At 36.3% G+C, this 144,179-nt stretch overlaps 5 protein-coding genes, 3 long non-coding RNA genes and 1 pseudogene across 10 annotated transcripts; 5 read left to right on the forward strand and 4 right to left on the reverse strand.

Moving 5' to 3' along the window:
• Window positions 1–2,029: 2,029 nt before the first annotated feature.
• On the forward strand, window positions 2,030–33,785 carry LOC126701882 (uncharacterized). The gene is made up of 2 exons (XR_007647546.1): window positions 2,030–2,322; window positions 33,471–33,785. It is a non-coding gene; the product is annotated as an uncharacterized LOC126701882 (long non-coding RNA).
• Window positions 4,230–42,184, reverse strand: LOC126701880 (proline transporter 2-like). Of its 2 annotated transcripts, XM_050400306.1 has the most exons (9): window positions 41,814–42,184; window positions 41,159–41,383; window positions 40,951–41,045; window positions 40,683–40,869; window positions 40,432–40,556; window positions 40,127–40,342; window positions 39,375–39,605; window positions 39,245–39,277; window positions 4,230–4,423 (listed from the first exon to the last, which is right to left on the reverse strand). In XM_050400306.1, the coding sequence occupies exons 1-9, from the start codon at window positions 41,926–41,928 to the stop codon at window positions 4,307–4,309; spliced, it is 1,344 nt and encodes a 447-aa protein (XP_050256263.1). In that variant the 5' UTR covers window positions 41,929–42,184; the 3' UTR covers window positions 4,230–4,306. The 2 variants fall into 2 exon arrangements, with proteins under 2 accessions (XP_050256263.1, XP_050256262.1); XM_050400305.1 differs by lacking the exon at window positions 4,230–4,423 and having other exon boundaries at window positions 39,056–39,277; window positions 41,814–42,181.
• LOC126701883 (uncharacterized) lies at window positions 36,724–54,205 on the forward strand. 2 transcript variants are annotated; one of them, XR_007647548.1, is made up of 3 exons: window positions 36,724–36,994; window positions 52,849–53,379; window positions 53,495–54,205. It is a non-coding gene; the product is annotated as an uncharacterized LOC126701883 (long non-coding RNA). The 2 variants fall into 2 exon arrangements; XR_007647547.1 differs by lacking the exon at window positions 36,724–36,994 and having other exon boundaries at window positions 52,581–53,379.
• A 614-nt stretch (window positions 54,206–54,819) lies between these two features.
• Window positions 54,820–57,604, reverse strand: LOC126701881 (proline transporter 2-like). The gene is made up of 8 exons (XM_050400307.1): window positions 57,304–57,604; window positions 56,722–56,946; window positions 56,516–56,610; window positions 56,248–56,434; window positions 56,005–56,129; window positions 55,700–55,915; window positions 55,146–55,376; window positions 54,820–55,047 (listed from the first exon to the last, which is right to left on the reverse strand). The coding sequence occupies exons 1-8, from the start codon at window positions 57,416–57,418 to the stop codon at window positions 54,898–54,900; spliced, it is 1,344 nt and encodes a 447-aa protein (XP_050256264.1). The 5' UTR covers window positions 57,419–57,604; the 3' UTR covers window positions 54,820–54,897.
• A 50,239-nt stretch (window positions 57,605–107,843) lies between these two features.
• Window positions 107,844–112,447, forward strand: LOC126701862 (probable galactinol--sucrose galactosyltransferase 2). The gene is made up of 14 exons (XM_050400285.1): window positions 107,844–108,179; window positions 108,863–109,131; window positions 109,237–109,327; window positions 109,420–109,468; window positions 109,555–109,646; window positions 109,765–109,872; window positions 109,972–110,091; window positions 110,189–110,599; window positions 110,689–110,830; window positions 111,079–111,146; window positions 111,275–111,409; window positions 111,513–111,739; window positions 111,829–111,917; window positions 112,003–112,447. Exons 1-14 carry the CDS (start codon window positions 107,998–108,000, stop codon window positions 112,282–112,284), a joined length of 2,265 nt encoding a protein of 754 aa, XP_050256242.1. The 5' UTR covers window positions 107,844–107,997; the 3' UTR covers window positions 112,285–112,447.
• Window positions 112,448–113,615: 1,168 nt separating this feature from the next.
• LOC126701863 (uncharacterized) lies at window positions 113,616–118,130 on the reverse strand. The gene is made up of 3 exons (XR_007647542.1): window positions 117,048–118,130; window positions 116,761–116,955; window positions 113,616–115,352 (listed from the first exon to the last, which is right to left on the reverse strand). It is a non-coding gene; the product is annotated as an uncharacterized LOC126701863 (long non-coding RNA).
• Window positions 118,131–122,355: 4,225 nt separating this feature from the next.
• LOC126702174 (probable galactinol--sucrose galactosyltransferase 2) lies at window positions 122,356–126,999 on the forward strand (annotated as a pseudogene).
• Window positions 127,000–128,870: 1,871 nt separating this feature from the next.
• On the forward strand, window positions 128,871–132,844 carry LOC126703553 (28 kDa ribonucleoprotein, chloroplastic-like). The gene is made up of 4 exons (XM_050402513.1): window positions 128,871–129,503; window positions 129,617–129,718; window positions 132,082–132,363; window positions 132,582–132,844. The coding sequence occupies exons 1-4, from the start codon at window positions 128,976–128,978 to the stop codon at window positions 132,642–132,644; spliced, it is 975 nt and encodes a 324-aa protein (XP_050258470.1). The 5' UTR covers window positions 128,871–128,975; the 3' UTR covers window positions 132,645–132,844.
• Window positions 132,845–133,528: 684 nt separating this feature from the next.
• Window positions 133,529–137,492, reverse strand: LOC126703554 (protein-L-isoaspartate O-methyltransferase 1-like). The gene is made up of 4 exons (XM_050402515.1): window positions 137,185–137,492; window positions 135,224–135,494; window positions 134,484–134,648; window positions 133,529–133,988 (listed from the first exon to the last, which is right to left on the reverse strand). Exons 1-4 carry the CDS (start codon window positions 137,452–137,454, stop codon window positions 133,738–133,740), a joined length of 957 nt encoding a protein of 318 aa, XP_050258472.1. The 5' UTR covers window positions 137,455–137,492; the 3' UTR covers window positions 133,529–133,737.
• Between the last annotated feature and the right edge of the window lie 6,687 nt (window positions 137,493–144,179).

The following is a 144,179-nucleotide window of genomic DNA, read 5'->3' on the forward strand; positions in this document are numbered from 1 at the left end:
TCATCGTCGCCGCTGTTGCTAGTATGGGTTTGTGTGGTTGAGATCTCTGGGTTTGCTGGGTTGTGTGGTTGTGGGTTTGTCGAAGTTGTGGCGCTGGTTGTGCATTGTGGGTCACGATGGTTGTGTGGATTTTAATGGGTTTGCGGTGGGTTTTTGATTTCAACGGTGGCTGGTGTTTTTCTTTTTCTTTTCTTGGCTGATGCAGTTGTGGGTTTGAGCTTTGAAGCTCCGGTCATGGAGGTCATGGGTTTGATTCAGAGATGGAGAGATCAGGCAGGGGAGGAGAGAAGGGAAGAGAGGCTTAAGGCTTAATCTTTTCTGCTGAAAAAAAAAAAAAAAGGTGACGTGGCAGGTCAGGATTGGCTGGCGTAAAACACACCTTTTACGCCAACTCCTGACCCAATGTTTTCTCATTGATAAATGGTGGCTATCAATTATAATTTTATATATATAAAGAGAGAAACAAGAGAGATTCCAAACCTATCTTTAAGGGGTAAAAAAACCTAAGAAAGAAGAAAGGAGATGGAGATGGAGATGGGCTAGTCCCAATTATAAGAGACAGTCTGACGAGCCACATTCTGCGACAAAAAAGTTTACATTCTTGGGGACAAAAATAAAATTCCAACAAGACAGAGAGCCTAAAACCCTTTTCAAGTAAGAGAATAAAGGAGCTAAAAACCATGGGGGAGGAATGTAGCTGCAAATGAGCTTCAATAGCTCCTTTGGAATCTCCTTCAAAGTTAACAAATTGGAATTTGTGGTGGACAGCGAGTTTTATTACTTGAAAAGCTGCATAGGCTTCTCCTTGAATCGATTCTGTAGGGGGGTAGAGATTTGAGTGGACAAACACAACGCCATATTCAGCAGCAACATTAAATGAAGTGAAAGAAGCATGGGTTAGATGGCGACATCGAAATTTACCTTCACCAAACCTAATTGTGAAGGACACCAACATGTGTTTGAGGTTGAAACTTGAAACTAGTAAGAACCAGATTGAGTGGTCAAGATAGGCCTTTTTATTCTTTTCAGCATCATTTGTAGGATTTGGAATGTGCTTAGGAAAAATAGTTTGGTTAAAGAATCTCCAAATATTTTCAAACATGACTGTAGCAAAGAGAGTAAACTTGAGACCTTCAGTAGGAATCTTCAAAAATTGATGTGGAAAGATGACATATTTTACTAGATCACTTGGAGTCATTGGGAAAACTATCTCATTTTTCTATATTTTATGATAACCTCAAAATGAGATAAAGTCATTTTCAATAGTTGAGCCATCGTCATTAGTCATTGATTGCAGCAACCTGATTTGAGGATGAAAAGTCAAAAGCTGATGCAACATGAAAACTATTAGGCCAATCCCCATCATTAACGAAAGATTCCAAAATTACTTAAAACAACTCTATCTCATTTTGAGGTCATTGTCAAATATAGGAAAATGAAATAGTTTTTCTAAAAATATTTTTTGAAAAATATCTCATTTTTTAGAAAACATTAATATCAAAACAAATGGAGCAAATACTTTGTAACTCAATAGGTATCTTTTAGTGTTTCCAATAAAGACCTTGATTGCACTGCATCTAGTAAAAACATACACTTCCGTTTATCAAAATCATAACAAAGGTTCTTAAAATTCTTCTTTCTCTTGAGATTTTTTTTTTGTCAATTTTAATTGGTACAAATTAAATTTCTAACTTTTTACTTGAATTTTCTATTACTAGTCCTCGTGAATTGTTTGAACACAACCTTGTGCTAGAAAATTATGCAATCTTTTGTACTAAATCTATAAAACAAACATAATTTATGTTAAGGAAATCGTAGCCACATACTAATCCTCTACCAAAACATTCCTCTTTGAACTATTCTTTGATGAAAGGTGATTGATGTCTGATGATAGAAAATCACAAAGGGTTACCATCTTTGAGTCATTATTCTTAACCAGCATTACCAACAAATTCCGGCTACCATGGTTACATTAATTGCTCTCAGCTAAATTCTCCATTTGTGTCACTTTTTCTAAAACGTAAATATCACAAACTTAAGAGACCTGGTGAAATCCTATAAAAAGCAAACCCACCACACTGCTATTCAGAATCACTACAGTCCTGGCTCTTAATATTAATATAGTTCATAACCCCATTTGAGCTTTGACATGGCTTCAGAAAACTTTTCTTATTATAAACAGAAACAAGAAAGTTGGTTGACTGATGACGAATCAAAAGAAGAGGGATCACTCGGAAAGATAAGGAGATGGTCCATGATTACAAGGTCACTAGGCAGGAGAAGCCCAAAGGTTCGAATTCCAGGCTTGAGGAAAAAGAAGAGGTTTTTCAATAGAGTCAAAGTTTCATGGAGAAAGGCTTTGAAGAGGTTGAAGAATGGACAGGTTCACATGAATGATCTATTTGGTGGAAATTATCTGTTTATGCAGTTTCATTATAGGACTCCTTTTCAGATGTGGTGAGAGACCTTGTATGGGTCATGGCCTTCATGGCATGCCTTCTAGGCAAGGAAGAATTTCCTGAATATCTATCCATAAAATTTGGTTATGTATATTGTAATTACTCGTATAGTATTGTATGATGCTTAATACTTTTGTGTTAAGTAAGTAATATGGCTCTCTTGTCTTTGAATTAATATGATTATCTTCTTCCTCTTTCTTCTTCTTATTTATTTATTATTTTTTTTTTCAAGATAATTCAATTGTTATAACTAGTGGCAGAAAGAAATTTGAATCCCAATTCTTCTCATAAAAAAGATCAAACAACGCCATTAAATTGCAAGGAAATTGTAAGAAATATACTAGAATTATTTTATTATAAATAGATAAATTAATAAAATAAAAGAGGCTAGCTAGTAATGGTAGTGTAGTCAAGAAATATATTTAATAAAATATTTCACTATCATACATTCTAGAAAATTCTCCATGAATCACTTCAGACATAGTGATGTAGCGGAAGTCTGAAGAAAGCACACATGGTGCTCTCTTTGATGGAACAGAAACTAAAACTGTTAGTTTCTATAAGCAAATTTCGAGTCCACAAGGGGTTTCTTTGAATCCACAAGGAGATAACTAGAATCCACCAGAGAAAAAAATTGACAAAAGTTTGTATTTTATTGATAATAATCTGATTTGCCTATGACGGTTATAAAACATATAAATACTGAGAAAAACGTCTAAAAACCCTAATTTGCACTAATTACGTGATTATGTGACAAAATACTAAAATTTACCAAAAATGACAAAATTGAGTTAAATGCAGAATCATAAATTACTGATCTTAAGGGTCATCTCCAAACAGACGAAACCTTAGTTTGACTTTTAAACTAAAAGTTATTAAGGAAAAATAAATATTACTATAAATAGCAAAAACACTGTTTTTGGGGCCTTAATGAAGGAATTCGCCTAAATTTTGGTGACATTCATAACATGAGTCTGGATCAGAACGTCGTTTCCCTTCAACTTGCCAAATTTCATACAATTTCGACGCTGTCACCTCGATGGCCTCTATTGGCACCCTCCTTTGATCTTGCGTTGCGCCTTCCTGTGCCCCTGCTACTCCAACTACTCCAGAAAGACAAGTGTTGTCTGTTCTACATCACATAGTTGTTATGAAATCGACATATAACCAATAAAATACAAAACGACCTTTTTCTTTTCTTTGAAAGCTTCTTCTATATTCTATGAAAATGTATGCTATAAAGTTAAAACTTAGAGAAAACCTAATTAGATTTTAATTGAATTCTTAATTTTGCGCTACGTGTCTTATTTAATTTTTAATTTTGTGTCAAATGAATTATTGAGAGTAAAAATCAAAGAGTCCAAATTCAATTAGATTCTAAATTGGATTTCAATTGGGATCCAATTTTTCACCACATGTCCATTTAAGTTTTTAATTTTTATGGCAAGTGAATTGTTAGGTGCAAAAACCGAACCGTCTAAAACTAATTAAATTCTAAATCATATATATATATATATATATATAATGAGAAACTATTACATATTTTAGAATTGTATGTCTTAAAAAAAGTGTATACTAATACCATGTATAATTTGAACCTCTTCTAAAAAAAAGTATAATTTTTTTTTTTCAAAAACAAACTAACTACAAAAAAAAAAAAAAAAAAAAAAAAAAAATTTGAACCGTGTAATTGTAATTATTTTTAATAGTACCCGTGTATATGCACGAGACTATAAACTAGTACACAATGATTGTAAGTAACAGAAGTCCTCACATCAGTCAATTTTGTCATTTATCTAATTCTTGGTTATTAAATATATATTGTACTTGTAACGAATTACATATATTCATGTATTTGCAAAGAAACTATACTGCTGAACATCGTTAACAATCAACCGAACTGCAGAAATTGTGGTTACAACAGCAAGTAGAGAAAAAAGAATAATGTTGGACCAATGCCACACCTTCTTTTCTAGTCTGGCTGTCTTTCCTTTGACCTGTAACAGGGATAGAGTAAATATATTTTAGTTTTACTTATTGCTTCTTTTATATCTTTCATAAGTAAAATCAAAGCAGTCCAGAAAAGGTTAGTTACCTTGAGAAAAATCATACTTGGGATCCCAAAGGTTATAGGTATGAGCATAAATGATCCAAACATGTTCACAAAGTCCCCCATGAAAGAAAAAGCTGCTGTCACGAATGTGTTAAATGAGAAGAGGAGTGCTCGCAGATAGAATCTACGTTTGATGTTTTCTTTGGAATCCATGCTCTCATCAAGCTTGAGGAACTTAGTATCAAGGGTCTCATGAATTGGTGCAAGAAACATCTATGTTCATTATCAACACAACGAATCAGACTTCAGTTGAGAGGTCCACTGAGTCATTACAGCAATTTAATCGTAAGGACTGTTCATATAGTTTGCTATCTTTTAGCTTATTGTGGACTTTTGAATTTTTTGTACTGGAAAAAATTATAATTGTAACGTTTCAACACAGCATAAACTTCAAGTAGAAGCTTGGGAGTAATAATAATAGAAGTTTTGCAAAAGGCTTTATGGGAGTCCTTTGCCTTGAAGGTCAAGTTTTTTAGCAATTTTCCTATGACCTACGGCTTACTAGAAAATAACTTAGAGGTGGCCTTTGCGCTTACTTCTTAAGTCTAGCTTTCCAATTTCCTATTCTACTAAGGCGTATGGTTAAATCTGAGCTTAACCTTAAAATGAAAATCAAAATATATGATGAGGATAAAATTAGGCAGACAAAGGCGACGGTACAGGCTTGACAAAGGCGACGGTACAAACTTGACAAGGGTGATAAGATGTTTTTGCCGTCAGCATTACTTCAAGGCTGACGGGGACTTGAAGCAAGAGAACTCCACATAAAGCTGAACATCCTGAAGTTGACGGGATAAACATAGACTGACGGGATAACATAAACTGACGGCGTCAGTCTATGGAATGTTTGCTCTGCACGGTTACGTGTATAAGTATATAACTTGCTCCCCACGTTTCACGAAACCTAAGGACTCCTATATGGAAAGAATCCCGTAAAATACGCCCAAGAAGACTCCTATAAGGAAAAGACTTCTACTCCAAGGAAAAGAGGGGCAGCCCTCGCTACTATAAAAACCCAAGCACCCTCACAAACCGAGGTACGCATAATTTACCCTCTCTAGCACTCTAGAGCAGTGAGAATAATCCTAACTTGACCTTCGGAGGGTGTTTGGCCGGTACCACACCGGTACTCCCCGTTAGGTTATTCCTTTTCGTTGTGCAGGTGCCATTTGCGATCGTACAAGGAACGTGTGACTCACTGGTGGTATTATTTCCGGCATCATCAGTTGGCGCCGTCTGTGGGAATTGTTTTAGCACATTTTCGCTTCCTAGACAGAAGAGTTACATGGTACTCACTCGCTCAATGGCGACCACCAACGACGTTCAAGAAGAAGAAGCCCCTACAACCGCGCTTGAAAGACAGGTGAGGACACTCGCCGCCGCCGTGGAGCGCCTCACCAAACAAAACCACGACCTAGAAGAGCAACTGAGACAAAAAAATGCAGCTCCCAACAACCATGGAGCAGATCAAGAAGGAACCAGCGCCGACAGAAGAAGCCAGGAAGGACCCCAGGCCAGCAACGCCCCGAGCAAACCAGAGTGACAAAACACAAGCATCCCCTCCCTCGCAGAAACCACTTCGCCGCTTGTTATCGCAGAGATGCAAGCCATGAAGGAACAAATGGAGGTTATGATGAATGCTCTCAAGGGACGGGTATCAAGCGACCTTGACGGCCTTGTCAACCGAACTGACTCGCCGTTCACCGCCACCATCAACACATACCCTTTACCAAGTAAGTTCCGCATGCCACAGATAGACAGTTATGACGGAGTCAAGGACCCACTGGACCACCTGGAGACCTTCAAGACCCTAATGCACCTTCAAGGAGTTGCGGACGCCATCATGTGTAGGGCCTTCCCTACAATGCTGAAGGGCGCAGCAAGAATTTGGTTCAGCCGACTGACGCCAAACTCCATCAGCACCTTCAAAGAGCTCAGCGCTCAGTTTACCGCCCACTTCATTGGAGGCCATCGATACAAGAAGTCTACGGCTTGCTTGATGAGTATGAAGCAGCGAGAAGATGAAACTTTAAGAGCCTACATCTCCCGCTTCAACAAAGAGGCACTCTCGATCGACGAAGCCGACGATAAAATACTTGTTGCGGCGTTCACGAATGGCTTGAAGAAGGGTAAGTTTTTGTTTTCCCTATACAAAAACGACCCAAAAACCATGTCGGAAGTACTTTATCGCGCCACAAAGTATATGAACGCTGAAGATGCGCTGTTAGCTCGGGAAGAGAGGCCCAGGAAAAGAGAAAGGCAGGAAGACAATCGGCAGGACCAAGGCCGAAAGAAGGCAAGAACAGGAGACCGAAGGGACGAAAGGCGCCCTAAGCCCCTAGGGGGAAGGTTCACGAGCTTCACTCCGCTAACCGCCCCGATAGATCAAGTCCTTATGCAAATTAAGGACGAAGAGGCTCTGACGTTCCCGGGAAAACTGAAAAGCGACCCCAACAAACGTTCCCGGGATAAGTATTGCCGATTCCACCGCGACCACGGCCACGACACAGCTGATTGCTATGACCTCAAGCAGCAGATCGAAGCCCTCATCAAACAAGGAAAGCTGCAGAGATTCGTTAGCAAGGAGAAAACAGATCCCCCCGAACAAGACCAACGTCCCCGACGGGACAATGAGCGTCCGAGGCCCCCGATCGGAGATATAAGGATGATCGTAGGAGGAACGGCTGCCGCCGGGTCATTTAAGAAGGCCCGCAAGACCTACCTTCGGATGGTACAAAATGTTCAGCTGACGGGAGTCGTACCAAAGATAGCGCGGAGAGAGGGTCCCATAATCGGATTCTCAGAAGAAGACGCGCGACGCCTTCACCATCCACATGACGATGCACTCGTCGTCAGCTTGCGTGTAGGAGATTACAATATGCACCGGGTGCTGATCGACAATGGCAGTTCAGCAGATATCTTGTACTACACAGCATTCCAGCAGATGAGGATCGACAAGGAACGACTGATCCCAACAAATGCCCTACTCGTTGGCTTCGGCGGGAGCCGAGTATTCCCACTGGGCGTGGTCACATTATCCGTAATTGTAGGTGATTACCCTCAGCAGATAGCCAGGGACGTGACATTCTTGGTGGTTGACTGCTCGTCAGCTTACAACGCTATCCTCGGGAGACCCACGCTCAACTCATGGAAGGCGGTAACCTCCACTTACCACCTGATGATAAAGTTTCCAACTGACTACGGAGTAGGGGAGCTGCGCGGGAGTCAGATGGCCGCACGCGAATGTTACATAGCCATGATGGAAATGGAGGATCAGTTTCAGGCTTTAAGCATAGAAGAGCACCGGACGGTAACGGAGCCGGTTGAGAAATTAGAAGAGATACCCCTTGACAGTTCCGATCCAGGCCGGACAACCAGAATTGGAACGCTCACTAACCCCACGGTCCGTCAGGAGCTCATAACTTTCCTCAGATGCAATCAAGACGTATTCGCATGGGGCCATGAGGATATGCCGGGAATAGACCCTTCAGTCATGGTGCACAGGTTGAACGTGTCGCCCGCCTTTCCACATATCAGACAAAAGAAGAGGGTGTTTGCCCCTGAGCGAGACCGAGCCATAGCAGAGGAAGTCAGGAAGCTACAGGAAGCAAGCTTCATTAGGGAAGTATACTATCCCGACTGGTTAGCAAATGTAGTAATGGTCAAAAAAGCAAGCGGAAAATGGCGGATGTGTGTGGACTTCACCGACCTTAACAAGGCCTGCCCCAAGGATAGCTACCCCCTCCCTCGGGTTGATGTCCTAGTAGACTCTACAGCCCGACACCAGTTGCTGAGCTTCATGGACGCTTTCTCGGGGTACAACCAAATCCGAATGCACGAAGCGGACCAGGAGAAAACGTCGTTCGTAACCAGCCAAGGCCTCTTCTGTTACAAGGTCATGCCCTTCGGCCTAAAAAACACAGGCGCAACGTACCAAAGGCTCATGAACAAAATGTTCGCACAACAGATTGGGAGGAATGTCCAGGTCTACGTAGACGACATGCTAGTCAAAAGCTGAAGGGAGGAAGATCATCTAGGAGATCTCAAAGAAACGTTCGACACACTTCGCTCCTACAACATGAAGCTCAATCCGGGGAAATGCGCCTTTGGAGTGACGGCAGGAAAATTTTTGGGGTTCATGGTATCTCAAAGGGGAATCGAGGCGAACCCGGACAAGATCCGGGCCATTATGGATATGGCACCACCAAGAAATGTGAAGGAGGTGCAAAGCCTCAATGGAAAGATAGCGGCGCTGAACAGGTTCGTGTCAAGGGCGACGGACAAATGCTTGCCCTTCTTCCGAACATTAAAGAAATCCTTCGAGTGGACTGACGAATGCCAGCAAGCCTTCGAAGAATTAAAGGCTTACCTCTCCTCCCCACCATTGCTAAGCCCGTCGCAGCCGGGAGAAGAACTTTTCCTCTATCTAGCCGTCTCCCCCGCAGCCGTTAGCGCGGCCCTGGTCAGAGAAGAAGAGAAAGTGCAAAAACCCGTGTACTACGCAAGCCGAGCGCTTCACGGTGCCGAAGAAAGATACCCGCCCATGGAGAAACTTGCCTTCGCATTAGTTACGGCAGCCCGTAAACTTAAACCATACTTCCAAGCTCATACTGTAAACGTCCTGACTGACAAGCCCTTGCAACGGGCAATGAGCAGCTCCGAGGCTGCGGGATGATTGGCGCTATGAGCTATAGAGCTGAGCGAATTTGACATTCAGTATCGTCCGCGGACCGCCATCAAGGGACAAATCGTCGCCGACTTTATAGCTGAGTTCACTCATGACGAAGACAAGGGGGCAGCAGAGTCCCCTCAATGGAGCATATATACGGACGGATCGTCCAACAGGCAAGCCGCAGGGGCCGGCATTGTGCTACTATCGCCCGAAGGAGACACCATCGAATGTATGGTCCGTCTCGACTTCCCTGCCACCAACAATGAATCGGAGTATGAGGCTCTGATAGCGGGACTTGACCTTGCCAAAGCAGCAGGAGCCGCGAGGGTAGTCATCCACTGCGATTCACAGGTCATCACTAACCAAATAAACGGAGACTACGATTGCAAGGGCGAAAAGATGAAAAGGTACCTTGATGAAGTAAGGACGAGGGTGGGTGACCTAGAAGCCAAAGTCGTCCAGATTCCCAGAGAAGAAAACGAGAGGGCCGACCGTCTCGCGAAGGCCGCTTCAGCTGAACAAATGGTCATCCCTGGTAATGTACTCTCTTTCGTACAGCTTTCCCCGCTAATAGATCTCAGCAACATACAGGAAGTATGCTCCGATAGTAGCTGGACAGCGCCGTTAGTTTCGTACCTAAAAAACGGGGTCTTACCAGACGAGAAGGAAGCCGTAAGGAAACTTAAAGTCCAGGCGGCGAGGTTTGTCCTGATAAAAGACGTCCTGTATAAAAGAGGTTTCTCCCGACCATATCTGAGATGCTTGGGTACGGAAGAGGCAGACTACGTCATGAGAGAAGTACATGAAGGAATCTGCGGAAACCACTCAGGGTCTAGATCGTTGGTACACAAGCTTGTGCGAGCAGGATATTATTGGCCCACCATGCAGAAGGATGCCGAAGCCTATGTCAGGGCCTGCGACAAATGCCAAAGGTTCAGCAATATTATTAGACAACCAACCGAAGAGCTGACCCCGATGACAGCCCCATAGCCGTTCGCACAGTGGGGATTAGATATTATGGGACCATTCCCTACAGCCGTACGACAGCTAAAATTCCTGGTAGTAGGCATCGACTATTTCACAAAATGGGTGGAAACTGAAGCTTTGGCAACGATTACAGAAAAGAACGTGCGGAGCTTTGTCTGGAGATGTATCATATGCAGGTTTGGCATTCCTAGAGTCTTTGTCTCGGACAACGGGAGACAATTCGACAACGACCCCTTCCGGGATTTTTGCTCACAGTTAGGAATAAAGAACCACTACTCCTCCCCCGCCCACCCTCAAGCTAATGGACAGGTCGAAGTCACGAACCGATCCTTGCTCAAGATTATCAAGACTCGGCTCGAGGGGGCAAAGGGTATATGGCCCGAAGAATTGCCAAGTATACTATGGGCATACAGGACGACGGTAAGAACACCCACGGGAGAGACACCTTTTTGACTGACGTACGGAGGCGAAGCAGTTATCCCAGCCGAAATTGGACTCACAAGCTACAGGGTGCACAACCATGATGAGAACAAAAACGACAAGGCTATGCGACTACAGCTCGACCTAGTGGACGAGATCAGAGCAGCAGCAGAACAAAGGCTCGCCAGGTACCAGGACCGCATGGCCAAACACTACAACTCTCGAGTCCGACATAGAGACTTCCAAGTTGGAAACCTTGTTCTTAGAAAGGTCATAGGTGCCGCTAGGGACCCTACTCAAGGGAAACTCGGCCCCAATTGGGAAGGACCTTACCGAGTTACATCGTGGCAGAGAAAAGGTACTTACCACCTAGAGACATTGGAAGGACAGAAGCTACCACACCCATGGAATGCCGAACACCTACGGAAGTATTACCAATAGGAGCGACAACATGAAGACCGACCTATTTTTGTTATTCCAGCAAACTTTAGTTTTACTCCTCGGATTTATCATTTACTTCAGTTTTTTTTCTTTTCTTGCAACAAATACTTTTTAGCCCGAAGGGCAGGATTCGGTTTTAATTACTTTTATTTAAATGCATGCCAATAAGAGGAGTTTATTCAGAAATTGCTGGAGTATTTATTCTTTCTACGGTTCACTAATCTCATATTCTAGGACGACTAAGTCTACAACACAAGGTCCTAAAAGCTGACGGACCAAAAAGATGTCAAATGAAATCAAGGCCAAGGCCAAGAAGCTGACGGTCCGAAAAGGCTAAAAGCTAAAAGGCTGACGGTCCAATAAGATGGAACAACCATCATATGGACAAGGTCCTCAAAACTGACGGACCGAGAAAAAAGATGTCAAAAGACATCAACGCCTAAAAACTGACGGACCAAAAAGATGTCAAATGACATCAACGCCAAGGCCAAGAAGCTGACGGTCCTAAAAAGCCAAAAGCTAAAAGGCTGACGATCCAATAAGATGGAACAAACATCATATGGACAAGGTCCTCAAAACTGACGGACCGAGAAAAAAGATGTCAAAAGACATCGAACGCCTGAAAACTGACGGACCAAAAAGGTGTCAACACATCAAGGCCAAGGCCGAAAAAATGACGGTAAAAAAAGGCTAAAACTAAAAAAAAAAAAAAAAAAAAAAAAAAAAAAAAAAAAAAAAAAAAACTAACGGTCAGAAGAGGTTGACGACTTTAAAAAGGTGTGACAAACCAAGAGCTGTAAACCGACGGTCATAAAGCTGACGGGGTTTTCAACAGTTGAAAGAACTGACGTATTCCAAGCAGACGGGAATTTTTAAAGAGAAAAGCTACCAAAATGAAATACATGTGCAACTGTACATAAACGACAAAGGCACTTAAACATGGTTCGAAATGAAATACATGTGCAACTGTACATAAACGACAAAGGCACTTAAACATGGTTTAAAACTACAACTGTTTAAAAATTACAACTGTTTTCCAAAAAATTTAAAAAGCAACAGTTTTATACATGGCTACAATTAAGCAGCAGGAACGTCAGTAGGGTTGCCGTCAGCCGGATGATCTTCAACATCCACGATCACGGCTGGAGAATCAGAAGCTGTAGGGTTAGCGGCAGGCTGTGCCAGGACTACACTGCCGTCATGCTTCGGAGTAGGGCCAGGCTGAGGAGAGCCGTCGTCTCCATCATCCATTGTGATCCCAGACAAGTCCAGCTCCGGAAAGGCTGACGCGACCTGTTGAAGGCAATCATCGAACCCAGTGCCGTAATACTGACCACACGAGTCGATAAAAGACTGCGACGCTCTGAAGTCTCTAATCGCGTCAGTCCCTGCCGTCTGTAACTTCTCCTCCAGAGCCGTCACTTCTCCTTGGAGCTTGTCGTTCTGGCCACTGACCGCCGTCAGTTTTTCCTTAACCTCCTGCAGCTCCTGGTTAAGGAGACGGACGGCTTCCTTGTACTGAGCCTGCTGATTCAACAGGTTCCTGTTGTGGCTACGAACTCGGCTGACGACCCCCTCCTTCGCCACACAACGGTCACGAAGGGCCTTGACATGAACCAAGGCCTAAAAGAGCGTATCCGTCAGTTAAAAAGTACACCAAAACAAGATACGGCATGTTCAACCCAAAAATGTGAGAAACCTACCCTGGAGAGATCAAAGAGGGCCGACGCCCCTAAATCCTCCGTCCCCACTTGGTCACAGGGCTCCATGTCTGTCGGTTTTATCAGAGATTCAACCTCCTCGACGGCATATTCCTTGTGGGTTAGGAGACGGCATGGACCCTCGTTGACGGGACCAGTGGAAGTCATCACCCCCTTTCCCGCACCATGGCCAGACGTCGGAGGGGACTTTTCCTTCAATGGTTCGTCTGCAGGAGTGACGGCAGTCTTTTTTGATGGACGGCCATCACTCCCTCAGGTTTCCTCTTCGCCACTTTGGCGACGGCCTTGGGGGTTGACGAGGCTTCCCCCCCTGCTTCCTTGGCCTTCCTCTCTTCCTTTTGACGAGCTGCGGCGGCCCGTATCCTTTGCTTCGCGGATTCCATCTCTACAACACAAAGAAAGACTGTTAGGAAAAGTGACGGAAAAAATTAAACTGACGGAAAAAATTAAACTGACGGGAAAATAAAAGTCTACTCACGTCGGCGCGCAAACTCTTCCAACCTACGAGCTTCCGCTGACGGATCTGGACCCCCATAGTATAAGTGGAGGGTGTCAAGGGTGATCAAATCCCTGCACTTACGGTCTTCCAAAGGGATTTCGAGAATCCGTTGGATGAACTCCTCCTGCTCGTCAGTTATATGCGGACGGGTATAAGCTGAAAGAAATAAGAAGTGTTAGTACCGTCACCTCAAAAAAAAACGCACGAGCCTCATGGTTGACGGGATTAACCTGAATCCCTGACAAAGGCCCAGGTGTTGTAAAAGTAACCGCGGGGCATCGTCGCCCACTCTTCCTGACGGCAGACCCAGTCCGTCCCTTCAACGAAAAAATACCTACTCTTCCAGTTCCTATTTGAGTCAGGCATGTCTGACACTAGCCGTAGCCCTTTCTCCCGGGCATTAAAGTGATACGTCCCCTTAGACGAGGCGATGTGGTGAGGCCTATAACAATAAAAGAATTCTCCTAAAGTAAGCTGACGGTGTCCTCCACTAAGACTGCCCCATAGGATTTCAGCTCCTATAAAAGTCCTCCAGGCGTTTGGGGCAACCTTGGTGACGGATATTCCAAGGAAGTCAGCAAGTTAACGGTGTAGAGCCGTCAACGGTAACCTCAGGCCCGCAGCAAACATGGCATCATACATGCCGACGTCAGCTGTCCTCCCGGAGTAACACCTCTCACCCTCTCTAGGGAGACGGATGGGGATGTGGTCTGGGATTTGGTAACGAACCCGCAACTCCCTAAAAACTTTACCACTCATCCAGGCAAAAATTTGTTGACGGCCCAATCCTCAGGAAGAATGAAGGGACGGTTATCTCCGGGACCCTCCGAGGTTCCTTCACTGGATCTCTCATCCCCGTCACTATCCTCTCCGTCAACATCCATTCCATCCCCGTCGTTTTCATCCCCTCTTCCCTCATCCTCATCTCCCTCGGCAAAACTCTCATCGCCGTCAGGAGATTGGGCTGACGACTCTCTCTCTGACGGGAGGGAGAAGTCTGACTCGTTTCCAGAACCAAAGGTTTCGTCGTAGCCCGCTCCTTCGCAGACTGACGACTCGTCACAAGACGCGTCACTCGACATCTGACTACCTATAAGTGACGGGCTCAAACTAAGTACCTAGGCTGACGGCCTCACTAATGAGGCAAAAATAAAAAAGAAAAAGAAGGAAGGAGAGAGGAGATGAAAACTTACCGGTACGGAGGCCTTCTGGATGGCTCTAAAGGCAGCAACAGATAAGTCGACGGAAGTGAAGCTGACGAAAGGTAGGCGACGGACTTTCTCTCCAAGATCAGCAAGGTTGGAATAGTGAAAAATGACTGGAAAGTGCTTTTTATATATGGAAAAAACAGCGCGGAAAACGAAGCGACGTCTCGTCAGAAGCGAAGCCAATAGGAACGAGCCACCTGTCCAAGGTATTAAATGCACAGATCCACGCAAACAATATCCCTGCCTCTTTTAAAAACAAACTCCATAACCCGTCAGTACATAGTCTGACGGAGGTATGGAATAGGGGGCAAATGATGAGGATAAAATTAGGAAGACAAAGGCGACGGTACAGGCTTGACAAAGGCGACGGTACAAACTTGACAAGGGTGATGAGATGTTTTTGCCGTCAGCATTACTTCAAGGCTGACGGGGACTTGAAGCAAGAGAACTCCACATAAAGCTGAACATCCTGAAGTTGACGGGATAAACATAGACTGACGGGATAACATAAACTGACGGCGTCAGTCTATGGAATGTTTGCTCTGCACGGTTACGTGTATAAGTATATAACTTGCCCCCCACGTTTCACGAAACCTAAGGACTCCTATATGGAAAGAATCCCGTAAAATACGCCCAAGAAGACTCCTATAAGGAAAAGACTTCTACTCCAAGGAAAAGAGGGGCAGCCCTCGCTACTATAAAAACCCAAGCACCCTCACAAACCGAGGTACGCATAATTTACCCTCTCTAGCACTCTAGAGCAGTGAGAATAATCCTAACTTGACCTTCGGAGGGTGTTTGGCCGGTACCACACCGGTACTCCCCGCTAGGTTATTCCTTTTCATTGTGCAGGTGCCATTTGCGATCGTACGAGGAACGTGTGACTCACTGGTGGTATTATTTCCGGCATCATCAATATATATCGTACATATGCTGGGAGACTATATACTGTAGAAAGGCAGCAAAGTTGATGACAATCTTGACCCATTTGGGACCGCTTAGCTCTTCAGGAAGGTATGTGGATACCACTGAACCATAAGCCCAGTAACCTACGATGCTTACACCATAGTAAACTAAGAGCCCTGCAGTGTATTGAGTATATAAGGCTTTTCTCATGTTCTCGACTGCTGGCTTGCGCAAAGTTGACTGCATAGTGAATATAGAAAGATTAATGGTAAATTATAGATTTTGAGATGAACTTCCTATTCATAATCTGTCTATATTACTATTGTAACCTGTATTTCGAGTAGCAAGCCGGAGGTGTTACAAACAAAATTTACTTTTTAAATCCTTAATGGTATTTAAAATAAGGGTAAAACTGAGTTATAATTCTTCAGCCTATCAAACAATACAATTTTTTCTATGTTCACTAATGCAACCACATGGTTGAATTTAATTAAGGAATAGTTGAATTTAAGTAGGAAATCTAATATTGCATCTAAAGAAGTGCACTTGAGTTTTGCATTAATGCAGTTTTGGAGCCCCCCGTCCCATGCTTGAGAAATTTTGAAGGATACACAATGGAGTAAAATTTTTGTAGACAATCGCATTTGTAAAAGAAAGCAAGACTTTATTACGTAGAATTATTAATTAAACATGACATAAATTCCCATGAGCGACTCAGCAGAGTGCCACTTTCAATAACTTGTAGCATCTATGGAATGGGCCATTTGGGTTATATCAAATTATAATTGATAACCACCATTTATCAATTATAGACCCTACAAAACCAAAGCCCAGCTAATACACTTTGTGTGTGTGAGATCAAAGATAATATGCGTTAAAGTTGAGCCATCTTATATATATATATATATATATATATATATATTAAAGAGAAACGGAAGAGATTCCTAACTCATCTTCAAGGGTAGAAAAACCTAAGAAAGAAGAAAAGAGATGGAGATGGACCCATCCCAATTATAAGAGACAGCCTAATGAGCCACATTATGAGACAAAAAGTTTACATTCTTCAAGACAAAAATAAAATCCCACCAAGACAGGGAGCCTAAAACCCTCTTCAAGTTAGAGAATAAAGGAGCTAAAAACCATGGGGGAAGAATGTAGCTCCAAAAGAGATTCAACCGCTCGAGTAATACTTGGGTACTCCTGAAGCACAGAGAATGGTGCTCCTTCCTTTCACATTTATGGTGAAATCCATTATGAATCTGAGAAAAGAAAATATTATTTATTCATGCTTCGAAAGTATCTAAGAATGTTCCCTTTGAAATTTCCTTCAAAGATAACATATTTAAATTTGTGGTGGACAACGAGTTTTATTACTTGAATGGGCAAACGCAACATCCCCATATTCATTTTGGCACATAGTAGCATGGTTTTTAGACCCGAATTGTTTAATGAACCGTAAAAGAGAGAAGTTCAAAGTTTTTAAGGTCAGATTAAGGTCGAACCGAGGTCGAACTATAATGATGTCATAATTATTTTAATAATTTATTAATATGAAAATAATAAAATACATATACAAAATTTAAAAATTTAATTAATTAAATTTTAATTAAAATCATATTATATATAATAAAAGTTGGACTTAGACGCAGTGATTGTGCCACGTGGCTTCACCAAATTGCAAAAATTTTATTAAATATTTAGATTTTTAAATAACTAAAAAGGAATAGTATACTACTAGGAATCTAATTCATTCTTATCACTAAATAAAATTAGATTAACATTATTTTTTAATTTCTTAGGATATATTTCTTAAATTAAGGGATAATATTTAACATACAAAAATTTAATTTAGATAATATTTATCAGCTAATTAACATTATTTTTTTATTTTTTATGATATATTTCTTAAATTAGGAGATAATATTTAACATACAAAAATTTAATTTAGATAATATTTATTATCTAATTAACATTATTTTTTTATTTGTTATGATATATTTCTTAAATTAGGGGATAATATTTAACATACAAAAATTTAATTTAGATCATATTTATCATCTAAATTTTCAAAATTTTAATATTATTTGTAGGGACACGATTTTCGTTAACCCGATCCTGGACGATCAGGCCCTAGCCCAAGAAGTCCCACACAATGAAGTTTGTAGAGTATGGGCTGAAGAACTCAGTTTCAGTTGGCTCAAACGGTTCGTTGCATGTTCTTAGTGGATGTAGAAACGTAAATCAAGAAAATATATGTGAAAGTGGAAGTTCTATTCATGGATATGCTCTCATACAATGACTTCTTTCTTTTCTCTCTTCTCTCCTCCCCTTTTTTCCGTCCCCCTTTCTGGGGGACTCTTACATATGATATAGGCCCTCTTTTATCATCTGGGCCCTACACTTGTTAATCATCCAAACACCCACTTGAGCACCTGTCCAATCAGACGCCCTTACCAGTTCTTTATGAGTTGTAGTGACCAAGGTAACACTGTTCAGGGGTCTTCTCCTCATTAATGCGGCCAAAAGAGTAGTTGTGGTGCATTTAATGTGGTGGTGACAGCCTTTGCTGGGATATTTTGAGCCTTCTTTCTTTTTATGCGTTTGGGGTGAGGGCTATAGTAACTGGGATGCATCATTGATCTGGACTTTGGGATGTCCGAGGAGGAATTACTCCTCGGACGTGTTTTCTTCGCCCAGTTGGCTTGGGCAGGGATTATGGGCCGCGACGTCTCCTCGGACAAGATCGTCCTCGGACGGGCCCAAGGCCCAGCCAACTTGTTATTCTGGGCCGGTCCCCACAATAGCCCCTCAAAACTCCAGTTTTGATCTCCCTTCGAGGAGAAAAGCGGGGTTTTGACATTTATGAAGGATGGAACGGATGAAATCTTGGTTCGCGCGCGTGGGCGGTTACTTTTGACGTGCCACAATTTACGAGGCACGGCCATTTACTCCAGACAGCTTTATGTCCCCTTCATCCAACGGCGAGATGTGGATCTGACGTCCAGTATTGCTCCTTGAATTCGTGAGCGGGTGGGATTTTTTCTCTCTCCCTCCTGCTATATAAAGCGCCTGAGAGGCTCCTTTTTTCTTTTTTATCTGCACATCAGAACAGAGAGCTCCAGAGAACTCTAGAGCCCAAAAATCCTTGAGCATCTCCATAATCGTTTCTACGAAGCGTCCTTCCTAGAAGAGATTTTCGACCACCTCATCGGTCATTTGTGAAGATATCCGTAACTTCCGTTCGCTTCATCGCTTCGATTTTCTCCTCGGATTTTACTTTTCTCCTCGGTCTTTATTTTCATTTCTCCAGTTCAGCTTAAATGGGTAGATTCAAAAAACTAGTAGACACTCCGGCTGCTATGGAGGCTTTTAGGGCAAAATACCACATCCCGCCGGGGGTGGTTCTGCGGTACTGTCCCCTAGAAGGAGTACTGTTAGATAGAGGCGTGGGCGAAGTGGTCATTCCCATGATTGCCTTTATACAAGGGGGAATGACACTCCCCATGCATAGGATTACCCGGGACTACTTGTTCCACCATAGGTTGACGCCACACCAGTGCGCTCCAAACATGTTCAGGGTATTAGGCTGCATAGATGTCTTGAATGAGCGAATGGGTCTGGGTCTGACCTGGTATGACGTGGTACGCATGTACGAGTGTCACTACGTCGAGAATGGAGGGTATTACCTTAAATCTCGATCCGAGGTGGTTAGGCTAATCTCCTGTCTCCCTATATCCAATAAGACCATGAAGGATGACTTCCTCATTGCCTCAGGAGAATGGAGCGATGGTCTTCATTGTCCAACTCAGGCAGGAACCCCAGGTGCGGCGCCTTTAGGCCCAATCCTTTAGGGAAGGGGCTTAGCTCCTCGGACTTACTCTCTTTTCCATTTGTCATAAATCTATTAGTTTAATTCTGATTTTCTTCTCGGCTGTATTGCAGATAAAGCTTTGGTTGCTCCCAGGCTGAGCCACGTGAACGTTCCAGCCCTAAATTATCTTTTAAGGTCAGAAATCTACGTCCACAAGGACGGCCAGCTGCGTGCGTGTCATTTGGTTTTGGGCTATCAACCACTAACCCGTGCTTTCCAACCCGTTGGCCACGCCATTAGAGCTGGTAGCCCCTGGTTAGCTAGGATTGACGTGTCCTAGCCTAAGTTTTTGGCCCGAGTAGATCTTAAGCCAGTTGTGCTACCTGGAGTTCGGGATCCTCCGCCAGTCGTGCAACTGCCTCCAAAAGACCTTGAAGCTGCCGTGCCAGCTGAGGAAGAGGCCGAATCATCTCGTCTTTCCCTTGAAGAGGAAATAGACGAGTTTTATTTTGAGGAGGAGGTTAACAAAGCCCCCGTAGTTGAGCTCTCGGACCCTGAAGGAGAGCAGGATCGCAACTCCGTGGCTGGCGGTCCAATCATTATAACCTGCTCGGACGATTCTTCAGACGAGGAAGTAGGCGATATGGCTGGTAAGGGAAAATCTTAGCGAGAACTGATGTCCAGCTGAGGAAAGGGTCAGTCCTCAAAGGCACCTGTTAAGGCACAAAACCAGGACCCTCCTCCAATCGCCCCTCAGGTTCCTTCCGACCCTGGCCTCAAGGTTAACCCTGACCTAAAAAAGAAGAGGCCGGCTGATGCTCCTAAGGAGGGTGAAGTGGCCCCTCGACCGGCCAAGCAGCAGAAAGCCACTCGGGGACAGAGGAGTAAGAGGGCTAACTCCACGGAGAGCAGGGATGAGGAGAATCGGGCTAAGGTGCGCGTTAATCCCCGCGCATGGAGTCCGAAGATGGAGCTGGACGGGGTCGCTATCCCCTATACTGCCTCGGTTCGAGAGTACAACAGGGGCAGAGCGGGTTATATAGCTGAGGCCCTGGAGCAGCCAGTGCTCCTTCCTCAGGATATGGAGGCCTACAGGCGGTTCTCCCAGCTCGAGCTTTTTCTGTCCCTTAAAAGGGACCTTGCGATGGTAAGCCCTTCTTGCATCCTCTTATTAAGCCATCAACATTGTTGTATTCTATCCTAACTTTGGTTTTATTTTGTTGGCAGATCACCCAGCAGGTGTTTGTGGCTGAAGAGTTTTGCCGTAGCAATCGCAGCTTGGCTGAAGCTGAGGTTCAGTCTCGGACTGAGGTGGAGAGGACCGTGGGGTCCCTCAAGCAAGAAATCTTTAAACTGACGGAGAAGTTCAAAGAGTCGGAGAAACAGCGCAAGAGCGCGGAGGTTGGCCTGAAGAGTGCTGAAACCCAAGCAGAGGATCAGCGCCAGAAATTGTACATAACTGAAACCAGTCTTGCTACTGAAAAGCAGAATGTACTGGAACTTAAGGCTGCTCTGCAGAAAACTGAGGATGAGACGAGGTGGGTTAAAGAAGAGGCCCAGCTGATCCGAGAGGCTGCAGAGGCTGAAAAGAAAGCTTCTCACCAGCTCGGAATCCAAGAAACGGAGGCCAGGCTATCTGAGGAGATCCTCGAGGTGTGCAGGGACTACTGCAGCATCTCATGGGCTCACGCCCTTGATGCTGCAGGAATTCCTGTGGATTCGGCGCTGAAACTGCCCGAGAACGTCTTCTATCCTCAGGAGATCCGAGAGAATCCTGATGGCGCCCAAGCGGCTTCTGAGCAGGACTTGGCGGTGCCTGATGCCGCCCCTGTGCTTGATAAAGTGAAGGATCCTGCCATGGACTCTATCTCCGAGGCTCCTCCTCCTCAGCCAGAGCAGAAGAAGGATCCTCCTGCTAAGGCTTAGCTTTTAGGCTTTTAATTTTTGTACTTCCCCTTTTTTTTTGAATGAGAGTCATCCTGTTTTTGTGTTCTTTTGTAAGGACCTCTCTTTGTATCGACCTCGGAATATTAATATATAATGTTCTCTTTGTTTTCTATGGATGTATGCTAGCGCCATCCCTTTATTTAACGTTTGCAATGATATACATAAATATAAATGGTCGAGATAAAAAGGATGCCGTGCAGCGAATTTGAATAAGGGTTGCAATGATGCTAGACTGCGCACACACCTTGAAATGATTTCCCTTAAGTAATAATTTCCCCCAAGTCTGTAGTCCGAGGAGCCATGCAGGACTTAGGTTCTGTTTAAAACTTGGATAAATTGTCATAAGTAATAATTTCCCCTAAGTCTGTGGTCCGAGGAACCATGCAGGACTTAGGTTCTGTTTAAAACTTGGATAAATTGTCATAAGCAATAATTTCCCCTAAGTCTGTGGTCCGAGGAGCCATGCAGGACTTAGGTTCTGTTTAAAACTATGAATAGTTGCCATAAGTAATAATTTTCCCTAAGTTTGTGGTCCGAGGAGCCATGCAGGACTTAGCTTCTGTTTAAAACTATGAATAGTTGCCATAAGTAATAATTTCCCCTAAGTCTGTGGTCCGAGGAGCCATGCAGGACTTAGGTTCTGTTTAAAACTTGGATAAATTGTCATAAGTAATAATTTTCCCTAAGTCTGTGGTCCGGGGAGCCATGCAGGACTTAGGTTCTGTTTAAAACTATGAATAGTTGCCATAAGTAATAATTTCCCCTAAGTCTGTGGTCCGAGGAGCCATGCAGGACTTAGGTTCTGTTTAAAACTATGAATAGTTGCCATAAGTAATAATTTCCCCTAAGTCTGTGGTTCAAGGAGCCATGCAGGACTTAGGTTCTGTTTAAAACTTGGATAAATTGTCATAAGTAATAATTTTCCCTAAGTCTGTGGTCCGGGGAGCCATGCAGGACTTAGGTTCTGTTTAAAACTATGAATAGTTGCCATAAGTAATAATTTCCCCTATGTCTGTGGTCCGAGGAGCCATGCAGGACTTAGGTTCTGTTTAAAACTATGAATAGTTGCCATAAGTAATAATTTCCCTTAAGTCTGTGGTCCAAGGAGCCATGCAGGACTTAGGTTCTGTTTAAAACTTGGATAAATTGTCATAAGTAATAATTTCCCCTAAGTCTGTGGTCCGAGGAGCCATGCAAGACTTAAGTTTTGTTTAAAACTTGGATAAATTGTCATAAGTAATAATTTCCCCTAAGTCTGTGGTCCGAGGAGCCATGCAGGACTTAGGTTCTGTTTAAAACTATGAATGGTTGTAAATAGACCAGTGGGCTCAGGATAATCACGAAACAAAACATGGGCAAAGCCATTTTCATTAATAATAGTATCTTCTTAGGTTATTTACATTCCATGGTCGAGGTACAGTTTTTTCATCCAAATCTTCTAGATAATAAGCGCCTATCCCGGCCACGGATGTGATGCGATACGGTCCTTCCCAATTGGGCCCCAGCTTGCCCTAAGAGGGGTTTTTTGCGTTGCCGAGAATCTTTCTCATTACGAGATCACCCGGACCTAAAGGCCGCAGTTTAACATTGGCATCATATCCTTATCTTAGCTTCTGATGATAATAGGCCATATGGATCGTTGCTTTTTCCCTTCTTTCCTCGGCTAGGTCTAGACTTCTTTCCAATAACTCGTCGTTACTGTTTGGGGTAAATGAGTTAGACCTCAGTGTGGGAAAGTTGTTCTCGATTGGGAGTACGGCCTCAGCCCCATAAGTCATCGAAAAGGGGGTTTCACCGGTTGACCGTCGCGGCGTTGTCCGATAGGTCCATAAGACGTGTGGGAGCACTTCTACCCATCTCCCCTTTGCCTCATCCAGTCTTTTCTTCAGTCCGTTTACTATGACCTTGTTCACGGCCTCGACCTGCCCATTTCCTTGGGGGTAGGCGGGAGTGGAATATCGATTAATGATCCCAAACTCGTGGCAATACTCCCTAAAGCTCTTGCTGTCGAATTGGAGACCGTTGTCCGAAATGAGTGTGTGTGGAGTCCCGAAGCGGGTAATAATGTTCTTCCAGATGAATTTCTGGGCATCCACGTCCCTAATGTTGGCCAAAGGTTCAGCCTCCACCCATTTGGTGAAGTAATCGGTTCCGACTATTATGTATCGTTTGTTCCCCGCAGCTTTGGGGAAAGGACCAACAATATCAAGACCCCATTGTGCGAACGGCTTGGGCCAGAGAGGGGGTTGAGGATCCCTCCGGGTTGGTGGATATTTGGGGCGAATCTCTGGCACTGATCACACTTCTTAGCGTATTCTTGGGCCTCTCTTTGCATGTTCGGCTACCAGTATCCTTGGGTGAGCGCCCTATGTGCCAGCGACCTTCCTCCAGTGTGACTTCCACAAATTCCCTCGTGTAACTCTTCAAGTAGAGACTCAGATTCTTCTGGATGTATGCAGAGTAGGTATGGCCCAGAGTAGGAGCGCCAATATAGTTTGTGGTCCTCCGATAGCCAGAACCGAGGAGCATTCCTCCGTATCTTCTCGGCCTCCAATTTTCCCTTTGGTAGGATGTCGTTTTGGAGGAAGTTTTTTATGGGGTCCATCTAGCTGGGACTCTTTCTGATCTGATGGATCTGGGCCGGGTTTCTTCTAATGGGACTTGCTTGGACTAGATCTTCGATAAGGATCATTCGTGGTAGATTATGCGCCGAGGACATAGCGAGAGTGGCCAGCGAGTCCACATGGGTGTTTACACTCCTGGAAATGTGCGTCAGATTGAAGGACTCAAAACTCGTCTGTAGGCGTTTGACTTGTCCTAGATACTCTTGCATCCTAGCATCTCTAGCTTCCAGCTCACCCATCACTTGGCCGACGACCAATCTGGAGTCCGAGAATGCTTCTATTACCCTTCCGCCCAATCTTTGAACCATCGTCATCCCTTGAAGTAAGGCTTCGTACTCGGCTTCATTGTTCGTAGCCGAGAACCCGAGTCTCAGTGATTTTTCAATGGCAGCACCGTCTGGCGATATTAAAACTATCCCAACTCCAGATCCTCTCTGATTGGCCGCGCCATCCACGTAGACCTTCCAATGCAAGGTCCCCCCTGCTGAAATTGTACCAACCGATTTTCCATCCATGTCTTTCTTCTCAGTTATTGTTTCTATAGAGGGTTCAGCAAACTCCGCGTCCAAGTCTGTGAGGATCTGACCTTTCATGGAGGATCTGGGCATATATTTAATATCAAAGGCCCCCAAAAGCGCACTCCACATGGCGATCCTTCCTGTGTAGTCGGCGCTTCGAAGCACCACTCGAAGGGGAAGCTGAGTTAGAATGATGACCGTATGTGCCTGAAAGTAATGAAAGAGCTTCCGGGTGGCATGTACTATCGCCAGAATTGCCTTTTCCAAAGGTAGGTATCACACCTCGGTCTCATGTAATGATTTGCTCACATAGTAAACCGGTCGCTGCACCCCATTATCATCCCGTATCAGTACCAGGCTTACAGCATAGGGAGCTACAGTGACGTATGCAAACAGTACCTTGTCTGCCTCAGGGCTGGACATGATGGGTGGTCGTGATAGGTATTCCTTGAGTTGCTAGAAGGCCCGAACACAATCCTCCGACCATTCAAACCTTTTCCACTTATTTATCAAGAGGTAGAAAGGTCGACATCGATCTGCTGATCGTGGTATGAACCTGTTTAATGCTGCGATCATGCTTGTGAGCTTCTGCACTTCTTTCGGGTTCCGAGGAGCATGTAGGCTGTTAATTGCTTTGATTTGATCGGGACTTACTTCTATTCCCCTGTGGGTTACCATATACCCCAAGAATTTCCCAGACCCGACCTCGAATGAACATTTGGAAGCATTGAGCCGCAGCTTGTGCTCCCTTAAGACAGCAAAGATTATTTCAAGGTCTTTCACGTGCTCGGACACCACTTTACTCTTTACAACCATATCGTCTATGTAAACCTCAATGATTTTGCCCAACTGTGGCTCGAACATCTTGGTCATCATCCTTTGGTAGGTTGACCCTGCGTTCTTTAGTCCAAACGGCATCACCTTATAATGATAGTTTTCGATGGGCGTCATGAAAGCCGTCTTCTCCTGGTCTTCTAATGCAAAGGGTATCTGATGATAGCCCTAGAAGGCGTCCAGGAAACTCATTCGAGGGTGACCCACGGTTGCATCCACCAATCGGTCGATTCGAGGTAAGGGAAATGGGTCCTTTGGGCACGCATTGTTTAGGTCCGTGAAGTCCACGCAGACTCTCCACCTCCCCGTTTTCTTCCTTACCACCACCGTGTTTGCCAACCATTCGGGGTAAAAGACCTCTTTAATAGCCCCTGCTTTTTTCAGTTTTGCCACTTCGTCTCTTACGTCACTAGCATGTTCCTTTGAGGGGCGTCGGAGTGGCTGCTTTTTCGGAGTGGAAGAGGGGTTAACGTTCAGGTGGTGACAAATAAGGCTAGGATCAACTCCCGGGGTGTCGTAGGCGTCCCATGCAAACACATCGACATTTCCTCTGAGAAATCTGACCAGTTCCTCTTTTTCTTGAGAAGGCAACTCAGAGCCGACCTGGAAAAACTTCTCCGGATCGTTGTTGACAGTGAATTTATCTAAACTTTCACACCTTATCTCCTCGGCTAGCCCATCGCCTTGCCCTGCCGAAGCGGCTGGTTGCTATAAGCTCTCAAGGGCCGAGGACTCGGCACGGGATCGATGTAAGATGGCGGCCACCATACACTGCCTGGCCATGGCCTGATCTCCACGAATCTCTTCTACTTGTCCTCTGGATGGGTATTTTACTTTTTGGTGAAGTGTGGAGGATACGGCTTCTAGGGCGTGGATCCATGGCCTGGCAACTATCACGGTGTAGGGTGAGTAAGTGTCGTCCACGATAAAATTTACCTTCACCACCTCCAATCCAGTCTGTATGGGTAGTCTGATCTACCCCTTTGGCGTAACAGTCTTCCCTTCGAAGCTGATAAGGGGGGAGTCATAAGCTGTCAAATCCTCCGGCTTCAAGTTCAGCCCCTTGTATAGATCAGGGTACATTATCTCTACTACACTTCCTGGGTCTACTAACACCCTTTTCACATCGAAGCCTTCAATTCTTAACGTAATCACTAAGGCATCATCGTGAGGTTGAATAGTTTCTCTCTTATCCTCGTCCGAGAATCCCAATATCAAAGAGCTTTCCTTTTTTGACCTTTTGGGTTCCCTTTTCCTGTCCTCGGAGGGGAGTCGATCAATAACCAGTACCCTGGGGAGGGGTGGCCTAGTTCTTCCTGGTGCGGCGAGGATGACATGTATCGTTCCGGTGGGGGGTCTTAATGACACATCCTTTCGAGGCTCTTGCATTGCTTGACCGGGATGGCCGCTCGAGGGGTGCAGAAGATGATGTAACTTCCCTTCTCAGACCAACTGATTTAGGTGATTCCATAGATTCCTGCAATCCTCAGTGGTATGCCCGTGGTCCTGATGATAGTGGCAGTACAGGTTCTGGTTACGTTTGGAAGGGTCTCCAGCCATCTTTCCTGGCCATCTGAAATAGGGCTCGTTCCTTACTTTCTCCAGCACCTGTTGTATTGGCTCCCTGAACACGGCATTCACCGTTTGCGTGTTACTCTGTCCAGCTTGTCGCGAGAAATCTCTCATCGGCTGGTTATGGTTATATCGTTCCGACCTAAAATCATTTGCTTTGGGGGGAATGACCTTCTCTTTTCCCCTTCCTTGCAGCTGATCTTCCTCCACCCTTTTGTACTTGTCGATCCTATCCATCAACTGATGAACGTTGGCAACTGGTTTACCAGTGAGGGATTTCCTTAAGCCATGCTCGGTGGGGAGACCGCTTTTGAATGTGCTGATAGCAATGTCATCATGGTTGTCATCTAATTCGTTATACACCTCCCAATATCTATCTGAATATGCTTTCAGGGTCTCTCCCTCGTGCATGGATAAGGACAATAGCGAATTGAGGGGTCGAGGGACTCTGGTGTTTGTAATAAAGCGGGAGCAGAAAGTCTGAGTGAGCTGCTTGTACGAGCCTATGGAATTTGTCTTCAGGCTGTTGAACCATCTCATCGCCATTGGTCCTAAGCTGGATGGGAAGACTTTGCACATCAGGGCTTCATTTTGCGAGTAGATAGCCATTTTTTGGTTAAACTGACTCACGTGCTCTACCGGGCCTGCTTGGCCGTTATAGATGGCGAACGCTGGTTGGTTGAAGCGTCGAGGCAGCTTAGCCCCATCGATTCTATACGTGAAGGGTGACCTTGAAACCTGGTCTAGCGCCCCCTTCATAGCATCGTTTCCCGAACCCTTGCTGGATGGGCTCTCATATTTCCGTACAGGGCGTGGTTCCCTTTCGTAAGAAAAGGTTTCACTTAGGGGGGTCCTTGACCTCCGTCGGTAACTCGCGTCCTCCCCATTAGAGGACTCATCTGAGTTAGAGGGGGATCGTTTTCGTTGTACACGTCGTAACTTCCTTTTCAAGTCATCTATCTCTCGCTGCATGGCTTGATGACTATTTCACCTCTGGGATACGTGACTACCTATCCGAGTGTGACTCTGGCTTGTCTGGATAGTATGCACACTTCCCTCACGATTCCCCCTGCTGCCTAGGTTGGTAGGGTTATTTTGCCTCTAGGACTCAACAGGTTGTGTCTGTTGGGAGTTAGCCTGGTAAGGATTCTCCTGGTGTGGACCTGGTTCTACCATGCTCGACCGTTGTGTTAGCTGATACCCTAGTTCTTCCCACAGACGGTGCCAATTGTAGGGACACGATTTTCGTTAACCCGGTCCTGGACGATCATGCCCTGGCCCAAGAAGTCCCACACAATGAAGTTTGTAGAGTATGGGCTGAAGAACTCGGTTCCAGTTGGCTCAAACGGTTCGTTGCATGTTCTTAGTGGATGTAGAAACGTAAATCAAGAAAATGTATGTGAAAGTGGAAGTTCTATTCATGGATATGCTCTCATACAATGACTTCTTTCTTTTCTCTCTTCTCTCCTCCCCTTTTTTCCGTCCCCCTTTCTGGGGGACTCTTACATATGATATAGGCCCTCTTTTATCATCTGGGCCCTACACTTGTTGATCATCCAAACCCCCACTTGAGCACCTGTCCCATCAAACGCCCTTACCAGTTCTTTGTGAGTTGCAGTGACCAAGGTAACACTGTTCAGGGGTCTTCTCCTCATTAATGCGGCCAAGAGAGTAGTTGTGGTACATTTAATGTGGTGGTGACAGCCTTTGCTGGGATATTTTGAGCCTTCTTTCTTTTTATGCGTTTGGGGTGAGGGCTACAGTAACTGGGATGCATCATTGATCTGGACTTTGGGATGTTCGAGGAGGAATTACTCCTTGGACGTGTTTTCTTCGCCAAGTTGGCTTGGGCAGGGATTATGGGCCGCGACGTCTCCTCGGACAGGATCGTCCTCGGACGGGCCCAAGGCCCAGCGAACTTGTTATTCTGGGCTGGTCCCCACTTTATTAAATTAATATTATTTTATCAGAATATCAAGCTACAAAACTTGATTATTAAGGGATAAGCACAATCCAAATTTTTCAAGAGGTGATTAATATAAATCTATCCCAAGAAACAGTATATATCTCCAATAATTTAATAATCTCTATCTATTCTAAAAAACAGTATATATCTCTATTAATTTGATAATTTCTACGTTGATGACATTTAATATATAGATATATATATATATATATATATCAAAATTTCTTATAGCTGTCAACCATGTTCTCTTTCTCTCTTTTTTTTAAAAAAAATTATTTTTTATTTTTTATATTTTATATATTACGTTATGTTGAATCAACATTATGGGCCTTGGCTGAAAGGTTTTGCAAGAGGGATTGGGTACACTAATAGCACCTTGGTTGAACTGTGGGCACATAGAGATGGGTTGTTGCTAGCCAAGGAAATGAGAATTCAACATCTAATAATTGAACTTGATGCTTCGAGTGTTGTTATCCTAATGAACAATGAATTTGAAAACTTATTAATGGAACCTCTCCTAATTGATTGTAAGAACCTTTTGAAGGAGTTTCCAAACAAGCGCGTGATCCATACTTTTTGTGAAGCAAACCAATGCGCTAATGCATTGGCTAAACTAGGATTGTAGTCTTTGTATAGTTTTGTTGTTTTTTGTAACCCACCACCTATGGTGGAGGCTATTTTGGCTTTTGATAAGGCTAATATGCATTGTAACAGACTTGTGATTTCTTAGTTTTAATGTTATATCATGGTTTACCCAAAAAAAAAACTCTTTTTTTTTTTTTCATATGACCTTTTTTTAATTCCAATTTTTATGGGATAAAAACAAACACTTTGATTATATATCTTTAATTTCAATAAGATTTAAATGAATTATATTTCAAACAGAACTCTACCAATATATATATATATATAACCTTATATATCCTTTTTGGAGTGAAGTTTATTTCATTATGTGAATGCCTAAATCTCATGACAATGCAGGTATGCATTCTTTCTTCTTTTATTATTATTATTTTCATTTTGTTTATTTTCTTTAGTGTTATTATTGGTTTTTTGTCTTCATGTGATTTTAATTAATGAATACAAAACATTCGAAAACATTGTCAAGTTTCTAAAGGCTCCTTCTTTGTTTTTATTAAATTGATTAAGTTTTGTGTATTGGTTGCCTTTTGTTTAAACTAATTTTCTTAGCTTTGATATGATTTATATGCTTAGGGTTAGGGTCTTAGAATTAATGATTAAATATGGTTAGAATTAATAGATTAATTTTAACAATTTTCTTATTTGATTTTTATGTTACATCAAATTATTAAGATGTTCTACATGTGTATTATTGAATTATCAACTTTAATTTTAATTTATAATATTATCAAGATTATATTAATTTTAGATTTATCAATTGTTTAGTACTTTTTTTTTAAAAATAATTATCAATTTAAAATTCAATTTGGAATTATCAATTTAATTTAGTTTTAGGAAGAAATCTTACCCCTTATTTTAGTGAAATAATTATTTACCTGATAGAAGTGAGATAATTATTTACACTTGATAATTTTTTTATTTTATCTTTATTGAATCTATTAAAATATATAATTATTTATACATTTATTTTATAAGTTTTTTCATAAAACCGTGCAACGCATGGGCCTATAGCTAATAATATATAAAAAGAGGTTAAAATATATTTTAATGAAAGAAAAGATGATATTTTTTATAATTTATTACAAAAATGATAAAATATCTCTTATAATTTTTTTTTTTTTTTTGAGAAAGATCTCTTATATTATTTAAAATATCTCAATTTTCATTCATTTTCTGTACTGGCCCCACTCCCCAATACTTTTTCTTCTCATTCTTAACTCCTTCATGTGTTCCCTTGTCTTTCCTTATTCTCCCTAGTTTTTATTTTTTTATTTTTAATAAACTGTTCTCTCTAGTCTTATCAATTAACAAATCCCAATGTTCTCACATTCAAAACTTCATTTTCACCGTCAATTCAAAATGATATCTTTAGCTTTCTATCTTCTCTCTTCTAGCCTTCCTAATAGTCTGATACTTTGTGTTGTTTTTTCTTCTCTTTGTTCCTTTTGGTTAGCTCCAAGAATACCTACAACACATCTCTTCGAAAATGCATGATTCAACTTCTATTCTAGAAAATCTAATGCCAGCGTAAGTTTGCTCTCCATTTTCCATTACTATATTACTTCATTCTCTCTAATCTCTATTACTCTTGCCTTTTTTTCTCTCCCTCCCCTCTTTTGGTCTCTCATTAAATGGTGAAATCCAATGATGTAGTTGAAAAAAAAGATGAAAGCCGGAGATTTTTAGCAAAATTATATGAGGAAGAAAATCGGAAAACCCGTGCCCGGTTCCACAAACCGGACAGTTTGACCGGGGTTTGAACAGTTTGCTGCAAAACAGAGAGTTCCGATTTTTTATGTTTAAAAACCTGGATTGATGGCCGGTTTCCGGTTAATCCGGTCTAACCATACGATCCGATTCGGTTTCAAAACCATGTATAGTAGTAGTGAATAGGATGGGTTAGATGGCGACATCAAAATAATTAACCTTCACCCAACTTGATTGTGAAGGACATCGACATAAGTTTGAGGGTGAAACTTGAAACAAATAAGTAGGGCTGTCCATAGGTCGAACGGGTCGGGTTTTTGCCCAACCCGCAACCGACCCGTACAAGATTGGGTGGTCGTTTTTCAACCCGCAACCGACCCATAGCAGTAACGGGTTCGTCGGTTCGAATTGCCGGCAAGTGGTCGTCGGTTTCGGGTGAACCCGATTATCACTGGAATCCTTCGAAACGTGGCGAGATCTCACCAGATTGGGCAAGATCTTGCTAGATCCATCCAAGATCCAATGAGATCCAGTCAGATTCGGCGAAATTTCTGCCAAATCGTGATGAGAAATCACTGGTTCGGCCAAATCCGATGCTTATTGTGCCAGAAATCGACGGATTTAAGTGAAAAAGTTGCCGGAATTTGGAAAAAAGTGGCCGGAATTTGGAAAAAAATTGCCGAATTCTGGAAAAAGTGGTCAGAATATGGGAAAAATGGTCGGAATCTGGAAAAAATGGCCAGATTTTAATGGACGTCGGGCGGGTCGGGTTTCACGGGTTTTAGAGGAAGAGATCCGACACCCGACCTGCCGGCGTCAGGTTTTTGAAGTCGGGACCCGAGTCCGACCACCGGAGCCGTCGGATCGGGTGATTACGGGTCGGGTCCAGGCGGGTGGGGCGGGTTGGGCAGGTGGGCGGTTTATTTGGACAGCCCTACTAATAAGGTCAACCTTCACCCAACTTGATTGTGAAGGACATCGACATAAGTTTGAAGTTGAAACTTGAAACTAATAAGGTCAACCTTCACCCAACCTGATTGTGAAGGACACCGACATAAGTTTGAGGTTGAAACTTGAAACTAATAAGGTCCAGGTTGAAAAGTGGTCAAGATAGGCCTTTTTATTCTTTTCAGCATCTTTTGTAGGATTTGGGATGTGCTCAAGAAAAATGGTTTGGTTACAGAATCTCCAAATATTTTCAAACATGACAGTAGCAAAGAGAGTAAACTTGTGACCTTTAGTAGGAATCTTCAAAAATTGATGTGGAAAGATGACATATTTTACTAGATCACTTGGAGTCGTTGGAAAAAATATCTTATTTTATTATGTCTGGTGATAACCTCAAAATGAAATAGAGGTTGTTTTCAATAGTTGAGCCATCATTAGCCATTGATTGCAACGGCTTGATTTGAGAATGAAAAGGCTAATGCTGATGCAATATGAAAACTATTAGGCCAATCCCCCATCATTAGCCAAAAGTTCCAAAATTACTGAAAACAATTCTATCTCATTTTGAGGTCACTCTCAGACATAGGAAAATGTGATAATTTTTTTCAAAAATATTTTTTAAAAAATAACTCATCTTTTAGAAAATAATAATATTGAAACAATCAGAGCATATGTTCTGGTGTTTCTAATAAAGACCTTCATTGCCCTGCATCTAGTAAAAGCATGCACTGCCGTTTATCAAATTCATAACAAAGGTTCTTAAAATTCTTCTTTCTCTTGAAAATTTTGAAGTTGTCAATTTTAGTTGTTACAAAGTAAATTTTTAACTTTTATTTGAATTTTCTAATACTAGTCCTTGTGAATTGTTTGAACACAACCTTGTGCTAGAAAATTATGAAATAATTTGTACTAAATCTATAAAACAAAAATAATTTATGTGAAGGAAATCTTAGCCACGTACTAATCCTCTACCAAAACATTCCTCTTTGAACTGTTCTTTGATGAAAGGTGATTGGTGAAAGAAAATCACGAAGGGTTACCATCTTTGAGTCATTATTCCTAACCAGCATTACCAACAAATTCCGGCTACCATGGCTAGATTAATTGCTCTCAACTAAATTCTCCATTTGTGTCACTTTCTTTAAAACGTAACTATCACAAAAAACACAAACTTAAGAGACCACGTGAAATCCAATAAAAAGAAAACCCACCACACTTCTCTTCACATGCACTACAGTCAGTCCTAGATCTTATTATTAATATAGTTCATAACCCCATCTGAGCTTTGACATGGCTTCAGCAAACTTTTCCTATTATAAACTGAAACAAGAAAGTTGGTTGATTGATGAAGAATCAAAAGAAGAGAGATCACTCAGAAAGATAAGGAGATGGTCCGAGATTACAAGGTCACTAGGCAGGAGAAGACCGAAGGTTCGAATTCCGGGCTTGAGGAGGTTCTTGAGGAAAAAGAAGAGGTTTTTCAATAGAGTTAAAGTTTCATGGAGAAAGGCTTTGAAGAGGTTGAAGAATGGACAGGTTCACATGAATGATCTATTTGGTGGAAGTTATCTGGTTGTGCAGTTTAATTATGGGACTCCTTTTAGATGTGGTGAGAGACCTTATATGGGTTATGGCCTTCATGGCATGCCCTCTAGGCAAGGAAGAATTGCCTGAATATATCTATCCATTAAATTTGGTAATGTATATTGTAATTCCTCGTATAGCATTGTATGATGCTTTTATTACTTTTGTGTTAAGTAAGTACTATGGCTCTCTTGTCTTTGAATTTATGTGATTATCTTCTTCCTCTTCGTTTTTTTTTTTTTTTTCCTTGAATAATTCAATTGTTATAACTAGTGGGAGAAAGAAATTTGAATTCTGATTCTTCTCATAAAAAAGATCAAACAACGTCATTGAATTGCAAGGGGATGGTAAGAAATACTAGAATTTTTTGGATTATAATTTATAAATTAATTAATTAATTAATTAAATAAAAGAGGCTAGCTAGTAATGGTAGTGTTGACAAGAAATATATTTAATAAAATATTTCATTATCATACATTCTAGAAAATTCTCCATGAATCACTTCAGACTTAGTTGTTATGAAATCGACATATAACCAATACAATACAAAACGACCTTTTTCTTTTCTTTGAAAGCTTCTTCTATATTCTATGAAAATGTATGCTATAAAGTAAAGTATAGATGAAAATACAATAATTGTAAGGAACAGAAGTCTTACTTTGTTTGCAATAAATGGAACAGAAGTGGTGCTTTGTTTTTGTTTATGCAAGAAACAATGAGCAATGCTATTGATAATTTTTTTTTTTACAATAGTTGACAAGTTTTTACTTATTATTATCTAGAGTCACTGTTGATATCAATTTTTTACCTACTACTAATAAATAATAATCTGCTACATTAGTTTTTTTTTTTTAATTTTTTTTTATTTTATTTTATTTTTTTAAAGAAAGTGCTACATTAGTAGGAATAGGACGTGAAAATTTTTGTCAAATATTTTTTGTGCCTATAGACTTTCCCGTAAAATATCGTTCTTTTGTATCTATCTCAAGTTATTGCTACCAACTTTAATCCAACATTAATTTAGATTTTAAGTCTAGATTTTGAAATCCAATCTGGTCCAAATAGTCTTTAAGTTTGAAGATCTTCAATAAAGTACGAAAATTCTTAGGTAGCAGTAATTTAAAATTTACTCTCTTTTTTCCCCGTAAAGTTCCCATGTATTTGTAAAATTTATGAGGATGAGAATATGGATGTAGGGACACGATTATTTAACGGCCCAAGAATGACGTTGGGCTCGCACATGAAAGATCCCTCACAATATGAGTTGTAGAGAATGGGCTTAAAAGGCTTGCCTTTGATCACGGGGCGACGGTCCGATCCTGATTTTAGGGTGACTCATGTGAAAAAGGGGTTCAGCCTGAACATCCAAGCCCTTCAGCGTCGTAGCCTGAAGGGTTGGACTCCTCGGACTTAGTCCGAGGAGTATTAAGTTCTTCCCCTCCTTCTCCTCCCTTCTTCCCCTGGCTTTCGTTTCCTTTTATACTCGTATTCCTTCCTCTCTTTAGGGTCCACGTGTGAGCTTTTCCTTCGGGGCAGAAGACTTGTCCTATCCGCCCATACCTCAAGTGGTTGGGAGTAGACGTAAAGGTTGAATTGCTTGGTCAAGAATAGGGGCTTGTCAGGCACAGAGTTCTCTACTACAGTATGGGCAGTCTTTTCACTTATCCTATCCGTGCATTGAACTCCTCCTTGACAATAGGTCTCCTCAGATCAGGCCCTGGGCCTTGATATAGGACGGGCCTGGGCCATGAATTTTTGGCCCACAATGGAGGTCAATTTTTTATTTAATTTTTGGATTTTCAAGTTTTAGATTTTATTTCCTTATTTTTAATTTCTTTTTTTTTAGCCTAAATAATTTACTATGGTTTGGAATATTTTATTTGGGACATTGGAATTAATTTTTATAGAACTTATGCATTAGTTCTTATATGCTATAATGTGTTCTTGATGTGATATAGATTACGGTGATGTTACATTAAGGTGTTTGGCTCATTTTATTTTTTCTAACAATCATAATATAATATTACAAAATGTATCACATCGCCTTAATCTTATTACATTCCTAAACAATGTAATGTTGTATTCTTGTATTGAGATTACGTTAATGTAACGTTACAATAATATAACATTACAATGTAATGATGTGATGTAATATTGAGTGAACCAAACGCCCTCTAAAATGAAAATTGAAGTACATCATAATTTTTATATAAAAAAAAAAAAAAAAAATCATTCTTCATGATGGAGTCTTAAATCAAGGTAGTGTGTAATTTTTTTTTTAATTTTTAATTCAAGTTAGTATGTAATCAAACCAGGATTTATTGGTGTTTAATTTTAAAAATTGTCAAGGGTCTTTTAATTCAATGATATTGGCTAGTCTTTTTTATGGGGAGGACAAGTTGCAAATTCCTTCTTCCACATAACCATTTATCTAAAAAATTTTAAAATATTCCATAAAAAATTTAAAAATTAAGAAAGAGGAAAAAAATATATTAAAATATGAATTTAGTATCAAACATGCCCTAAATTCCTTACATATATATAATTATATTTTGTTTGTTTCGTTGGAAAATACTTTCAAAAGTTGATTTCTTTCCTTACTTGATTATGACCCTAAAAATATACTAGACAACTTAAAAAAAAAAAAAAAAAAAAAACTATTTGAGTGATTGAGAGCTTGTTTGAATTAAGCATCACTCATAACTCAAATTCAATTCCCATAACTCATTTCTTTATCTATATTTTTTCACTCGCTCTAGAAATAACTTGTTTAGTTTCATATTATGATGCATTTTTCTATAACTCAAATTTTTGCATAAAGTGGTGGGGCCTATTGAAAACCCATAACTCAAAACTCAAAAACATATAAATTGTGTTTTCAGTTTCCATGACTCAAACTCAAATTCTTGAATAACTTACGAAAACTCAACTAAAAAATCAGTTCAAACAAGTTGAATTTCGATGTTATTTTTGAGTTTTGGGTGATCCAAACACCCTCATACACTATTTGTTATAATTCCATATATTTCAAGCAAAACAAACGGTGCATTAAAGAAAAACCGGTAAAGAACAGTAAAATAACTGTTTTTTTTTTAATTAAATAAATTATTTAATATAACAGTAAAATAACGGTTAAACCAACTAACTTTCAAAAAAACCCAAGCATTGAGATGCAATAAAAAGATAGCTCTCAAAATCCATCCAAAATAACAAAGCAGTCATTGCTGCTTCTCTGCTAAAATCTTGTTCATCCATATCTCTCTCTCTCTCTTCAACCATGCCATCCGACCCTTTTCTAAGACTTTCGTTGCTTTGTGTTCAATCAATAAAAGTTCACGTTCGAACGTTTTGCCAACCCGTGTTTGCTTAACTCGCGTCACGTGCCACTCTAAATGATCTTTATCATGGAATTGAGGTCCACGGACCCTTTGTGAAAATGGGTGTGTTCCGGTTATGAAGGCTTTGATTGACATGTATGGTAAATGCGGTGCATTAAAGAGGACACATGGAGTGTTTGATGAAATGGGTGAAAGAGATTTGATTGATGAGATGCCAGTAGGGAATGTGGAAATTTTTGGTTTATGTAGAGATAAAGGTATACAGCGCGTGCTATTTTTTTAATAGGATGCTGGAGAAAAATGCTGTTTTTTGGACAACTGAGTTGGTAGTGTGAGCACTGTGTGGACAAAAGGGTTTGGCAACAAATGAAGGAGAGAAGTGTAATTAAGCTTCATGGGTGCAGTTGGGTTGAGATTAATCGCAAAGATCATGGAAATGAAATCAAGAACTGAAACCTTAAGGGACTTATAGCAAAACTTTTAGGGCTATAGGAAGTGTGCCACAAGTCATCATTGATGTGTGAGAAGAAAACTCTTGCTGTTTAAAATTCATGGAGGGGTTAGTTCTTTCTGATTGTATTTAATCTTCTTCTTTGCAAAACATTGGATTCTGTTCTCATTTGTGTGTTTTTTTTTTTTTTTAATTTATTTATTTATTTATCATTGGACGTCCTTGGCAGGTATTAATTTGGTTATCAATGATCAATTTTGTTAACTCAGGAACCGTGAAGATACCAAGGCAAACTAGTGCTAATATTTTTGTGAGCCTAAGGATTACATATTGCTCATATGGAGGTAATATTTAATGAGCCAGCTTCCTCATGTTGTACTATTTATTGGATGTAGTTATGTGGCTCAAGCACTGGGATTTCCTTATGTAGGATGTAGCTATGTGTACTGGGGATGTTTGTTATTGATTGTTTGCTTTAAAATCTCAGTTTAAGAGAGTTTGTATAGTGTTGGTACCTTGATTTCAGACAACTTGAAAGCCTTGGTCATAGTATCTAGAAGATGAAATGTATAAAAGGGTTCCTTTGTCTCATGTTTATAGGCTCTAAAGTCTAAGAGTCTTAAGTGAATATTCTGTTTTTGAAGCAATATTATAAGGGGCATATAAGGTCTTTCACTAAAAACTTTTTCCTTAATGGTCCGTTTGGATTGAGAGAGAGGGAGGGGGAGTAGAGTAGAGTAGAGTAGATTTAACACAAAATTAGCTTATTTTTAGCCAACACTACTCTACTCTCCTACACTCCCTGTCCTTCCCCCCTCCATCCAAACAGGTCATAAGTACTGGGACTTGGAAAGTTTGTCTTAGGAATTTATGTTATTCTACAAAAGAATAATGGTGCTTCTCTGGGATGTTCTAGAAAGATTTACCTAAATGGATTTGGTAGGGGTAGATGTAATTGAGAAGGAGAGAAATGAATGTTAGGATGGTCTTCAAAGAAAACTGCATTTTGCAGTTTTTGTATCTGATAACTGAAAAGGTCCATTACCCTCTGTTTATTCTGGCAAAACAGGTTCATTGTTTGATGGCAGAAGATGTCATACGGCCCTAACTTTTCAGCAATTTTTATGATGTTCATTTGTGTCACTAGTCACTACAATTGTTTAGATGCTTCTGACTTGCATTCTAAGATTTCTACTAAGATGATTTAGCTTGCCAACAACATTTTCTTCTCGGCTTTTAGTCTATTTGTTTATGTACTGTTTTTTAAAGCTTCACCTTTTCTAGATACAAGTATACTTTAACCAACTTTCAGCAAATAAGCCTCTAGCAAAAAGCTCATCCAAATGGCCACAAATGGATCCATTCTATAGGATTTTTAGTTATGAGATGTCTTTAACATTAGTTCAGCAAGTAAATGATGTTGTTATTATCTATAATTTCTATCACTATGTGTTTGTCTCTAATGATTAGTCATTACCATAACAAATCTACTACTAAGTCTCGTAGTGTTGTATACTTTATTTTAGTAGCAAATGAACTCATCAACATTGTTTTGGTTTTATTTCAAAGAGTTGTGTATAGAAGACCATCATCTAATGGAACACTGCCTTACAATATTTTCAATTCATCTGCCATCTTTAACAGAGTTGTTACTTGAACATTTTTTCTTTAAACAAGGGGCCTCACATCAGTCAATTTTGTCATGTATCTAATTCTTTGTTATTAAATATATATAGTACTTGTAACGAATTACATATATTCATGTATTTGCAAAGAAACTATACTGCTGAACATCGTTAACAATCAACCGAACTGCAGAAATTGTGGTTACTACAGCAAGTAGAGAAAAAAGAATAATGTTGGACCAATGCCACACCTTCTTTTCTAGTTTGGCTGTCTTTCCTTTGACCTGTCACAGGGATAGAGTAAATATATTTAGTTTTACTTATTGCTTCTTTAATATCTTTCATAAGTAAAATCAAAGCAGTCCAGAAAAGGTTAGTTACCTTGAGAAAAATCATACTTGGGAACACAAAGGTTATAGGAATGAGCGTAAATGATCCAAACAAGTTCACAAAGTCCCCCATGAAAGGAAAAGCTGCTGTCACGAATGTGTTAAAGGAGAAGAGGAGTGCTCGCACATAGAATCTACGTTTGATGTTTTCTTTCGAATCCATGCTCTCATCAAGCTTGAGGAACTTAGTATCAAGGGTCTCATGAATTGGTGCAAGAAACATCTATGTTCATTATCAACACAATGAATCAGAATTCAGTTGAGAGTTCCCCGTTAAGTCATTACAGCAACTTAATCATAAGGACTGTTCATATAGTTTGCTATCTTTTAGCTTTTTGTGGGCTTTGAATTTTGTGTACTGGAAAAAATTATAATTGTAACGTTTCAACACAGCATAAACTTTAAGTAGAAGCTTGGTAGTAATAATAATAGAAATTTTGCAAAAGGCTTTATGGGGGTCCTTTGCCTTGAAGGTCAAGTTCTTTAGTAATTTTCCCATAACCTAAGGCTTACTAGAAAATAACTTAGTGGTCCGTTTGGATTGAAGGAGAGGGAGGAGGAGTAGAGTAGAGTAGAGTAAATTTAGCACAAAATTAGTATATTTTTAGCCAACTCTACTTTACTCCTCTCCACTCCCCCTCCTTCTCACTTTCATCCAAACAGGCCCTAGAGGTGGCCTTTCCTGTCCTGAGTATGGTTAAATCTGAGCTTAACCTTAAAAAGAAATTAAACTATATATCTTACATGCTGGGAGACTATAGACTGTAGAAAGGTAGCAAAGTTGATGACAATCTTGACCCATTTGGGACCGCTTAGCTCTTCAGGAAGGTATGTGGATACCGCTGAACCATAAGCCCAGTAACCTACAATGCTTACACCATAGTAAACTAAGAGCCCTGCAGTGTATTGAGTATATAAGGCTTTTCTCATGTTCTCAACTGCTGGCTTGCGCAAAGTTGACTGCAGAGTGAATATAGAAAGATTAATTGCAAATTATAGATTTTGAGATGAACTTCCTCTTCATAATCTGTCTACATTACTATAGTAACCTGTATTTCGAGTAGCAAGCCAGAGGTGTTACAGACAATAATGGCTGAAATTGCACCAAAGCCATTGAACACCTTGTCTACTTTACTTCCATGAATCTTATAATCTTTGTTTTTGTTAGATCTCCCTGCCCAAAATTGCAACAAATTATTGTTTAAGCAAAGCATGTAGATGGTAACAAAGCTTCCACAATGCAAGATCATTGTTAAAAACATTTCATGGGCAAAATAGGCCAAAGGCAAAGTATATCTACCGTCCTTAACTAGTACCACCAGAAGGATGATAATGTAAGTGAAAGTGAGGATGGTAGAGATTCCTAGCCATCTTCTCATTGCAGACATAGTTGGAATGAGAAATGCGAATAAGAAGTAGGCTGCTCCAGTGATGATGATGTAATATTGGAGCCTCAAGGGTGAATCACTAAATTCTGAATTGATCTCCTGCTTCCAGTGAGACATTCAAGAATTGGTACTTCAGTACACAAAAACAAGCAACATACAATGTTTGAAATTATTAATTACCTTAAGCGCTTTACCACCAAGGAGAATGAAACCCATGTTTCCAAGAAGAATTGTCAAGTATTGGAACACCCAGGTGATATAATACATTTCTCTGCCTTGAAAACAAAGAAACAAGTAGTTTAATGCCTTGTATTTGACTCTTTTGACAACCAGGACATTAAAGACATATATCCTTGTAAATTTTTGTTGGTATGTGATAAAAACTTACCAAAAAGAAAGCCCATGAGATCTCTGTATCTAATGAACCTCTGGCCATTGATGAAGTGAAAAGCAGCCAAGAGCCAGTTAGCATAGGCAGTGTAGAGACCCACAACAACCAGACATACGATACCCCAAGTCCAACCCAGAGGCACCAACATAAGATTTGAAAAACTCAATATGTATCCGCAGTTGAAACTTGTCACCAGCAGCAACCCAACTTGTTGCCAGGAATCTATAAATTTATATCAATTAATGGTAGTGAAGAAATAAAACCTTGATGCATTTGGAACCTATTTAAATAGAGTAGGGCTTAATATAATCCTTTTTATATGACTAACATGAAGAATAAAACAAATTCAGTGGACTCATAAAGCCTCGAGATAAATATTGGTGTATAAAACTGTTAATCTCTGAATATAGAGAACATACCATTTTTATGCTTTTCACTATTCGTTATTTGACTTAGTTCTATGCTATAAAATCCACTTAAGGCCTTTTATCATACAGAAGAAACAAAACTTAGAACAGATTCAAATAGAAGTTGCGTAAAAACAGCTGAGAAGAAACCCAGATGTGGAGGAATTAGTATAATCTCAATATCTCATGTATAACTAAACATGAAGTGAAAATCCAGTTGAATTGAATATAAAGAGTAAACATACCATGGTCTATGGTATGAGCAGATGTAAGACCATTTTCATGTTTTACACTGCTCATTATTGGACCTTGTTCAGTACTGAAAGCTTCTATATTACTTGTTTCTTCCTTTGTTTCCATTGCTCCTATAATAGTTGCTAGCTACCTTGGATCCCAATTTATTTCTGAGACTTAGTACAGGCTTTCTTCTAAATGATAATCATGGTGAGAGTAGACTTTCTAATTCAGGAACTCATAAATGTGACATCAAGCTGCTGTCATTAGAGAAAGTACTTCAAATTATTGGACTCGGGGAGTCCAACTTGACCGATCGGTGAAAAGATATACTTTTTAATGATACAAAATTTTTACAGTACTTCTTAGAACCGTTGATAGACTTAGTTGTTATGGGTGTTTAAGAAAAGTAGTCTCAATCTTGAGTCTATATGAAAAATATGTTTTTCCCAATCACACTATGACAATTTAACAAATTGTGAAAAAGGTTTTGTCTTAACTGTTAAAGTATACCGTATAGGCGTATACACTAATCGCAAACTTACGTGGTGCGTGAGAATATAAATATTATATAATGGGGTATAATATATCATTCTTTTTTCTTTTTTTTTGTGTGTTTGATTAATATTTTTTTAAGGTGAACCATATTCTTCTAACTTTTATTGTAGTGTATTATATTTGCCTAATATACAACTAAACTTTATAAGTTTCAAATTATTATTTAAGGAATAAGAAAATTATCATAATAATCAAAACTCATCACAAAATTACAATGTTATCTTAATTAAAATTAAAATGAAACCAAAGGAATAAAAAATAGACTTTATAATTAGTGGGCATATTCAAATTCATAGCCATGTAGATTATGTTTTGATATAAATTCAAATTTCTATTTCCAAAAAAAAAAACTAATTATTAACTCAAACCAAAATTCAACCAAAGCTATAAAAGAGAAAGAGAATACTTTTTGATAGGAAATTTAAAAAAAAAAAAAACACACACACACACACACAATACCGAAACACATTAAAAAAAAAAAAGAATCATCAACCTTAATTAGAGTTATAAGAAAGAACAAAAATCCACCAAAAGAAAGGAGAGAGAGAGAGAGAGAGAGAGAGAGAGAGAGAGAGAGAGAGAGAGAGAGTACTCACAGTTTCTGTGAGACAAATATGGTCTGAATGAGAAAAACGATATCAAATTTATACAAAATAAAATGGAGAGAAGAAAAGTCAAAATATAAGGAAACAAAAAAAATGAAGTGTAACAGTAAAATAAAGAGTTGTGGGGAGATAAAGAGGCAAAAAGAAATATGAAATGTTGGAAAAAGTGTAAGCATAGGTGTGAACTAATAGGGAGAGAGAAATTTTTTTTTTTTTTTTTTTTTTTTTTTTTTTGAGAATAGGGAGAATAAAAGTTTAAAAAGAGAAAAGAAAAGATAAAAAATAAGTGGATAATGTGGCTACTAATGTAGCTCAACAGAAGTATAGCAACAATAAATGTTACGCTTCAACTTTTAGATATATATATATATATATATAGAGAGAGAGAGAGGTGTGAATGAACATGAAATATAAATAAAGAACTTGAAATTTTTTTTAAAATTTAATAAGAATTCGATAATTAATATACATAGTAAGACTAAATCAATTCTATATACTTAAACTTTGGCGTTAAGTGGTGTCTTGACACAGGAGTGCCTGAAACTTTAGCAACCCCAATCGAAAATCATATATCTAGTCATCTTGCATTTTTCAGGCTGATATCAGTTGGGTCCTCCATAGTGGGACCCATATAAAGAATTTTAGATTTTTTTTTTTACTTCAATAAGAATTTGAGAATTAATATACATAGTGGGACAAACAAAAAAAATCTATATACTTTATTGGCAAAAAAAAAAAAAAAAAATCTATATACTTAAACTTTGGCATTAAGTGGTGTCTTGATATACAAGTGTCACAAGCCCAATTGAAAATCATATATCTAGCCATCTTACATTCTTCATGCCGATATCAATTGGGTCCTCCATACTTTCCTGGTACCATGTCCTTGTATTTGATATTAAAGTAAAACTTAGAAACAGCTTAAGTGTTGTACCTTAGGTTTTTTAATTTAATAGACATAGATCAAATATGAGAAATATTTTTTAAAAAAGAATTAGAGAATTTTCTCAAAAAAAAAAAAAGAATTAGAGAATTAATATAGCACAAGTAATGTGTTGTATTAAAGTCTTAATTAAAAACTCCCAAGGTAATAACTCCCCCAGAATGCATTATGCACTGGGTGGGCTCCTGGGTTACATCTATTAAGCTTTTTTATATCCATTAATTTCTTTCACTTTGTTTACCTTTTCAAAACCTTTTTAAAAAACTAGCATTATTCATAATTTAATTTATTGGGTTTGACAAAGATTCCACGTGCTGTCCTAGTGTCCTCTTATCATTACATAATCAGGCGTCAAACTCGGCTTCCATGCGTGCCCACTTGCACCCGAGTTCATGCATTTTTTTTTCAATTTCATTTTAAATCTTATAATTTAGAAATAATCAAATTAAATCCTATAATTTCAAAAATATTAAATTAAACCTTAAATTTTTGAAAAGCAATAAAGTAAACTTTTAAAATTGGTACATCACCATTAAATAAAGATTTACCATTAAAAAAATTTAAGTGAATTTCAGTTAGTTCATTAATAAAAAAAATTTATGGTCAAATAAAATATATGAAAAAATAAATAAATAAAAAGAAAGAAAAGACGTAGATGTCGGACTAAAAGATGGCTGATGGTGAAAGCTATGAAAATCGAGGGGTGGCCTTTGCTTGGGATGTTGGAATAAGGGATGTGATAGTTGAAAGTGATTCCAAGATAGTGATTGACACTGTTCTAGATTTATATACTCCTCCTACGGTTGTCTTTAATGTTCTAGTTGGTCTAGCTCACAAGCTTATAGATTTTAGATCAGTTCAAATCTCCCACGTTGAATAACAAGACAATAAACCTGCACATTTATTGGCAAAATTTGCCAAAGAAATAGATAATATCGATAATTATGTGACATAGATAGAGGAAAATTCATCACTAATATATATATATATATATATATATCGAGAACCAAATTCATCACTAATTAAGTCAATTGTTGCTCATGATGTACTAAATTTATATTTTTCTTAATAAAGTTATAAGTTTCTTAAAAAAAAAAAATAATAATAAGGATGGCTGATGCAATTGGGGACAAATTTCCAACGTAACATTGGAAAGGAATGTATTGGCGGGCAGTAGAACAAGATGTGTACGCATTGTTCTTAGCCATTCATTTACAATTTTCAAAAGATATTCGAAATTTGTTTCTAATCAAAGGATTAAAGGAAAATACAACTTTTTTGTTGGGGTGGATTGAAAAGGTTGATTTTGGAAACAGAATGTTTTTATTGCCTCTTGTGCAGAAAGTATTACATCAATTTTGATTCTAAACTTTAATTTTTTTACTTTTCAAAAGTTTAGAATTTAATTTCGTACCTTTTGAAATTATAGGATTTAAAATGAAATTTAATATACATTTTTTTTTTGGGGGTCATAACATCATCGTAACATGGCAGCTCTTTTTTAATACATGATAATGTTCCATAACTATTTCAACAGCTATTGAGTCAGAACTTTTGTTTTTGTTTTCTAAGAATCATTGAGTTAGACTTTACCATCTAAAGTTGTTGAAGTAAATATATATACTATGACTTATTCTTTAATGTAAGTTAGTGGAAAGCAACGTAGTCCAAACTAAGACTAAGCCTTAAGAAGCTGGACTGTCTTCATTTTGTACACGTATTTTGATTTTCAAAATATTTCCTAAAATAATACAATTGACCACGTGGATATATGTATTAGACGATAATTAGTTATTGTGCACACGAAAGTGACAAAATTCTACAGAATGGTCAATTGTGTTATTTTACATACTACAAGGATTTGAAAAGTCAATTTTGTTGCACAAAATATGTCTGTTTGATAATGACCCATATCACAAGAGGCCTCTTTGCATTTAAACCTTATTTTAAATCAACACGGATAGAAATATATTACACTAATATCTTAAATATCATGCCTCACCAACCATTGTAAGATATTACTTTACTAACATTTTAAAAAAATTGGATTAAATATAATAAATCTGAACTAGTATAATATAACTGATTGAACATTAATATCTTTAACACGTATATATTATATGGACTCGGTTCAAGTTACACATGTTGTAACTCTAAATAATGTTATACAATTATATTTTAAAAGTTTCATTGTTGGATTTTATATTCTACATGTTCTTAACATGTATGTCAATTTTCTTGTTAATCATTTGTTATTTATTATTTGATCTATAAACTTATATTTTATACATTATTTTAAATTACAGAAACTTGATTTTAAACAATTAATTGATAACATGATTATTAATCTTTAATCACATTAAAATTTTACAAGCATAGAGATCGAATATAGGAAAATAATGTGATTTAATGGTGGATTTGTTAAAATTTACATCTAATTTAAAAAATAAATAAAATGATTTTATATTACTATTTAACTTCAACCAATCTCTCTCTCTATGTGTATATATATATATATATATGCCCCCACCATTGTAAAGTCTTATCGTTTTGAATGTTAATTGGGATATGCACGTAACTTTATTTATTTATTTTCTTTTTTGAGAAGGATATGCACGCAAGCTCATGTAAGTAAACGACACCATTTTGTGGGAGACCGATATATATCGGTGATGACAGAACGAGTCGGCCATTCAATTGATTCGATAGTACTGGACTCCAATTTCAACATCTAGTTGCAGCTAATTTTGATTTGGTAAGAAAAAAAATCCAAAACAATGAACAAGTTGGCAATAAAAAAATCTAGGAAGAATTTCAGTAAAAGCTTTGGCCTATCATGGGGTTTGGCAGTTTGTATAAATATCACTAACCTGTTATATACATAAAATATTGAATTATTCTATGATTTATTTTGTAATGCTTGCATCTATTGTGATGTGTTCTATATCATATTTTTATAAACTTAATTTTAACAAAGCATGATGATGTAGGAACTGTCAACAGTACCAATTAAAAAAGAATTGAAAAAACCCACCACATTTGTTAGTCAAACATGCACGAATTAGAAACAACTTTGTTACTTGGATTGAGGAGAGTCTATGTTTTATAGAATCAGCTCTTTGCTATGATATAACTTTTGTCTTTTGAAAGTTTCAGCTTCTTATAAAAAAAATAAAATAAAAAATGAAAAAAGGGGGGATTCCAAACTCAAATTCCTAGTTTTTTCTCAGACTTTCTCTCCCAGTCCTTATTTAGGTTTATGTATGTTCATAAGACATAAGTTTTTAAGGTAGAATGGCATTCTTCTTTAATTCTTAGGTTTATTTTTATTGGTTTATTGTCCTTAAAAAAATAAGATGGGCAAGAAGTGCAAGTAAAACCTTTTTTTTTTTTTTTAAGGTGAAGTTTTAAAGAATTGTTCATAAGCCAAATAGCTGAATAAACAGAGGTGGAATTGGTAGGGAGGACAAAACTTAGGTACTGTTCTTTAGATTCCTCTTTTAAGATTTAGTCATGTGGCTACTTAATTAAAAAATACACTTCCATTCCATGAGAAAAAATCCACATAGCATAATCTTAAAAAAAAACCTAATGAACAACACCTAAGTACTGTACTTAAATCTTGCTCGGTAGGGAATATGGCAAATGAGCACATAGTATACTATAGCATGCATATTTATTAATTAATACTAGTTTAGCTAAAATTGAATTTTTGAAAGCATTCAACTTTTTAGAGCACTTAGACCATTCCCATCAACATAGGTAATTGAATTTTTTAGTTAAAATATAGTTAGCTCAGCCCAAAATGTACTCCATTACACCAGCTAGCATATTTATTAATTACTTGTTTAGCTAAAATTGAATTTTTTAGAGTACTTAGAGCATTCCTCTCAACATGAATAATTGAATTTTTTAGCTAAAATCTAGTTAGCTCAGTCCAAAATGTACTTCATCACACCAGCTTGTGCTTGTCAAATTTCTTGAAAGATACAATATCTCATCAAATTTGATTTGGTACCATAGATCACCAAATATATATTAATGGTTATGGGTATGGAGGATATTTCACCCCAATTTATTTTGCTCGACTTGTATGTCTCATGTGGGTTTTTTCAACTTTTTCCTACCTCGAAAAGGGAATGGGATGGGAATTTAGGGAAAATTTTTGCCTATACATGTGGGCAAAATAGGGATGGGTTTTTCTTGCTCAACCACCCTAAGCCACTGCATCATCCAAAGCCTCTGCTCCCATCACCTAAAGCCCTCACAATCCCAATCACCCTAAAAAATAAAAACTACAACACGTAGTTCTTTTTTCTTTTGAATGTTCATGTTCACCCAAATATATGTACCCTTAAGAGATTGATATACATATAACTGAACTTTTATATGGTTTAAAAATACCCCTAAACTTTACGTTTAATAGGAAAAAAATTTGAGAACAATCTGATAAAAATATATCTCCAACTCTACTTAAAATACCTACAAAATAGGACACTCTCCTACTAATTAATGTCTTCAAAACAAACTTATCCAAAAATAAATATTTAAAAAGGAAAAAAGGAAAATTATGACACTAAACCATAAAAATAAAAAATAAAAAAAATAAAAAAGAAAAAAAGCTTCATCACACATGCAAAGTGCATGTGATGAGGTTAGTACTATTAATAACAGGATTTTTTGTTTGGTTTTTAATATTTTGCAAACTAAAATACCCTCACACAAATTCTTAAACACTCTAAAACACCCTTATCTTTTAGTTCAATAATTTTAAATTTAAAAACACAATTGGATTAAAAGAGTAATTTACTATTTTTAAAAGAGTTCCTAAGTTTTAGACTTTTAAACTTTTATCAAAATCCTAAAAATTAGAAAACTATCTTTATCTCACTTTTAAACATTATTTCACTAAACCTAAAATAAATAAATAAATAAAAAAGAGCCATATGGCACACGCAAAGTGCGTGTGATGAGTCTAGTACTATTAATAAAAGGATTCTCTGTTTTGTTTTCAACATTTTGCGTACTAAAATATTCTCACACAAATTCTTAAACTTTCTACAATGCCCATATCTTTTAGTTAGATAATTTTATTTTTAAAAAAGTTCCTAAACTTTAGGCTTTCATAATTTTCTCAACTCTCACATAGAGAAAAATCCTAAAAATTAGGACAATATCTTTATCTCACTGTTAAACGTTATTTCACTAAAAAAAAAAAAAAAAGCCTCATCGCACATGCAAAGCACACGTGATGAGGCTAGTGAGGAAATAAAGTTATTCGTGACAGCATAGTTCAATCCACTTGTCTATTGTAGACAATAATTTTTATTATTTCTATTTTATGGTAAGAAGGGAGGTGATGAAAAATGATCTCTAGATATGACAAATTGACCGAAAAATGATACACCTAGCCTCAATTAGTAGGAATGAAAGCTTAGATTTGTTTAGTTCGATGATTATAATATTTGAGGGGAAAAGGGATTGTGTAATAGCACTTGATGTTGGAGATAAATGAGAGATATTACTTGACTTTTCTTTGGAATTTACACAAAATGATATTTATCAAAAGAGGTGGAAGAGACGAGACGTGAATTAAGTCAATATCTTGAGACAAATCGTGTCATTTACAGTTTGTCCGATGTAGTTAGACAAATAATTTCTGTAGGTTGTTTCCGGGATACAACAACCTAACTACCTTGCTGATTATCCTTGCGAGCTTACACTGCTCGTAGGATCCTATAATAACTCTTATTTCTCCAAGTAGTGGTCACGACGATTCTTCCACCTTCCCTTTCAATTTCTCGTCCTTCTGGTTTCGTCCAAGGAAATTTCTCAACTTTCCTTGCCTTATGAGATTCTCAATCTGCTACTTTAGGTCAAAACACTCGTCCATATCATGCCCATGGTCTCTATGGAAGCGACAATACTTATTTCTATTACGCTTATTGGGGTCTCCCTTCATTTCCTCCGACCATTTCAAGGAAGGATCGTCCTTGATTTGCATAAGGACTTGCTCAAGCGGCATGTTCAGTGGCGTGTATTGTTGACTTCGTGCTGAAGGACCAGCCTTCTTGCCATCTCAGTCTTTTTCATCTTCCATCCGTCCCTTTTTTAGACGAGGGGCTTGCTCAGAGTGGCGCATGGGGTTTGCTTCCATTCTCTCAACTCTCTTCCTCTTCTTGGCTATGATCGCGTCTTCTAGATTCATAAAGTTCTGGGCTGAATGGACAAGTTCAGCCATGGACTGAGGCTTCTTCTTATAAAGCTTGTGGATGAACAAATCAGAATTAACCCCATTATGAAAGGCCACCAATAGTAGCTTATCATCCACCTCATCCACTGTCAGGGCTTCCCTGTTGAAACGAGTGATAAAGGACCGTAGGCTTTCATTCTCCCCTTGTTCTATGGTCAACAGGCTGGGCGAAGAACGCTTGTGTCTCTGTCTCCCAATGAAGCTATTAACAAACAACTTGCTCAACTATTCGAAAGAACTTACCGAATTCGGGGGTATTTTACTAAACCACACTCATGCCGGACCTTTGAGGGTGGTAGGGAAGGCTTTACACATAATTTCATCCGGGACCCCTTGAAGGTGCATCATAGTTTTAAAAGTAGCAATGTGATTAAATGGGTCACGCGTTCCATCATACGAATCCAAGGAAGGCATCTTGAATTTTGGAGGCAAGGGGTGACCATTGATGGAAGCCGTGAAGGGGGAGTTTGTTCGGTGAACTAGATCCTCTACTGGATTTGCTCTTCTCATGTTCTCCCTCATCTCATCCATAACCTTCCTCATCTAGTCAATCTCTTTCACCAAGTGTGGTACTTTTCTTGATGTAGTGCCCTTTGATTGGCTTTTAGGCTCAGCATTTCTTCCATCTCCCTAACTCTGGCCTTGTTCTTCTCCATATGCCTCATGCCGTTGCCTCCTGAGATTAATCTCCCTTGTCAGTTCTTGGTTCTGGCGAGTTAACTCTGCCATAGCGACTGCCATGGATTGCACATGTTGAATAAAGGATGGTTGCATGGCGAGCGCAGATTGACGATCGTGGTAGGGATTTCTTGACGCATCCCTACTCTCTTGATGGCCTAGACTAGTAGCCCTCAATCTTGTCCGAACCATTGCAGCCTTTTTGTCGGAGAAAGGAATTGTAGAACTCAGAAAATCTAACAAAACTATTTTCCACAGACGGTGCCAACTGATGAATACAAGGAAATCAGTAGGCTGAATGTCTCGAGCGTTGATGATCTCAATGTTACTTGTAATGTCCTAAAAAAGTAAACAAAAAATCAGAGGAGACCGAGGAAGACTGGTCAAGAATCCTCCAATGGTAAAGTCAATATTTTTTGGAATTCCAATTTGTCTGGAAATGTCTGAATACCTTACCCTTATATAGTGCTTGTCTGAGGCAGTTATTTCTCCTACCGTTGTGGAGTTCGGAGGATTCGGAGGTAACTTCCATAACCGCCATGGAAGTTACATTATTTGGGGTCTGTTTTCCACAACCGTTTATTGGGGGAACGGTTTGTAGCCTGACAGGAAAACAGAGGTTGCTTCAAGGAACATGTTCAGGACGTAAGGTGCTCGTCCAACCGACTTTACGGACGAACGGGCTTACCCTTGGATGAATATGCCCTATGCCATCCAACTTTTCCTTAGGACGAGCCATATGGACAAGTTTAGAAGTTGGTCTATTTTATAACACCATCATATATATATATAATAAAATAGGTGAAGTTGAGAGAAACTCAAATTAAAATTCCAAATTAGAGTTCCAATTTTGTGCCATGTGTCCTAAATTATTTATTCTTAAAGAGTTTTATTTCTTAATTTTAGAATCAAATATGGGACTATATCATAAATATTCATCCAAGTGAGTTATTAAGTACAAAAACCAAAGAGTTTAAAATATATGAATAGTAAAAAAAAAAGTGTTTCACAATAATAATAAAAATGGTAAATTTTATAGCTAATAATATCCTTACAAATTTTTTTAAAGAGTTAACAAAATATAAAAATGACTATCAATAGTATTTAAATTATATATATAAGAATTATATTATGCATCTTATTGTATATCTTTAAGCGTATCCATTCATATGCATAAGGTTATAAGCTAGTATATATAAATAACTTATAAACTCGAATTGTTTTTAGTTAAAAAAAAAAAAAAAAAAAAAAACCTCATAGATATAAAATCATTCAAAAATTATGTTTTTTTTTTTTTTGGTTTACTTATATTAGACTTCTCATTTTTTACACTAAATTAACTCATTTGGCACAAAAATTAAAAAACTTAGATTAGATGGGACACATGTAGCAAAATTAAACTCTAATTGAAATATAATTTTTACATTGAATTAACTCACTTGGCACAAAAATTAAAAAACTTAGATTAGATAGAACACGTGACACAAAATTAGACTTTAATTGAAATTTAATTTTAAATCTAAATGGATTTTCTCTTAATTTTACCTACTACTACTACTACTACTACTATTATTATTATTATTATTATTATTATTATTATATAGATAATAGATTTATAGATTTCATATATTTCAAGCAAAACAAATGGAGCAATAAAGAAAAACCGGTAAAGAACAGTAAAATAACTATTTTTTTTTTTAAATAAAAAATTTATTTAATATAACAGTAAAATAACGGTTAAACTAACTTTCAGAAAACCCAAGCATTGAGATGCAACAGAAGATAGCTCTCAAAAAAAATCCAAAATAACAAAGCAGTCATTGCTGCTTCTCTGCTAAAATCTTGCTCATCCAAATCACTCCCTCTTCAACCGTGCCATCCGAGCCTTTCTAAGACTTTCGTTGCTTTGTGTTCAATCAATAAAAGTTCACGTTCGAACGTTTTGCCAACCCGTGTTTGCTTAACTCGCGTCACGTGCCCCTCTAAATGATCTTTGTCATGGAATTGAGGTCCATGGACCCTTTGTGAAAATGGGTGTGTTCCGGTTATGAATGCTTTGATTGATGTGTATGGTAAATGTGGTGCATTAAAGACGACACATGGAGTGTTTGATGAAATGGGTGAAAGAGATTTGCTTGGCTCGCGGGGAGGATTTGGACCATATGGTGAATGCCTGCGATTTGATTGATGAGATTCCGGTGGGGAATGTGGAAAATGTTGGTTTATGTAGATATAAAGGTACACAGCGCGTGCTATTTTTTATAGGATGCTGGAGAAAAATGCTGTTTTTTTGACTACTGAGTTGGTGGTGTGAGCACTGTGAGGAGGACAAAAGGGTTTGGCAAGAAATGAAGGAGAGAAGTGTGATTAAGCTTCATGGGTGCAGTTTGGTTGAGATTAATTGCAAAGATCATGGAATTGAAATCAAGAACTGAACCTTGAGGGACTTATAGCAAAACTTTGAGGACTATAGTAAGTGTGCCACAAGTCATCATTGCTGTGTGAAAAGAAAACTCTTGCTGTTTAAAATTCATGGAGTGGTTAGTTCTTTCTGATTGTATTTAATCTTCTGCTTTGCAACACATTGGATTCTGTTCTCATTTGTGTTTTTTTTTTCTTTTTTTTTTTTTTTTAATCATTGTACGTCCTTGGCAGGTATTAATTTGATTATCAATGATCAATTTTGTTAACTCAGGAACCAGGAAAGATACCAAGGCACACTAATGCTAATATTGTTGTGAGCCTAAGGATTACATATTGCTCATATAGAGGTAATAATGACCCAGCTTCCTCATGTTGTACTATTTGTTGGATGTAGTTATCTGGCTCAAGCACTGGGATATCCTTATGTAGGATGTAGCTATGCTTACTGGGGATGTTTGTTAATGATTGTTTGCTTTAAAATATTGGTCAACAACCATCTCAGTTTAAGAGAGTTTGTATAGTGTTGGTACCTTGATTTCAGAGAACTTGAAAGCCCTGGTCATAGTTATCTAGAAGATGAAATTTATAAAAGGGTTCCTTTGTCTCATGTTTATAGGCTCTAAAGTCTAAGAGTCTAAGTGAACATTCTGTTTTAAGCAATATTAAAAGACACATATAAGGTCTTTCACTAGAAAATTTATCCTCAAGTGTTGGGACTCAGAAAGTTTGTCTTAGAGATTTATGTTATTTTACTAAAGAATAATGATGCCTCTCTGGGATGTTCTAGAAAGATTTAGCAACATGAATTTGGTAGGGGTAGATGTAATTGATTGAGAAGTAGAAAAATGAATGTTAGGATGGTCTTCAACGAAAACTGCATTTTGCACTTTTGTATCTGATAACTGAAAAGGTCCATTACCCACTGTTTATTCTGGCAAAACAGGTTCATTGTTTGCTGGCAGAAGATCTCAATATGGCCCTAACTTTCAGCATTTTTTATGATGATCATTTATGTCACTAGTCACTACAATTGTTTAGATGCTTCTGACTTGAATTCTAAGATTTCTACTAAGATGATTTAGCTTGCCAACAACATTTTTTTATCGGCTTTTAGTTTATTTGTTTGTGTACAGTTTTTTAAAGCTTCACCTTTTTAAGATACAACTACACTTTAACCAACTTTCAGCAAATAAGCCTCTAGGCAAAAAGCTCATAAAATTGCCACAAATGGATCCATTCTATAGGATTTTGGGATTATGAGATGTCTTTAACATTAGTTCAGCAAGTAAATGACATTGTTATTATCTATAATTTCTATCACTATGAGTTTGTGTCTAATGATAGGTCATTACCATAACAAATCTACTACTAAGTCTTGTAGTGTTGTATACTTTATTTTAGTAGCAAATGAACTCATCAACATTGTTTTGATTTTATTTCAAAGAGTTGTGCATAGAAGACCATCATCTAATGGAACACTGCCTTACAATATTTTCAATTCTCCTGCCTTCTTTAACAGAGTTGTTACTTGAACATTTTATCTTTAAACAAGGGACTTCACATCAGTCAATTTTGTCATTTATCTAACTCTTGGTTATTAAATATATATAGTACTTGTAACGAATTACATATATTCATGTATTTGCAAAGAAACTATACTGCTGAACATCGTTAACAATCAACCGAACTGCAGAAACTGTGGTTACAACAGCAAGTAGAGAAAAAAGAATAATGTTGGACCAATGCCACACCTTCTTTTCTAGTCTGGATGTCTTTCCTTTGACCTGTCACAGGGATAGCGTAAATATAATTTAGTTTTACTTATTGCTTCTTTTATATCTTTCATAAGTAAAATCAAAGCAGTCCAGGAAAGGCTAGTTACCTTGAGAAAAATCATACTTGGGAACACAAAGGTTATAGGTATGAGGGAAAATGATCCAAACAAGTTCACAAAGTCCCCCATGAAAGGAAAAGCTGCTGTCACGAATGTGTTAAATGAGAAGAGGACTGCTCGCATGTAGAATCTACGTTTGATGTTTTCTTTTGAATCCATACTTTCATCAAGCTTGAGGAACTTAGTATCAAGGGTCTCATGAATTGGTGCAAGAAACATCTATGTTCATTATCAACACAATGAATCGGACTTCAGTTGAAAGGTCCCCGTTAGGTCATTACAGCAATTTAATCATAAGGACTGTTCATATAGTTTGCTATCTTTTAGCTTTTTTTGGACTTTGAATTTTGTGTACTGGTAGTAATAATAATAGAAATTTTGCAAAAGGCTTTATGGGGTCCTTTGCCTTGAAGGTCAAGTTCTTTAGTAATTTTCCCATATCCTAAGGCTTACTAGAAAATAACTTAGAGGTGGCCTTTCCTGTCATGAGTATGGTTAAATCTGAGCTTAACCTTAAAAAGAAATTAGATTATACATCTTACATGCTGGGAGACTATAGACTGTAGAAAGGTAGCAAAGTTGATGACAATCTTGACCCATTTGGGACCGCTTAGTTCTTCAGGAAGGTATGTGGATACCGCTGAACCATAAGCCCAGTAACCTACGATGCTTACACCATAGTAAACTGAGAGCCCTGCAGTGTATTGAGTATATAAGGCTTTTCTCATGTTCTCAACTGCTGGCTTGCGCAAAGTTGACTGCAGAGTGAATATAGAAAGATTAATGGTGAATTATAGATTTTGAGATGAACTTCCTCTTCATAATCTGTCTACATTACTATACTAACCTGTATTTCGAGTAGCAGGCCGGAGGTGTTACAGACAATAATGGCTGAAATTGCACCAAAGCCATTGAACACCTTGTCTACTTTACTTCCATGAATCTTATAATCTCTGTTTTTGTTAGATTTCCCTGCCCAAAATTGCAACAAATTAATGTTTAAGCAAAGCATGTAGATGGTAACAAAGCTTCCACAATGCAAGATCATTGTTAAAAACATTTCTAGGACAAAATAGGCCAATATATCTACCGTCCTTAACTAGTACCACAAGAAGGATGAGAATGTAAGTGAAGGTGAGGATAGTAGAGATTCCTAGCCATCTTCTCATTGCGGACATAGTTGGAATGAGAAATGCGAATAAGAAGTAGGCTGCTCCAGTGATGATGATGTAGTATTGGAGCCTCAAGGGTGAATCACTAAATTCTGAATTGATCTCCTGCTTCCAGTGAAACATTCAAGAATTGGTACTTTAGTACACAAAAACAAGCAACATACTATGCTTGAAATTATTAATTACCTTAAGCGCTTTACCACCGAGGAGAATGAAACCCATGTTTGATAGAAGAATAGTCAAGTATTGGAACACCCAGGTGATATAATACATTTCTCTGCCTTGAAAACAAAGAAACAAAAGTTTAATGCCTTGTATTTGACTTTTTTGACAACCAGGACATTATAGACATATATCCTTGTAATTTTTTGTTAATTTGTGATAAAACTCACCAAAAAGAAAGCCCATAAGATCTCTGTATCTAATGAACCTCTGGCCATTGATGAAGTGAAAAGCAGCCAAGAGCCAGTTAGCATAGGCAGTGTAGAGACCCACAACAACCAGACATATGATACCCCAAGTCCAACCCAGAGGCACCAACATAAGATTTGAAAAACTCAATATGTATCCGCAGTTGAAGCTTGTCACCAGCAGCAACCCAACTTGTTGCCAGGAATCTGTAAATTCATATCAATTAATGGTAGTGAAGAAACAAAACCTTGATGCATTTGGAGCCTATTTAAATAGAGTAGGGCTTAATATAATCCTCTTTATATAAAACTGTAAATCTCTGAATATAGAGAACATACCATGTTTATGCTTTTCACTATTCGTTATTTGACTTAGTTCTATGCTATAAAATCCACTTAAGGCCTTTTATCATACAGAAGAAACAAAACTTAGAACAGATTCAAATAGAAGTTGTGTAAAAACAGCTGAGAAGAAACCCAGATGTGGAGGACTTAGTATAATCTCATGTATAACTAAACATGAAGTGAAAATCCGGTTGAGTTGAATATAAAGACTAAACATACCATGGTCTATGGTATGAGCAGATGTAAGACCATTTTCATGATTTACATTGCTCATTATCGGACCTTGTTCAGTAATGAAAGCTTCTATATAATTTGTTTCTTCCCTGGTTGCCATTGCTCCTATGGAGTTGCTAGCAACCTTGGATCCCAATTTATTTCTGAGACTTAGTACAGGCTTTCTTCTACAATGATAACATGGTGAGAGTAGACTTTCTAATCCAGGAACTCATAAATGTGACATCAAGCTGCCGTCATTAGAGCAAGTACTTCAAATTATTGGACTCGGGGAGTCCAATCTGAGCGATCAGTGAAAAGGATAGATGTATGAGTGAACATGAAATATAAATAAGAGAAATATTATGTTCATAATATTTTCACTACAAATTATAAAAGGTATGTTATTATTAGTTTTTATGGGTGGGTAGAAAAGCAATTTTAAGTTGTGAATTCAAAATTAAAACCAATAACTACTTGCCACATATGATTTGTTGTGAAAATATTGTGGATGTAGGAGTGTCTGAAAATTTGGCATTAAGTGGTGTCTTGACATGGGAGTGTTTGAAACTTCAACAAACCCAATCGAAAATCATATATCTAGTCATCCCGCATTCTTCTTGACGATGTCAATTGGGTCCTCCATAGTGGGACCCATAAAAATAAAGAATTTGTGATTTTTTTTTAATTTAATAAGAATTTAAAAATTTATATACATAGTGGGACTAAATAAAATCTATATACTTGAACTTTAGCATTAAGTAGTGTCTTGACACAACAGTGTCTGAAACTTTAGCAAGCCCAATCGAAAATCATATATCTAGTCATCCCGCATTCTTCATGATGATATCAATTTGGTCCTCCATAGTGGGGCCCATAAAAATAAAGAATTTGAGATTTTTTTTTTAATTTAATAAGAATTTGAAAATTTATATACATAATGGGACTATATCAAATCTATATACTTAAACTTTTGGCATTAAGTGGTGTCTTGACATAGGAGTGTCCAAAACTTCAGCAAGCTCAATCAAAAATCATATACCTAGTCATCCTGCATTCTTCAAGCCAATATCAGTTGGGTCCTCCATTGTGGGACCCATATAAATAAATAAAGAATTTTAGATTTCTTTTTGATTCAATAAGAATTTGAGAATTAATATACATAGTGGAACTAAAATCAAATCTATATACTTTATTAGCAAAAAAAAAAAAAAAAAATCTATATACTTAAACTTTTGCATTAAGTGGTGCCTTGACACAAGAATGTCTAAAACTTCAACAAGCCCAATCGAAAATCATATATCTAGCCATCTTGCATTCTTCATGCCGATATCATTTGGGTCCTCCATACTTTTCCGGTATCATGTCCTTATATTTGATATTAAAGTAAAACTTAAAAACAACTTAAGTATTATACCTTAAGTTTTTTAATTTAATAGACATGGATCAAATTTGAGAATTTAAAAAAAAAAAAATGAATTAGAGAATTTATATAACACAAGTAATGTGTTATATTAAAGTCTTAATTAAAAACTCCCAAGGTAATAACTCCCTAAGAATGCATTATGCATTGGGTGCGCTCCGGGGTCACATCTATTAATCTTCTTATATCCATTAATTTCTTTCTCCTTGACCTTTTAATAACTTTTTTTTTTTTAAATTAGCATTATTCATAATTTAATTTATTGGGTTTGACAAAGATTCCACGTGCTGTCCTTATCATTACATAATCAGGCGTCAATGAGTGTAAGCTCTTTCTTCTGTGCGCAAAAGTAGGCTTATATGCGTGCCCACCTGCCCCCAAGTTCCCGCATTTTTTTTTTCAATTTCATTTTAAATCTTATAATTTAGAAATAAAATAATCAAAATTAAATACTATAATTTCAAAAATATTAAATTAAACCTTAAATTTTTGAAAAGCAATAAAGTAAACTTCTAAAATTGGTACATCACCATTTAACAAAGATTTACCATAAAAAAAATATTTAAATAGATTTCAATTAGCTTATTAATAATAAAAAATCTATCGTCGAATAAAATATATGAAAAAGAAATAAAAAAAAAATAAAATGAAAGGAAAGACGTAGATGTTGGACTATAAGATGGCTGATGGTGAAAGCTATGAAAATTGGGGTGGCTTTTTAAACCTTAAATTTTTGAAAAGCAATAAAATAATTTTCTAAAATTGGTACATTACCATTAGACAAAGATTTACCATAAAAAAATCTTTAAATGGATTTCAGTTAGCTTATTAATAATTAAAAATCTATCGTCGAATAAAATATATGAAAAAGAAATTAAAAAAAAAATTAAATGAGAGAAAAGACGTAGATGTTGGACTAAAAGATGGCTGATGGTGAAAGCTATGAAAATCGGGGTAGCTTTTGCTTGGGATGTTAGTATAAGGGATGTGATAGTTGAAGGTGATTCTAAGATAGTGACTGACACTGTTCAAGGTTTATATACTTCTGCTATGGTTGTCTTCAATGTTCTGGTTGGTCTAGCTCACAAGCTTAAAGATTTTAGATCAATTCAAATTTTCCACGTGAAGTAACAAGACAATAAACTTGCACATTTATTGGCAAAATTTGTCAAAAAAATAGATAGTATTAATAATTATGTATTGCTGTCTGCTGATTGAGTTAGTTGTTGCTTATGATATATTGAATTTATCTTCTTCTTAATAAAGATAAAAGTTTCTTATAAAAAAAATTTTAAAATAGTAAGGATGGCTGATGCAATTGGAGACAAATTTCCAACGTAACATTGGAAAGGAATGTATTAGTGGGCAGTAGAACAAGATGTGTACGCATTGTTCTTAGTCATCCATTTACAATTTTCAAAAGCATATTCGAAATTTGTTTCTAATCAAAGGATTAAAGGAAAGTACAACTTTTTTGTTGGGGTGGATTGAAAAGGTTGATTCTGGAAACAGAATGTTTGTATTGCGTCTTGAGCATAAAGTATTACATCAATTTTCTTTTCAATTATGGTACCTTTAGAAATAATAGGATTTAAAATGAAAATTTTTTTTTTTTTTGGGTCATAACATCATCATAACATGGCATCTCTTTTTTAATACATGATCATGTTCCATCGCTATTTCAACGGCTATTGAGTCAGAACTTCTGTTTTTGTTTTTTAAGAATCATTGAGTTAGACTTTACCATCTAAATTTGTTGACATAATTATAAAAATACTATGACTTATTCTTTAATGTAAGTTAGTGGAAAGCAACATAGTCCAAACTAAGACCAAGCGTTAAGAAGCTGGACTGTCTTCATTTTGTACACGTAATTTGATTTTTAAGCACCGACTGTAGAGTCTCAAATGACCACTTAAAAATGAATATTTAAATTACCTAATTGGTGGCACATTGTTTCTCAAAAGAAAAAATTGGTGGCACATCAATTTGTAATCTCAATATAGTAAAAGTTGTAGTACTTATAGCACTACTAAAAAAAGATAAGGTGTAAACGTGTTGATTTATTGAATGCATTCTATTGGCTAATGGAGGGGGTCTTAATTATTATTTTTTTGTGAAACAACCTTAATAAAAAAATTAAGACATAAATTAATATTATATTAATTAATAAAGGAGGGGTTAGACGATTGCCTAAGTTGCCTATATGATAAAGATAGTCCTCTATGGTATGTGACATTATCAAACACATTTTATGTATTACAAAATTGTCTTTTTAAATCCTTGATAGTATTTAAAATAGAGTGTAGCTTCTGTCTAGTGTCCTGTGATACTAGACCCGTTGCGATTATGATACCTGTCCATTTTTGGACACGTGTCATGATCGCAGTGGGTCCAATGCACTGGAGGCACTGGACAGAAGCCACTGGACAGAAGCCACACCCTTTAAAATAAGGGTAAAACTAAGGTATAATTCTTTAGGTGAAATACCTTTTGATGTTTCTTGGAAAATCAGTAGGTTGGATGATGCGGATTAGGATGATGTGTCGGACCTGAAAAAGAATTGACAAAAGTCAGAGGAGACCGGGGTGACCGGCCACAAATCCTCCGATGATGAAGTTAGTTTCTTTCTTTAGGAAATCTGAAATTTCAAGATTCTAGGAATATTGTCTAGAATGAACTTACCCTTCTTCACAGGAGTAGAAGTGTTTATATAGGTCGATGTAAGCGATTATTTCTTATAACTTCCCCTATTATTAAGGAGTCTGTAGGATTTGGAGTCAACTCCTGTAACTGTCGTGGGAGTTATGTTTCTTTGACTATCGTTTCCATAACTGTCGTTGGAAATGGTTCATCACAAAGAAACCTAATTCCAAGTGTAGAGCTCGTCCGTCCAAACGTTTCTAAGGACGAACAAGCTTCTTAAGGGACCTCGTCCATCTAAAAGCTTCTAAGGACAGACGAGGTCAATAAGGACGCCTGGGACAATCACTACATGCGCTTTGTTCGCCCTAGTTGGTCTTTCATTGGACAAGCCATATGGACGAGCTCAGGAGTTGGTGTTTTTTGTAACACCATCAGTTGCCCCCTTGTCCACATGGATCGTTTAAAGGATGTGTAGTCACATGGATCGTCTAAAGGATTTGTGCACTTAATGTCTACAACTGTACGTGCCGTGTGTCATAATTTCACTGATGTCCAATCTCCTCAATTTATTTTTTTGCGGGGTAAGCCACGTGTCATATCTTGGTTGGTCGTACCGTTTCAAATACCCAGGTCAGATGTCTATAAATAGTGGAATTCCTCCCCTACCCTTCACATTTCTGAAATCTTTCTTCGTCTAGAAGTCTCTCTGCGTCCATAGTCCTCTCTCGTCTAGAGCTAGGTATTCTCTTCCTTCTCGTCTTTAGGTATTTGGTTTCCAAAAAATGTCTCAAATTGTTATTTCCTTGTCTAGTGATAGTACAGACAAAGCTATAAATGAGTATTATGATACAACCAGTAATGGTGGTTCAAGTAACAGTAATCATAGTAGTGGGGAGAGCTTTATGAACGAGGGGTATACCTCTGGTGTGCCTGGGCTTCCTTTAGAAGTTATCCAAGAACAACTTAGGAAAGCCTCTGGTTCCCAAGCTGGCACTTTGTCCAATGTCCCTTCGTTTAGTCCTTTGGACGAAGAGGAGAACGTTTATAGTTGTGCTGTAAGTGTTCATTCCAAAACGAGTGAGCAAAGGCTTAACAATCTTAGGGCATGGTACCAGATTCCGGATGAGCTTAACCCTAGGTTGCCCGTCCGTGGAGAGTGGTGCTGCAATCCTCGTTTTGGGGTAGGCGTCTATGAGGTTTATTTCTTGGGGGGGTTTTAGGTTACCATTGAACGCATTTGCTAGAGAGTTACTAGTTAGGTTAGGTTTAGGTATATGTCAATTCAATCCTAATGCGTGGAGATTAGTTATCTCTATGCAAATTTTGTGGAGTGAAGTATTTGGGAGGGACCGTCCCCTTACTGTGGATGAGTTCCTCTTTTGTTATAAAGCTTCAAAGATAAATCAATCCCTTGGCTTTTACCAATTCACAGCTAGAGGTAAAGATTGTAGATTAATTAAGTCCCTGGCCTCATCTGACAGAAATTGGAAGACAGAGTTTATCTTTGTCTCCGGTTTTTAGGTAGGGAACCCTATGGACGTTGGCAGGGACCCTTTTGCCCCTTACTCTGGGGACTTAGGGAACCTTCATCCTGAAAGTACGTCCCTCCCCTTTTTCATTTTTCTTTCTTTCAACTTATTTTTTATTTGCTTCTAACTCTTGTTTATCATTTGTTTTATAGGTGTTAAACGACCGTCTTTAAGCAAATTTCACTGTGATCACGTCCATAGAGCTCGTCTTTTCGTCGATAGGGATTTTCGTTCTTTAGTTACCCTACGACGTCTTGCCAAGTGGGGACTTGGCCCTGAACCATCAAACAAGGCTATTGCTCACGACGTCACAGTAAGAAGAAGTAAGTTTCTACCTAATGTCATTTTGAACACTTACCTTATTTCCTGATCTACTTATAATTTCTCACTTATTGTCGTCGTTTTTCACTTTTAGGAGTGTCAACCATGAAAGAAAATAAGGGAAAAGAGTTTGTAGATGTGATACCCCAATTTGATTGATTGTGTGATGTGTGTGGGTGTGTGATGAGTCCCACATCGGGTATTTACTAGGTTGAACTGGGCTTTATTAATAACTGCAAGGAGCCTCAATTGTGACTAGTCCTTTTGAGGTATAGCACAGATGTGGCTAGCGCTTTTCCGTAGGCCGTTATAGTAGATGAAGAAGATCGTCCTGAGACCCAACCACAAGTTCGTCCATTGTCTGGGGACAAAAAGAGATCTGTGTCCAAAAGTCTAAATTTGGGCAATCTCCCCAACCGACGAGGCAAAAAGGCCAAGCATGGGTCGTCCCAAACAGTCAAGCCTAACATTCCCTCGTCTCAGCAACCTGTCAAAATTTATGACGTGGACTTGTCCACTCCAATTGAGATCACTCCGTCCAAGTCTCCTCCGCCCAAGGTGACTGTGCCTGCCATATCCCAGCCTTCTCAACGGGTCCCTTCAAATATCATTGAAAATGAAGACCTGGCTTGGGAGCATTTTCAGAAGGCTGTATTAGACGAGGACATAAATACTTGCTATGACATGTCCTTGAAGGATTTTGAACACTCTGGTGTTCACGATCTTTTCAAGGTAAGTAATTATATATTTTTCCTCGTCTTTGCCAATATATACATATATATTTTTTCATCTAACCTTCATTTCAAATTTTTTTTTTTTAGGCTATGTCAAAATTTATTGCAGCGTCCAGGCAGGCTACAGGATTGGACAAGACGAGAGTCTTGTTAGAGACGAGGATTCAGGAGGTGAAGGAAGAATCCAAGAAATGGGCTGGGGTGGCTGCCCAGGCTAAGGAGAAAACAAAAGAGTTCCAGAATTTGATTGAGGAGTTAAAAACTAATGCAGCAGAAAAAGGCACTCGTCTTGACCATCTACAGAAGAAGAATGACGAGCTGAGTATTCTTTTGTCCAAGGCTAAAGAGGATGCAGTGACTGAATTCAAGGCGTCCAAGCAATACATTGATCTTCTGGATGCCAATTATGCAGTAGGTTTTGAGGATTTCAGAGCGGATGCTATGGAAAACTTCCCGGAAGTGGACTTTAGCTCTATTAAGCTTAACCTTGCTACTGCTACCAGCTCTCTTCTTCAAACTAGCTCCAAGGACGTTAATGTGGAAGACAATGCTAGCACTCAGCCACCCCAAGACGACCCCAATGCTAATGCCCCTTCTTCTTAAAAATGAGACTTTTACACTTAGGCAATCCTTGTATTTCTTTTTCCTTTCTTTTGGGTTTTTGTTTGGTCCTTGGTTTTGGGACCTTTTTATGTAACTAAAATACATTTGCCTCATCCATGGTTTTAGGACGGGGTCTTAAACAATCATTTCAATTTGTTTGACTTAACAAGGGTTTTTGGATGTAGGTTGTCCACCCTTTAGTTAATGAATGATAGTTTATTCTCTATCATTTTGTGGACGAATGTTGTTATCTATATCAACTCCAGCTTTGGTTCGTCCATGGTGAAAATATATATATATTTTTTATATTATATTATTTTTGTTAATGTAACTCGTCTTTGTGGATAGTATTTTTCCTTTAGCTTCATTTGTCCTAAGACTTGCAAGCTGGTTTTACATTCTATCCAATTTCTTTTGCCTAACTTTTCACTCGTCCAAAGATTGGATTGTTTTAGTTGGCTTTTTATTCTCATCCATAATTTGGACGAATATGCTTTATAAGGCTTTCCCTCGTTCATGGCTTGGACAAGTATGCCTAAGCTTTTCCTTGTTTTACTCAGGAAAACTTATAGACGTTATATCTCTGTGTCCAGAGAATTTATTCGTCTTAAATCTTTTAGCCCCCTTGTGGGTTAGCTTGAACGAAAATAGTATGGAGATTTGGAATTCACACAACATTTTGTACATAACATAAATATTGTTCACAAATAAAGCACATATTTACAAGCCAATGCCTTTTAGGGAATCTAATAAATACAAACTCCATAACTTCGTCCATAATCACAACATAAATAACCACAACATAATAAAGTAGCAGCATTAAACATAAGTAGAACGTAAGTAGACAAACAAGCTCCAAGCTCGTCCATAGTAATACTCGTCCAGGTTATCACTTTTACTGATAGTACTTCCTCAGGTGCTCCACATTCCAAGGATGCTCCAATTTTCTCCAGTCCAGGGCCTTCAAGTAGTAGGATCCTTGCTGTACGGCACCGAGGTCCTAAGACCCAAATGGGCCCTAAGCTCAGGCCCAATGGTACGGCCCCATCACTTTAAATTCTGCTTGAAACTACCTTCATGAACTACAAGTTTTGAGCCTCGACCCCTAACCGATGCTCGGCATAAATTCCCCAAAAAAACAATGAAACCTTGTCCGGGCGTACCATAGGATGCTCGGTAGCTCAAGAAACATCATTACCGAGCATATTAACCTGAGTTGGAACCAAGTTCCAAAGCCATAATCATTGCATTCCACTCTCACCTAAACATCCACTTACAACAGATAATATTGGACCTTCAATTGCACTAATAATGACAGTAATCATGATCTCCCCACTAACTCAAAGCTATAAATAGGAGAAGTTGGGGAAGAAATGGGGGTTCAAAAAAGAGAGAGAAAAAACAGTCATTCAGGAAGGGAGAGAGGATATTACTTTGAGTCTCTGTGCCGAGAACCACCCAAAGTGGGAAATCCTAAAGCCCACCTTATAAATAAGTTGTGAGCCCAAGTGAGGTTAAGCCCAACAGTCTCATTTCCGGCGCGCACACTTGCCTTTTACAGCTGATAACTCTGTAGGGTCCTTTCCCAATTAGGGCCCAATTTCCCATGAGCTGGGTTTTTGGTTGCCAAAGAGACCTTTTTCAGCACAAGATCTCCTATGTTGAATCGCCTTGGCTTCACCATTGCATCATACTGCCTAGCCATTAGGTTCTTATACTTGGCCATTCTATGTTCCGCGTCCGTCCTCACCTCGTCTATTAGATCGAGGTTTAGACGGAGTTGCTCCTCGTTATCCTTATCCTGATACATCGTCACCCTATGGGTGGCCATGTGCACTTTTGCAGGTATGACTGCTTCGCTTCCATAAGCTAACTTGAAAGGAGTTTCTCCTATAGGGGTTCTCACCGTCGTTTTGTACGCCTATAGAACACCTGGTAACTCGTCTGGCCATACTCCATTTGCCCCCTCAAGTCGAGTCTTGATGATTTTCAACAAGGATCGGATTGCAACTTCCGCTTGACCATTTGCTTGGGGATAGGCAGGCGAGGAATAATGATTTTGAATTCTGAAGTGTTCACAAAAGTCCTTGAAAAGTGTATTGTCAAATTGTCATCCATTGTCAGACACTAATACTCTGGGTACCCCAAACCTGCACACAATGTTTTTCCAGACAAAGTTCTTGACATTTTGTTGCGTGATATTTGCTAAGGGTTTTGCCTCTACCCACTTAGTGAAATAATCAATATCCACTACTAGAAATTTCATCTGCCTCGTCTCAAGTGGAAAGGGACCCAAGATGTCTAACCCCCATTGTGCAAAAGGCCATGGGGTCATCATAGGGGTGAGATACTTTGATGGTTGTCTAGGGACGTTACTAAATCATTGGCATTGATCACAAACCTTGACATATGCCTTGGCATCAGCTTGCATGTTTGGCCAGTAGTAGCCTGCACAGACGACATTGTGGACAAGTGATCTGGCTCTTGAATGGTTGCCACATGCTCCTTCATGAACCTCCCTCAATACATAGTTAGCTTCGTCCGGTGCTAACCACCTCAGATAAGGTTGTGAAAAACCCCTTTTGTATAGTACCTCATTCATGAGGACGTATTTGGCTGATCTAACTCTGAGCTTCCTAGCCTCGCCTTTTCCTTCTGGAAGCTTTCCGTCCTTCAAGTATGACACTATTGGAGTCATCCAATTCTCTTCACCCTCTATCTGATGCACCTCTGGAAAGTCTATGCTGGGTAGGTATTGAATTTCATCAAACTCGTCCACTACTTTACTTGCTGAGGCTTCTTTTGCTAAAGTATCAGCTTCAATATTTTCTTCTCTTGGAAGTTGAACGAAATCGGCTTCCTTAAACTTCTTGACAAGGTGTAACACCCTGTTAAGGTACTTCTTCATTCGTTCTTCTTTGGCTTCACATGTCCCGTTCACTTGGCCTATAACTAACTGTGAGTCTCCCAGGACGAGTATCGATTCTACTTCCACAGATTTAGCCAACTCCAACCCTTTAAGAAGGGCTTAATATTCAGCTTCATTGTTAGTCGTTTGATACTGTAGACGAACCTTGTGCTTCAATTTATCTCCCTCCAGGGACAGTAAGACAACTCTTATTCCTCCTGCATGCTGTGTCGATAAGCCATCCACGTGGACAACCCATTTCTTTCTATTCTCCACCCCGTTTAAGTCCTCATAACTTGGAGTAAACTCTGCAATGAAATCTGTCAGGGCTTGAACTTTTATTGCATGCCTTGGTTGATATCTGATGTCAAATTCACTAAGCTCGACAGCCCATTGGATCAGTCGTCCTATAGCTTCTAGCTTGTTCATTGCTTTCTTAAGCAGGTGATCAGTCATGACATTGATGACATGAGCTTGGAAGTAATGCCTAAGCTTCCTGGAGGCCATTATCAATGCAAAAGCCAGCTTCTCTATTAGCGGATATCGTCCTTCCACTCCCCTTAGTACTCTGCTTGTGTAGTATACGGGCTTTTGCACTCTTCCTTCTTCCCTTATCAATGCTGAACTAACGGCATGTGGAGTGACTACTAAGTACAAATACAACTCCTCTCCCAGCACGGATGGACTTAGCAAAGGAGCCATAGTGAGGTAGATTTTCAAGTCCTGGAAAGCTTTTTGACACTCGTCCGTCCATTCAAATGCTTTTTTAAGTACCTTAAAAAATGGCAAACATTTATTAGTAGCTTTAGAGACAAACCTGTTAAGGGCAGCAACTCGTCCGGTAACAGATTGGACTTCTTTGATATTTCGCGGAGGTTCTATGTTTAGTATCGCCTGGATCTTGTCTAGATTTGCTTCAATCCCCCTATGCGAAACCATAAATCCCAGGAATTTCCCGGATGATACTCCGAAAGCACATTTGCTGGGATTCAACCTCATGTTATACTGCTTACATGTGTCAAACGTTTCCTGTAGGTTGTCCAGGTGCTTCTCCTCGTCCTGACTTTTTACCAACATGTCATCTACGTAAACCTCTACATTCCGCCCAATTTGTGGACGAAACATGTGGTTAACCAACCTCTGATATGTTGCTCCAACATTCTTTAAACCGAAGGGCATCACCTTATAACAGAATAAGCCTTGACTCGTGGCAAAGGATGTCTTTTCTTGATCTGCGTCATCCATCCTTATCTGATTATATCCAGAGAAAGCATCCATAAAGCTAAGCAGCTTGTGTCCTGCAGTAGAATCTACCAATTGGTCAATGCGAGGCAACGGGTAGCTGTCCTTGGGGCAGGCCTTGTTCAGATTGGAGAAGTCTACATACATTCTCCACTTACCATTTGCCGTCTTGACCATTATTACATTGGCCAACCAATCTGGATAATAAACTTCTCAAATGAACTTTGCTATGATCAACTTTTGCACCTCTTCTTTAATAGCATTGTCTCTTTCAGGAGTAAACACCATTTTCTTCTGTCATATAGGCTTAGAGGAAGGATACACATTTAGACGGTGGGTAATGACACTAGGGTCTATACCTGGCATGTCCTCATGACTCTAAGCAAATATGTCAATGTTTTTCCTCAGAAAACGGATGAGGTCTTCCTTAACTACCTCTTCTAAATCTGCTCCAACCCTGGTGCATCTCTCAAGGTTTCTTTCATCCAAAGAAATGTCTTCCAATGCTTCAATGGGCTCCACACAAGTTTTCTTTCTTCAATGTTCATTGTCTGAATCTGTTCGTCCATGGCCAACATGGCCAGGTAGCACTCTTTAGCTGCTAGTTGATCTCCTTGCACTTGTCCTACTCCATGTTCTGTTGGGAACTTAACTGACAGGTGGTAGGTGGACGTGACTGCCTTCTAACTATTTAGAGTTGGTCTTCCAATTATGGCATTGTAGGATGACGAACAGTTAACCACTAGGAAATTCACGTCCTTAGTTACTTGCTACAGATATGCCCCCACCACTACAAGTAACGTGATGGTACCCACATGCTGCACTTTCATTCCTCCAAACCCTATCAATGGCGAGCACACTGTATGAAGCTGATCTTGTTCAAGCCTCATCTATTGAAAGGCAGGGTAGTACAATATATCTGCTAAACTTCCGTTATCCACCAACACTCTCCTGGTTGTATAATATGCTATAAGTAAAGTGATGATAATGGCATCGTCATGTGGATGATGGATCCTTTCAGCTTCTTCGTCGGTGAATGAGATAGTTGACTCATCGGTCCCCCTCGTCCTTGGTGATCGTCAAGAAAGTTGGACGTTTTGCACCACTTTGAGATACGTTTTCTTTGCCTTGGAAGACTGTCCTACTGAAGTCCCTCCTATAATAACCCTTATCTCTCCAAGTGGGGGCCGTAATGATTCTTCCATTTTTCCCTTCAACTTCTCATCTTTATGATCTCCTCCAAAGAAATGCCTCAACTTTCCTTGTCTAATAAGATTCTCAATCTGTTGCTTCAGGTCATAACACTCGTCCATGTCATGGCCATGATCTCTATGGAAGCAACAATACTTGTTCTTATTGTGTTTGTTAGGATCACCTTTCATCTTCTCAGGCTGCTTCAAGGAAGGATCATCTTTGATCTGCATGAGCACTTGATCAAGTGGGGCATTCAAAGGTGTATAATTTTGATTCCTTGCTGGGGGGCCTGTCTTCCTATTATCTCGGTCCTTTTTGTCGTCCGTCCGTCCCTTTTTTGGACGGGGCCCTTGTTCAAAGTGGTGGTTCGCTTCCATTTTCTCAGTTCTCTTCCTCTTATTGGCTATGATTACGTCTTCTGCATTCATAGAGTTCTGAGTGGAGTGGACGAGTTCAGCCATAGTTTGAGGCTCTTACTCGTAAAACTTGTGGATGAACAGATCTGAATTAAGTTTGTTATGAAAAGCTGCCAAAAGCAACTTATCATCCATCTCGTCCACCTTCAATGCTTCCCTATTAAAACGGGTGATGAAGGACCGCAAGCTTTCACTTTCTCCTTGTTCTATAGTCAACAAGCTGGACAAAGAATGTTTGTGTCTCTATCCTCCGATGAAGTTATTGACAAACAACTTACTCAATTCTTCAAAAGAACTTATTGAATTCGGGGGTATTTTACCGAACCACACTCGTGCTGGGCCCTTGAGAGTGGTAGGGAAGGCTCTACACATTATTTCATCAGGAACCCCTTGAAGATGCATAGTGGTCTTAAAGGTGGCAATGTGATCAAAAGGGTCTCGTGTCCTATCATACGAATCCAGAGAAGGCAACTTGAACTTTGGTGGTAGAGGGTGACCGTTAATGGAAGCCGTAAAGGGGGAATCAGTTCTGTGGATGAAATCTTCTACAGGATTCGCCCTTCTCATGTTCTCTTTCATTTCTTCCATGACTTTCTTCATTTGGTCCATCTCCTCTTTCAAGTGTGGCACCGTTCATGAAGTGGTACCTCTTAACTGACTTCCAATTTCAGCATTTTCTCTATCATCATGACTCTATGTTTGTCCTCCTCCTTCAAGCTCTTCATGTGTCTGCCTTCTTAGATTAATCTCCCTTCTTAATTCTTGGTTTTGGCGAGTTAACTCCGCCATTGCAGCCGCCATAGATTGCACATGGACAGATGATGTCTGCATGACCCGTGTAGATTGGCGATCGCGATGGAAGTTGCTTGAAGCGTCTCTACTTCCCTGATGGCCTGGGCTAGTAGCCCTTGATCTGGTCCGTACCATTCAACCTTTTGTCACGGAAAAGAAAAACAACTGCAAAATAATCTTTCCCACAGACGGTGCCAACTGATGTTTCTTGGAAAATCAGTAGGTTGGATGATGTGGATTAGGATGATGTGTTGGACCTGAAAAAGAATTGACAAAAGTCAGAGCAGACCGGGGTGACCGGCCACAAATCCTCCGATGATGAAGTTAGTTTCTTTCTTCAGGAAATCTGAAATTTTAAGATTCTAGGAATATTGTCTAGAATGAACTTACCCTTCTTCACAGGAGTAGAAGTGTTTATATAGGTCGATGTAAGCGGTTATTCCTTATAACTTCCCCTATTATTAAGGAGTCCATAGGATTTGGAGTCAACTCCTGTAACTGTCGTGGGAGTTATGTTTCTTTGACTATCGTTTCCATAACTATCATTGGAAACGGTTCATCACAAAGAAACCTAATTCCAAGTGTAGAGCTCGTCCGTCCAAACGTTTCTAAGGACGGACAAGCTTCTTAAGGGACCTCGTCCGTCTAAAAGCTTCTAAGGACGGACGAGGTCATTAAGGACGCCTAGGACGATCACTACATGTGCTTGGTTCGCCCTAGTTGGTCTTTCATTGGACGAGCCATATGGACGAGCTCAGGAGTTGGTGTTTTTTGTAACACCATCACCTTTGATTCCTTAATTAAATTAAATAATGTGATTGTATTGAGTCTATTGACTAATGAGCCATATGATTCAATTTAATTATCATTGAAAGGAATAGCATTTTTTTTTTTTTTTGTATTTTACAACTATGATGTTGAATTTAATTAGGTAACTTAAGTTATTGCATTTAAAAAATTGTATATAAGTTTTGCCTAAAATAATACAATTGACCACGTGGATACATGTATTAGACGATAATCAGTTATTGTGCTCACGAAGATCTGTTTGGAATCCGCTTATTTTGATGAAATTGAAAACTTTTTACTGAGTGGTCAACTGTGGTATTTTACATACTACAAGGATTTAATAAGTCAATTTTGTAGCACAAAAACTGTGTGTTTGAGAATGACCCATATCACAAGAGACCTCTTTGCATTTAAACCTTATTTTAAATCAACACGGATAGAAATGTATTACATTAATATCCTGAATAATTTCTTTAAAAAAAAAATCTTGAATATCATGCCCCACCATTGTAAGATATTACATTTTAACCATCGCATACCTTGGTGCGATGGTTACTCCATAAGTATAAATACTTGTGGGGTGTGGGGGGCAAGAGTCAGAGTTCAAGTCTCTAAGAGGGAGTTTTACACACATATACACTTAGATTATACTAAAGTAGAAATTCTATTTTGTATTAAAAAAAAGATATTACATTTTTAAAAAATAGGGTTAAATATAATAAATCTGAACTAGTATAATATAATTGATTGAACATTAATATCTTTAATATCTTTAACATGCATATATTATATGGATTCAGCTTAAGTTACAAATGTTGTAACTCTAAATAATGTTACACAATTATATTTTAAAAATTTTATCATTGGATTATATATTCTATATATTCTTAACATGTATACTAATTTTTTATATCAATTATATGTTATTTACTATTCGATTCATAAACTCATATTTTATACATTATTTTAAACTACAAAAACTTGATTTTAAATAATTAATTGATAACATAGCTATTGATTTTTGATCATATTGAAATTTTACAAGTGTGGAGAATATAGAAAAATAATATGATTCAATAATAGATTTATTAAAATTTGAATATATATATATATATATATATATATATGTGTGTGTGTAAGCGTGCGCCCCCACCATAGTAAAGTCTTACAGTTTTGAATGTTAACTGGGATATGCACGTAACTTTATTTATTTATTTTCTTTTTTGAGAAGGATATGCACGTAAGCTCATGTAAGTAAACGACACCATTTTGTGGGAGATCGATATATATCGGTAATGACAAAACGAGTCGGCCATTCAATTGATTCGATAGTGGACTCCAATTTCAACATCTAGTTGCAGCTAATTTTGATTTGGTAAGAAAAAAAATCCAAAACAATGAACAAGTTGGCAATAAAATAATCTAGGAAGAATTTCAGTAAAAGCTTTGGCCTACCATGGGGTTTGGCGGTTTGTATAAACATCACCAACCTGTTATATCCATAAAATATTGAATTATTCTATGATTTATTTTGTAATGCTTGCATCTATTGTGATGTGTTCTATATCATATTTTTATAAACTTAATTTTAACAAAGCATGATGATGTAGTAACTGTCAACAGTACCAATTAAAAAAGAATTGAAAAAACCCGCCACATTTGTTAGTCAAACACGCACGAATTATAAATGATTTTGTTACCTGGATTGAGAAGAGTCTATGTTTTATAGAATGAGCTCTTTGCCATGATGTAACTTTTGCCTTTTCTAAAGAATAAAAGTTTCAGCTTCTTCTAAAAAAAAAAATAATAATAATAATAATAATAATAATAAATGGGATTCCAAACTCAAATTTCTAGTTTTTTCTCAGACTCTCTCCCAATCCTTATTTAGGTTTATGTATGTTCATAAGACATAAGTTTTAAAGGTAGAATGGCATTCTTCTTTAATTCTTAGGTTTATTTTTATTGGTTTATTGTCCTTAAAAAATAAGATGGGCAACAAGTGCAAGTAAAACTTTTTTTTTTTTTTTTTTAAGGTGAAGTTTTGAAGAATTGTTCATAGGCCAAATAGCTGAATAAACAGAGGTGGGATTGGCAGGGAATATGGCAAATGAGCACATAGTATACTATAGCATATTTATTAATTAATACTAGTTTAGCTAAAATTGATTTTTTCAGAGCATTCAACTTTTTAGAGCATATCCTTCTCAAAAAAGAAAATAAATAAATAAAGTTATGTGCATTGGAAAATGAGTGTGAGGCTAAAGAGTTTTAAAGCCGGTGTTGTATATTCAAGAGTTAAGTCCTTTTGGATATACATCACTGTAAGTTTTTTTAAGACATTCTCCCCTCTCCCTGTGTGTGTGTTAAAAATATTTAGTATTTTTGAAAGAAAAAACAATAGGTTAATCCCACATTGGAAAATGAGTATGAGTTAACGAGATTTAAAGCCGGTACTGTATATTCAAGAGTTAGACCCTTTTGGATATATACCACTGTAAGTTTCTTTAAGACATTCTCCCTCTCTCCGTGTATGTGTGTTAAAAATATTTAGTATTCTAAAAAAAAAAATAGTGGGTTAATCCCACATTGGAAAATGAGTATGAATTAAAGAGGTTTAAAGTCGGTACTGTATATTCAAGAGTTAGGCACTTTTAGATATACACTATTGTAAGTTTCTTTAAGACATTTTCCCCTCTCCCCGTATGTGTGTTTAAAATATTTAGTATTCTAAAAAATATATATATATATATTAGAACACTTAGACCATTCCCATAAACATAGGTAATTGAATTTTTTAGCTAAAATCTAGTTGGCTCAATCCAAAATGTACCCCATTCACCAGCTAGCGTATTTATTATTGTAATTACTAGTTTAGCTAAAATTGAATATTTTTTCAATTTTTTAGATCACTTAGGGTACGTTTGGTACACTAAATATGAATTACGACAAGAATTGTAATCTTTTATTACTAGGAATAAAATGTGTTGTAATGTAATAACTAAACTTATTCATTAGTTTGGTTGTGAGTTATAACATTAGAATGAAACTTAACATTTATTTTTGGAAAATTCTTAGTCATATAATTATATTTCCTTAAAAATTGTTATTTTTAAATTTAAGAGAGATATGTTTTTTTTTTTTTTTTTATAATTTTTTTTTTTTTTTTTTTTTATAATTGTTAGATGTATATGGAAAGTTTGTTTACTTGGAAATATATTAAGTTTTGAAATTATTACACTCACTAAGGAATAGCTAATACAACCTTTTAAAGAGGAATAGTTATTCCTCATTTTGAAGAATAGCTATCCATAAGGAATGATTATTCTTTATAATAAAAACATAATCAAACTATAAAATAATTAAACCATAGGAATAACTATTATATTACAGCGCCTATTACAGTCTACCAAACATGCCCTTAGACCATTCCCATCAACATAGGTAATTGAATTTTTTAGTTAAAATCTAGTTAGCTCAGTCCAAAATGTACTCCATTACACCAGCTAGCATATTTATTAATTACTTGATTAGCTAAAATTGAATTTTTTTTAGAGCACTTATAGAGAGCATTCCTCTCAACATGAATAATTGAATTTTTTAGCTAAAATCTAGTTAGCTCAATCCAAATTGTAATTGAATTTTTTAGCTAAAATCTAGTTAGCTCAGTCCAAAATGTACTCTGTAGGGATAAGGGCCCAAATTTGTATATTGGGCCTTGGGTTTTGGCCAAGGACGTTGATTGGTCCGAGGACGGATAAACAGTAGTGAGAGTGTTAAGTTCAGAGTCCCATAAGTAACATGCAAGTAGAAAGGCTGGGAAAGGTGGTCCGAGGGGGAATATCTCCTCGGACAAGCCAAGCACAGATCGAATGCATATCCTATCACTCAAAGTGACCTTCCAGGAAACTCCACTGCTAGGGGCATCCATTACGGACACACTAGAAGAGTGGAAGGCAAGAAATATCTAAGGAAAAGCTGCTGCCACCGCATTAAATGTTCTGTAGCTAAATTTCTAGCTGCATTTATGTGGAGAAAACCCTTGAACAGTGCTGCATTGGCTATCCCAACTCATAGAGGGCCAGAAAGGGTGTCCGATGCGACAAGCACTACAGTAGTGGCCTGGATGATCAACAAATGGAGGGCCAAGATCATTAGAAGGGAGATACATAATGTAAGGGACCCCTAACAAAAAGAGATCGAAAATTAGAGAGAGAAATCTAAAGAGAAACACTGTAGCAGTCAGGAAATGATTGTGTAATCATACCTAAGATAAATATACAAGAACTGATTTCCTTGGACCTGTCCAAGGATGACTTTCTTCAGTTGAAATCCATCTACCTTTCTGTTAATGTCATTTGAATCCACTTTGTTAGCCATCCAACTCATTCTAGCCCAGTTTTCCAACCCACTCTCTATAAATTCATTGTTTTGGACTTTTTGAGCCCGAGCCTATTCATTTTTTGGGCTTGAGATCTAAACTCGGTCCTTACATACTCCATCACACAGCTTGTGCTTGTCAAATTTCTTGAAAGATACAATATCTCATCAAATTTGATTTGGTACCATAGATCACCAAATATATATTAATGGTTATGGGTATGAAGGAAATTTCACCCCAATTTATATTGCTCGACTTGGGTGTCTCATGTGGGTTTTTCCTACCTCAAAAAGGGAATGGGATGAGGATTTAGGGAAAACATTTGCCTCTACATGTGGGCGAAATAGGGATGGGATTTTCTTGCTCAACCACCCTAAGCCACTGCATCATCCAAAGCCTCTGCTCCCATCACCTAAAGCCCTCACAGTCCCAATCACCCTAAAAAATAAAAACTACAACACGTAGTTCTTTTTTTTTTAATGTTCATGTTCACCCAAATATATGTACCCTTGAGAGAGAGAGAGAGAGAGAGAGAGAGAGAGAGAGAGAGAGAGAGAGAGAGAGAGAGAGAGAGAGAGAGAGAGAGAGAGAGAGAGAGAGAGAGAGAGAGAGAGAGAGAGAGAGAGAGAGGATTCTCCTCTTTCAACTGGACTTTTATATGGTTCAAAAATACTCTTAAACCTTCAACTCCACTTAAAAATAAAATACCTACAAAATAGGACACTTTCCTACTAATCAATGTCTTAAAAAAAAAAAAAAATTATGACACTAAACCAACAAAAAAAAGCTTCATCGCACACACAAAGCGCATGTGATGAGGCTAGTACTATTAATAACAAGATTTTCTATTTAATTTTTAATATTTTATGTACTAAAATACCCTCACACAAATTCTTAAACTCTTTAAAATACTCCTATCTTTTAATTCAATAATTTTAAATTTAAAAACACAATCTGATTAAAAGAGTAATTTACTATTTTTAAAAGAGTTCCTAAGTTTTAAGCTTTTAAACTTTTATCAAAACCCTAAAAATTTGGAAACTATCTTTATCTCACTTTTAAACATTATTTCACTAAACCTAAAATAAAAAAGAGCCATATGGCTCACGCAAACACGCAAAGTGCATGTGATGAATCTAGTACTATTAAGAAGAAGATTCTCTGTTTTGTTTTCAACATTTTACGTACTAAAATATTCTCATACAAATTCTTAAACTCTCTACAATACCCATATCTTTTAGTTAGATAATTTTATTTTTTTAAAAGTTTCTAAACTTTAGGCCTTCATAATTTTATCAACTCTCACATAGAGAAAAAATCCTAAAAATTAGGATAATATCTTTATCTCACTTTTAAACATTATTTCACTAAAAAAAAAAATCTTATCGCACACGCAAAGCACACGTGATGAGACTAGTGAAGAAATAAATTTATTCGTGACAACATAGTTCAATCCATTTGTCCATTGTAGACAATAATTTTTATTATTTCTATTTTATGGTAAGAATGGAGGTGATGAAAAATGATCTCTAGATATGACAAATTGACCAAAAAATGATACACCTAGCCTCAATTAGTAGGAATGAAGGCTTAGGTTTGTTTAGTTCAATGATGAGAGGAAAAGGGAATGTGTAGTAGCACTTGACGTTGGAAATAAAGGAGAGATATTACTTGACTTTTCTTTGGAATTTACACAAAATGATATTACAAAAAGAGGTGGCATAGATGAAGAATGGATCAAGTCACTATCTTGAGACAAATCGTGCTGTCTACAGTTTATCCGATGTAATTGAACAAATAATTTCTGCACGTTATTCCCAGGATACAACAGCCTAACCACCTTGCTAATTATCTTTGCAAGTTTACACTGCTAGTAAGATATAAACTCTCTATATCACTTTCTTTTCCTAGAAAATAGAGTAAAAAATAAAATATTTTTTTGAAGAGTAAAAAGTAGTAGATGGTGAGTGTTCAAAACAATAATATAATTTTTTTTTTGAAAGTCTGTAGCTACTTGTACGCTCCAAACAGAGATAAGAAAAAAACTACCTCCCTCTCGTGGTACAAGCAGCGGAGTAAGGAAAGGCTCAACTAATGTGAGAAGAAAAACTCCCACCTAGTGGAGAGAATCTCACCCTAACTATTATGATAAAAGGTTGTTAAATCATTTTTGCATATAAGAAATGAAAAACGATAGCAGCAATAACACTAATTCAGGAAACAAACTCTTAACACATTAATTCAAGTAACAAACCTCGACACAATATTAATTCAAGAATAAAGAGTGCTGCATAATTTGGAATTTCCCTTTATTCTAAAGGACAAGGAAAATCCAAAAAGAAGCAACTAGACTACCGATTTCCATGCGTAACAAATCTCATAATTGCCATCCAGATCATGATTGAAGAGACAAGGGCCAGCCTCTTTTACACTTCATAAGCAATCTGGATCGCATCGTTTTTCATCTACGAGAAAGTTATAAATGTCAAAATAGTGGGATGCGCCTTGCCAGTCCATACTGCAATAAAATAGTGTATTGCCCCAATAATTAGGGCGGAAATTAATTTCAAACGCGTCACCTTCAGAGAGTGCATGGATTCCAGGATCGTCGTCCTTGGATTGACAATGGAGGTTCAACACCAAACCATTTTCCAAATCATTAGTGATTTTCAGATGTACCTTACCTGGAAGAAATCCTCCTTCACACGTAGTTTCCACCAAGAGAAGTAGCAATGATGCTATTGCTAATCTAATGAAACAACTCATGATGTTTTGCTGATTAATGAGATTTGTTTTAGAATATTGGTCTTTGTCTTTTTGAGGTCTTATTTATAGGTTAACTTCTTCATTTTAGCTAGCTAGTGACATTTCTATGCTATGATTTAGGAACATAGCATTAATTTAGGAGTAACGTTTCGAATTCATTTAGGCAAATATGGGATGCCATTTTTATTGATTTCTCTATTATGGAGTGTTACTTTATTTTCAACATTGAGGACATATTTGATAGACTGTAATAGGCATTGTAATGTAATAGTTATTCCTATAGTTTAATTATTCAGTAGTTTACTACCGTACATCCTTGGTGCGATGGTCACTCCACAAATATAAATGCTTGTAGGGTGTGGAGGGTAAGGGTCAGGATTCAAGTCTCCAAGAAGGAGTTTCACATGCATATACACTTAGATTAGATTAGAGTACAATAGTTTCTAAATAAATAAATAAATATATATATATATATAGTTTAACTATTCAGTAGTTTGGTTATGTTTTTATTATAGGGAATAATCATTCCTTATTAATAGTTATTCTATAAAATGAAGCCTAATTTTTCATCTCTAAAAGGGTTTTAATAGTTAATCCTTAGTAGATGTAATAATTTCTAATATTAATATATTTCTAAATAAATAATGAGTAATTAAAAAACTCATTTATTATAGCAGATGTCTGCTAAATTAAATTCATGATAGCATCCACTATTCATTTGAAATAGAGATGTATATCATTATGAGTAATGTTATGGTCACAAACTATTTTATAACATTTTTACAAACTATTGATGTGGATAACTTCTTATTGAATTTCATCTAGACCCACTATTAACATCACATTTTCATTTTCCAATAACCACTCACCACATTAGTAGTTTGTAAAACTTTTTATAAAAAAGTTTGTATCTCTAGTATTATTCTACCATTATTGTACTCCTACAATATTGTTTAATGTTAAGCGTTTTGTAACTTAATTTGCACATTTCCATGCACAAAGTGCTTGTAACTATCTCAATATATATATATATATATATATATAGTGTAATATTTGTGTTTCAACTTTCAAAATAATTCAACAAAAATTTTATAAAAACAATTAAACAACTTGATTTTGGGTTGTGTTTTGCTACAATTATTCAAATGGACATATTAACAGATGCTCTTATGACAATTGTTAATCTATAAATCAATAAATACTATACTAGCCTTTGAGGCTCTTCTATTTTTTGGGTAAAGGTTAATAATTTGCATTCACTATAGTTTAGGATTATTACATTTTCCAATCACAAAATACCTAGGAATGTAATGAAAAAATTATTTCACCCACAAATGCATAATGCTCATCACTCCCCCTAGGTTTTTTTGTGATTGAAAAATGTAATAATCCAAAATTATAATGGATGCAAATTATTAAATTTACCCAAAAAATAGAAGAGTCTCTGAGCATGTGCTCAAAAGCTAGTTTATGTTACTTATCTTTTAGGATTTAATTGCATGGGTTTTGATAGTTGTTTCTTATTATCAAGTTGAGTACTTGGATATTACCACAATTTTATAGTCTTGGGTACTAAGAAGATTTTTAGAGTTTTGGGGTTCCACGCATTAGTGGCATGTATCTGTCATGAGTTTGGACGCGTGGATTTTTATAGTTGCATGGTTGTGTTCTTCTTCACTACTTGAAAATCAGATTATTTCTGTAGTGGTTTTTCATTGTTGATCATCAAAATTAATTTTCACAAAGTTGTAGATTTCTTTTGTAATCTAGACATCTATAAAATCATACTGGAAATAGGATTAACTTTTAGTTGAAGTAAAAAAAAAAATAGTATTAGTTTATTAAAACAACAAGAATATTGTTTGAGAAGTCCACCTATTCTCTAAGTTTAATATCAAGCAACGTAATTTTATTTGGTGCACATATTATTTTTTTGAACCCAACCCCAAAAGTTTATTGAATGGAAATTATTCCTTTTAGAATGTGAACGTTCTAATGACAGAAACGATATACTGCTCATACAACATCTTGTGGGATTCACTCAAAAGAAACTGTAGGAAACTAACCATTATTGTTGGAAAGAGTCTCACAGTTATCAAATTTTTTTTTTTTTTTAAATGAGAGTTGTAGGGTCACGTTCCAGAACGAACCGAAATTGTAGTTGGGACAGGACGTGAATGTGCCCATACAATATCATTTGTAGAGAGTGGGATCGAAAGGCTAAGTCATGTTCACCCGGTGGTGGTTTTGTTAAGCTTTTCATATATGGTTCAGGTGTATTCACCTTTGGAACCCCTCCCTCCCCTTCTGGGCTCCCCCTCATTTAGGTTACATATCTTTTCTTTTATACTAGCATGCGTTCAATTTCCTTCGTCCACGTGTAGGGTCGACCTTTCCAAGACTGATACTTGTCCCATCAGTCCCAGACCTAAGTCGTTGAGAGTTGTTGATAAAGTTAATGGATAAGGATCTGTTAGGCGCAGAGATATGCATGGGGAAGGTGGCAAAGGAAGCCTTTCTTAGATATTTTAGATTTCCCTTCAAGCACGTCCCTTTACCTTTCTGCCCTTGTTCTTGGGTCAGTCGAGGACTGCACTGTCCTCGGCTGCTTCTCTGGGCCAATTGGGCCATACTACTCTTGAACTTTGGCCATGACCTTTTTCGGCTTAGGCCTTTGGACCCTTCATCAGCAAATGGGCCTGGCCCGTCAATTATTGGACCCCACAATAGCCCCTCAAAACCCTGCTGTCCGGCCTCTTGGTTGGAGAGGGGGGTTTTGGTAACTCCGAGCCTTTATTATGGCTCATTTAATTCGACCCTTCCCTGGCGTTGGCAGTTATCCGAATGCCCAGGAAACGCTCCTATCTACGAGATATCCTTTTTGATTTAGCCTTTATCCGTTCTGTCCGTTTGGCTACCCGAAGTAGGTCTTTAATGTTTTTCCTTCACGAGACCTCTCAAATTCAATGGCTACTGATAACGTGGGGGAGCGGAACAGTCGCATTCTTGCTGGCAGATTTCCTTAAAGATCAGAACATGTTTAATGCCATCCTCTTCATCCCTTATATAAAGAGGGTGGACATGAGTTGTTTCTTTCATATGTGAATCATTTAATCCCCCAGAAAACTGAAATCCTTAGATTCCTCCTAGCATTCACATTTATCCTCTAATTATACCTCGACTCGTAATACGTCCGTCACAGTCATAGGTGATGAAGAAACTTTCTCCCTTCCAAAAACACCGTGTTCTGACCAAGCTCGAGATGGCTCGGTCGGGGCAAGGATGGCGGAGACTCAAGATTTATCCCGCCTACCTTTTAGCCAAAATCCGAAGCAGGAACTCGTCACGTCGCACCTTCGACGTGACTGAGCCGAGGACACACAGCATCATCACCACCCGCTCTCTCATGAGCATATCTAATGTGGTACCAGTGTGCAAGGAGTCAGGACTGGGACAGGGTCTAAATGCCTCTGCTTCTTCCTCTCTTCGTTCACTGGCGCCACATTTTACTTTTCTTTCTTCTTCTTTCCCCCACCAGATCCATCCTGGTGCTTTTCCTTCTCCCTCTTTTGCTTCTTTTACTTTCTTTTCATTGCTTCCCTCTTCTTCTCCTCCTTCTTTTACTCACGTCCTCCATCTTCCTCATTCATCTCCTCCATCTTCTGCTCATGTCCTCCATCTTCTTCTTCCTTTGCACTCTTCGGTGACAAGAGCTTGCTGAAGTGCTTCCATGTGTTCCAATTCTTCTTCCTTCTCCTTCATCTTTTTCTAAAAAGGTTCTTTCCCTGATACGAGCAGTACTGAGGCAGAGATTGGAGAAGCTTTGAAGGCGAGTTTAAAAGGCAGCTGACTATTTACTTATCTGTATCGCAGATGTTAGTGTTGCTTTGGCAGTTCATTTTTTGTATAGGCTTGTTTAAGCCCTTCTTTGCACGTTGTAACAATTTTCCATATTAATAAAAGTTGATATTCATTTATTTCGTATGTTATGTTTTTATGCTTTTACCAGTTTACCAACGCTGCTCGGCACCGTAATATAGTATTTGAATCAATGATCATTAAAGCTAAAATGTTTGTTAATAAATAAGGTGTCACTATAACTTTAATAAAATTGTTTAACATAGCAAAGCCGACCAGTGAGGAACGAAACTCACCTTGGAATTAGCCAGGATGAGGACCAAGTGTTCGATATATTGTAGGAAATAACTATCCGAGGACATTTCACTCGCCAAATGGACAGTTTCCTTAAGCTAACGATCGTCAATTTGTTTCACCGTCTTCTTAACACACTGGCCTTAACATTTCACGATATTTGAGCCGAGAAACTTCTCCATCCGAGTAGTTGGTTTCCCAAGAGTCCTGAGTCCGAGGACTTCACACAGCCTGGGTTTTGTTTAGGGCTTATACTTTTTCTTTTCGGTGCTGGGTTTCCCCATAGACTTGGGTCCGAGGACCATGCAGGTCCTAGGTTCTGTCCAAGACTTATAAGATATCTTTTTTGTACTTGGTTTCCCCCTAGGCTTGAATCCGAGGACCATGCAAGCCCTAGGTTCTATCCAAGACTCCCTTTCATCAGGCATTTCCCAAGGCGCCGAGCAGGGGTCGTCCTTGGCAACGGCTATTTCTCGGCGTGGGCCACAGTATCTGGGCCCTCACGCAAAGCGGGCCTGGGCCGCGAATCCACTTAGCCCATGAATTAAGGGATATTTCTGCAACTTCTGGCCACGCGGTACTCTCTGATGTCACAATGACCAAGGTGCGCCTTTACGAGGCTTCTTTAATCCTGTGGTTGTAGTTGATGTTGGAAGTTGAGCCAGAACTGTTTTGTCTGTAGCGTACCCTAGGGATGCCGCGTGAGTTGACTGCCACCACCTTGTCTTTTCCAATAAATAGGAGGGAGAGGAAGTTGCTTTATATACGCACAAATCCTTCAGTTCTTTCCCATATCATAACTCCCACATCTGGAGCTCTCCTCTCTTAGCACCCCATGTTTAAGGCAAGGGTTGGGAAGAAAGAGCTCTCTCCGCCGCAGAAGCACCATGCCTTTATGAGACTCCGGATAATATGGTATGGGCACAGGAGGAATAGGTTCAGGAGAATACTCCATTTCGACCGAGGGGGAAGGGTGTCTCTCCCTCTTTTAGTCAAAATCCGAAGCCGGTTCTGTTCATGCCAGAATTTTGGAATGTCAGAAGAAAGATTTTCCGCCATCAGCGCCTCTGCTTTGCGGCAGGCGTATATTTAGTGAAAGCCCCTCAACCTCCAACTCCCTGCACCTTTCCTTCAACGGTGTCAGGCTCAAGTTGGGTCTCTTTTGCTGTTTGAGTTGTGGGCATGTGAAAGCATTGAGGAAGAACAAGGTCTTGGGGCTGTAGCCGACCTCTCCTCTAACCTACTTCCTCAGCTTCATTTTATTCTCTTGTATCTTCCTTTCTTTTCGGTTATGTAACGCAAACTGATTCCAGCTTTTCATTGTACGCTGTACTATTTCTTTGTTGTAGTGATAATGGAAATTTCTTTACTTGTTCTGGACACTGTTCTTTTGACTACACTACTTTGTGAGTGAGTGTGCCCCATGCGTGTGTTTCTCCTCGGCGGTATTTAAAGCATGAACTCTTGAAACACAATCCAACTAATTCTAATCTACCGACGCTATCAGGCATAATAATAATTCATAGTAAGTTAAACTTAGGAAACTAACCGAGATGACGGTTAAACGCTCTGTAATAAGCGCGGGAGTATTGTCTGAGGACGACAAATTCTAAATAATTCATCCAAGGGAGCGACCGAGCATTGCATGACTTCGGTTATGCTTTTGGAAACACGTTACTCCATTCCTTACTGGTCCCTTTAGCGTTGAGGATCCGAGGGCAAACTAAAAAATCCATGTAACACGGTTTTTCCTTATAAGTAGTTGGTCTCCCCAGAGGCTTGGGTCCGTGGACCATACAAGGCCTTGGTTCTGTCCAAAACTTGTACTCTCTTTTAAAGTAGTTGGTTTCCCCAGAGGCTTGGGTCCGAGGACCATACAAGGCCTTGGTTCTGTCCAAAACTTGTATTCTCTTTTTAAGTAGTTGGTTTCCCCAGAGGCTTGGGTCCGAAGACCATACAAGGCCTTGGTTCTGTCCAAAACTTGTACTCTCTTTATTTGCTTATCTTTCGTAGGTTTAGCTCCTCGAAGAAGGTGGGGGAAGCTGGCCTGATGTTTGAAGCCCCTAGACTTGCCCATGTCATTGACCCCGCGGAGCGTAGCCCCTAGTGGGAGCTTGTGTTGGAATAGCAACAATGTGTCGCCGGTGATAAAGGCGCCCTCGTAGCCCCTTGTTCGACAGAAGCTCAACTTCGCCACCGCTCGAGCTAACGCGCAAGCCTCCCCACAGACGGCGCCAATTGTAGGGTCACGTTCCAGAACGAACCGAAATTGTAGTTGGGTCAGGACGTGAATGTGCCCATACAATATCATTTGTAGAGAGTGGGATCGAAAGGCTAAGTCATGTTCACCCGGTGGTGGTTTTGTTAAGCTTTTCATACATGGTTCAGGTGTATTCACCTTTGGAACCCCTCCCTCCCCTTCTGGGCTCCCCCTCATTTAGGTTACATATCTTTTCTTTTATACTAGCATGCGTTCAATTTCCTTCGTCCACGTGTAGGGTCGACCTTTCCAAGACTGATACTTGTCCCATCAGTCCCAGACCTAAGTCGTTGAGAGTTGTTGATAAAGTTAATGGATAAGGATCTGTTAGGCGCAGAGATATGCATGGGGAAGGTGGCAAAGGAAGCCTTTCTTAGATATTTTAGATTTCCCTTCAAGCACGTCTCTTTACCTTTCTGCCCTTGTTCTTGGGTCAGCCGAGGACTGCACTGTCCTCGGCTGCTTCTCCGGGCCAATTGGGCCATACTACTCTTGAACTCTGGCCATGACCTTTTTCGGCTTAGGCCTTTGGACCCTTCATCAGCAAATGGGCCTGGCCCGTCAATTATTGGACCCCACAAGAGTTATGAGTTATCAAGTTTTTTCTTAAATCCTAAAAGGTAGCCATCTCGTCCTAAAAGGTGGTCAGTTACTACACATCCATAAAAAAATTTCAAATTCTAAAAATGCTCTCTCATTGTCAATTGTTTTTAATTTTTTTTTTAAATGGTACTTCTGATTCCTATGAAGTTATATTTAATGGTAGCCACTTACTACACAACCAAAATTAAAGTTTAAAATGCTAAAAACTCACGTTGTCAAAAATATTTTAATTTTTTTTTTTTTTTATACAAGATAGAATTTCTACTCTAATCTAATCTAAGTGTATATGTGTGTAAAGTTTCCTCCTAGAGACTTAAACCCCAGCCCTTACCCCCCACACCCCAAAAGGATTTATACTTGTGGAGTGACCACCGCACCAAGGGTGCGTGGTGGTAATTTTTTTTTTTTTTAATGGTAGATATGTAGTTATAATGTATCCTAAAAGATAGGCACTTAATTAGTACACATCCATAATTAAAGTTTAGGATGCTTAAAAAGCCACACCAAAAAAAAAAAAAAAAAAAAAACACTAAGAAAGTTTCTCAATGTTAGAATCTACTATTAAATCACCAATAAATCCTTTAATTTAAAAAATGTATTTTCTTTATTTAAAAAAAAAATGTAGTGAAAGCCTGAAAGTTGGAACAAATGACAATATATTAAATTTCATATGAAAGATATGAGATTGAGAAAAATGAAGTTAAAGTTTAACAGTTTCAATTAATTGAAAACTTTTTTTTTAGAGAGGAATTAATTGAAAACTTAGTGTTACACAAATTGATAAATATAGGCAAAGGTAGGATATTTACAAAAAAATTGTCTTTAACAACCACTTGATAGATTGACTACCACTTTATGTGAGCCTTGAATCATACAATAATTAATGTAAAGTCTCTCATGGAATTCATCCAATGTTTTTGCTATGCAATCTAACAAAATTGTTGATATGTCATCCTAAAAAAAAGACAAAAAAATAAAGAGTAAGGCTTAAATTTAGGAAAAACAACAAAAATCAAGAAAATGAATAGGAGGAAGAGAGAGCACCACTTAGAACACATTCAAAGACTGTAAAATTCATAAACACAATTCTAATCACAAACATTAAATAACCACACAATTTAGAGGCTAGAAAAAAATAGAAGGCTAGTGACACATAATTTAAAGTTTGTTGAAATTTATTAGTAAAAAATTTCAAACTTGATAACCACAAAAAAGGGACAAAAACATACCTCCATCGGTACAAACCATATGAAACAATTGGAGAGAGAATGTGGGTGGCACATACCTCCATCGGTTCAAACCACATGTGAGTGATAGGGAAAATAATGGAATCAATCAAACGGACCAAATAAAAATAAAAAGAAAAAAGAAAAAATAATAATATGGAAAGGACAATGATAACAAACTAAGGAAACCAAATATAAACCAAATACATGATATAGGAAAGCAAATACCAAAGGGAAACTCATAAAAATAAAAGAAAATTGTAATTTGTTGTAGGTTCCCTCCTTGTAGCAAAGAAAAGCAAACATACTGTTAGGTTCTAAATATTTAGGAATAAGTGTTTAGGTAACAAAAACATGTGAAGTTTAAGTGTTAGACATTGCTTATGATGGTTCAAGTCAAGATTCAAGAACAGTCAAGCTGCAAAAAGAAGAGTTTAGAATCTGCCAAGCACGACTAATTGAAAGTCGTACTCTGTAAAATGTAAATCAGGCCTAAAGCCCACAAAAATGATTAGGGTTTGTGTCCAACACTACAAAGTATAAAAGGTGTTGATACCATATTTTGTCTGCCTTCGATTTGCGTGTCAAACCCCTGGAAATCCAAAAATATCATCTTCTCTCTACGGGGCCATGAGAACATCTAGAACGACGTGGCGCAACCCGTTCGGGCATTGGAGCACCCGAAGTGCCTTTTTCCGCTAAAATGACCAAAATGCCCTTGGTCAGCCCTAGGTTTGACCAAAGGTCAAACGTGGTCCAAACTCTCACAAAACAACTTTTTTCATAGTTTTACATCAAACCCGAGCTTCTTGAAGATTTTTAACTAGTTTGACTTGAAGTCGATCCTAGGTGGGCCCAAAAATCCTAATTTTTATCTGGCTGCCAAAACGGGTTGAAACCAACGCCATTGCAAATATTATTAAATTCTCGTTCCAACGACTATTCATGGGTCAAAATCGAAGTCAGAACGGCCAAGATATCACGAAAACCGGGATCGCGCATTGATCGATGCACCACAAACTTCCAAGAGCCATAACTTTTGATCCAACCGTTGGACTTTCAAGTTCCACACCTTTTTAGAATCAGGAAGTCAAGACCTTTCCAAAAATTTCAAGTTCAACCTAATCAGAGGAAATGGAGGATGGCGGCCCTTGAAGGGCCGCTGCCTCGTAATTCGCACCTGGTGCTATAAATAGCCCTAAGCACCCATCAAACTAGCAGGAGACACATTTTTCTGAAATTGGCCTTTCTGCCTAGCTTCTCTCTACATTTTTTCTCTCTTCCAAACACCAAAAAATACCCAAAAACACATCAAAGTCTTTTGATTTTTTTTCTCTTCACCAAGAACACAAGGTATTGCTTTTGTACCCAATCTTCCTTTCCTTGATTCTACACTTTGGATTTGGGGTTTAAGGGTGTGGATGTAGCTTTTTAGCTATCATCCTCACCTCTAACCTTCTAAATCTTTTTCTAGCATTTAACTTGCTATTTTTGCTTGAATAGCATGATTTATTACTTTCTTTAGCATGTTTCTTGCTTTATTTGTGTTTCTAGTTTAGATTTCTTGGTTGTTATGTTTTATGCCATGTTTTGTGCTTATGTCTACGTTTCTACATGCTTATATGTTTAGATCTACATGCTTAGGGTTTTTATGCCATGTTTCCTTTGTTTTGTTCGTTTATTTGCTTTGCATTGATGTTAGGGTTACATACTCACATGCTTGATATCATGTCTATGGTTATGCTTTGCTCGGATCTATGTGTTCGTGTGCTTTTCACCATGTTTTATGCTTAGATCCACATCCATACATGCTTGTATGCTTGGATTTATGTTCGTCCATACCTACGTGCTAGGCTTTCACGTGTTCACACATGCGTTGCCATGCCTATGCCTAGATCTATGTTTGTGTTCTTAGATCTATGTTTTCACATATTTGTGTGTTTAGATCTAGCTTTTCACATGCTTGGGTGCTTGGATTTATATTCTTTACATGCTTTGCGCTATCCCCCATGTGCTTGTGTGTTCCATGCCATGTTTGTGTGCCTAGACCTAGACTATGTTTGTCTTGCCATGTGCTATTGTAGCCCTTTTGTTGCTTTATCTTTCTTTCTTGTGTTTTGGCCTATTGGTTCGGACCCGATCTAGACCCTATGGTCTTTGTCATTGTCCATACACCTTGACCCATATCAAAAGGTTTGGATCGCCTTATTTGCATATCTATGCTTGCTTGTTTCTGTGCTTTATGCTTGTGTTAGCCTCTCTTGTTCTAGGATTTGCCACATTTGACACCCTTAGAGAGTTTGTGGTTGTGTGGTTACATTTGACGTCTATGAGGCCTTGTTTGGATGTAACCAATCAGGATGCATCGCCATGATGCCGGTTGCTTCGTGCACACCCTTCCCCTTTTCTGCTTCGTGCGATGATATGCTTACCATGCTTGTTTGTGCCACCCGTTTGCTTTCTATGCATCTTTACACGTTTGCTTACATGGCCATGCATGAATCTCGCATGCTAGTGTGTCATCCATACTTCAACACAATGAAACTATGGACATCGAATCCAAACCTACATTTAACATTAATTCAAGAAACAAACCTTGACACAGTTATTTACTTAAACATTTCAATAATCTTTCTCAAAAAAAAGAAAAAAAAAGAAAAAAAAAAGAAAGAAAAACACCTCAATAAAATGGAGGCGTAAGTGTCATCATCCCATACATCATGGACTACATGCATCACACTTGGCTTATAAAAGCTGTAGCTTTACATGCAAACTTCTATATTTTGCCATCCAATGCAAACATATTTTACTTAAACATTTCCTTTTTATGTAACTAATAAACCTCTTTATATGTTGAAATTAAGGCTTTAAAACACTCTACACTAATTAGAAATTAAAATAAACTAGAATATTAAGTTAAAATAAATAGAACTATAGTATACCTTTACCAAAATAATATATAATTTTAAAGTTATATTTGATGCCTATCTAACTAATAAAATTTTACAAAATTCGTACCTTTTCCTCCTTAATTACATAACATAAAATTGCATTGTTGTACTTTATATTTATCTAACAACTTAAAATATTTCCATTTGTAAGTAGAATTAAGACTTTGAAAAAAATGGATTATATATGTGAAAAACATTCCTAGTAAATAAATAATAATAATGAATATGCTATTTTTTTTTTTTTGTGGGTTATTTATTTATTATGCAATTAACTTTGACAATATCAAAGTTGTTTTCACACCTCTCTCTCTCTCTCTCTCTCTCTCTCTCTCTCTCTCTATATATATATATATATATATATTTGTAGTCCAGTAAAATTATAAAATCAATAAATTAAGCATTACATAAGCTAGGGATTTGACAATGATATTAATCCAATTATAATGGTTTATGGGGAATACAATGTGGCTGTAGGACAATATATAAAATTGTAAGTAAAAGGACCCCGTATGTAATTCTCTAATCTCCAAGAGTTAATTTCAATGTGTTGATGGACATTATTGTAATTTGCAGAATCTAAAATATTTTCTTGATATGATTGAGAAAATTAAGGAATAATATGTGAAAAAGTTTCAAGTCAAGTCAATAGCCTTCAAAAGGTATTAAACGATCCTACGGCTAAAGATTAATATTCCTAAGGATCCCACATCCATTTGCTCTCTAGGGTTTACCAAGGTTTTATAAATAAGGGATATCTTGGAATGTAACTAATGAACTAAACATGTTAATGTTACATTGGTGTAATTAATGTGATCACATGAACCAAGTATGTAACATTACAATGCAATCTAACATTACGTGAACCAAACGTCATCTTAGTGTTTGGCCATCAGAACTACAATGTAGTTCTACAACGGTTGGCAAAACTAGAAAAGAAAGAGAGAGAGAGACATGAATATCTCGGGATGCAGCACACTTGACATTTATTTTAAAATTCAAAATCCATGATTTTGTGATATAACGATTATTGAAACAATTTTTTTGGGGGGCTTCAGCAAACTAACAATGAGAGATTATTTCGTGAGAATTGAGATTGTCATAAGAAACCTCCCTATTGTAACATGTGAAAATTATGAGACATTTTTCTCAAAGCACGTGTGGATCTTATACTTTTAAGTTCCACACGTTGTGAGTAAGAGGTCTCATAAAACTGTTTCATGGAATATATTCTCTTGTTGTATTAAGTCCAACAACGTTAATGAGATCAATCTTGTTAGGGGTGTTCATCAAACCGCACCAAAATCGCCTGCAAAATAGCATAACCGCACCGCACCGCACCCTCTCTATATATTAATATATTTAATTATTTTTAATATTAAATATATTATTAATAGTTTAATAACCCTAGTTTTCAAAAAAAAAAAATTTGATAACCCTAGCAAGTGTTGATTAAGAAAGCCAGCCCAAAATAAAGAAAAACTAGCTCAATAATTTAAAACTTGGACCAAAATAAAGAGAAAAATTAGTTTTGGGCTGGGTAGAAAAAACCCAAAATTTGAAATATATACCAATTTCAAATCATTCAAACCGCATCTTATACACTGCATCGCATATGTGACCGCAAAAATGAGCCGCGATGCGGTTATGGTTTTGGCTAAACTTAAACCACACCGCACCGCACATGTGACTGTAAAAATAAGGTGCGTGCAGTTATGGTTTTAGCTAAACCGCACGGCAAAGTGCGGTGCTAAAAATGACCCAAAACCGCACCACACCGCACCGCGAACACCTCTAAATCTTGTCATTTTTGCGGTGCTAAAAATGACCCAAAACCGCACCACACCGCATTGCAAACACCCCTAAATCTTGTCATGCATATATGCATCATATCCTTGACAACTAGAAGCCTTGTCGAGAATTAATGCAGCAAATTGGTGGTAGCTGCGACTGCGTTGCCCAATCTTGTCATCATAATTTACCAATACGACATGTGACTTTTGGCTTATTGCAGGATACATATATTCCAGGGATATGCTTCCACATAATTAGCACTAGATCTTAGTTTGAAAATATACTTTTCAATAGTAAAAACTATTTTTAACAACAATTTAACTTTTACTACGGAAAATTTTATTGTTAGAGTTATTCCTTTTTTATAAAGTCCAATTGGTTAATGATTATTTTAACCTTCATTTGGATGGAAAGTTTTTTCATTAGGAAATTATGCTAAAAATTATATTTGGAAATATTGCAAGAAAAGACCATTATTATTTAAATAAAAGCAATATAAAAACAACATTTGGCATTGAAAGTTGCAGAAAAGATCTATTAAAAATATTAAATTCCGAATATTAAATAGTAGAGTTAATCTATATGGAAACTCATTAAAGACTATTAAAAACACCCTTTAAACAATAAATTAAGAATATTAAATTCCATTACCCAATTAGGTGCTAATTCTAACAAACGAGTATGGAATAGTGGAATCTGTATTATTTTCTTTCTCATTTTCTCATTTTGTTGCCAAATGTTTATTTATTTATTCTCACCCTAGCTATTATGATAAAAGGTCGTTAATTCATTTTTACATATAATTAAGAAATGAAACCACTGCACACCCTTGGTGCGATGGTCACTCCACAAGTATAAGTACTTGTGGGGTGTGGGGGATAAGGGCCGGGGTTCAAGTCTCCCGGAGGGAGCTTCACACACATATACACTTAGATTAGGCTAGAATAGAATTCTATCTTGTATCCAAAAAAAAAAAAAAAACGATAGCAATTAATAACATTAATTCAAGAAGCAAACTCTAACACATTAATTCAATAAGAAACAAACTCTAACACAATATTAATTCAAGAATAAAGAGTACATAATGTGGATATTTCCCTTTATTCTAAAGGAGAAGGAAAATCCAATAAAAAGAAGCAACTAGACTGGCGATGGTGATTTTTTTTTTTTTTTTTGGCATTATTTCCACGGGTAACAGATATCATATTTGCCACTCTCAAAATTGAAGAGACAAGGGCCAGCCTCTTTAACACTCCATGGGCAATCGTGTTTGCATCGATTTCCATCTACTTCGTAGTTATAAATGTCAAAATGGTGTGATGCACCTTGCCAATCCATACTGCAATAAAACAGTGTATGGCCCCCAAAACTAGGGCGGAAAACAAACTGAAACGCCCCACCTTTAGAGAGTGCATGGACTCCGAGATCGTTGTCCTTGGATTGACAATGGAGGTTCAACACCAAACCATTTTCCAAATCATTGGTGATTTTCATATGTACCCTAGATGGAATAAGTCCTCCTTTACACGTAGTTACCGGCAGCAAGAGAAGTAGCAATGATGCTAATCTAATGAAAGAACTCATGATCGATGTTGGTCGGAGATAACTAAATATTGGTCTCTGTCTTTTTGAGGTCTTATTTATAGGGCAACTTCTTCATGGCACGTAGCTAGTGACATGCATTTCTATGCTATGATTCAGGAACATAGCATCAATTTTGGAGTAACGTTTCAAATTCATTTAGGAAAATATGGGACGCCATTTTGGTTGATTGCCCTATTTTATATATTATTACTACTTGTAGGGGTGTGCGCGGTTCGGTAAAGGCGGTTTTTTTCCAAATTTATTACCGAACCGATAGAGATCGGTTTTTTCATAATTGGAACCGATGCACACCGCCTAAGGTCGGTTTTCCGACCTATAGCGGTACGGTTTTTGCGGTGCAGTTTAGTCGGTTTGGTTGGTTTGAAATATTTAAAAAAAAACTATTTTTTTAATAATAAAAAAATTGGGCTTTCAAGCCCAATATCAATATATCAACCTGTTCAAGAAACCTATACCAAATAATGTATTTTTCATCTCATAATGATCCAAAATTTCAAACCTGTGCAAAATTTCACATAATGATCCATAATGATCACATAATGATCCAAAATTTCAAAACTGTATTTTTCATGTCAAACTTGTGCAAAAAATATGTTCACATAATGATCCAAATTTTTTCATTTCATTCACCATGCAAAAATATTTTGAAATTGCCTCAATAAGAGTTCAACTCCCAAAATACTATCATGTAGCATATTATATCGTTAGTGTCATTGTGTGTGTCAGTGTCAATAACAATAAGCGTTAATGTATCTATTTAATAACGTATTACAGAACCATTTGTCATTGTCCACAAATGCCAAAAGGAAGATATAAAAATTAAATTAGCATTTAGGCAAAAGAATACTAATTGCTTGTATCTCCAATAATAATCCCATCCATGAATACCTAAATAACTATCATTAGTGAATAGTCCATTACCAATAACATGTACAGATATAATTAGCATATAGGCAAAAGAATGCTAATTCTTGTAAGTCCTTTGTCCAATAAGTCTGTGCACTATGCATCATTCTAGAACTCCTACAAAATACTAAACAAAACAAAATAAACACATGTTAATAACAATAAAACGTTTATAAATAATAGAATATTTATAATTAACACAAACGAATGAGAATAGCAAGTATACTTACATAATACTAACTACTAACTAACTCTAAGCAAAGAGTAGCACATCACTCATCATCATCCAACACAACGGTGCTTGGATCCTCCTTCATAGGCATTGGGCAAACCGATGCAATTTCTACAATCTCATTCAAAATAAAATGATTCATAAGCATTGAGCAAATAAATAAACAATTGATATATACAACAAACAAAATGAACATATATTTACCAGTGTCAATCTCAAAACTATCCATATCCTCCACATTATCCATGCATTCCTGAAGCTTTATTGGTCTTTTTTTCTTTGTAGCTTTCAACCAATTTTGGGTACAAATAAGAGCTTCAACTGTATTAGGAGATAGTGAACTACGGAATGAATCTAAAACACGCCCCCCTCATACTAAAAGCAGACTCGAATGCAACTGTAGAGACAGGAATAACCAACACATCACGTGCAATTTGAGAAATGACTCGATATCTAGAAGAATTCATTTTCCACCATATCAAGATGTCAAAATCTTCCACATCAAGGTCCTCAGAAGATTTCAACAAATACCTATCCAACTCAGATTTGCTTTCCACACTATCCTTGTTCGCCAAGTGTTGCTTAAACCTATTATTATAATTTTTAATGCGATCAGACAACGAAGCATTGCCAACACTTGGCCTGGAGTCCCTAGACAATGAAGCACACTACCACTAGAACTCGAAGCTCCATTTTGACCCACTCTCTCCACATACAACCTCTTCAATGCATCCCAAACCTTAGAGCTCATCGTATCCCCCTTGTCCTTTCCATACCACTCCCTAAACCAAAACTTTACATACTTCAATCTATACCTTGGGTCAAGAACAACAGCAACAAAAAACATCAAATTGATATTATCCATACTTCCCCAATACTTATCATATTTTTTTTTCATCTCTACAGCCATACTCTTCAAAAGGGGATCCCCATCAACATTACACAACTGTTGCAATTGATCTTCAATGCTAATTAGCTCATGGAAGTATGTATTAGAAGTGACAAACAAGGACCTAGAAAATCTAAGTGTCGCCTTATAAAATATGCCTAGAAATTTCACAAAGGTCTTGACATTTTCCCAATCAAGATAGTTAGGAGGACCAATGGGCTTTTTCCCATTCCCATCCACTTCTCAAAAATAAAGTTTGTAATTAATGTCCATCCTCCTCTTCCAACCTATCAAATGCTCTCACAAATTTCAAAGCACAATCTAACATGAGATAAGTGGAATTCCACATTGTTGGCACATCACAGGACAACAAACATTTGGCTTTGATTTTCTCATTTTCAACAAACTCTTGAAACTTTTCAAACCTTGCGGGAGAGGCTCTCACATATCGCACCGCATTCCGAACTTTGGCAATTGATTCATGAATGGACATCAACCCACTTTGCACAATCAAATTCAAGATATGCGCACAACAACGCATATGCATGAACTCACCACCCAATATGCTACTATCTCTTTCTTTTGTTTTCTTCTTCACATAATCAATTGCCACCTCATTAGAACTAGCATTGTCCGCAGTGATTGTAAACAAGCGGTCTATACCCCATTTCAACAAACATGACTCAACCGCTCTACCTATGGTGTCCCCTTTGTGATTAGCTATAGGGCAAAAGTTCAAGATTTTCTTTTGATAAGTCCAATCCCCATCAATAAAGTGTGCGGTGACTACCATATAGTTCAAGTTTTGTATGGATGTCCAAGTATCTGTTGTCACACAAACACGTTGCCCAACAAAAGCCCTTCTCAAAACATCCACCTCACTAGAATAAATCTTCATACAAGCCCTTGCAATAGTAGTGTGATGGGGAATAGGAAACCTAGGCTCAACTATTTTCATAAATTCTTGAAAACCTTGATGCTCCACAAATTTAAAAGGCAATTCATCAATGACAATCATCCTTACCAATGCCAACCTTATCCTCTCTTCACTATAATTTGCAACCACTAACACATTTGAACCACTTTCCCCTTCTCTCTTTGCTTGGAAAGACAAAGTTTTTGCTTATCATCACGGGGAAAAGGCCACTTCTTACATACTTTCATGTGTTGCAACATGCCCGAAGTACCATTTTTCTTACCATGACATTTATATTGATTTTTACAATACTTGCATTGAGATCTAGGATTTTTGGGATCAAAACCAGCCAACTTAATGAAGTGTTGTCATACTATAGACGGGTCCTTACCACCTTGTTTAGGTGATAATGGGGGAAGTGATGCACCAAGTCCAATTGGTGCTGCAAGTTCAAGTGGGTTAGGGTTAGCACTACCAGGACTAGGAGGAGGTAGGTTAGGGTCCCCAGGTGCACCAAATCCAGGTGGAGCATCGATATCCATCTAATAAAAAAATTTCCAAACAACAAAAAAACAAAGTTCCCACAACAATATCAAATTATAATTTTTCCAACAAATGTAGTATCAAATAGCTCACTCTCAATCAATGAAAGTCACAACCAGATTCAATAATAGCAATAACTAATCAATTTAGTTACAACAAGGCAACAAATAATAACAGACTAGCAATTATTAATCATTAGTCATTACTCAACAATTCATGTCACTAATATTAACAACAATTCAGAACTAAAGAATCAACTTTTATTTTATATTTATATTGAATAAATATAAAATAAAAGCCAATTTTATATATAATTATATATAAACTTAAAGTAGTTGTTACTAAGTACTAAAAATTTAAAATCATAATGTTGAATATAGTGAGTGTTTAGTGATTACCTCTCGGTGAAGGATTGAAAGCGTGAACTCTCTCAATCTCATCTCCCTCAAAAAAAAAAAAAAAAAAAAAAAAAACAACAACAACAACTTTAGTGATTACTACTTAGTACTTAGTAGACTGAGTCAACTGACTAAATAAATAAATAACTAAAAACCAAGTAAATAAATTAACTAAACTGAGTCAACTGACTAAATAAATAAATAACTAAAAACTAAATAAATAAATAAACAAATAATTAAAAACTAACTAAATATATTAACTATAGTACTATACTGAGTCACATGCACGGCACAACTCAGTGAACTACTGAACTGCATTAAATAACTAACAATCTTAAATGTTGGCCAACTATATTAAATAAATAAATAACTAACTAAAAACTCAATAAATAAATAAACTCACACAGCTCACACGCACGGCACAACTCAGTGAACTCACACTCATAGTCACACAGTCACAACTCACACGCATAAATAACTAAATAAATTGAGTCAAGTCAACGGTACACACTCACATCACATGCACGCCTGTCTCCTCCAATTTGCAATCTCCATCTCTAACTCTAACTCTCTAAGTCTCTAACTCACTTCCCTAACTCCAACAACTCACACAGTCACAGTCACAATCACACCACACTCACACGCACAACGGCACAACTACAAACAGTCAACATCTCTCTCACTCCATTTCCATTAAAACCAAAAGAAAGGGGCTGAGCTGATGGCTTACCGTGGTTTGCCGCGGGGAGCTGCTACTGTTGCTGTGAGGCGCGACTCAGGCCGGCGAGACCGCGAGTGAGAGGCTAGAGGCGAGGCGACTGGGGCGAGAGCGAGAGAGAGAGAGTTAAGGGTCCCAGATGTGAACAGAACGAATTTATAGTGAGGGAGGTAAGTGTCTATGTCTGAAAACCTACATAAAATGGTGCAATTTTGTGTTTTTTTTTTTCTTTTTTTCAATACGACAACGTTTTACTAAAAAAATTTGAAATAGATACACCTAAACGACGCCGTACCACCCTTGATCTGAACTGAAAATATTTCTCTCTGTTTGTATCGGTTCGGTTCGGCTCTACTCGGTGTGTGCATTGCGTCTCCGATGTCCTCACCGCATTGGCATCGGAGCTCCGTTCGCGTTCCAATCGTCAGCATTGGCTCCGTCGGTCGGTGTCAATGGTGGTGCGGGAGGGTCAGTGCTAGTCGGTGTTGTCGGCTTCGGTTATAGTTTGCATACCCCTAATTACTAGCATTCATTTAGGCTCCATTTGAGAGTTCATAAGGGAAGGGAATGGAATGATCATAAGGGAATGGAAAGAAATGAAATGGAACGGAATGTATTTAAGTAAGGGAAAGAAATGGAAAAGAATGGAATGAAATGAAGTTAAGTAACCTTGATTCGATGTTTTAAAATAAAGGAATGGAAATAAATGAAAATGAATAGAATGTAAGTAATCTTATTTGGGAGCAACATGGAAGGAATGGAATGGAATGGAATCATTTTATAAAAATATTACTATTAGACTCTTATTTTAAAATAAATAGTTGAATATACAGGGGTATTTTGAGAGTTTTAGTAAAAAAATCATTAAATCTAATTACATTCCCTCTCATTACTCCTAATTTCGGGAGGAATGAAAATTTGAGGTTTCAAGGGAATAGAGAGGAATAAGTATTCCCTCCTGTCCATTCTATTCCCTCCCACTTAAACTCCCAAATAAGGGAATGGACTTTCCATTCTCTCCATTAAAACTCCCAAACAAGGGAAGGGAAGAATATTCTAAAATGATTCTTTTCATTCCTTTCTATTCCATTTCATTCCCTCCTCCCAAACGAAACCTGCTCCGTTTAGGAGTTCATAAGGGAATGGAATGAAATGGATTGATCATAAGGGAATGGAAATGAATGGAATGTATTTAAGTAAGGGAAATGAATGAAATAGAATAGAATTAAGTAACCTTGATTGGATGTTTTAACATGAAGGAATGGAAAAGAATGAAAATAAATGGAATGTACGTAATCTTGTTTAAGAGCAACATGGAGGGAATAGAATGAAATCATTTTATGACAATATTACTATTAAACCCCTATTTTAAAATAAAAATGTTAAATATAGAGGGGTATTTTGGGAGTTTTAGTAAAAAAATCATTAAATTTAATTTTATTCTCTCGCATTCCTCCCAATTTCGAGGGGAATGAAAATTTGAGATTTTAAAGGAATAGAAAGGAATGAGTGTTCCATCCTACCCATTCCATTCTCTCCCACTTAAACTCCCAAATAAAGGAAAATAAGAATATTCTAAAATTATTCTTTTCATTCATTTTCATTTCATTCCATTCCCTTCATTTAAGCAAATATGGGATGCCATTTTTATTGATTTCTCTATTATGGAGTATTACTTTACTTTCAAAATTTAACAAATTTCGATTGATTGGGGGGGGGGGGGGGGGGGGGGGAGAGGAATCAGATTTGAACAAAAAGGTAAAAAAATGCAGATTTCTTGGGATCTGTTTTGTTTCCTTCCATTGATGTGTTTTCAACCATAATAGTACCAACTCTCAAGAACTAAAAATTTAAAATTCTTAAGAGTTTAAACTTTTAAAAATTAATAAATATTTTGAAATTCAATAGGTCAACAAACCATTTTTTTTATTATTATTTATAAAATGAACAATGAGAAATGAGTATTTAAAAACCTACTTATAGTTGATATTCTTACGAGTTAATTTTCAAGTTTATCAAAAATTCTATAAAAAAAAAATAATAATAAATGAGTAGTATAAAAGATAGGTAAGATATTTTTTATATGTATCTATTTGTGATTATTCTTTGACACACCCATAGTTAGAAGCTAGTCGTCTATGTTCTATAATATTTCTAGCATTATGGGGGTGTTGTCTAATGATAAGTCATCTCCATAATGAACAACTTTGAAGCCTTATGTGCTGTATTTTAGTGGCAAACATTATCTCATCATCCTTTCAGTTTTTAACTTTTATATCAAAGATTTTCACAACATTTTCACTTTATCTGCCACATTAACGAAGTTATAATTGCAAAATTTTTCATCAAATGAGGGACCTCACTGCAGTCAATTTTTTTCGTTTTATCTTATTCTTGATTTATTAAACATGTAGTACATGTAAGAAATTACATATATTATGCATCTGCAAAAAAGCTATAGGTCTGAACGTTGTCAATGATCAACCTAACTGCAGAAATCGTGGTTACCACAGCAAGGAAAGAAAAAAGAACAATGTTGAACCAATGCCACAGCTTCTTTTCTAGTCTAGCTGACTTTTCCTTGACCTGTACATAATGATAAAGCAAATACAATTTAGTTTTACTTCTGTTGGAAACGAAGGAGAGATAATACTTGAATTTTCCTTGAAAATTACATGATTTGATTTTACCAAAAAGAGGTGGCAGAGATGAGACGTGGACCAAGTCACTGTCTTGAGACAAATCATGCTGTCTACGGTATATCTGATGTAGTTAGACAAATAGTTTTTGCACATTGTCCCCAGAATACAACAATCCAGCCACCTTTGCTGATTATCCTTGCGAGTCTACACTACTCATAGGATATAAGCTTTCTATAGTACTTTCTTTTCCCAGAAAATTTTGTAAAAGATAGAATATTTTTGTGAGTAGTAAGAAGCAAAAGATGGGAAGCAAAAGATGGTAAGTGTTTAAGACAATAAAAAATTGTTTTTTGAAAAGTCTGCAGCTTTATAATTCAAAAATAAAAATGTGTGTATCTGAAACTTTTATTTCTTTCCATATATATAGAGTCAGACATGTTGATTGTCCTTAACTAAAAAAATAAAACATTTGATACCAATTAAATAGTCATAAAGTTATTGAAATTAATATATATAATCAATAGCTTTCTTTTTATATATATATATATATATATATAACCGGATATCAAAAGTTGTCTAAGCCAAACTTTGTACGTTGAGAACAAAAGGAAAGGATGATAATGCCATGCATTTAATGGCCCATTATTACAATACCTTTTCAAAAGTTTCTGAATATATATTACAAAAAATTGCTAGTTGTTTGAGTGCTTTCCATTCAACCAAATAGTAACCATTTGTGTATATATGGTAACTTATTATAATATAAAATAATTTAGCAATAGATGTATATTTAAGTGCTAAAAAATCTTCCATATATGACGTTATTATGTCATATTTAAATAAGAATGCTTGAATACAAAACGTTTAGAATGGAAAATATATATATTTGTAATAAAACCAAATATGCTAGCAATTATGATATTAATAGCACATTAATGTTCATAAGTTTCCTGATTAAAACCATTGACAAAAGCTATTCAAATTTTGAATTATATTTGAATTTCAAAATTTAGCAATCAACGTATCTGACATTAAGGGATAATTGATACGCATAAATGAGTATTAAAATGAATATAATATTTTTTATAAAAATATCCAACAACTTCTAGCTTCTTTGATATCTTTCAAAAAGCAGTCCAGAAAAGATATGTTATTACCTTGATATACCTTGATATAAATCATACTTGGGAACACTAAGGTTTTAGGTACAAGCATAAACGATCCCAACAAGTTTACAAAGTCCCCCATGAAAGGTAAAGTTGCTGTCACAAATGTATATAATATGAAGAAGATTGCTCGCAAAAAGAATCTACGTTTGATGTTTTCTATTGAATTCATGCTCTTATCAAGCTTGAGGTGTTAAGAATACACAAAGCCACAACCAGAACAATCAGTGTTTTGATCAAAAGGTTGAGATGTCCAATGGAATGTCCAACGGCTAGTTCCTCAACGGCTAGTTCAGATATGCAACGGTGTCGTTCTACTTAATACTGTGGTGTGAGTGTATTTAATGAAACACAGCGTTTAGATCCTATGTTATTAGTTGAAACGTTGCGTTTAGTCCTTATGCAATTAGTTCAAGTGATACGCTGCGTTTTATGTACATCATTAGATCTATCCGTTGAGCAGTTAAGTGGTAGTTAGTTAGTTCCTAATTTCCCTCCACATTATATGGATCGGTTTCGAGATTTTAGGGATCTGTAATCTATATATACTGTACATCAAAATGTAATACATAGTGAAGCATTTATTTTCTTCCAGAAATCTCTTTTCCCTCTTCGTCTCTCTCTCTCTGAACTCTCTCTTTTTGCTCTCTGTTTTTCAATATTTCTCATAGAGTGTTTCACAGTGTGAACACCATTGTAGAATCTTTTCAACCTTAGTAAGATTCTTTTCATGAGGAACTTTTGAGTTCATTATATCAACAAAAGGTATGAGAATTAAGTTGAAAAGTTCTTTCAAGCCATAATAGTAATCAGCATCCACAAACTCGATATCAACAATATTAAATTCCAAAAACAGGAGTATGTTGTAAAATATGGTTGTTTTGCTACGTACTTTAAAAATAAATGTTAATTAGTCATTTTGCCATTTTGAGAATGAGGTCTCATAAAACCGTTTTATGAAATATTCTCTCATAAATGCTAATTAGTCATTTTCCCAATGCAAGTCTTTTGAAAGTCAAAGTTTCCTTTTGAGATATGTTTTCCTCCATTAAACTTTGATTTTAAATTTGAATCCCATAACAAATTAAGAATTTTGCAACATACAAGTCAAACATGAATTCATTAATTAATGAGAAAATCAAGCAATCTAAATATATTCTAAGAATTTATACTTATCAATAGGGATGTAATTGTATGTGCTAATTCAATTTTTTTTTTTTTTTTTTTAATTTCCTAATGCAAAATTTTCACTTGAAAAGTCAAGTTTCCTTTTGAGTCATGTCTTCATGTGTGACATATCTGATTTAATCAATTTCTCATCTAATTAAGTTTCATTTTGAATTATGAACATAATTTATGGAGCCCAAAATAAAAAGTGCTCAATTGCAAATCCATCCCAATTGCTAGTATGATATACATGCATATCTATTGGAGACAATAGTGGAATTTGGCTATTAAAAAAAAATCCTATTCTATTTAATTCATTTTATTTAATGAAAATTTATCTATTACCATAAATGTCTAATTATTTTGACTATTCCTAAAAATTAATTATAAAAACCATCCAATATTAAAAAAAAAAAAAAAAAAAAAAAAAAAAAAAACCTATTCTATTTAATTCAAATTTAACTATTACCATAAATGTCTAATTTATTTTGACTATTCCTAAAAATAAATCATGGAAAGTATCCTAAGATTAATCTTTATTTGCTCTTTGTTATTTATTTATTTGAGTAATACTACAGCTACAAACTATTTTACAACATTTTTACAAAATGTTGATGTGACCAACTTCTTATTGGTTTTCATCTAGACCTACCATTAATGTCACTTTTTCATTTACCAATAATCACTCACCACATCAGCAGTTTGTAAAATTCTTTGTAAAATAATTTGTATCTCTAGCATTACTCTTTTTTTTTTTTCAATAACAGAGAAGAAAAAAAATACAAAAAACAAATTTGACCTCAGACCAACTCGAAAGCCCCTGACCATGGGCCAAAATTTTCAAGTAAGATCAGGTTCCTCCCTGAAAATACCGATTCGGGTTTCGGGTGGCTAAGAAACCAACCCGACCCGAAAAAAGCTCAATCTTGTCAATTGTCATCATAATTTACCGACACGACATGTTGTTTTTGGCTTATTAAAGGACATTGCAAGTTCATATATTCCAAAAATTATACTAGTGTCACATAAAGTGGCACAACTTATGCCACAATTCGCTCACATGGCGAGTTATGAGTGGTAGAGGGGTCTCCTCATATGGACCCATCGCCATGTGGGCGAGTTGTGGCACTAGCACAACTCATATTCCAGGGATATACTGCCACATGGTGCTTCAAGAATTACTGCATTTTTTATTCAGCCAAAAATAAAATAAAAAGCATCCTGAATTTTACTTTTAATTAGATCATCCTAACAAAACAGATTTTTTTATTCAAATTTTACTGGGTTTTTATCCTTTCACAACACTTTTACGCGTTAAAATGTGAACAATTTTAAAGTCTGAACATTCTCGTATCAATCGTGAATATGTATGCGAAATAGTGAATGGAAACCAATGAGAAATGATATCTTCTCAATTCTTCTCCTTCTCAATTGCTATAAATCCGGACTTTTATGACCTAACTCCATGGCATAATGTATATGACCTAGAAACTTTTAGTGGATGCTATCACTTTCTAAAGGAAAAGTCTCTTGATACTGATGATTCACAAATTTTTACACCCGATATTTGGGTTTTGCGTTGTGGTAAGTCCAATCGAATGCTTTCTCAAATGCTAGTGAGTGAGATGTGAAAATTTTGGGTGAATTTGTCTGTAGCATGACTGTTTTCTAAATGAATCAAGGAAAGCATCGTTAACATGAGTCTTCATTTTAGTACATGTATTATTGGCCTGTCAATCTCCAATCCAATCAAGTTTGAACCCAAGCCCAATCTTTTTTTCCCCTCCTGCTGAAAAAGGTAAGCCCATTCCATTTAGTTTGTTCAGGCCGAAATGTATATGTATTCCTGGGCTTGAGTCGAATGTGGTTGAGGCTAAACCCATCCCGCCCAAAGCCTTTTAATGTAGATTGTTAACTACTGACTTGTCAAGTTGTATAGATTCTCCTTTTGAATTAACTACCGACACAAATTTTATTATATACTATTTATAACTCGCCATCACAATTTGTGAAAAAATTGTAGAAAAAAAATTGTGACTAGACTTTATGAAAAAGTATATTCACAGAACAAAATATTAGGAATTTTACACCCTATATGGGTAAACATTCTCGCCCCATTTAAGGCTATCACAAAAAAGAAAAAGAAAAGCATGTTACAATTCTTAAGGACTTAAAAAAAAAAAAAAGAAACAAGCACACACATACACATACACAAAAAAAAAAAAAAAAAAAGGAGAAAATGAAATTTTAACATAAAAATATACTATAAACTCCAATAAGTCTTGGTTTTGCAACCATTCTTTATTTTTGACAAACATGTCTACGGCCACCGGTCTAGCCGTTTGTTTTATCAATAATCTTATGAATATACCCAATTTCACATTCTATTAAGTTGTTAACTTCTTGATCCTTGAACGTAATATCACATTTAAATATCACATTTACATGGGTGTATCACTAATCAATTATCATACAATAATCACAACTTAACATATTAATTGTGGGTGTAAAATTAGGTATTTCCCTAAATTTATTGCTGCTTTTAATGATAGAAGATAGTCAAAGCATGTGAATAGTCCACAATCCTTCTCGTAGCCACGTCAGTCAAAGTCAGGTCGTATGTCTTAATCCATTTCCAGGTACCCTCCAGATTACTACTTGTATTCTGCCATTAAGTTCTAACGGTGTGATATCATAATCATTTTGACTTTGAACATTGAATTGAAGAGCCAAAAAAGTTTGATAGGATTATGGTATAAAAGTAGAAATAAGAATAATTAAGTATTACAGTCATTTGGTCCTGGGACTAATGTCAGGTTTTTTTTTTTTTTTTTTTTTTTTTTAATTTTATTTATTTATTAAGTTCGGGTATTGTTATTCAATGTTATCAAAATTTTGACTACATAATCTGAGCATTTGATTAGATAATCTGTGCACACGTTATTTATCAACCCATTCCCTATAATGTACACCCTCTGTTTAACTTGTATATTTGATGTTTTAATTTCTTGGTGTCAACAATAAAGTTTATAAAGTTGCAAACTAATGTGTCTTTAATCACAAAAAATTAATTTACATATTTATTTGTTTATATTTTTTGTGTAACAATATTCATATTTATTACCATATTTATTTTATTTTTTTGTAATAAAATTGGGGAAAATACTAAACTTATTGACAATTTTACGATAAAAGGCTAACAAATTGTTGTTGAGATTTCTTGATGTAGAAGTTTTGTTAGAATAATAAATTTTAAACTTAAATATTTTGTAATTAGTGTCACAACACTTGAGCAAAATACACAAAGTAGTTCTCAATGAAAATAAGTTTTATTAATACTTAAAACATTACACATGCATTCTCTATAAAAATAATTAAAAAAAAAAAAAAAAAACGTTAAACACACTTTGCTATACACAATCCAAAGCAAAATCGAGGAGACACGACATTAAAATCTTATCAACTAAAAGGCTAAAAGCCCCTCAAAAAAAAAAAAAAAAAAAAAAACTAAAAGGCTAAAAGTAAAAGAAAGATTTGATACATTCGAGAAACTTTAAATATTTCTCCTTTTGATAGTCAAAAACAGCAACTCACCTACTCAAGTGAGAAAATCGTCTCTTCCTTATCTGTTGTCTATCACTCCACCTAAGCTAGTAATTAAAGATATGCAAACTTACTAAATAACTCATATGTAAAATGCTTCAAAACAAATTATCCAGGTTTTACTAGATTTGGTACTTTGATAAGCATTTCAAAAACTTAAGGAAAATGTTAAAACTTAAAACTATTTTTAATTTTACTACAAAAACTTCATATTTGATATGGTAATAAATGTGAGGGATGCCATAAAATTTTACTGCATAGGTCTTATAAATTAATGTGTCATTAATTATAAATATATATATATATATATATATTAAACACTCATTGATTATCTTATTAAAGTTGCACTAATCAAATTTATTATCACATTAGTTTTTAAAAATTTTATAGTAAAATTTGTAATAATTTTAGCATTTACCATAAATAAAATTTTGAATTAGATTTTTATGAATGGTAATACATACTTTTTTTTCTATGTTTTGTTTTTCGAGAATCAAGGGTAATACATAATAAAATCTATAATATCTGTGTAACTTTACTTATAAGAAGGTAATATACTCTTCTATAAAATATATATATATATATATAATAAAATAAAAATAAACCTTATTCAGTTATACATAATTTACTAAAATTTTTATAATTAGTGACATATCGATTCATAAAAGTTTGTAAAGTAAAGTCAAACAGGTTTAATGTGCAGCTGACTCGGCTCTTTTTTTCTTTTTCTTTTTTTTTGGCTGAGAGTAGCTGACTCGGCTCCGCCTCAGCACTAGCTTTGGGATTCCATGGAAGCTAACAGGATCAGAAAATTCTGGAAGAATCCAACCACGTGTCTTTCTTCATAGATGCTACCTTCTTCGGATAAACAAAATGAACTGGCTCGCTTGGCAGTACCTGCGTGTCTTCCACTACATTAATAGAAACTAGACCATTCCCATTTTAAATATAATAATCAAACTGGTCAAAAATCATGTCCTAGATTTTTTACTCTTTCTAAAAAAACACGCATATATATTTATATATATAGCATTCCCCATCTGGGTTTAAGTTGTACACGTTTTTTAACCATCTTCTCTGTATCTTAGTCTCTGATTTTGATTTATCTTAGTCTCTTTCACAAGTTTTTGTTAACCCTTTTTTTCAAAGCAAAAAGTCTAAGTAGTGCTGGTGGTGTTGGAGGTGAAAATGACGATCACAGCCACACCGATTGTTAAGGATGGTTGTCTCATGGTGAGGGGCAAGGTGGTGTTGACCGGAGTGCCTGAAAATGTTGCTGTTTCTCAGGTTGGCTCCGGGGGCTCGGCTTTCTTGGGTGCAACTTCAACTTCTCCAAGTTCACGTCATGTTTTCAGTCTTGGTGTTCTTGAGTGAGTTTCTGTTCTTTCTTTGCCTTTACATTAGTTTTGATAAGAAATGGTGAATATTAATCACTTAACCATTTAAACTACTGATTGTCCAAAATCTTAAGCTGATAGGAAAACAAATTTCCATCCTGAAATTTCTTTGCATGCTTTTCTATATTTTCCTTTCATGATATGTTTGGATGGAAAGAATGTGCATCTTGGAAAAGTTATAGCAGAATGTTGATACAACAGCATTCAAACCCAATTCCCAAGTTTTTGGTAATTTTTTTTAATGATTTTTTAGCTATTGCTTGTGGCATTTTTCTCATATTCTAATTGATGAATTAAATTAAATAATAAGACTATATGTTTCAAGGAATTTGGAAAGACGTGTCAGGTTGAGTACTCATAGAACAGAATATTTTCATTCTGACTTTCCCAAATTCCAAATTTGTAAATCTTATATGTCACTAGTGATGAGTACTTGGTGAAAGACTCAAAGTTACATGAAAGAAATCAAGGACTTGTAATGTAAAACATTAAATGTTACTATTACTGGTGTCATCCTTAAAGGGAAAAATCTATGTTACTGAGAGTGGTGCAAGTGATTATTAAATTCTGTTTGGTGAAGTTCAATGTGAAGGAATTTAGACATTACTTTGTCCTGTTTATTATTGTTTGACATGAAAAACATATGGCCTTCGCAGGGGAGGATACAAGTTCTTGTCTCTCTTCAGAGTAAAAATCTGGTGGATGATACCACGTGTTGGGAAATCGGGTAGTGAAATTCCACTGGAAACGCAAATGCTTCTCTTGGAAGCAAGAGAACAGTCTGCCCTGCATGATGAGATTTCTTCTGATCCAAATTATACTGAAAACACCTTCTATATTCTTTTCTTGCCTGTGTTGGAAGGACAATTTAGGACAAGTTTGCAAGGGACTCCTGCAAATGAGCTTCAGTTTTGTGTTGAAAGTGGTTCGTCGGCTCTTCTATTAGCTTCTTTTTTTCTTTAGTTTTCATATGATCAACTAAATTTTATTTTGATCCTGGTTTGCTATTTTGCTGTTCTAATTTCTTCAGGAGATGTCAATGTTCAAACCTCCCAATCATTGGAAGCAGTATTCATTAATTCTGGGGACAACCCATTTGAGCTCCTTAAAAATTCTATCAAGTACGTTCACTTAATTGGCCTTGCTTTTATTGTGTGTCTATGTAAAGTAGTCAGTTACATAATCTAACACTTCCACATGTATAATGATGTAGGATACTTGAGAAGCAAAAAGGTACTTTTAGCCACATTGAAAACAAGAAGGTAATAAAAATCCAAATACTTTACCATTTTGAGAGCATGTGTATATTGCATTTCAATTAATTAACCTATTGTGATTGAATCATTAGATGCCGGCCCACTTGGACTGGTTTGGATGGTGCACTTGGGATGCTTTCTACACTGAAGTCAGTCCACAAGGGATCAAAGAGGGTCTTCAAAGGTACTATAAGAAAGTCATATGTACTTGAGTCAGTTTTTTGACTAAAAGGTGCACCAATTAATCTGAAACTTAATCCATAATTTAATTATTGTTCTATCTTGTATTCTGAATTCTTCAGTTTCTTGGAAGGAGGCTGTTTACCTAAATTTCTGATCATTGATGACGGATGGCAAGAGACTGTAAATGAGTTCAGCAAAGAAGGTGAACCGTTTATTGAAGGGACACAGTAAGTCTTCCTTTTACAAGTTCATTTACCTTCTATAAACTAGAAGCAATCTGTATCAGTTTGTTAATCATCCACCTTGTTTCTTTGGTTGATCCATAGGTTTGCAAGCAGATTGGTGGACATCAAAGAAAACAATAAGTTCAAGAGTTCAGGTTCAGATAATACATGCATTGATCTCCATGATTTTATTGATTCAATCAAAGACGAATATGGAATAAAGTAAGTTTTCCAATCTGGATGTGGAATTCTATTTCTGTTTAAGATCTAGTTAAAACTTTCAGTAATTTTGACCATGGAGACTTAATTATCTATTCAGATTTGTTTACGTGTGGCATGCTTTAGCTGGTTATTGGGGTGGTGTGCTTCCATCATCGGAAACAATGAAAAAGTACAATCCAAAGATTGCCTATCCAATTCAGTCACCTGGTAACACAGGGAATCTTAGAGACATTGCCATGGACAGCTTGGAAAAATATGGAGTAGGGATTATAGAACCCCAAAAAATCTTTGAGTTTTATGACGATCTCCACAGCTATCTTGCAAGCTGCAGCGTGGATGGAGTCAAGGTTGATGTTCAGAATTTGATAGAAACCTTAGGTTCTGGGGTCGGTGGACGGGTGTCATTGACTAGATGCTATCAAGAAGCACTTGAGCAATCTATTGCACGGAACTTCAAGGACAATAACCTGATTTGCTGCATGAGTCACAATTCAGACTCAATCTATAGGTTTGCCTGCTCTCTTGATTTCATACACATATAATCTTATGTTACAAAGTTGGAATGTAGTTTCTCATTGATTTTTTTTTTGCTTTTAGTTCAAAGAAGAGTGCAGTTGCAAGAGCATCAGAGGATTTCATGCCAAGAGAACCAACATTTCAGACTTTACATATTGCTTCTGTGGCTTTTAATAGTCTTCTTCTAGGGGAGATTGTGGTGCCGGATTGGGACATGTTCCATGTAAGATTTCCTACACATATATTATTCCCTGCAGACCAAAGAGCTGCAGTAACTTGTTTTGATTGATAAAATTGCTGAATCATTTATTCTATAGTACTCATAAGTCATAACAAGATATTCAAAATTGACTTGACATACTGATAGATACTTGACCCACAATTGTCCAACATCTAGTGCATTTCTACAAGTAGTGGAAGCTTAAAACCATGTGGATTGCAAAATCTAAAGTGTTTGTCATTTTTATTCAGAGCAAACATGATACAGCTGAGTTTCATGCTGCAGCAAGAGCAATAGGTGGGTGTGCAATATATGTAAGGTGAGACACAAAAGCATAGATTTTGATTAAATTTACATGTCTTTGAAAGAGAATGATATTTTATGCTTAGCTTTAATTCTCCAATGGTGAGGAAGAAAATTCTTATGAGTTATTCAATTTCAATACAGTGACAAGCCTGCCAAACAGGATTTCAAAATTCTCCGAAAGCTAGTATTGCCTGATGGGTCAGTCTTAAGAGCTAGATATGCAGGCCGGCCTAGTCGAGACTGTTTGTTTGTAGACCCAGTTATGGACAAGAAGAGGTAAAGTAATTTCCTAAGTTCTTATTTTCTCAATCTAAGACTAATTATTTTTCCAATTTAAAATCAGTGTCTCCTAATTACCATACGCATTGACTATTTGCAGCATGTTGAAAATATGGAACTTGAATAAGTTATCTGGGGTCATGGGTGTTTTTAATTGTCAAGGAGCAGGAAGTTGGCCACTTAAAGAAGTAGCTCAAGATAATTGTAATGCCACATATACTTCTTCATCCATCTCATGTCATGTGAGTCCCCATGATGTTGAATTTCTTGAAGAGGTAGCTGATGAAAGTTGGAATGGAGATTGTGCAATATATGCCTTTAATTCAGGTTAACTTTCCAGTCCATGTTAATTTGACCAAACAAATTGCGTCCAAAATCAACTTCTCTAGAATAACATCAAGTCTATTATATTTCAGGATCTCTTAATAAATTGCCAAGGAAAGGTTCACTTGAAGTGTCCTTGAAAACTCTTACATGTGAACTATATACCATCTCTCCAATCAGGGTAAGTAGTTTAACCAACATTTATTTCCTATGAATTTTCTTACTATTTAGTTCAATGCAAATCATGTCCTTTATGTTGTGAACAGGTTTTTGGTAATGATCTTCTCTTCGCTCCTTTGGGACTGCTTGACATGTATAACTCAGGAGGGGCAGTAGAAGCTCTGAACTGCACCAAGGATCTTTCAAGTTGCAAAATAAAAATCAAAGGGCGAGGCTGTGGCCGGTTTGGAGCCTATTCAAGCACCAAACCAAAATGTTGTATGGTAAATATGAAAAAAGAGGAATTCACATACAATGCTGAAGATGGATTATTGACAGTTAAAATTCAAGGTGAATGCAAATTAGGAGACATTGAGTTTGTCTATTGAGGTGTCTATGTCCGAGGAATTATGCAATGGATGAAGTACTTTGAAGGGTTGCAAGTGAAGAACATAATGTGTTTATTTGTCGTAAACAGATTTAGATAGAATGTATAATAATGTAAACAACTTGTTTACTTGAATATAAATATGCAATATTGATGTTAGCCAATTTGCTTTTCCCGAAAACAGGAATTGATCTTGGTCTGTTTTTATAATTTGTGGGAGTTATGCTTCAATCTCTGACATATCAAGCATCATAGGAAAAATTTTCTTCTTTATTGCTGGGCAAATGAGAAATATCATTAGTGCATAAGTAAGCCAAATGGTAAATATTCTTTTGCGTGTGCTTGAACAATTTTTGAAAAAATAATAATAATACATGTTGCAGTTGTTCAATTTGGTGAAATAAAAGAAAAGATATAAAAATACTGCTACATTAAATGCTGGCTAGTGACACTGAGATGATACCATGAGGATGTCCATCCAAATTAATTTGTAACTTAGCTACAAGGGATTTTTATTCCATTATATTATAGATAAAAATTTTGCCATAGTCATTACAAATCTCATCTGAGTGTGATTGCACTAAAGCTTGTGGTTTTCCATCTATAGATAGTCCAACATGAGGAATTATTCTACTCTTCCATCTTGACAGGAAGCCTTTCTTTTTTTACCTTATCATTTTATAGCATTTCTATTTATCAATATTTAATTTTTAATTTTGGGATGGTAATAGGTTTTTTAGATCACTTGAGGTCACGACCTTTTCACAACTTGGCTAGTCGCAAGATGGTCGCGACTTCATTGATCGTAGGATGGTCGCAACTTACCTAGTCAGCGCTTTGATCCTGGCATTTTTCCACGTGTTACTCGCAAGCATAGCAGGTTGTTTGAGGTCATGATATGACTCTGAATGCACCTTTCACAAAATGCAGAGAGGCTCAAGTACATTCTACACCAAATACAATTAAGTCTCAAAAGATACATTAAAAGATTAAACAAAATACATACAAATTTGTCACTGAATAAAGCAAAAAAAAAAAAAAAAAAAAAAAAAATAAAAAAAAACAAAAAATTTTCACTCTCTAATCTAAATTAACCCATGGAAAATCATTTATTGGTAACTTCGATTATTTTCTAGCTACATGTGCTACGATTAAGCAAAACATGAAGACTAGGATTAAACACGTGGCTTCACAATTGTCACAAATATTAATTTCATCAAATTCTAAAAAATATAGGTCCCCTATATCTCATTAGGTGTTTAAAACAATAAGAAGCTCAAAACAAAAGCTTGATTATAAAAAAAAAATAACTAAAGAAAAATCAAGATTGTTCCGAAAGCTTAAAAAATTATAACGCATATGAAAAAGGCTTACATCAGAAGCCTAAAAATACAAGACAGACTGAAAACAAATAGTAAAGAAAAAATTCTACATATCAAAGTTAAAGTCTCTAGGGCATTCCATTCAAAATTGTTGCTTTCAGTGAGAGAAGTAACTTCTTCCTAGAGAGTTGAAATTTTTGCTTAAGATTTGGACAAGGTCTTAAGAGCTTCATCAACACTATCTCTTTGGAGCAAGAATTGTTGAACATAATAATGAGCCTTAATTGTGTTCTATCTCGCGACCTCAAGTTGTTTTTGAAGATCTCTCAATTCTTACTCTTTATGTTTTTTATTTTTAGATGCTTCATCCAGCTTAAAATTAGAAAAAATTTAAGTTGAGACTTGTACTTATCATAAGTTGCAAAGTAGCTTCTCTGCCTGCTTCGAAGTTGCCTTGGCTTAAAAGAGCTGGGAAACTATGGTATTAATGCTTTTCAAAAATATATTGAGTGAGCATCATCTATTTGCTTACATCATTTTATTAAATGTGAGGAAAAAGCAAGAAACTTAAAACTTCAAAGTTCTGTTTGGTGTTTGTATTGAGAATGACTTGAGTAATTGGAATATACATGTATTTCTTTAGGCTCCCAAAAGACTTCTTCAATTGGTCAGAAGAGATACTTGAAAAAGCATTGGTTGAAAGAGATTTGACAGCAGTGTCACTTTTTGTAGACACATCCTTAACAAGGTGGTCATGATCAACTTGTTGGAGAATAGAAATCTCCTAAGTTTAAAAACAAGGGTAGTGAACCATGAAACAAAACATAGATGTAAAAAGAAAGAAGGGAAAAGAGAATGGATGCTTATAGATACAAGGTTGGTGGCTGGTGTAGAGGTTGGAACAATTTCTTCTGCATTTGAAACCTTGATAGCACCTAAAGACATAGAGGATTGCACTGCATTATGAGACCCTTTAGCTGGGGCAATAACAACAAGATTGGTATCAATACCATCTCAAATTATTAATGTCTGATCAGAATCCTCATTATACCCTTCCACACTTTTGTTCCCAGAATTGGCCAAGTTTGAGACTTCTCTTTCTTCCATTGACTTTTCTCTTGTTTCTTTTTCCTTTCTCTTTTCAAGACTAAGCTCTAACATCTTTAACTTTTCTTCTTTTTCTCAGCTCTTCTTGTTTCTTATTCTGTTCCTCTTCTCTCTTCTTTTTCTTTGCATCTCTTCTTTTTCTTCAACTTCTCTATTTTAATGGCTTCTTCTCCCTTCTTGGCCTCATCTTCTTTTTCTTATTTTCCTTTTTTGTGCTTCTTCATCACTTTCATTTCTTTTGGTGGTATTTTCCGTAGATTGATATTTAAATGCACCTCTCTATTCCACTACTTCTGATTATGGAACTTCTTCTTTTATACTCACTTAAGTTGCTATATTTTCATCATCTTGTCTATCAAAGATCTCTTATGCTCTCTTTTTCTTTTCTCTATTAGACTTCATTGGTTCAAAGGAAGACTTAGAATCATCAGTTTGTTTTCTTCTAACTAGTTGAATAGCCTGAGTTAGTGTTTCTTGGGCATCTAATTCTTCTGAATTACCACTATTCTCAAACTTAGATGGAATACAAGGTATTGAGGATTTCTTGGCTGTTGTCTTCCTTGGCCGATTTCTCTTCTTAGTTGCTGACTTCCTTTGAGGATTTATCCTTTCTTCAGGTTGCTGTGTCGAGCCTTCAATTCTGGATAACATAGGTTCTTGATCAGTAGATTCTTCTATTACATTAGCTTCTTCTTCTAGATCAATTTATATGCTTTTGTCAAACACACCTTCATTTGCTTCTATAGACTTTTTTGGCTCATGACTAGTTATCTTCTCAAATACTACAATTTGCATGCTTTGTTCTCTTTTCCATTCTTTGCATTATATTAGTTTTTCTACCCATGGCAGCTTAGTGAATCTATTCTACAAGTAGCTTCGCAAATTCTTCCCCTATGTTCTTTTCTTATTCAATTTCTTTCTTTTTCTGCACAATTTCTTTATTTATGACTTTAGTTCCTTCACATTTTCCTTCTTGTTTTATTAAAAATCTTTCCTCTGCCTTTTTCTTCATTTTCATCAACATCACTTAATTTAGCAACCATTTCGATTGGTTCAGCCATAGCAAGGGCCATCTCGATTGGTTCTAAGTTTAAGACATTTTGCCTTTTGGGAATTTTTTTTTTTTAGAGCCAAGTGATGGCTTTGGTTTTCTTTGATGGATGATTCTAAAATAATGGCAGGCTTCTTTCTTTTTCTAAAGTAAGTTTTTTGCTGTAGTTTTTTTTCCTTAGACTTGCTCTAACAAGAGTTGAAGAGACCTTAATAGCTTCTTCTTATGATAAATCACAGTTAGACACTTGTAATAAAGATTTCAGCAATAATTTTCAAAGTTAAGGAATCTTAACATTGTTAAAAGAGTGAAAGGGATTAAAGATGCTACAATTGACTTTATGAGAACAATGAGTTCAGACCATTTCATGAAGAGTTTCTCTGGATTAGCATTGGGATCTAGAATAGCAATACCACCTAAAACAAAATCAATCTAGAGAAGTCAAGTTTGATTCAAAGAATGAGGATTAATAAAGAAAGTAAGCTTACAAAAAAATTGATAAAGGAAGATTTTTGGACAATAGGAATTACGAGCTTTATTCAATCCCTTAGCATCATTGAATTCAATGATTTAATTTGTATACCAAGTGGCAAAGTTGTCAGAATCATCATAAATTATTTTGTACAGAACAGATTTTAAATTTCATAGCTTAGAATTACTAGACTGCATCATATTGGGCAATTATTTGGTAGTAGAGGAGGCATAAGCTTGCCATGAATCATTAGTAGTCCAAAAAGAAGGGCAAGGAATTGCTTGAACAAATCCAAGTTGTCTTAAAGAAAAAGAAAAGTATAATCTTCAAAATAATATATTTGGTAACAGATTAGAAGAAGAACACATGGAACAAGGTAACTAGCTAGGATTAAGGCAGAAGGGTCAAATTAATCGAACTAATGGAATTCTTTTGGGCCATATTTCCTTTCAGAGAATGGCCTAAAAGGTCGAGGTTCTATTCCCTTAAAAATACAAGAGAAAGTATTAAGGGTAGGAAAGTTACCTTGAAGATAACGCTCCTCCATCCACATCTGTTTGTATGTGGCAAGCTCAGGTAAGATTCAAGATAAACGAGCTAAACTTAGGAAATAAGTAGAGAGCCAGATTTGTATGGACCAAAGGGGGCCTCCTCATCCAAGGCTAGGCTGTTCAAAAAATCTAAACATGGCACGGTACAACTCGCCAAGGAAAAAACATGCTGAAGCAACTTTATATCAGAAGCCAAACATTGAGCTATTGGGATAAAAGGTATCAAAATCCTTTTAGAAGTACTCCAAGTCAAGAACTTACCTATCCAGACAAGGTAAAACATAAGTTCTTCTTGAAAGTTGACTAGTCCACCCTCTTTGCTATCTCAGTGAAATAAGTCACCATACTCTGTGCTTGCTTTTGGTGAAAATTTGGTGTCTACATCTTGTTTGAACATATTTGGTTGATAATTTCTTCCAACGGGAGAGAGCTCGAGAAGAGCAAACACGTCCTCAATTGTTGGTGTCAAGAACCCTTCCAGGGAAATACAACCATTAATGGAAGGAGACCAGAATAGTAATACAATTGGAAGGCAGTGGCGGCGCCACTCAGAGTGCAGGGTGTTCCCAGGAACACCCTGACTTAAAAAAAAAAACAAAAATTATATATAATAATTTAAATTTTTTTATTTGTTTACCCTTAAAGAAAAAATAGGAACACCCTCAAGCCCTATCGGGAACACCCTTAAAATTTTTATGCCAAACAAATTTTGAACTAAAATCTAAAAAAGAAAAAATTGTAACAGAGAATTTGAAAAAAAAAAAAAAAAAAGATTGAAAAAATATTCTGTTTCCTCACTCTTACGTCGGTTTTTCATTCTCTTCTTCGTATTTGTCTCTGCTACGCATTTCTTCTTATTTTTCTTTGTTTCGCCGGCCTCTGTTTCTACAGCCCCTTCATCTTCTTCATTTATTTCTCAACGTGTTTGTCTCTCCCTTTAGTTTTGGTACACTCACTTGAAAGTGGAAAAGTAGTCAGTCAAGAACCAAGTGACAAGACTTCAAAGCAAAACGTGTGGAGGTGAAAAAAAGATTGAAAAAAAATAAATAAATAAACTTATAATGAAAGACGAATGGGCTACAACTGTAAGCAAGATGTGTGGAGGTGAAAAAAGAATGAGTAAAAAAATATATTAATATTTGTTTTGGTAACTTATTATAATTTTTAAAATAAAATTTTAAAAAATGTTAGCTATGGCTCAACTATTGTAAAATGCATTCTTCATTGCTGCTAATACTTTAACTCCACCAAAAAATATAAAAAGTTGCCAAAGTGATATATTGAGTTATTAGAAATATAACTTTGTATATTGTATAAAATAGTAAAAAATAACGGTAAATCCAAAACGGTACACCGATATTGATCAATAATTAATAATTTAATTAACTAATACATTATAAAAGACAAACAAATTAAATTATATTATGCTAAACAATAATTAATAATTTAATAATTAATGAAACAACGATACAACAAATTATAGTTTATAAAAGACAAACAAATTTATGAAACAACTAAACAATAATAATTAATAATTTTATTAATATTTCAAATGAACTTATATTTTATAGTACATGTACCTTTGTTCATTTCTTTTCTTTTCATTTTTTTCTTTTTGAGGTTTTTCGTTGTACAGAATACAAATTTGTTTTGGTTTTAAGAATTTTTTTTTTAAGGCCAAATCTTGAATTTCGATCGGTATTTACCGAAACACCCAAAATAGACTAAAATAACTCGAAATTTTTTCAAAGTGGAATAGGAACACCCTAGACAAAAATCCTAGAGTCGCCACTATTGGAAGGAGTGTTGGGGGAAGAGGACACCAGATATCGAAGTAAGGATTGCTTCCTTAATCCCAAGATTTTCCCATTTCCCTGAACAATTCTCCTACATGCAATAAACCCATTTTATTTGAGAAGTCTATATTAATTGGCTTATTTAGTCACAAATTAGTATATATTTTATTTTATTTTCAATGTGTCTTTTTGAAACTTAATTTTATTTGGGATGGATGTACTTGAGCCTCATCTGTTGTTTGGAAAGATGCATTTAGAGTCTACTCACAACCTCAGGTGACCTACTTTGCCCATGAGTGATACATGGCAAAAATACCAAATTAGAATGTTGACTAGGCAAGTCGCAACCAGCCAAGTTGCAATGAGGTCGCGAGTTGCATGATCAATGTATTCTGTTTTCTTACCCTTTTTTGGCCATTATAATGATGCCAACACACAGCCATACACCCTCAACCTTATATATAGTTCCTTACGATCGAAAGCTTCTTGCTTTTGTTATTGACAAAGGAAAGCTACTGCTACTTATAAACTCCTTATCATTGAATTCTCTCTGCCTATCTTGTGTCTTTTCTGTTTCCTGTGGGTCATACATCAAATATTGTGTAAATAATGGTAAGTTTGTAATTGAAAAAAAGAATGAGTAATGGGATCACTGGAATAATTTAAGGATATTTTTTAATTATAAAAATCAAGTAATTTAAAGACGGAGTAGTGCATATAATGTAGGAAGGTGGTGCACACTTTATCGTATTGCATTTATTTAATTTTAGGAGACCTATTTTTTTTTTTTTTTTTGGATAAATAGGGTGATTTAATTAAAAAACTAAGAGCGTGTTTGGTAGACTGTAATAAACATTGTAATGTAATAGATATTCCTATAACATAACTATTTGGTTGTTTGATTATGTTTTTATTACAATGAATAATTATTCTTAGGCTTTGTTTGAGAGTTCATAAGGGAAGAGAATGGAAGGGAATGAAATGATCATAAGGGAATGAAAATGAATGGAATAGAATAGAATGTATTTAAGTAAGGGAAAGGAATGGAATGAAATGGAATTAAGTAACCTTGATTGGATGTTTTAAAATTAAGAAATGGAAAGGTATGAAAATGAATAGAATGCAAGTAATCTTGTTTGAGAGTAACATAAAGGGAATGGAATAGAATTATTTTATAATAATATTATTATTAGACCCCTATTTTAAAATAAATGGTTGACTATATAGGAGTATTTTAGGAGTTCTAGTAAAAAATTCTTTAAATCTAATTTTATTCCCTCTCATTCCTCCCAATTTCGGGGGGAATGAAAATTTGTGGTTTTAAGGGAATAGATAGGAATGAGTGTTCCTTCCTACTTATTCCATTTCCTCCCACTTAAACTCTCAAATAAATGAATGGACTTTCCATTCCCTCCATTGAAACTCCCAAACAAGGAAATGAAAGAATATTCTAAAATTATTCTTTTCATTCCTTTCCATTCCATTCCATTCCCTCCTCCTAAACGAGGCCTTAATGAATTGCTATTTTTTAAAATGAGAAATAATTATTCTTTATCAAAAGTACTAAATGTCTATTCCTTCATCTTATGTAATAACTTTTTAAAAAAATTTCCTAAAAAGTTATTAGTTAATTTAGTTGCCACATTTTCAAAAGGAAAGAAAATAAATTTGCATTGTTGTTAATTATTAGCTCTATTTTGAAAGTCCATTTCATCAATTCTCAAAACAAGAAAAGGTTCATCATTATTAATTTTTCAACCTTGATTGATAGTTGGGTGGCTATTTTGTGATTTATATTAATCTATGAAATTGGAATTAATTTAACGGAATTGGTGAGTTTGTGAAATTTTTTCTTTTTTCTTTCATATTTCTATTTAAAAACAAATAAAAGATGTATCATTTTATTTTCTCTTATATAATTTTTATGGAGTTATTAATTTTTATACAAAGCACATATATATTAATGATTAAATTAATAAATCTATACATGATAAGCTAGACCCTTCCCACTCTTTGTTTTTTTTTTTTTTCTTTTTAAATGTTAAGGTTTTTTTTTTCTTTAAAGAAAAAAAAGATAAGCTAGATCCTCAAAAAGTGTACTATAATTTTATAAAATAAGAGTATTTTAGGAAATTTGACTTAAAAATGATTTCATTACACCTTCTTTTCATACTCTACTAAAATGTAGATGCATATTCAGGATTCTATTCCTAAATAGTCACCAAACTAATGAATAGTAATACTTATTACATTTCAACTTAATGTATTCTTTGTAATACTTATTCTTATTCTTATGTAATAATCATTACAGTGTACCAAACGTGTCCTAAGAATCAAAGTTCAAGCATAGATGCTCATGGTACACACCAACACTCATGGTACACACCAATTTCATCAAAATAAAGTCTGAGCACAGACGCTCATGGTACACACCAATTTCATCAAAATACAATAAGAGTCCTACATCAGAAGACCATTTTAGGAGACCATTTTGCATTTTGCATTTTGCATTTAATTAATTCATTTAATACTCCTTTAGGGGAAGGTGTATGTGCATATTATTTACTTTCTTTATTTTATTTTTTTGCTTTTTACGATTCAATATTCACATGAACGTTTTTGTAGAAAGAGGAGATGCTTCGTTGACAATTATGTCATATTGACCTAACAAATTACATTTTTTTATGTTATTAATTTTTTTTTTTTCTAGTATAATGATGGATTTACTTATATATATTTTCTTTTTAGGTCATTCAAGACATATAGAGAATAAACCGTTTGTAAAGAGCACCAGAAACAAAGGAAAACCACACATTACATTATTTACAAAACATCTCACCTTATATAATAATTAAATGTAAAATACATTATGTTTCCTTTATTAAAAAAAAATAACAAAATTTAAAACACTTTCAAATGGCAAATATAAATAGCTTAATTTAGAAAATCTAATATATTGTATCAACTATATTTTATTAAAAAATAATCACATAATTTGAGGAAGGATTTGGGACTAACAACACTTATAAGTCTCATCTACAATTTTCATTTTTCACTTAAAAAAAAAATATTATTTGTCAAATTTTTCCCACATCTGGGGTTTGAGACTAGCTATTAAGTAACGCATAAAACAATAAAGAAGTCTGTTTCTTCTCAAGTATACATCTACTTACATTGGTCCAAAGGACATTGGCATAAGAATCACTTGACTGCCCAATGAGAGCTTCTTACAATTTTGTACATCCTAGTCTCGTATGTTACACCAGATAACAACTAGTGCACTAGATACCGCTCCAAAATGTTCTGCAAAACTTGATCTTTGAAGTCTGAACATCCTGGCATAGGGAGTTGCTATAATTAGAAAGTGCACTAATCCAATGGAGGATTCCTGACAATCCCATGAAAGTTACATAGAGGCACTGCTGATTGACACATGTAACTTATGGGCCTTTAGTTGAAATTTTGAGAGGGACACGTATGTTACATGTTATCTTGTACTTTGTCACACTTTGCCACCCACAAATAATCGGTGTATTTGATTTTATTATGGAAGTGTCAGATTTGAATTTATTTCCAAACTGATGACAACCTCTGCAATCAAATAGGAATGAGATTCATTCGGTGCGGTGTTCTATCTACTTGTGCTCAATATTTTTTTCTGAGTTTAATTCCTAAAAACTATATATACGGTACTAAAATCTTTATATGGGTTACATCTGTATCATCCAAAAGTTGTGTATTGTAACAAAGGAGACAGTGAAAAGTAGAATAAGATGACCATCACTGAAAGGCCTAGCATCAAAGATAGCTGCCTCATGGTACGTCACAAGGTTGTACTGACTGAGGTTCCACCTAATATCATCATTAAACCAGTGCACAGTGAAACAGCTGCCTTTATTGGAGCAAGTTCAGCAGAGTCAAGCTCTCTTCATGTTTTCTCTCTTGGAGTTCTTGAGTAAGTATCTGCTAGTTTGGTATTCTACGTTATATGGTTTTTGTTCCAAGTGATATCATGGAAAAATAGTAGTGATGATCAGTATATATGTGTAGTAGCCTAGTAGGTGTTGTGATTAGCCCTTAATTTATGTCTAGAAAGAAAAGATGGCTTAACAAGTTTTCAAACTGAGTTTAGCACCCCTCTTATTTCCTTAAGATTATTTAAATGAACTTTAGTTGATGGAGTAGGAAATTAATAGAAAAAACATTGAAAACTGTATTTGTCAATGACATTTTTCTTATTAACAACATGTTATTGTTCCATGTCATTTTAGTGGAATACATTCTTTTCTTAAATGATATCCCCTTCTGGTTAGAGCAATGCTATGTACATTTTTTTTTTATTAATACAATTTTCACAACTTAGTGGAGTGTGATTGGAGCAACATCACTTTTTTATGGACTCATTGGAGTCCATATTTAGTATGCAATATGTACTAACCGTGACACTCAGTAGTTGTGAAATATTTTGCTGCACTAGATTTATTTTTTCCTATTCTATAAGAGCATATGTTTCTTTTGTGCCAATTTGTCATCTGATGCAGTGTGACAACTGCAGGGGATTCAGGTTAAATTGTCTCTTCAGATTCAAAATCTGGTGGATGATCCCAAGTTTTGGAATGGCAGGCTGCAATGTTCCAATAGAAACTCAATTTCTTCTCCTGGAAGCAAGAGATGAGTCTAGCATCCATGATGAAAATTCTAAGACAACATCTGAGAACACCTTCTACATTTTGTTTTTACCTGTGTTGGATGGACTATTTTGGACAACTTTGCAAGGAACAAGTGTGAATGAGCTCGAGTTTTGTGTTGAAAGCGGCTGGTTTAGATCTTTAGTAACCATTTCCCCCCGCTTTAGATAGCACATCATTTTACTGCTTATGATTCTTTTCATTTTTTTCATTTGCATAACTGTTCATTGCCTTATATGGGTGATCCTGATGTCCAAACTTCCCTAGTGACAGAAGCAAATTTTATAAATTCAGGAGACAACCCATTTAAGCTAATCAGGGATTCTATAAAGTATGCTTATATTCATACCCAATTTCTGTTAGTTTCAAGTGGCATGTGGTGATTCCTTATTGCTTTTAAGTACTACTTATGGGTACACAGGATATTAGAGAAGCACAAAGGTACAGTCAGTCACATAGAGAACAAGAAGGTAAGGAAACCTGAAATCACCATCTCCATGGCCAGTATTAACTAAACACTAATAGATTAATTGTTCTTTCAATTGTCAGCTCCCAGCACATTTGGACTGGTTTGGATGGAACACCTGGGATGCATTTTATACTAATGTCAGTGCAGAAACAATTGAAGATGGGCTTAGAAGGTACTATGGAAATAAATTTGCTTTGTATAGAAAGTATCATCCATGCAGATTCAAATACCAAATCTTTTCCCTTTTTTATGTAGCTTCTCAGAAGGAGGATTCCCGCCAAAGTGTCTGTTCATCGATGATGGATGGCAGAACACAGCATATGAAGATGATGAACAATTCACTGAAGACACAAAGTGAGAATTATATTTCATACCACTATTCATCTTTGATATTCTAGTGAGATTTTGCATCAAGTTGCTAATCATGTTATTTTATCCGTGTTTCTAGGTTCATTTTCAGATTAGTAAATTTAGAGGAAAATGCAAAGTTCAAGGGAGAAAAACCATGTGTTAATAATCTCCATCATTTTGTCAAATCCGTCAAAGAGAAATATGGGTTAAAGTAAGGATCCTACTTTTAATCATTTGGATAGAGAATATCTGCAGCATGTACTAAAGAGAGTTAGTAAATATGCAGATTAGTGTATATATGGCATGCTTTAACTGGTTACTGGGGGGGGATTACTTCCAGACTCTGAAGCATTGGAAAGATACAGCCCCAAGTTTGTTCTTCCTTCAAAGATTTTCGATTTTTACAATGATCTACATCGCTACCTTGCGAGCTGTGGTATAGATGGAGTCAAGGTGGATGTTCAGAATATAGTGGAAACCGTTGGTGCTGGTTATGGGGGATGCGTCGCATTGATAAGTCATTATCAAGAGGCTCTTGAAAAATCTGTTATGAGGAACTTCAAAAGCAATAACCTGATTTGCTCCATGAGCCTGAGCAATGACTATCTATACAGGTTTGATTAATCTTTATTTCAAAAATAATATAGAAATCAGAACTAATTTTTGAATGAGAAAGTTGGCTATTTTCAGCTCAAAGAAGAGTGCAGCTGCTAGAGTATCTGAAGACTTTATGCCAAATGAGCCCACATTTCAGACCCTACACATTGCTGCAGTAGCTTTTAACAGTCTGCTTTTTGGAGAGATCGTTGTACCAGATTGGGACATGTTTTACTTTTATGTAAGATGAATCTTTTAATTTATTTTGAATTTTCTATGTACTTAACCAATAACGAAGCCATTAGAGATCTTGGTTGCATATTATTATGTTGAGGACTATCACTATTTTGGGTAGACTCTGGCTAAGCTGAAACAACATTTTTCACAATCTTCTAAGATAACAAGTTATGATCAACTCACTTCACATGGACCAACCACTGACATCACATTTAGTATACATTAATCACAACAGGCCATGTCAATAATGAAATATTTGTATCCCTAGAGTTTTTGTTAGTATTTAGCTTAAAACTCTGATCTTATCTGGACACCCTAAAAATTGACTAATAAGAAGGAATAAAATTAGCATTATATTGTAATGTTCATTATCATTTTAATGCTACAACACATAGCTCTAGTCCATAATACTACAAGGATAAGTGTCTTTTTTTCTTTCATTTCAGAGTGACCATTACACGGCTGACTTCCATGGCTCAGCAAGAGCACTGGCTGGGTGTGCAGTTTATGTAAGGTTAGCCAAGGAAGCTACTGATTGAACTCTCTCTCTTTAGATGATATATAATGGTCATTTATTGAAGAAATACCGGTTGGTTTATGAGTTTGTTTGTTTTTAACATATGCAGTGACAAGCCAGGCAGTCACAATTTCAATATCATCAGAAAGCTTGTATTGCCTGATGGATCTATCCTTAGAGCTAGATGTGCAGGCTGACCTACCCATGACTGTTTATTCAATGATCCGGTCACAGATGGGAAGAGGTGAGATAGTCACTCTTAAATAAAAGATTTTTGATATGAAATAATAGATAATTAAAATTCTCTTTTTTTTTACTGTTCACATATTGACTCATTGCAGTCTACTCAAGATTTGGAACTTGAATAAGTTATCAGGGATCATTGGTGTTTTCAATTGCCAAAGAGCAGGGAAGTGGCCACTTGTACCAGGTTCTCAATATCTACCTCCCCCAGGATCTGCACCTTCACTTGAGTGCCATGTCAGCCCTGTGGATGTTGAATTTCTAGAAGAGGTTGCAGATAAAAGTTGGAATGGAACCTGTGCAGTATATGCATTCCATTCAGGTCAAGTCCTATATCATGCAAGATGCCACCTTTGTTTCTGTATATATTACTTTTTTGCTCAAGCCTGACCCACCAAGTTCATCATCATGCAGGATCTCTCCCTACAATGCCAAAGAAAGGAAGTTTTGAAGTTTGCTTGGGACTTCTGAAGAGTTAAATATTCACTATTTCTCCTATTAGGGTCAGTAACAATTGGTCAGCCATAATTCTAGCATTGTAGAGACAAGATTCAAACTCATGTCTGAATATTACGGATGCTAGAATTATTAAGGATGCTAGAATTGATTTAGAATAACAATTGATCTAGAATCCGTAATAAATGGGGTCAAATATATAGAATTTTCAACTTTTTAAAAAGGAAGGTGAAGTAGAGACAAGATTCAAACTCATGATCACATGCTCTAATACCACAATATATCACTGATTGACCCCAAAAACTCAAGCTGATAGAAAATTTTGAACTTAATAATTTAATCAAAATTCTAACTATATATGTTTTGGGTATTTTACATTACTTTAGAAGTGTGTTACTGCAACAGGTGTTGGTTCATGATATACAATTTGCTCCAATCGGATTGCTTGATATGTACAACTCTGGAGGAGCAATTGAAGCTTTGGAATGCAATGATGGTGAATCCGCATGCATGGTGAAGGTCCAAGTACGAGGGTGTGGACGTTTTGGAGCCTATTCCAATACAGAACCAAGGTTTTGTACTGTAGACTCAAAAGAGAAACATTTCATGTACAATGCCCTTGCTAGCGATGGACTATTGATAATCAACCTGCAAGGTAAATGCAGTTTCAGAGATATTGAAATCGTTTATTGAGATTGTTGTGTTGCAATCTCTACTATCAACAAGTCTCAAGGGCGCTTAAGCTTCTTGTCAAAAGTATGCTGCTGAAGCCAGCATGAAATGGCAGCTATGAGTTGTAACATAATATAAATGGTGTGGCGTTAATCATGGATGTAAAATATGAGTTGCTCTGTTTCTGTACTGCTACTATGTTAAGCCAATGCATTACCTTCTTTTTCCTCATTGTTGGTTGTGCAATGTTGTCATGACTCTTAATCCAAAAACAAAAGGTGCAAAGTAATGTTGAGGAGAGCCAATTAGCTATGGAAAGTTCACTGGTTGCAAACTCGCAATCCCTTCATTATCTTCACATGATCAACTCCAAATATATATATATATATATATATATATTCATCAATGCAAAATGAACATCCGTAGAGATTTTGTTCGGAGAAATTGTTTATATAAGCAATCTTCAATAAGGAAGCTTTGAAGATCCAAATCGTCACCTCTTTTATCATCATTTGGACTATCCGAGAGTGATTCTTGCTTCTCATCCCTTGACTGAAGATAATTATATCGTATGGAGTCATGTTATGTCCATGGCAGTAAGCACCAAAACAATCTTGACTCACTAGTTGCACCGTTTTCAATCAAGAAAATTCTTCTTAAATTGAACTCTTAACAATGGATCCACTGTAACAACATGGTCAAATTGAGATATCCACCAATGTTATCTACTGCGTCTTGCTTTTGAGTTCTGGAGTCTGGACAGATCTCAAATGAGTGTTTTCACAGGTAAACAGTCCACGAATATTTCAATTAGGCCAAATTGAAGTGATTATGTGATGAGGTCTCCGCTCTACAATCCATCCCTACATGTTCTTGTGGAGTATTGAAGGATATCATTAACACTACTAGGACACCATTAAGTTTCTCATTGGGGCTCAACAAATCATATACACATACATGGCCAAATTTTATTCATGGATCCCCTTCCTTCAATCAATCTAGAGTATGCATATTGATTCTCCAAGAACAACATCAACGCACTATCCCTTTTTTTTCATCCGTTTCTTGTTCCAGTAATGTTGGCAGCCTCATCCCTCGGGGAACAATTCTTAACAAAGCATGCATGAAGCCCCCCATTCACAAGAAGGAACGACCTAAGTGCAATCACTTTGATTATGAATGACACATTATGGAATGATGTTACAAGCTTCTATGGGTACCCAACTGGCGCTAGAATGGCAAATCAAACTCCAAACCTAATGCTCACCGAGTCACCTCTCACAAATGTATAGAAGATTCCAACATCTTACCCTTTACATCTTGACCAATATCAGCAACTCCTCTCCATCTTGAGCACTATGGCTAATACACTATCCTTGAAAATTCATTATGGATCCTAGATAGTGAAGCATCAATCTCATGGTTAGATCTCCATTTTAATTCTCTGCCATCCTTTCCCTATACACAATTTATCTAAAATATATGGCGATAACAAGGCTTCCATTCACATAGCTTTGAACCCAATCTTCTTTGAACATACAAAAGATGAATTGTCATATAATACATGAATAAAAAAAAAACTACACTCTGCACTCAGTCAATCAAAACCAGCTAGGTTAAGTGGTTAACTGGCCCTTCATCAAGTCTTGTGTTTTGGGAGTGTGTTCGGTTCAACAATGGAACACTTTTTTTCTTTAAAAGTTAGATATTTAGTTGTTTAAACGACACAACATCTTCCTATGGAAGCATGTCGTTGACATAATCTCTTCGCCAATGCTGTCGGTTATTCAACTCAACGACAGCTTTTGTTGCTTTTTCTTAGTTTCTTCAACAACCTTCTAACCTCTTTTTTTTTTTTTTTTTTTTTTTTTTTTTTTTTTTTTTTTGTGACAATAACCTTCTAACCTCTTTGTTTGGTCTTGGGATAGTATAAGATACCCAACTACCCATCAAGTCAAGTTAGCCGAACAAGGTTTTATCAACGACACATCTAAGCCCATAATCGTCAAAGCCCTTTTGGTTGGACTTGGACCCAAGTACAAAAATGAAAAATCTACAAGTTTTGTAGCACACTGAAACCTCTCTCTCACTCTCTCACCACCACCCCTTATCCTCAGCCCTCCTCTAAAACCCTTCTCCCTCTCTCTCACTCTCTCTCTAGAAATGGCTTCTTCAGCTACAACAGTCTTCAGACCCATGTCAATGTCAGAGTCATCATCATGCTTAATCACTCTTCCCTCACTCTTCACCACCACCACAAAAAACCCATCTCGAATTCTCTCTGTCCCATCCAAACCCATCAAGCTCCACCTCTCATACTCCCACACTTCACTCTTTTCCCTCACAAACAAAACCCAGTTTTCCTCCATAGCCACCTTTGTAGCCCAGACCTCAGACTGGGCTCAACAAGAAGAAGACAACAACACCATCACCATTAACCAACAAGGACAAGAAGAGCCCGTCTGGGAAAACCAAGAGACCGATGTTTCAGGTTTTGAAGCTGAGGGAGAGGACTCAGTTATTGAGGGTGGTGATAAAGATGGGGTTTTTGAGGAGAGAGATGAAGAGGAAGAGTCTTCTGTGGAACCACCAGAAGATGCTAAGCTATTTGTTGGTAATTTGCCTTATGATGTTGATAGTCAGAAATTGGCTGAGCTTTTCGAGCAGGTTGGCACTGTGGAGGTAGCTGAGGTAAAGTTTATGGCTTTATGGTTTTTGTGTTTTTTGGGTATTTTAATGGTTTTGAGAATTATGGAAAGGTACGATATTTGGTTGTGTTTTTGGTTTTGTTTATGTGGTTGTAGGTTATTTACAACAGAGATACTGATCAGAGTCGTGGGTTCGGGTTTGTGACGATGAGTACTGTTGAAGAAGCTGAGGAGGCTGTTGAGAAGTTCAGCAGCTATGTAAGTTGCTTGTACTTCTTTTCTTTCTTTTCTGTGTTGAGTAATCCATTAGTAGTTCATTTCAGTAGTGTCTAAGTTTTTATGAAGCTATGGAATTGAAAAGAGACTAGAGAAATAAAGTAGGGAAATAAAGAAATACACAATGATAAAGGATTCCAAAAATTAAGATGGGAAAATATTGGAAGAGAAAAAATACAAGGTTTGCAACCATAGGGGCAAGTAGTCATAATAGAGCAATGATGAGAACTAGGTTGAGAGTCTGATCTTTTGAGGGTGAAAGTGCTGAGTATCCTAAACTAGCTGAAAGTTATTTCTCATTGATGGAAGTGGCCAGGTTGACAAGTTCAAAGAATTGAAGAGAGAGAGAGAGAGGCAGTATAACCAATGCCTATAGCTGAACTACTCTTTGTGATGCTCCTTCTAGTTTTAGGCTTTAGGTGGACATTGGTAACATCCTGTCAAATAATTATAAAAGGGATTGGTTATTTTGTCATTCCATTTGTTTGGAGTAACAGAACCTAAGATGATCTACATTGAGGTTAGTAGGCACAGCAATGCTGTCTGCCAGAATAGTGTGGAGTGTGGAAGACCAAACAGAGGTTGGATCATTGTATAGATGTATGGAATACTAAGGTTGATTGATGTGCCATTCCCAGCGTGGAAAACTCTTGATTGGGGCCTCTCCAAAAAAAAAAAAAAAAAAAGAATAACAATTTTTTACTCAAATAAAAGCAAAAACACAGTTTAACTCTTATATAATCACTTTCTCATAAATTCATTTTAAATAAAAGAATTCAATAATCACGCAATTGTGTCAAAATTAGAACTTAAAATTGTTAGCTCAAATTGATTTTCATCCGACTTCTCTCCTTGTGGACTGAACCTTGTTATTGGTCAAGTGCCCATTGAGAAATTGGCCTCAAGAGTCAAGACTAATATAGGTGGCTTTTGTACCTGTGATAGCATTTGTAACATCATTGTCATCTTGTCTGTAAGGCTGCAGCTTGAGACAAGACTCAAGAAGAGATCTGATCTTTCCATTTATACATGCATCAGCATTTGAACTAAATTTGAGTCTTTCAGCCAACGAGTCCATTGAGCCCATCAATAGTTTTCTCCCTTTTACAACCTTCCCCCTTGCTCATCTGACCTATTTTTGATTATGTACCTCTATGGAAGTAATATCTATTCACTCTTATTGAGATGTTTAAATTGACATTTATCTAAAGATTGGCATAATGTTACTGAGTGTTCAAGTTGAAGGTGCACTTTTTGTCCTTAACAATGTGAATGAAATGTACACAGACTCTATTCTAGTATTTATATCATAAAGCTCTATCTTTGTAATCTAGTATGTGGTTATAAGAAGTAATATGCTAGAAGGGCTTTCACCCATCCATCGTAGTAGTGGAATGGATCTGTATTAAGTTTTCTCCTTTTATTGGAGTGTGGTGTGTTTATTTGTTGGCTTGCAATCGCTCAAATTTGACTAGCATGCATACAGATCAAGTATTTGTTAACATCCCAAAACCCTTCTTTGGTGCTCCTAATGTTTGTCTCATTTATTCTTGATTGCGAAAATCACTAGTGTTTTACCTTTTGGTTCTTGATGGCTACATTTTATGTGGGAGAAAGTATGGTCATTTAAGTTGTGGAAGCTATTTCCCTGGAAAAAATATTATCAATCATATGGTGTACAAGGATTTTACTTAGCTGGAATTTTTCCCTTCAGAATTGCTCTAATAAATTTATGACATAAAATACCAGGTTATGCCTGCTTTTTAATATATTCATCTTTCCTTTGTTTTTTTAATTATTTTAATTTTAATCTTTGACTAGCCAAATGCTCTCGTGGAATAAGAACTTTCAGTAGTCAAATTAACTATAGTGTTCAAGAAGGAATCTGCATATTATTTACCAGAATTTCATTCCTTTGTTTATTTGATAATATGGAACCCTCAAAATGCATCCCTGTATATTTGAAGCCTACATCCCTATGAAGAGGGGGAATTCCTTCACCACCCCTTTAGAAGAGGAAAGACAATCTTTTCATTTTGTAGGAAAATGATACAGACATTGAAGCATAGAAAACCTTATGCCAGCACCCACTACTTGACAGTTGTTAAATTGTGGGTTGTGCTTTTTTATATTGTAGTTACCTTTTTTTACCAAATTTTTCTTATACTTTTTATATAGGACTTATCTAGAATGATGTGTTCTATCTAATTACATTGCACTTCCCCAATTTTTTACTGTGCTTCCTTCACATATACACACTAAAACACATACTTCCTCCAATTAACATGTCTTAAGGAATGTGTTGAGTCATCTGATGGTTTGTCTATTTCTTTCTCTTTGAATAGGATTTAGGTGGAAGGCCATTGACTGTTAACAAGGCTGCCCCTAGAGGAGCTCGGCCTGAACGCCCTCCTCGTGCATTTGAACCTGGCTTCAGAATTTATGTTGGTAACTTGCCATGGGATGTGGATAATGGTCGCCTGGAGCAGATTTTCAGCGAACATGGCAAGGTGGAACAAGCTCGGGTAGTTTTCGACAGAGAGACTGGCCGTTCACGTGGTTTTGGCTTTGTAACAATGTCAAGTGAGACTGAAATGAATGATGCCATTGCTGCTCTTGATGGACAGGTATATGCCTTTTTCCTCTTAGAACAATCAATTCTGTTTCATCCAATATGGACTCCAAAACCAGAAGTTTTATCTCATCAAATTCGCATACACCATATGGCCCATCAAGTGATTATGGTTAATAAAAGGTCATGGATATAACTCATGAGAACTTGTTGTAAAGACTCGTGTCTCTGCCATCTAATGTATTATCTCATTTGGGTGTGTGGCTGATGCAGAGTTTGGATGGGAGGGCGATAAGAGTGAATGTTGCTGAAGAAAGACCAAGGCGTACCTTCTAACTTCAGCTAATATGAAGCCAAAGATCTGCTGGGTCTGTTGTCTTTTTCGATGGTGCAATTTTAATGTGAAATTTTTGTCAGCTAGTTTTAATTAAGAATTTGGTGTTAATTTTGTTTTATATATTTTTTTGTTCAATTGGAAATGATACTAAAATCACTATTGACCCCATAATATTTTTGGGTAATTATCGTTTTTATCACTGTTTATTGTATTTTCCTAGAATGATATCATATTTTTCTTTTCTTTTCTTTTCTTTTCTTTTTTGGGATCTTCACCTAGATGCAAAATGGTACTAGACTGCTTAAGCTATTGGTAACCCACAAATGATAAAAGCTTGGAGATTGGCTACTAGATCTAGTGTTTATGCTGCCTGCCTCTGGACATGCTGAATTTTCTCAGGAAAGAATGGATTCCCTTGACATTGACGAACTTTCTTATTCTAGACCATCAATGTGGCAAACTCTTCACAACGAAATCATTTAGGCCTTTTCAGTTACACCCATGTAACTAGTGATCACTCTGAGATTTAACAGTAAACCCTCGCCAAGCAAATGGCCAGTTGATAAAGACTTAAGGTACATTCACATCATGGCATAAAAGAGAAATTACGGGTTTCAGAGACACTTAAGCATCTTATGTCACAAATTAAAGGAATGAGTATCAGATTGCAATTCAAATTAACTTCCTCTTCACTGAAAATTACGAACAATTTGAAGAGATTCACCTCGCCATTGGTTTTAGAGACAAATTGCTTACTATTCTGTACAAGATTGAATATTGCAATATTATTGTTAATTGTCCAAGTATGGAAATGGCAATGGCAGCTGTGCTAAATGACTACTTCATCGCACAGATGAAAGAGATTCTGACGTGTACAAAAGAGTAAAGATCAAAGATATTATGATTGAATGAATTAACCAACAGGCTTAAGACTATTATTATATAATCACATATGAGTATTCATAAAAGATCTAAAAGCATATTATATATACAAAAACTCTATAGAACTTGTAGCACAACCCAACCCAACTTCGACTATAACTACAGACCTCCAAAGTCTAGATAATTCCAGGTATGAAATTTACACTGCCCTCAGGCATTGCGCAACTGAGCATCTCGACTAGTAAGAGGCACATAACGAACAGAGGTCTCAGTTCGGACACTCACAGAACCATCCAGGCTCTTTTCAACCACCTTCAAATCTTGGAATATGCTTCCAACAGGAATAACCATTCTTCCTCCAGGCTTCAGCTGGTCAATAAGTGCCTGTGGGATTTCTGGTGCTGCTGCCCCAACATGAATAGCGTCATAAGGTGCATGCTCTGGCCAACCTTGCCTTCCATCTGTCATTTGGATATCAAATCAACATTCAACAAGAATACGTACCAAGCTGATTAATATTTCATATTTTCACCACTAACACATTTTAAGTAAATCAGGAACCATGCAAAATAGAAGCATTTTGGCAAGCAGCTTTCATTCAATGTCTCAATATAACCAAATGCACCATAGGCCAACAAAAAAATAATCAGAGGGAGCCTACACTAAATTAAATTGAATACAATTATGCTTTTTTTTTTGTTGGGGGGGGGGTGGGGGGGAGGGGGGAGGAGAAGAAAAGAGAAGGGCAAGATCCACCTAGATCATTATCATCATCAAATTTCCCCAAAAATGATATTCGCAAATAGACCTAAATCATTTGAAACATGGTCCATGTAAGGGCATATTCTTATTGTATTATCACTTTATGACATTCTTATGCCAACTAGATTATTAGTATATTCTCTTCCTACATACATTATCTAAATCTCAAACTATGTGGGTTCTCAAATACATACCGCCAACATGCACTGCAAGGGAACCTTCTTTTAATAATGGAGCAGCAGCACTTTTCTGAATATTCTGGATTGACGAAGAAACCAACTCAGGAATATGTTCCACGCCAACTACACAACCCTGTGGTCCAACCATTAATGCAAAACAAGCTGTCAAATACCCAGTTCCTGCACACACAAAATGATGGTAAAGGTTAAAATAAAAGAGCAATATGAAATCTCCAAACTGCAGTTAATTTAAGAAGGAAACTGCATAAGATTACACAGTTGGCTCAGATAATGGCATAAAAAAATCACTTAAAACATATATATATATATATATATATTATTAATAGATTATCTAGATAATATATGATTATGGGAAACCATGATTATATAACAACTGAAATTATGAAGTGATAAATTGGCACTTCGCTTTTCTTTACCTTTTTGTTCTGTAATTAAGGGAAAAGCAGGGGTGAGGGAGAAATGCAATCAGCTGCAGCCTCTACTTCTTATTCTTGAAGAAGAAGATGGAGTTAAAAGTAAAGACATAGTAAAACTAACTTAACCACAAACTGTCTACATGTCACATCATGCAGGTAAACCAAGCATATTTTCATCTGTCCATTTTATTTCAGAGAATCCCAAAGTTCTCAAATGGTTGTGCGATATTACAAAGAGACAATTCCTCATGAGATGTAAGGAAAGGATAGCAAATCAATATTAGTACGAAAACACAATAGATGGTGTAAGAAGAGCACCTGAACCAACATCCAAAGCATGCATGCCAGGCTGCAAATTCTCCTCCAACAATTGAAGGCAAGTGGCGTGCATATGAGGGGCAGAAATAGTAGCATTATATCCTATAGGCATGGGACTGTCATAATAGGGAGCATTCCCATCAGGTACAAACAAAGCCCTATCAACTTTCTCCATTACTTCAGCTACCTTCTTCGATCTGACCACACCATAAGTCTGCAAGTTCTCCACCATTGCTTTGTTCTTATTAATGCCACTTCCACTCCAGAATCGCTGAACATTAGCCCCAACCGCAAAAAATAAAGTAAAAAATAAAAAGCTTCAGTTGAATAATTCCTTTTGAATCAAACTAAAAGAGAAAATTGAAGCCCATTTCTTAGAATGCACACAGAAACCAGACAGCAAAATAAATTATACCAAATGGAGCAAACTTTAAAAGCCTACTACATACAATACCTGTAAATACCACTTCTATTAATACACAAATATTCATAAGCAACTTTACCAATGTGGCACACACACATATTTGCATCAACCCCGGATGGCAAACTTGAACTCAATCTCATTGACATATATACCTTGTCAAGTTGCATAGCCTCCACAGCAGTGGCAGCTATGGGAAGAGTTTGTGTGTCCAAGGCTTTGGGACATGTATACAGTTGGATATCATCATTATAGAGGGTGCAATGAAACCTAATAAAAATGGTCAGTACAACATAACATGTCCACACTACTCGGTAGAAATTTACCTGTAAATACACAAATCAGACAGTCCCAACAGAACCATATATACCAATCATCTCAAGGAACACTTCTTTTACACCAATAAATGGAAAATACGAACCCCATATAATTAATAACCAGAAATACAGTTGAGAACCTGATGTATTCAGAAAGCACTAATTTTTGCAGAATACCCAAATGAATCAAATGCTAGCATGAATGGGGAAAAAAAAAAAATCTCAAGGATGCACTAATTTAGTTTGTACTCTTGGACTCAACTAACATATAATTTTTGCAGAAAAAAGCACCCAAAAAACAAGGCCTGAATGCGTTTTTGACTCCAAAATTTGGTCCCAAACTTGATCTTCATTCTCCAATTTAAAACATCATTGTTTCCCAAAAGAATTCTTAAATATATCAATGGAACTGACAAAATTAAAAAATTTTGCGAAAAAATTGCAATTTTTTACAATATGAAGATGCAGATTGTATTTCAAACAAGGGAAAACACCACAAGATAAATAAATTTCTTAATTACTTTTTTTGTTGTGTTTTCAAAAATTGACACATTAGTTTCCAAGGTCTATGTAGTAAAATTTGTATATCTCTAGCATTACTCAATCTGAAATGAAAATGATAAAACCACAACCAATTTTACAACAAAAATCTTTAAAAAATTTAGGAAGCACAGACACTTTATTTAGGGTGTTGTACCTGCGTCATACCGTTTCATACTGCGCAGTTTTATGTTATAATTTTTCAAAAATTTCTCATGTCGCGCACTGTGTCGTACCCGTATCGTGTATCCGTGTCAGTGTCGGTGCTTCTTAGAAAAACTTATATATCAATGAATGTGATTGATGTCATAACAACAACATAATAAATAATTTTTTTTGTTATGCTTTGAACAATTGGACACTATATAGTAAAATTTGTAGAATCCATAGCATCACTAAAATCCAAAAGAAAACAGCTAAAAACTAAAACTATTATCAATTGGCTTATACAAACCAAAGTGTAAATGAATGCGATTAACACCATCCACAACACAACAAATTAACTTTCATGTAAAATTTGCTATATTTATAGCATTATTCAATCGCAAACGCTAAGACAACCACCAATTCTAATAAATTTTAATCAAAATGTTCGCGCAGGTTAAAATTTTCTCATGGCTTTCTCAGAAACCAAACAATACAATCAAACAAAAAAACTGTTCATAGAGAGAGAGAGAGAGTACCTCCATGGGGAAGAAGAAAGAGTTGCCCGTGAGGAAATTAGGGTTTGGGAAGTGAGGAGAGAGAGAGTGATGAAGAGTTTTGGTAGCGCGTGATAAGAACAGAGAAGGAGAGAGAGAGCAATAACTGTAACAGCGATTTTGGGATTGGGGAAGAAGGAGAAGAAGAGTGGTGAAGTTTAAGCGTTTTAGAGGAGAAGGTGGGTGCCCACGATAGCGGCAACCATACGCTAACGATGCTTTTGCCTTTGGAGATTGAACAAATACATTCATATTTTCTCTCTCCTCTCTCTCTCTCTCTCTCTCATATTTTCTCTCTCCTCTCTCTCTCTCTCTCTCTCTCTCTCTCTCTCTCTCTAGCAATTTCTAAAATCCAAATTCTCCCACATGGTTGCCACCTATGCCCACTCAAATACTCTCGACTCGACATGTGTCATGCGCCGTCTTTTTTGCGATAATTCCATTGAGGAATGTTATATCTACAAATTATCTTACAACATTTTTTTACAAACTATTGATGTAACAAATTCATGCTAGTTCTAATCTAGACTTATCACTAATATTACTTTTTTACTTATTAATAAATAATCACTCACTATATTAGTAATTTACTGGCCTCTAAGCAAGTGTAACGCGTGTGCTCAGAAGTTTTTCAATTTTTTTGAGTAAAAGTTAGAAATAAGTTGGGTATCTATTATAGAAAAGAAAAGATTAAAAAAATAAAAAAGCTAAAGGTTAGGAAATAAAAAGATGAACATAAAGGAAAAAAATTCTAAATTTTAGAAGTTCTCTTTTTTATTTTAAAATGAAATTTGTTATTTGACATTTATAATCCTATTTCTAAAAGAAGTTACCCTTCATTAACAAGGATATTTTTTGAATCATATAAAATTTTAGTTTAAAGAGGGGAATCCTCTTATATATAGTATAGATATATCATTACACGTGCTTCGCACGTGCAGTGAGGCTCTTTTTTATTTTGAGTTTAATGTAAATTTGATGTGATATTTTCTATTGTTAGTGAGGTTACACGTGAAGGAGTTTTTAAGAAGTTAAAATTTAGGATTTTGAAAATGTGTAAACTGCTAGGTCTAGTGCATGCTAGTTTTTAGGGAAAAAAAGTTTATCAGCTAGTTTTTTTTTTTTTTTATTGAATTACAATTTTGACCCTATTTTTTATTTTTTAGGAATAAGGATTTTCTTATTAGATTAGGGGCATTGTTGACATTTTTCAAAACTATAATTAACTTTTTGAATCCTCTTAATATATATAATATATATAGCCTCACCACACGTGCAAAGCGCGTGCGATGAGGCTTTCTTTTTTTAGTGGTCCTATTTTGTAGAAAAAAACTGTTATTTTATATATATATATATATATATATATAATTTTTGTTTTGAAAATATAATTTATAAGTAGATAAAGTAATTTGAAAATTAACAGGAAAGTGGTCCTATTTGTTAGGAAATGTTTTGGTGGGAGTTAGAGTTGCATTTTTACCAGATTGTCCTGTAGTTTTATCTCTACTTAAACATAGGAGTATAAAAGTATTTTTGAGCTAAAAAAATGAAGAATCCAAACAGGAGAAACTCCTTAAATAATAATATAGTATAGTATAGTATAGTATATATATATATATATATATAGGGTAAACTACATATTTGGTCTCTATCCTTTACACTGTATTTCAATTTAGTCCTTATCGTTTCAATTGTGTCAATTTGATCCCTAACCTTTCTGTGTTGTGTCAATTTGGTTCTTACCATTATCTTTTAGATGGAAATTGCTGATGTGGCAAATGTTCAAAATAAAAAATTTGTTTATTGCCACTTTGACTGTCACCTAGTCTAACATGTCAGAATAATCTTAAATAAAAAAATAAAAAAAAAAGTTAAGTGAGTAATTTTTGGGATCAAAATTCCTAACCCATGATTACTTCACATTTTTTCTTTTTTTTTTTTAAACCCAAATCAAATATTTTTGTTTGATAAGAAAGCTTCCTGATTTCATTAAACAATGGTAAACCTAAATTAAATCCAAAATCCCTGCCTCCCTAAAATCCAAAATCCCCAATAGTGAGGACGGCAACACCTTCTCCCTTACAGCAGTTCCTTCTCCTTCTAGCAATGCCTTATCTATTCTAGCGACACCAGGCCTTCTCCTCTCCGATTTGTTTTCAACCCATCAAGCCATTCAAATTCTATCAGTACACAAACCCACCTACTATTTTTACTCCTTTGCGATGATGGCGACAATAGTGGCCTTGGTAAAAACTTTCTTCCTTGTACTTCAAAAGTGCAGCACCTGCACTCCAAGCTAAAAAAAAAAAAGCATGTCTCTCCTGCACAGAATACCCAAAAGATGAAAAATTTATTATGAGTATAAAATTAAAGAAGAACCCATGAGTTTTAAAAAACTATAAATAACAAAAAGAATGAAAGAAAGAAAGATAGATACAAATTTTGATGTACATAGCATACTTGTATATGTAGATGTGTTCTCCAAGCAAAGAACTTTTGGTTTCAGAGAAAGCATTAGACAAGTGGGTGGGTAGTCACCAAAGAGCAAAAGGTTGAAGGGATGCCGGCGGTGAAAACTGGGTGGAGATGTTATGGTGTTCTAATTTAGTTTAAGTATTTTTAAAATATTAATGAATACTTTAAATCTAACTTCTTATTATTTTATGTGTATTATAGTATTTTTTTTAAAAGCTAATTTGTATCGTGCCATATCATCAGTTTGTAAAATAGTTTATGCCTATAGCCACATCAACAATTTCCATCCAAAAGATAACGGTAAGGATTAAATCGCCACAACACTAAAAGATTAGGGACCAAATTGACACAATTGAAAGATTAGAGACCAAATTGAAACTAGTGTAAAGGATAGAAACCAAATATGTAATTTACCCATATATATATATATATATATATATTGAGAAAGATCCTCATAGTATATAGAGATTAGCATTTTCCTGACGGATTTGGAATTATCTTCTTATGTATAATTTTAGTCACATAACTTTTTTAATGCTAATCTATACTATTTATAAAGGGATTCCTTTATTTGAACTAGACTTTTATATAATTCAAAAATAACCTTATTAATGAAGAGTAACTTCTCTTAAAAATAGACTCATAAATGTCAAATAAATAACTAATCTAACTATACTTTCTACAACACCTACACCTATTATGTTTTGAATTCAAAAAGAGAACTTCTAAATTTAGGCTTTTGTTTCCTTCAAGTTCATCTTTTTATTCCCTAAAATTTAGCCATTTTTTATCCAAATAAAACTCCTCCATTTTTTTTTTTTTTTTATAACTAAGATAACTCCTAAAATTTAGTTTTCTTTCCCCTCAAGTTCATCTTATTTTTCTTACACAATATTTTCTCTATATCACTACACCACTTTCAAACACACATTCAAAAAAGAAATTACAGTTATTGCTTAAAAAATTTAAGAAAAAAATAAAATAAAAGAGTTGCTGAACACACACAATGCACGACATAATATAGTCTTATAAATTTATTTGTAACCAAAATTTGTGTCCATGATATTATAGATACCAAAAAATTTAATACATAGATTTTACAAAATAATGTGTCATAGTCACGGATTACCAAAAAAAAAAAAAAAAAAAAAGGTAGTTGAAGTTTACCTACTAATCACATTAATTGTTACATCAATTTATAAGTTTTATCTAGTAAAATTTGTAATACTTCTCTCCTTCTCTTCACGGCAATGTTAGAAATACTTTTTTTTTTTAATTTAATAATTACAATGGGAGATTTTAACCCTAGACTATGAGGTGTTGATTGAGTTACTATCTCCTAGCCTTTTTATAACTTTTCTACTACTTGAATAGATGATAAGTTGTAATTAAAACAACACCACTTTTATGTTGGCCCATCTATTTTTATTATACACCAATTACTTCATTGCAACCACCCATCTTAAATATTATCAGAAATATTTGTTTATCTATAGGATTTTTTTTTTTTTTTTTTAAAGAATTTTTTATCTATAGACTGATTGTGTGCTTCATGTTTCTAATTTTTTTTGGTGGCCTCATGGGCTTTTGTTATTGTTGTGTTTGAATGGACTTTCTCTGCCTAATAGTTTTTTAATACATTGGAGGCCCATTAGGATTTGGGCTACATGTAGAGGTAGCATTTGGGACACTGGGTCTTGGGCTGCTCTTATAGATGATAAGATTGATTCTAGTTCTTTCAACTTCATCAATTGAGCTAGTTTTAGTAGTCACACTTATAAAATAGATAAATAGATAAATAAATTTAATAAAAATGCTAATTAATTCTAGTATTCTATGGAGAAACAGGTGTACAATTAACACCATTCTAAAAGCAAAATGTGCAAGTCGAAATTAGACAAAGCACTTAATTAGGGTCACAATTAATTTGTATTATGGGTTGATAATAATCCATTGTGAGAGATTTGAATTAGAATCGGTGAATTCTACGTAAAAACCACGTAAAAATGTGTATTCTATAAATTTAGGAATAGTGTTACAAGCTTTCTCTCAAGAAGAAGCCTTCTAAGGTGTTCTAACAGTTCTCCCTCTCTTTCTCAGTGATTTTTTTTTGCATCCCTGTCCTTTTGCCCTTATCCTATCTTATATTTGCCCTATCTTCTTCCCTAGGATGTGTTGTACCTACACAGCTAGATAACTTTATGTTCCATCAAGCTCTTCCTTCCTCACATTCATGATGAATGAAGACTTTTAGGGCTTATTTCACTATTCATGTCAATCATTTAGCATTAAATGCAACTGTGCTAGGCAAGTGACTCTTATTAATGTGAAGGTTACTATAGAATCATTAGGACGGCCAGTCTCATACCTTCTAGAATTCTTCCTTGGGAGCTCAGCAAGTGCTTTGCCTTTATCAATTCGGCATGGATCTTGATCTCGGATGGAGTCCTCAGTTAAAAATAATCCTCGGAACTAAGGTGACTCTCACCATCTAGTCCGTGGTCCAAGGTTTGATTCTTTAGGAAGGCTTACTCTTAAAGTGGGCCAGTCAATATTGGGCTTATCTTTGCCCATGACCTGATGTTATTTGGACCCTATAAACCATGTTCCTGCACTAATCATTACCTTAAACTTAAAGAGACAATTCTAGCTTAACGTTCAAGCCGCTAAGAGATGCAATATTGACAATATAATGAAAATAACAAATCGATTGGCTCAACAAATAGTGAAGAAGAAAACCAAGTAGTTTCATAATAAATTCCATCCAAACAAGGCCTTAAAATGTTTGTCAGATCTAGGTGATATATTTGTAAATAATGTTGCAACAAGGGATTGACTTCCTTCAATGAAAACCAAATTCAAAGAAAGACATAATAACCTTAACCTATTTAATCTCTTTTGCTGTGACATCTACGATATGGTTCTCTTTTTGCTTACATGAGATTTGAGAATTCAACAAAATAGAAATTCAAGAAATAAGGATTGAGGAGCTAGGAGTTGTTTATAGAAATTCACATCAAGGTTTTTCAGTTGTATTGGGCCAATATCAATGCTCTTTCCTTGTTCATTCTGTAGGTACTTGGCTAAAATTTTCAAAGTTCTAGTAATTATAGTTTTGTGTGAAAAATGGAGTTCTGGTCCTTAAGATTTAGCAACTAATTTTAGGCTTTTGGCTTCAACAATACTTACGTAAGCATCCACAATAATGGAGCTATTTTTTTAATTATTTGGCACCACAAAAAGTCACTTTATCTATTTTACCTACTCATTTTACAAAACATCCTACAGCAGTGGATCTATTTTAGCTTTCAACACAATAAAATAATATAAATATCACAATAAAATAATATATCTACTACAATAAAATAATACACCCCACTACAAAAAAAAAAAAAAAAAAAAAACACACCACAAACCAATCATCTGAAGATTCTAAAGAACAATAAGCAAACCCAAAACCCCACCTCCACTGCCACCCACAACCCACAACCACCTCCACTATCCACAAGCCACCATTAACACAACCTAAATCCATCAAATTTGCAACAAAATTATCTCAAAAACCACCCAAAATCACACATAAAAACAACCAAAATTCAACAAACCCACAAATCCAGTAACAAAAAAACCCAAGGATAACCAACAAAAAAAACCCACACCACCACCACAGCCAACAACAACCACCCACAATAATGGCTTGGGACAACCCACCACCACCATGAACACAGACCATAAACACAACCCATGAACACAACCCAATCAACAACCCACCACCACCACCACAAACCCACCTCAACAACCACCACCCACAACTCTGATTTAAAAAAAAAAAAATAAATAAATAAAATAAAAAAAAAACCACCACCACCACCACCAGGCTTGGGTCGCCAACGGCTTGGGACTTGTGTCAGCAACGGCTTAGGATTTGGGTCGCTGGCGGCTGGCGACTTGGCGAGCAATGGCTAAGGAGTGGTGAGGAGTTGGAGGAAGAAAGAAATAAAAAAAATGAAGGTGTAGAAGAGAAGGGCGGGGTTCAGTGAAGAAGAAAGGTGAAGTAGAAAGAAAAAATTGAGAAAAAATGGCTGGAGGAAGGACCAAAAAATGAAAGGGAGAAGTGCTGGGTTTGGTTCGGTGAAGAAGAAAAAGAAAAGAAAGAAGGAGAGAGAAAATTTTAATTTAATAAAAGAAGAGAGAGAAACCAATTAATTTTTTTTTTCGTTTGAGCTACAGTGCACATCTATCTTTAGATGTGCACTGTAGCTAAGAAGCTAAATTTTTTAGCTTTACCTCCATTGCTGCAGCTCTCCTTTTGTGATTAGTAGTGCTAAATAGCTATATTTTTAGTAATATAGCTATTTAGCACCACTGTTGTGAGTACTCTTTAGCAGGGGCGGCTCTTTATGAGGCTTGAAAAAAATAATTATTAGAATATATAAAGTTTATAAAAATTATAATTTTTTATCCTTAAAAAATTTGTGATCAACCTAAAATTTTCACAAATT

The sequence above is a fragment of the Quercus robur genome, chromosome 10 (genome assembly GCF_932294415.1).
Source record: "Quercus robur chromosome 10, dhQueRobu3.1, whole genome shotgun sequence".
NCBI lineage: Eukaryota > Viridiplantae > Streptophyta > Magnoliopsida > Fagales > Fagaceae > Quercus > Quercus robur.

Bases quoted from the DNA above. Each gene is read 5' to 3' on its own strand.
- LOC126703554 (XM_050402515.1), bottom strand. From the start codon at position 137,454: ATGAATGTATTTGTTCAATCTCCAAAGGCAAAAGCATCGTTAGCGTAT. The intron at 135,495-137,184 runs GTACTCTCTCTC...GCTAATGTTCAG, and splicing joins CTTTCTTCTTCCCCATGGAG to CGATTCTGGAGTGGAAGTGG. The intron at 133,989-134,483 runs GTATGTATTTGA...TCCAAATGACAG, and splicing joins CCTTGCAGTGCATGTTGGCG to ATGGAAGGCAAGGTTGGCCA.
- LOC126701881 (XM_050400307.1), bottom strand. From the start codon at position 57,418: ATGGCAACCAGGGAAGAAACAAATTATATAGAAGCTTTCATTACTGAA. The intron at 56,947-57,303 runs GTATGTTTAGTC...ATGAATTTACAG, and splicing joins TGCTCATACCATAGACCATG to ATTCCTGGCAACAAGTTGGG. The intron at 56,130-56,247 runs GTAGATATATTG...AATTTTGGGCAG, and splicing joins TGTGGTACTAGTTAAGGACG to GGAAATCTAACAAAAACAGA.
- LOC126701862 (XM_050400285.1), top strand. From the start codon at position 107,998: ATGACGATCACAGCCACACCGATTGTTAAGGATGGTTGTCTCATGGTG. The intron at 110,092-110,188 runs GTAAGTTTTCCA...TTATCTATTCAG, and splicing joins AAAGACGAATATGGAATAAA to ATTTGTTTACGTGTGGCATG. The intron at 111,147-111,274 runs GTGAGACACAAA...ATTTCAATACAG, and splicing joins GGGTGTGCAATATATGTAAG to TGACAAGCCTGCCAAACAGG.
- LOC126701880 (XM_050400306.1), bottom strand. From the start codon at position 41,928: ATGGAAACAAAGGAAGAAACAAGTAATATAGAAGCTTTCAGTACTGAA. The intron at 41,046-41,158 runs GTAAGTTTTTAT...TTTGTTTTCAAG, and splicing joins TCTCATGGGCTTTCTTTTTG to GCAGAGAAATGTATTATATC. The intron at 39,278-39,374 runs GTAACTAACCTT...TCCCTGTGACAG, and splicing joins CAAGTATGATTTTTCTCAAG to GTCAAAGGAAAGACAGCCAA.
- LOC126703553 (XM_050402513.1), top strand. From the start codon at position 128,976: ATGGCTTCTTCAGCTACAACAGTCTTCAGACCCATGTCAATGTCAGAG. The intron at 129,504-129,616 runs GTAAAGTTTATG...ATGTGGTTGTAG, and splicing joins GCACTGTGGAGGTAGCTGAG to GTTATTTACAACAGAGATAC. The intron at 129,719-132,081 runs GTAAGTTGCTTG...CTCTTTGAATAG, and splicing joins TTGAGAAGTTCAGCAGCTAT to GATTTAGGTGGAAGGCCATT.